At 45.4% G+C, this 123,761-nt stretch overlaps 5 protein-coding genes across 7 annotated transcripts; all 5 read left to right on the top strand.

Moving 5' to 3' along the window:
• Positions 1–6,453: 6,453 nt before the first annotated feature.
• cdipt (CDP-diacylglycerol--inositol 3-phosphatidyltransferase (phosphatidylinositol synthase)) lies at positions 6,454–16,719 on the top strand. Of its 2 annotated transcripts, none has more exons than XM_014192360.2 (6): positions 6,454–6,687; positions 9,328–9,462; positions 12,203–12,356; positions 13,785–13,866; positions 14,197–14,278; positions 14,593–16,719. In XM_014192360.2, the coding sequence occupies exons 1-6, from the start codon at positions 6,645–6,647 to the stop codon at positions 14,736–14,738; spliced, it is 642 nt and encodes a 213-aa protein (XP_014047835.1). In that variant the 5' UTR covers positions 6,454–6,644; the 3' UTR covers positions 14,739–16,719. The 2 variants fall into 2 exon arrangements, with proteins under 2 accessions (XP_014047835.1, XP_045570872.1); XM_045714916.1 differs by having other exon boundaries at positions 14,171–14,278.
• A 10,265-nt stretch (positions 16,720–26,984) lies between these two features.
• LOC106600753 (myc-associated zinc finger protein) lies at positions 26,985–40,638 on the top strand. Its single transcript, XM_014192358.2, has 7 exons — positions 26,985–28,101; positions 28,409–28,559; positions 32,304–32,674; positions 32,840–33,108; positions 34,816–34,879; positions 38,795–38,966; positions 39,177–40,638. The coding sequence occupies exons 1-7, from the start codon at positions 28,069–28,071 to the stop codon at positions 39,506–39,508; spliced, it is 1,392 nt and encodes a 463-aa protein (XP_014047833.1). The 5' UTR covers positions 26,985–28,068; the 3' UTR covers positions 39,509–40,638.
• A 269-nt stretch (positions 40,639–40,907) lies between these two features.
• Positions 40,908–60,087, top strand: LOC106600752 (serine/threonine-protein kinase NLK2). The gene is made up of 11 exons (XM_014192357.2): positions 40,908–42,444; positions 42,625–42,754; positions 43,230–43,285; positions 43,627–43,733; positions 44,000–44,085; positions 46,307–46,516; positions 53,682–53,783; positions 56,530–56,616; positions 56,784–56,982; positions 57,119–57,212; positions 57,332–60,087. The coding sequence occupies exons 1-11, from the start codon at positions 42,131–42,133 to the stop codon at positions 57,378–57,380; spliced, it is 1,434 nt and encodes a 477-aa protein (XP_014047832.1). The 5' UTR covers positions 40,908–42,130; the 3' UTR covers positions 57,381–60,087.
• An 817-nt stretch (positions 60,088–60,904) lies between these two features.
• Positions 60,905–84,243, top strand: tlcd3b (TLC domain containing 3B). Its single transcript, XM_014192353.2, has 7 exons — positions 60,905–61,564; positions 63,812–64,451; positions 64,628–64,711; positions 68,077–68,302; positions 68,761–68,856; positions 69,218–69,327; positions 80,671–84,243. Exons 2-7 carry the CDS (start codon positions 64,327–64,329, stop codon positions 80,945–80,947), a joined length of 918 nt encoding a protein of 305 aa, XP_014047828.1. The 5' UTR covers positions 60,905–61,564; positions 63,812–64,326; the 3' UTR covers positions 80,948–84,243.
• Positions 84,244–94,918: 10,675 nt separating this feature from the next.
• On the top strand, positions 94,919–123,240 carry mvp (major vault protein). Of its 2 annotated transcripts, none has more exons than XM_045714914.1 (17): positions 94,919–95,464; positions 96,995–97,164; positions 100,556–100,751; positions 101,057–101,180; positions 109,671–109,802; positions 109,943–110,037; positions 110,642–110,878; positions 111,071–111,196; positions 111,469–111,672; positions 118,930–119,165; positions 119,409–119,606; positions 119,773–119,917; positions 120,108–120,319; positions 121,045–121,161; positions 121,530–121,656; positions 122,012–122,200; positions 122,547–123,240. In XM_045714914.1, the coding sequence occupies exons 2-17, from the start codon at positions 96,995–96,997 to the stop codon at positions 122,667–122,669; spliced, it is 2,631 nt and encodes an 876-aa protein (XP_045570870.1). In that variant the 5' UTR covers positions 94,919–95,464; the 3' UTR covers positions 122,670–123,240. The 2 variants fall into 2 exon arrangements, with proteins under 2 accessions (XP_045570870.1, XP_014047827.2); XM_014192352.2 differs by having other exon boundaries at positions 111,466–111,672.
• Positions 123,241–123,761: the final 521 nt, after the last annotated feature.

Below are 123,761 nucleotides of genomic sequence, written 5' to 3'. Positions count from 1 at the left end.
ACCTCTGTCCCCCTCCCTGTCTCGTACTTCTGAGTGGGAGACCTTCCCAGGCAGTAGCCTGCCTAGCTCACAAACTAGAATCAGGGCGCCCACTCCGACAAGGTTAATTGACCCACAGTCCCACACGATGACATATCATTGACGTGACGTGCAAATGAGCGATAGAAAACCGATCGCACAAATGGCATCATTCTGATTTTTTGGGTGCGGGCGCTCCGTGCCGCCGCCGGCAAGATGCCGTCCTGGGCGACTGCCCATGTCGCCTACACCTAAATCCGCCACTGCATCCACCTGACAAGTGTGGTATATGAAGAATCTGATTAAACAGTGATCATTACACAGGTGCACCTTGTACTGGGGAAAATAAATGGTCACTTTTAAATGTGCAGTTTTGCCACAACACAATGCCACAGATATCTCAAGTTTTGAGGGAGCGTGCAATTGGCATGCTGACTGCAGGAATATCCACCAGAGCTGTTGCCAGAGAATTTCATGTTCATTTCTCTACCATAAGCTGCCTCCAACATCGTTTTAAGGAATTTGGCAGTACGTCCAACAGGCCTCGCAACCATGCCAGCCCAGGACCTCCACATCTGACTAATTCACCTGCGGGATCATCTGAGGGTGGGCTATAATAAAGCACTTTCGTTGGGAAAAACTCCTTTTGAAGGAGTGTCATGGGGGACAGCATCAGCTAGGGGACCAGGAACCACTGACCTGAGAAGGGAGACATGAAAAGGTGAGATACGGTAGTCACTGGGAAGCTTGTTGACCCTCTGGGGAACCTTGAATGGCCCCACAAACCCGAGGGCTCAGCTTCTTGCAGGTGGAGTGGGAGGTTCCTTGGCGCTTTCCAGCCAGTGTCTCCACTCCTCTAATGCCAACTTCACCACCAGGAGCTCTCAATCACTGACGTCGTAATTCCTCTCTGCAGGGGACAGTTTCTTAGAGTAATATGCACACAGATACAATTTCTGTGGATTACCCTGTCGTTGAGACAGAACTGCCCACACGCCCACCTCTGACCACAAAGGAGATTGTGGGATCTGGGTGTTTGAGCGATGGAGCGGAGGTGAAACGTCCCTTGAGTTGAAGGAAGGCCCCGTCAGCTGCTGGGCTCCACACCAAACTACGGGGACCACCCTTGAGGAGAGAGGTGAGAGGGTCGGCGACTGAGCTGAAGTTCCTGATGAAATGGCGGTAGAAGTTGGCAAATCGCAGAAACCGTTGTAACCCCTTTATGGTGGTTGGGACTGGCCATGACCTGACTGCATCTACCTTCTTGTCTTCCATCCTCACTCGCTGCAGGCTGATTTGGTAGCCTAAGGAGACAGCCTTCTGATGAAATTGGCACTTCTCAGCCTTGACGAACAGGTGCTTAGCCAGGAGGCGTTCCAGGACTGCTCAAACGTAAGTGATTTGATCCTCCAGGGTAGCCGAGCAGACCAGGATGTCACCACCTGGCGTCCGAGCATGTCCCTGAACACCTCGTTAATGAATGCCTGGAACACTGTCTGAGCATTGGCTAAACCAAAAGGCATCAAGTACTCGTAGTGACCAGACATCGTGCTGAACACAGTCTTCCATTCATCCCCCTCCCAGATGCGGATGATATTGTATGCACTCCGCAGGTCCAGTTTGGTAAAGAACCGGACTCCGCGGAGCTGTTCTATGGCTGCCAGCACGAACGGGAGAGGGTAACGGTACATTGTGGTGATTTCATTGAGTCCTCTGTAATCTGTACATGGACGTAACCCTCCATCCTTCTTAGCCACGAAGAAGAAACCAGCCGACGCAGGAGAAGTGGACGTGCGGGTGGAACCTTGTTGGAGCGCCTTTTGGATGTAATCCTCCATGGCCTGGGTCTTAGCCACCGACAGAGGGTAGATGCATCTGTGCGTAGGTGCAGACCCTGCCAGCAGATCGATGGCACAGTCCCAGGGGCGATGAGGAGGAAGACAGGTGGCGCGGGTCTTGGAGAATACCTCCCGCAGGCCCTGGTATACCTTCGGGATGTTGAGCTGAAGGGCAACCATAGGACTCTCAACCGACGTGGAACCACAGGGGACGGGGAAGCAGGTCCTCTGACATTCAGGTGACCAGTCTGTGATTCTCATCCTTGACCATGAGATGGTGGGGTTATGGCGTTGAAGCCAAGGGAGGCCGAGGAACTGGTGCACAGGTGATGAAGGGGATGTTCTCCTGATGAATGGACTCCACGGTGAGGGTGAGTGGTTGGCTGATGTTTGTGATGGTTCCGGATCCTAATGGCTGACTATCGAGGGCTTGAACTAGGAAAGGAGAGGAGAGCGGGTATGAGATGATGTTAAGAAAAGAGGCAAGGGTCTGGTCAAAAAAGTTCCCTGCGGCACCAGAATCCACTAACGCTGTAGACACAGTACATGAGGGACAGCCAACTAGTGTGATGGACACCAAAAAGAGTTTAGCAGAAAGTAATGAAGATGGAATACTCACTCCTGCCCCAGGAGGAGGAAGATCACGTGACCGTCCCTCTGCTCTTGTGGATCCCGGATTGGGAAGTGCCGGACACCGCTGAAGCTGGTGCCCTCCTTGACCACAATACAGACAGAACCCCAGCTGTCTCCGTCTGTGTCGCGGGGAGGCGTGTGACCTCTGGCTCTTCTCCAGATTGTTCACTGAGGGAGGTAGAGAAGGGATGATAGTACCGATGCTCCCGAAATAGGTTATCCAGACAGATGGCCGTCGCAACCTCTCCAAGGAGAGGTTGTCGTCTCGACAGGCCAGTTCCGTCTGGACCTCCTCGCGCAGACCTCTTCTGAATAGCGTGCGTAGCGCTGGCTCATTCCATCCACTGGATGCTGCTACTGTCCGGAAGGTGAGTGCGTACTCGGCAACCGTCTGGTCTCCCTGCCGTAATTGAAGTAAGCACTCACCCCCCTCTCTGCCCTCTGGGGGATGATCGAAGATGCACTTGAACAGAGCCATGAAACCCTTGTATGAATCTAGCTCCTCCTCTCCTCTCTTCCAGACAGCCCAGGCCCATTCCAACGCCTGCCCAGTCAGCAGAGAAATAACCGTGGCAACCTTGGACCTCTCATGGTGGGGGGCTCCCATTTAGTGTGTAAAGTAGAGAGAGCACTGAAGTAGGAAGCCACAGAATTTCAATGGGGTACTATCGTATATATCCGGGAGGGACAAATGAACATGGCTGACCTGAACGGGTTGCTGAATGGGCTGTTGTGCTGTGGGTCGACTGGTTGTAGAGTATTATCCGCTAGTTGACGACAACGCCTCCCGGGCATGTTCGAGACGTTGCACACTGTGAAGAGCCTCCTCCATAGCCATCCTCAGTTGTGCCAGCTGGTCAGAGTGTTGACGTAGAAGATATCCCTGCTCGTCGACCGTCTGGGAGATATTCTGTTTCCTGCTGCTTCCATTGTTGGAGTCAATATTATGTAACGTATACGCTGGGAGTCGGAAAGCAAGTGCAGGTGGTGAGTTTAATAATAAACGGAACATCAAACAATATAACAAACACAAGTAGCGTATAGACATGAAACACATAAACAATACTGACTGGGGAAGGAACCTAAGGGAGTGCCAGATATAGGGGAGGTAATAAGTGAGTCAATGGCGTCCAGGTGTGTCCGATGATGACGTGCAGGGCCACGTAATGATTGATCCCAGAACCAGTGGTTAGTAGAGCAGCGACATCGAACCATGGAGGGGAGGAGCGGGAGTAGACGTGACACATGGCTCACATCAACAGCATCATCCCGGATACCCTAGACCAACTCCAATTCGCATACCACCCCAACAGATCCACAGATGATGCCATTTCAATCGCACTCCACACTGCCATTTCCCGCTTGAACAAAAGGAACACCTATGTGAGAATGCTGTTCATTGACTACAGCTCAGCGTTCAACACCATAGTGCCCACAAAGCTCATGACAAAGCTAAGGACCCTTGGACTAAACACACCTCCCTCTGCAACTGGATCCTGGACTTCCTGACGGGCCAACCCGAGGTGGTAAGGCTAGGCAACAACACGTCTGCCACGCTGATCCTCAACACTGGGGCCCCTCAGGGGTGCGTGCTTAGTCCCCTCCTGTACTCCCTGTTCACCCATCACTGCGTGGCCAAACACGACTCTAACACCATCATTAAGTTTGCTGACAACACAACAGTGGTAGGTCTGATTACCACCTATAGGGACTAGGTCAGAGACCTGGCAGTGTGGTGCCAGGACAACAACCTCTCCCTCAATGTGATCAAGACAAAGGAGCTGATCGTGGACCACACGAAAAGGCGGGCCGGACAGGCCCCCATTAACATCGACGGGGCTGTAGTGGAGCGGGTTGAGAGTTTCACGTTCCTTGGTGTCCACATCACCAATGAACTATCACGGTCCAAACACACCAAGACAGTCGTGGAGAGGGAACGAAAACACCTTTCACCCTTCAGGAGACTGAAAAGATTTGGCATGGGTACCTAAATCCTCAAAAAGTTATACAGATGCACCATCGAGAGCATCCTGACCGGTTGCATCACCACCTGTTATGGCAACTGCTCGGGCATCTGACCATAAGGCGCTACAGAGGGTAGTGCATACGGCCCAGTATATCACTGGGGCCAAGCTTCCTGCCATCCACAACCTATATCCTAGGCGGTGTCAGAGGAAAGCCCAAAAAATTGTCAAAGACTCCAGTCACCCAAGTCATAGACTGTTCTCTCTGCTACCGCATGGCAAGTGGTACTGGAGCGCCAAGTCTAGGACCAAAAAGCTCCTTAATAGCTTCTACCCCCAAGCCATAAGACTGCTGAACAATTAATCAAATGGGCACCTAGACTATTTTACACTGACAGCCCCCCGCTGACAGGCCCCTGTTTTTACACTGCTCATTCTCGCTGTTTATCTATGCATAGTCACTTTACCTCGACTAACCTGTACCCCGACACGGTACACCCTGTATGTAGCCTCGTTATTGTTATTTTATTGTGTTACTTTTTTTTAAACTTTAGTTTAAATAAGAATTTGTTCTTAACTGACTTTACCCTTTAATTCAAGGGTGCAGGCACCTAGCACTATTGTTTGATTAGAGGTGTTTCTGTAGCACATGAGATGGAGTTTGCAAAATAATTGGCCACTGGATTGGCGCAAATAATCATAATATCACTACTGTGTAGCTAGATGACATTTAATAGAAAGGTGTTTTTTTCTTTCCATCTACCATAAGACTGTTAGGCCTATCATTATCATCGCAATATTTTTCCTGTTCCTTAATTGTTTGAAAGCTGGACGTTTTACTTCATATTATAAGGTGTCTTACCTTGCTTCAAAGTAGCCTATAGCCAAAATCCCACCATAGAAACGTGGAGGCAATTATTTTTTATAAAGGCTTATTCATATGCGTTCTCCTGTTCTATTTGTTTTCTTTCAACATTCTTTCATTATCTAGCAGCCAAAGGCATTATCCTAATCATGTTACCAACCCATGAAGGTTGTTGCATCTTTAAATCCTCCCTCTGTCTAACGGATATTTCCATCTCTGTCCATGATACCGCTTGCATGTGCGGTGCGCATTTTAGAACGTTTTCCCGCAAATTGCATTTTGGAACATTCACGGGTAGGTCTACTGCCGTGTGTACATTGCTGCGCCTAAAATGTGAAGAAATTCTAGTTGATCAATTTTTAAGCTAAACATTCCGATCAGTTCCATCAACCCTATTAATTGATACGCCATATACACCCACTACACTACTTTGATACGTACCAGTGGGGATTAAGAAGTAAGTATACGCAATGCCCACTGAAAAATAGTGGGTATACAGCGTATACCCTCCACTACACTGGGAGTGTGTTTGGTGACAATAAAACCTATTTTCCCTGACATCCTTTGGCTCTGTTCTTGCCGGACGTCTTTGTGGTCCTTCACACGTCCCTGAGTCAGTGCATAGTGTTTAGTAGAGGTCATCCAGATCCGTTCAGTTTTTACAACTAGTACAGTAATGATTTCCGGCACAATTGTACAGGCCACTGACAGATCAAATCATATTCTGGGCCAAGATTGTACGGTCACACTTTGTAGAGATTTACAAGAATCCTTTAAGGCCCTGAAATAGCCAAGAGTAATAATTGGCTTACTGATTTCGACTGAGAACATGGCCATTGCCAGCTGTTATTTGCAGTGCAAAGTGAGTTTGCAGTCATTTACCGTATGTACATGGATCATTCATACAGTAACAGCAAGTAGGACACTCATGCATGCATACGATGTGCATGTGCCCTCATAAGCCAAAAATAGCTTGATTTCTTGTCCCCTGTCCTTGATGATTGAGGCTACTGGTTACCTCAAATGGTACTCTATTCCCTATTTAATACACTACTTTTGACCAAGACCTATAGGGCTCTGATCAAATATAGGGCACTATATAGGGGAATAGGGTGTCATTTGGGATGACGTTTTACAATTAAAGGGGCGGTGCCTAGTCGTGCTTCTCACCGGAAGTCTGACGTCGCACAGTATTATGTCAAAAATAAAAATCTACATTCGAGGAAGTCAGAAGGGTACTGTAGCTAAAGCTAGAAGAGTGGAATAAGACAAATATTGTCGTTTGTCGAAAATAAGCTCTATCGAAAACCCCTGAAGACCACTGCAATGGCCGAGGAAAACATCTTCCTTTTCGTTCCGAATTTGATCGGTGAGTTTCTATTTACATGGATGGTTCCAATCCAATGAAAACTGGCTAAAATGTTTTGCTAGATTACGTTAGTAAATTAGCAGTTAGCTACAGTAGGTGTAATATATATATGTATTACAGTTGATCTGGAAGTATTACGTATATTTGGGCGCTAAAATAAGGTCAATTGTACGGACCAGCGTGATGTACAGAAGTGAGTTAGTTTACGTTAATCAGCCCAGTCAATCGTATCATAATGTTATCTGTCTGTTTGATTTGAGCCGGTTTTGCCATCATGCATTGGCTATTACAGTGCATTCGGAAACTATTCAAACCCTTGACCTTTTCCACATTTTGTTACGTTACTGCCTTGCTCTAAAATTTGATTAAATTGTTTGTTTGCTCCCTCGTCAATCTACACGCACTACCCCATAATGACGAAGCAAAAACAGTTTAGACATTTTTGCTAATTTATTAAAATACTGTAATATCACATTTACATAAGTATTCAGACCCTTTACTCGGTACTTTGTTGAAGCACCTTTTGCAGAGATTACAGCCTCGAGTCTTCTTGGGTATTCTTCTGTATTTGGGGGGTTTCTCCCATTCTTCTCTGCAGATCCTCTAAAGTTGTGTCAGGTTGGATGGGGAGCGTCGCTGCACAGCTATTTTCAGGTCTCTACAGAGATGTCCATGAACAATAGGGTTCATGTCCGGGCTCTGGCTGGGCCATTCAAAGGACATTCAGAGACTTGTTCCGAAGCCACTCTTGTGTTGTCTTGGCTGTGTGCTTAGGGTCGTTGTTCTGTTGGAAGGTGAACCTTCGCCCCATGAGGTCCTGAGCGCTCTGGAGCAGGTATTCATCAAGGATCTGCAATTGCTAAATTGTAATTACTTCGCCACTATTGGCCTATTTATTGCCTTACCTCCTTACTTCATTTGCACACACTGTATACAGATTTTTCTTTTGAGTTATTGACTGTACGTTTGTTTATCCCATGTGTAACTCTGTGTTTTTGTTGCACTGCTTTGCTTTATCTTGGCCAGGTCGCAGTTGTAAATCAGAACTTGTTTTCAACTGGCCTACCTGGTTAAATAAAGGTAAAATAAAAAATGTAAAAATCTCTCTGGACTTTGCTCTGTTAATCTTTCCCTCAATCCTGACTAGTCTCCCAGTCTCTGTTGCAGAAAAACATCCCCACATTATGATGCTGCCACCACCAGGTTTCCTTCAAATGTGATGCTTGGCGTTCAGGCCAAAGAGTTCAATCTTGGTTTCATCAGACCAGATAATCTTGTTTCTCATGGTCTGAGAGTCCTTTAGGAAAACTTCAATCGGGCTGTCATGTGCCTTTTAGTGAGGAGTGGCTTCTGTCTGGCCTGATTTGGTGGAGTGGTGCAGAGATGGTTGTCTTTCTGGAAGGTTCTCCCTTCTCCACAGAGGAACTCTGAAGCTCTGTCAGTGACTATCAGGTTCTTGGTCACCTCCCTGACCAAGGCCCTTCTCCCCCGTTTACTCAGTTTGGCCGGGCGGCCAGCACTAGGAAGAGTCTTGGTGGTTCCTAACTTCTTCCATTTAAGAATGATGGAGACCTTTAATGCAGCAGACATTTTTTTTGGTACCCTTCCCCAGATCTGTGCCTCGACACAATCCTGTCTCGGAGCTCTACGGACAATTCCTTTGACCTCATGACTTGATTTTTGCTCTGACATGCATTGTGAGCTGTGGGACCTTATATAGACAGGTGTGTGTGCCTTTCCAAATCATGTCAATTTAAATTACCACAGGTGGACTCCAATCAAGTTGTAGAAACAGCTCAAGGATGATCAATGGAAACAGTATGCACCTGAGCTCAATTTTGAGTCTCATATCAAAAGGTCTGAATACTTATGTAAATAAGGTATTTCTGTCTTTTATTTGTAATAAATTTGCTAAAATTTCTAAACTTGTTTTTGATTTGTCATTTTGGGGTATTGTGTGTAGATTGATGTGGAATTTTAGAATAAGGCTGTAACGTAACAAAATATGGAAAAATCAAGGGGTCTGAATACTTTCCGAATGCACTGTATATTCACAATACAAGTAGCTATAGAGAGATGGCTAGTAGTGTGAAGGAGCCAGTGCCAGCAACCTGTATCACCATCTAGCTATGTATTGGAAGGATTGTATTGGGTGCCAGACCTGGGTTAAATACTATTTGAATTCATTTCAAGTACTTTATCTGGGCTTGATTGAGCTTGACTGGAAAAATGGAACCAACAGTTGGAAAAGTAGACACTTCACCCGTCTGGCATGCCAGACAGACAAAGGCAAAAAGTATTTTAAAGAGTTCAGATATTCTATTTAAAGTCTATAATTTAAACCCAAATCGGATTGGGGCCTCTACATATCCGTCCTGTTAGGGCTTCTGGTGTGTGGCTTCTTAGGTACTATCTTAGGATGGGAATGTTCTCTGTCGAAATTCTTTAAGATTATGTAGCTCACTAGAATGCATGGAGATTTTCTCTCAGAGAGGGCAAAGGTCTCTGTCTCAGAATGTGTTGTGTCATTGGGCTTTCCAAATCCTGTATTTATCACCACCACCTCCCTTCACCCACCCTCGACCCTCCTTTCCTCCTCTCTCGTCCTCCCCTCTCCTCTGATCTTATCCTCTCTGTTAGGCTATGCCCGCATCGTGCTGGCTCTGCTTGCCTTCTACCTGATGCCATGCTGTCCAGTACCAGCTGTGTTCTTCTACCTGCTCAGTGCCCTCCTGGATGCCTTTGATGGGCACGCCGCCCGCGCCCTCAACCAAGGTACCACTATTACAACTATTCATGTCGTTTTTACCCTGCGATAGATTCAACCCATGATAGATTTATTCAGGCTCTCCGGTCTCAGAGGTGGAGCGATTGAGCGTTTTGCTGATATCAAAAAGACTTGAACAATGTTCTTATAAGGCTGCTGTCCACTAAAGGTAAATCAGGATTAGGCTACCAGATGAAGCGATTAGGACGGGATGCGCTTCATGTTATCCAAATTATCTGTTTGAATAAAAAAAAACATAATATACAGCAAGTGGAAATGGGTCATCACAGGGAAGATGGATTGTGTGTGCGCGTGTCCAGCCTATTTGTGTGCACGAGCCTCTAATCCCTACCTAGGTCCATATAAAAACAAATCACCATGACACGAGACAATGCAACACTTTTTTTTGCAATAAACTTAGTATTAGGTGGGTACAATGACAGTTCCACGTTGGGTTGTAAAAGCGTCCATGTTGTTCTGGATGTCGGCGAAGTACCTCTTTGCCCTCGTCGTTGTTTGTTGAGAAAATTGGCAACAACATCTTGTACTTGACAGTACTTCAGATCACGGCTTTGAAAATCAACAGATTTACTACTCCGCTCATTCTGCTCTACGTATTGAACCCAGCAGTAAGTACCAATCATAGTCGATTCAACATCCATATGGAGTTTAGATTCCAGGTACTCCCGTCAGCTTCTGTGGATCCTGTAGGTAGATGTCTTCTTCGGCCCTGGCTCTGACCGTCTTCTGGCCCTTCTCCAGTCAAGCCTGCTCGATCGGCATCTGGGAGTGGAAGGCAGCTCCGTTGACCCGGGTGCTTCATGGAGCGGGAGGACGCCTGGTCGTCTTTTAGCGTGGCGTTCCTTAGGCGCGGTCAGGTTAAAGCTGAGCTGACCCGCCACACACTTGGTGTCCTCGTGGAGGAGCGGCTCGGTCTCCAGATCCATCTGCACGAGCTTCAGATACTCATCCATCCAGTTACGCACCGCCGAGGACTTCACCCCGGCAAACACCGGACGCAGCATGTCCCCCATGTCCCAACGGTACCTCCTTGTTGGCTATGAGGATCACCTCTTAACACCGTGGAGATGACCAGGGCTACCCCCCCCCTCCTCCAGAGCTTAGCCTCTCCACATAGACGGGTTAGCCACACGCTCCCGTGCTCCATCATACCGGAGGAGTGGTCCTGGAGGGCGACAGTGTAGTTCAGCCCAGAGTAGTGGGTGCTGTTGACGCTCACGTCCGGTAGATCCTTGTCACTTGGGGCCCTCTTGTACGGTTTGGACCACGTCTCGCCCGGAGTATGACAGTTCCTGCCCCATTCCCACAGCTGTTCCAATTCTAAATCTGTGTCTGGCTTTCAGGCAATCCTGGAGAATAACAGCTAGAATGTTTTTCTCTCCTTTGTCGTTTGTCTTCTATTATAAAAGTAGTGCCACGGTTATGAACCGGAGCTCATTAGCTGCACAAATGTAAGAATCGGACGTTGAAAGTCCTTGTCTGATGCTGATGTATCTGTGTTGTGTATTGGCTTAAATACTTGCTGTTTGCATCTGTAAGGTTTCATAATGTTGGTAATGAATAAGTCCAAATGAAAAAGGAAAAGCTGCACACTTTATTCACCAACATTTCCACAGCTAAGCTGTCTTAATCAGGGCTTCATGTCAAACACGGCAGGTAACAAGCAGGTTTCCATTGGACACTTGCAGGTGTTTTGTAATCACGGCTATGGCGGCAGGTGATAGGCCTGTCTTTGATCCAAATATCAACAATATATAAAAGGGGAAAAAAAGGCATGAATGGATATCAAACGATCATGCGAGTGGTTTAAACGTGCATGAAACAGGAGTATGAATGGGAGAAGCGAAGGTATGTCAGAATAGACAGAGCGGAAATGTGAAAGTGCACAGTCTGTCTAATTATGTATCTTAGTGACCAGTGGGAACCTCCAGTGGTCTGCAGCCGACAGACATAAGGTTGGGCGGTATCTAGATTTTCATACAGTCATATCGTTTCTGTACCATACCGAGGTACACGGTATTACCGGAAGTGCACATAAGGGGCAGTATTGAAAACATTTATAATAAAAAAATAATTACACACAAAACCATTTAGGCAACAGGGACCTTGATTCAGGAGTGGATTGAATGTCTCTGCTGTAACCAATATGATTGGTCTTGACATTTAGCCACTTAGCTAGAAAGTAAGCAAACCAAATGCATAGCTGGAGCCCTGAGCTAGATATAATTTAATTGACACATCTTAGATTTCTTATAGTTATACTTAACTTACAGTTATAAGCAGTGGTGTAGCACGCACCCCTGCAGCCCCCCCCCCAAAAAAAAATCTAATGAAGTGTAATTTAAAAAAAATTCGGTATTGAAAATCAGTCTGTATTTTGAAATTCCAGTGTACAGTATTAAAGGCATATCACCCAAGCCTAGACAGACATATTGAATACTGTATCGTGATGAATTTAGGAGTCTATTGATTGGGAGTGAAGAGATTGTGTTCTCGCTGTCATTGGTAAAACACACAGCATGGCATCACATTTTCCATACACTGACTCGTACAATTTGCAAATGTCTAAGCTATCTGGAGCTTTGCCAGCCAGTGGTTAAAGTACCTGCACAGCATTCTCTAATTCCTTTTCACATAATTTGCGAAAAATACATTTGGGTAATCATTTAGTATAAATAAATGTGCTATACAAAAATAACCTCTCCCTATCTCTCCCCTGTCCTGTAGGCACTAAGTTTGGTGCGATGCTGGACATGTTAACAGACCGCTGTGCCACCATGTGTCTCCTGGTCAACCTAGCTCTGCTTTACCCCTCCTACACCTTCCTCTTCCAGATCAGCATGAGCCTGGACATCGCCAGCCACTGGCTGCACCTGCACAGGTACGTAACAAAAGAGCCTCGGAGAACCATGAACTGTACATTGCGTACGATTTACACAAATAATGGATTCAGTGAATGTTTTGCGTCCATTAAGTGTTTTTTTTGGGGGGGTTTTGTCGCCAATTTCTTTGAGTTGTATTGGGGCTCCTCACCCCGTCCACAGCCAAGTGTGTATAGTTTGTTGATCCATCAGATTTATCTGGGTCAGTGTGGCTTACAGATGTTGGGTTCATCTCAATAATCCTCTCCTTCAACTGATTTGAAAGGAATGGACACGTGACAGCAGATTCCCAGTAGTAGGCACCCACAATATTGCTTTAGCGTGTTTTTTTTTCCCAATGTGGATGGAGGAAAGGCTGTTTTTAGACTACTGAGATGCACCCAGGGGCATCACATGCATATGTAATGGTGATGAAAATGGTGGTGTAATGTCCTTGTACTGAATTAAAGGTTAAACCTCTCTCTCATTCTTGCTCTCTCGCTCATCTCTCTCTCTCTCATTATGTATCTCTCTCATTCGGGCTCTCTTGCTCTCACGCTCCCTCTTTCTCGCTCCCCCGCTCTCTCCCGCGCTCGCTCGCTCTCTCTGTCTCGCGCGCTCTCTGTCTGTCTGTCTGTCTGTCTGTCTGTCTCGCGCGCTCTCTCTCTGTCTGTCTCGCGCGCTCTCTCTCTCTGTCTGTCTCGCGCGCTCTCTCTCTCTGTCTGTCTCGCGCGCTCTCTCTCTGTCTGTCTCGCGCGCTCTCTCTCTGTCTGTCTCGCGCGCTCTCTCTCTGTCTGTCTCGCGCGCTCTCTCTCTGTCTGTCTCGCGCGCTCTCTCTCTGTCTGTCTCGCGCGCTCTCTCTCTGTCTGTCTCGCGCTCTCTCTCTGTCTGTCTCGCGCTCTCTCTCTGTCTGTCTCGCGCGTCTCTCTGTCTGTCTCGCGCTCTCTCTCTGTCTGTCTCGCGCGCTCTCTCTGTCTCGCGCGCTCTCTGTCTCGCGCTCTCTCTCTGCTCTGTCTCGCGCTCTCTCTGTCTCGCGCTCTCTCTCTCTCTGTCTGCGCGCTCTCTCTGTCTCGCGCTCTCTCTGTCTCGCGTCTCTCTCTGTCTCGCGCTCTCTCTGTCTCGCGCTCTCTCTGTCTCCGCGCTCTCTCTGTCTCGCGCTCTCTCTCTCTCTGTCTCGCGCTCTCTCTCTCTCTGTCTCGCGCTCTCTCTCTCTCTCTCTCTCGCGCTCTCTCTCTCTCTGTCTCGCGCGCTCTCTCTCTCTCTGTCTCGCGCGCTCTCTCTCTCTGTCTCGCGCGCTCTCTCTGTCTCGCGCGCTCTCTCTCTCTCTCTCTCTCTCTCTCTGTCTCGCGCGCTCTCTTTCTCTCTCTGTCTCTCTCGCTCTCTCTGTCTCTCTCGCTCTCTCTGTCTCGCTCTCACTCTGTCTGTCTCTCTCGCTCTCTCTGTCTCAGCTCAATGATGAAGGGATCCACCAGCCACAAGGCCATTGATCTGTCTGGAAACCCCATTCTTCGCCTCTACTACACTTCCCGGGTAAGAAATACAGTCATACACACACACACACCAACATGGTCATACACACACCACCCAAAAAAATGTCCTTTCACATTTACATTTTAGTCATTTAGGAGACGCTCTTATCCAGAGCGACTTACATGAGCAATTAGGATTAAGTGTCTTGCTCAAGGGCACAGCAACAGATTTTTCACCTAATCAGTTCGGGGATTCGAACCAGTTACTGGCCCAACGCTTTTAACTGTTAGCATGTGCCCATGCACACACAATTCTTACATTCACTCTCACTCTAACTCACTCACACACACTCGCGTGCCAACAGGCTGATCTAACTGCTGTCTTCCATAGCCGGTGCTATTTGTCATGTGTATGGGGAACGAGCTCTTCTTCTGCCTGCTCTACGTCTCCTACTACATTGAGGAACCCCATGGTAAGTCTCTTCACTCTACTCTCTTTTTCCCCCCCCCACCTTCTTTTCTTAGTTTCTCCCTCTCTTTTCATATCCCCATTCTCTTTTCTCTAACTTTGCATATCTTCCATTCTCCGTTCTCTCCCTCTCTTCAAATCTCTCTCAATCTCCCTCTGTAATATCCCTCCCTTCTTGCCTCTGTCTAAAGACGTTGGCTCATATTCCCTCACAGAAGCATAGTAATCCTATGCTAAATAGCTGGTTTGTACAGCAGGTCCTATGCATTAGCAAGGGGCACTGTGGAAACAACGGACTTCTTCTTTTCTCTTCTCCAGTGTGGCTGCAGTGGCTGCTTCATGTCTGCGCCGTGGTGTGTGTGCTGAAGTCTGCCATCAGCGTTCTGCACCTGATCACCGCCTCCAGGAACATGGCTGCCATCGACGTGTACGACCGTGAGAGGGAGAGGAGCAAGGCCGAGTGAGAGAAGGAGAGGGAGGGGGGGGCTCTTAATCCCTTGGTATGTGTGTAGATCTGAGAGGATGGGTGTAACAATTTGGTAAACCAATCCACCTTGTCCTCTGATAGGCTAGGTCAGGCTTTTTTTTTTCTCCTACATTTTACACCGACCCAATCCTCTAGGATCTACTTGAATGCCTAGGGGCTAGAGGTCGAGTTAGGATAAGGCAAAGAAGAGGGGGAGAGAGAGAGAGGGAGGGTATAGGAGGCTGTAGATGGGTGCTTCTCAATAGTCTAAAGTGGCTTCCTTTCCTCATGTCCTTTCCTTCCATCTGCACTGATCTGAAAACAAGAGATTGGTGAAAATAGTATGGTGGATGCCTACTAGTCAACACTGCTTACCCATCCAGTTAATTCACATCAGACGAGAAAAAGGATTGGAGATGAGGAGAGGAAGCCACTAGACTATTGAGATGCACCCTGTGTCCCAAAAGTCTCAAATAACCCACTTTTCTTAGTCGCCGCTTGAGCACTGATAGGAAAGGACGTGAAATCATTGGGGGAAAATAACGTTAGTGATATCGAAGGGAAGGAGACAAGAAAATTAAGCAAGGAAATTAGGATATTTGAGAGGATTGGGACACACAGAAAGCAGAGTCAGTTGCTGTGTTTGTAGAATAGAGTTGAAGGTGTGAGAACAAATATTATTGTGTGATGTAGCAAAGATGGAGGTGAAGCTTAGTCAGGGGACCTTTTTTAAAAACCAAACTGATGATGGCTATTTATTTTAGTTAGAAGATTGAAACAACTTAAACCTTCTGTTATTAAGCCTACTTGTATAGTCTTATAAGCCTGACATAATAACTGGTGTCAAAACTTGAAAAAGTAAACAGTAATGCTATATTTTTGTATGCTAGCAAATCATTGCGGGCTTTAATATTGTCTAGCTAACTAGCCAACATGAATCACTTTTCACCAGACCTTATTTAGTAGACTTCATAACCAAGGGTTTGAGCGATACGTGTTATCTTGAAATACTCTTAAGTGGTAATGTCCATGTCACTATTATTGCTGTTCCTATTCATATTTCAATTCCTATGGTTGTTTTTATTATTATCTGTCGCCGTCATCAGTAATGATTTGAAGTTGCACAACTTTCACTTGGGACATGTCGCCCCCCCACCACATTCTGAAATGTCATTTTTGTCGCCCCCAGTTTTATCATTGGAATGTGATTATAAAACGAGGCAATGATGTGCTTTAGGACCATGCGGACGCCTCCGAGCGGTCGGGTAGGCTGTTTGGAGTGTTTATCCGACTGGATAAGAAAATATATATATAATAATAATTGTCCCCCCCACTTCTAAAACCAAAGTTGCGCCCCTGGGTAGTGGTGACTGTAGAGGTGGTGTTGGACTTTTACGTTGCAGTGATGAGTGGATGGGGAAGACGCACACACTTAGATATATGCGCACACTTTTTTTTTTTTTGCAGACACATATACACACACACAAACACGCTTGCCACACACATACTCACACGCTTGCAGACATGCATTCATCTATATTGGGCACATTCCTGAGCTCAAGTGAAGACCACCTGAGTATTATGTTTTGAGTGTTCTTATAACTATTATTCGACAAGCTTTTCTATCATCACTATGTGACCGTGTGTATTGATATACTGTGGCTGATCTGTTTTATTGTCAACCATTAGAAACTATGTTTGGAGTGTGGCGACGTTGCTATCAGCCAGATGGCATCAAAGATCTCTAGTTCGTTTGAGTTTCAACAAGACTTTTGGGAGAATGTGCTGTGAGAGGGAGGAGCAAAAAACCCAAGCCATGTAAGATCTATGATAATATCTGAAAATACATTGTGGGTGTCAGTGTAAGAAAGGTGTTGTAAGTTTTATTTCCATGCAGTGCCTCCGGCTTGCAGATATTGTGGAGAATGTCTTTGTCAATGGCAATAGATGAAAAGGTAATAAAGATGTCTTTGAACCTACCAGTTTGCTCTCCTATGCCAGTATCTTCCGTTATTATGCGCATGGCTTCTTGTACAGTGTCCTTTTTCAAAGGACCAATCCCAGTCTCTAGTTCCGCCCCAGAGACCGTAAAGTGCTGGAAAGGCAGAGGAAACGGCGAGGGCGAGCTAAAAGGCAGTGGGGCCGGACTCGAACCCATGCCGACTCTGGCACAAATGCGTGCCAAGGTGAGCGGCTGCAACCGCTGGACCACACAGGTCCCACCTTGTACGGTGGCCGTTGAGTTTCTAGGTAGTGTTGTCAGAGTAGAGGTCCAGAGTCGTTATTGTGCAAGCCTGCGCCATGGGTAATAGGAAGGACTTGTAGAGATCCTATTAAATTCTAATAATTCCTTATTTTTTTCAGAATCAACCAATAGGAATTTCTAAGCAAAAAACATGCAGACTTTTACTCTGAGTTCTGATGCTGCTTTCATGACAACTCGCGGCATTAGCAATGTCGTCGTTGTCCTCCACGATGAAATCTGGGAGGGGACTGTTTATCTGTCTCCGTGCGTACATACTTATGTCACATGCGATATCTGACCCCACTGGCCTGATTTTGACGAAACTTTGGCGAATGAGGCGGCACGCCATTTAGATCCGGCATTTACAAAATTGGCCAGATGGTGGCGCTATAACAAGCATTTTAAAAATGCAAACTATGAAAGGTCACGCCCTTTTGATCTAAAGTCATGACATTTGGTACATTGAGTTCCTTGTGAGGGACCTTTTTCCTCAGGGATCCATAATGTCCGTCAAGATGGATTTTCCGCCATTTTGGATTTTGTGAAAAACTCTTAAACGCTACTCTGGCACCAAATGACCAATCTGCACTAAACTTGATGTGTGGCATCTAAGGTCTCTCTATATTTTCCAGACTATTGACCAATAAACATGGATGTGGTATGCCACATAAATATAAGCTTATAAATCAGTCAAGGATACTTGTTTTGTAACAAAGTTTGGTAGACATGCTGCGAACACTGTCGAGACTCCACATATGTAAGAACATTCATATTGTCCACAAGGTGGCGAAATAACAGGCACATGTTTATCTGTTTGACTCGGAGTGATGAAATTTTGAAGAAATTCTCAGGTATATAAGTCTAGCTAACTCACGCAATATCTCAGATACCACTGTCCCAATTTTGAAAAAACTTGGGTGAATGGATGTGTCTTACCATAGAGATCTGCCATTTACTAAATTAAGCCCCAAGGGGCCTATCATAATCAACTGTACGTATATTAGTCACATGGAAGAGGGGCCTCTAATGGTGCCTCTTCCGGTCAAAAACAATACATGACACATTTTTTGGAAGTACATAGCGGCAGTATGTGACGATAGTTGCAGGCATGGCAAGCATATCTGGTTAGTAACAAACATATTTTGACAGAGCTGGTGAATGGTAGCTTTCTGGGCAGAGAGGAGATTTTGTCATATTCATAATCTTCTCTGCCCAGATACTGGTTCAGGCTTCGGCTAGTTAACTACACTGAACAAAAATACAAATGCAACATGTAAAGTGTTGGTTCCATGTCTCATGAGCTGAAGTAAAAAATATCAAGACATTTTCCAAATGTACAAAAAGCTTATTTCTCTCAAATTTTGTGCACAAATTTGTTTACATCCCTGTTAGTGAGCATTTCTTCTTTGCCAAGATAATCCATCCACCTGACAGGTGTGGCATATCAAGAAGCTTGGGGGTGGCAGGTAGCCTACTGGTTAGAGCATTGGGCCAGTAACCGAAAGAGCTTGCTGGATCGAATTCCCGAGTTGACAAGGTAAAAATCTGTCATTCTGTCCCTGAACAAGGCAGTTAACCCACTGTTCCCCGGTAGGCCGTCATTGTAAATAAGAATTTGTTCTTAACTGACTTGCCCTGTTAAAAAAAAAAAGAAAAAAAAAGCTGGTTAAACAGCATGATCATTACACAGGTGCACCTTGTGCTGGGGACAATAAAAGGCCACTTTAAAATGTGCAGTTTTTCACAAAACACAATGCCACAGATGTCTCAAGTTTTGAGGGAGCATGCAATTGGCATGCTGACTGCAGGAATGTCCACCAGAGCTGTTGCCAGATAATTCAATGTTAATTTCTCTATCATACAGTGCATTCGAAAAGTATTCAGACCCCTTGACTTTTTCCACATTTTGTTAAATTACAGCCTTATTCTACAATGGATAAAAAAAAATAAACATCCTCCTCAATCTACACATAAAAGCCCTTTATTTATTTATATATATATATATATATATATATATATATATATATATATGAAAATGCCTAATTTACATAACTATTCAGACCCTTTACTACGAGATCCGAAATTGAACTCAGGTGCATCCTGTTTCCATTGACCATCCTTGTTTCTACAACTTGATTGAAGTCCACCTGTGGTAAATTCAATTGATTGGACATGATTTGAAAAGGCACATACCTGTCTATATAAGGTCCCACAGTTGAAAGTGCATGTCAGAGCAAAAACCAAGCCATGTGGTTGAAGGAATTGTCCGTAGAGCTCCGAGACAGGATTGTGTCAAGGCAAACCTCTTGGGAAGGGTACCAAAGAAGTTCTTCAGCATTTGTATTTATTATGGATCCCCACTCTTCCTGGGGTCCAGCAAAGTTTAAGGCAGTTTATACAATTTTAAAATATATTCACAGATTTCACAACACACTGTATGCCCTCAGGCCCCTACTCTACCACTACCACATATCTACATTACTAAATCCATGTGTCTGTATAGTGCATATGTTATTGTGTGTGTATGCATGTGTCTGGTTCAATGTTTATCTGTTTTTAAATCTAATTTTACTGCTTACGTCAGTTACTTGATGTGGAATAGAGTTCCATGTAGTCATGACTCTATGTAGTACTGTGTGCCTCCCATAGTCTGTTCTGGACTTGGGGACTGTAAAGAGACCTCTTGTGGGGTATGCATGGGTGTCCGAGCTGTGTGCCAGTAGTTTAGACAGACAGCTCGGTGCATTCAACATGTCAATACCTCTCATAAATCAAAGTAGTGATGAAGTCAATCTCTCCTCCACTTTCAGCCAGGAGAGATTGACATGCAAATTATTAATATTACCTCTCTGTGTACATCCAAGGGCCAGCCGTGCTGCCCTGTTCTGAACCAACTGCAATTTTCCAACTGCAAAGTCCTTTTCTGTGGCACTTGACCACACGACTGAACAGTAGTCAAGGTGCGACAAAACTATGGCCTGTAGGACCTGCCTTGTTGATAGTGTTGTTAAGGCAAAGCATCGCTTTATTATAGACAGACTTCTCCCCATCTTAGCTACTGCTGCATCAATATGTTTTGACCATGACAGTTTACAATCTAGTGTCACTCCAAGCAGTTTAGTCATCTCAACTTGCTCAATTTCCACATTATTTATTACAAGATTTAGTTGAGGTTTAGGGTTTGGTGAGTGTTTTGTTCCAAATACAATGCTTTTAGTTTTAGTAATATTTAAGGCTAAAGTATTCCTTGCCACCCACTTTGAAACTAACTGCAGCTCTTTGTTGAGTGTTGCAGTCATTTCAGTCGCTGTAGTATCTGACGTGTATAGTGTTGAGTCAACCGCATACATAGAAACTCTGGCTTTACTCAAAGTCAGTGACATGTCGTCAGTAAAAAAAAGCAAGGGTCCAAAACAACTAGCCTGGGGAATTCCTTGGTTAGGGAGGTGACCAAGAATCTGATGGTGACTTTTACAGAGCTCCGGAGTTCCTCTGTGGAAATGGGAGAACCTTCCAGAAGGACAACCATCTCTGCAACAATCCACCAATCAGGCCTTTATGGTAGAGTGGCCAGACGGAAGCCACTCCGTAAAAGGCACATGACAGCCTGCTTGGAGTTTGACAAAAGGCACCTAAAGAACTCTCAGACCATGAGAAACAAGATTCTCTGGTCTGATGAAACCAAGATTGAACTCTTTGGCCTGAATGCAAGCGTCACGTCTGGAGGAAACCTGGCACCATCCCTACGGTGAAGCGTGGTGGCAGCATCATGCTGTGGGTATCAGGTTTCAGGTAAGACCCAAGTGCAGACTGTGTTGTAGTAACAATGTTTATTGCAATAACAGGGGCAGGCAGACAACAGGTCAAGGCAGGCAGTGGTCGATAATCCATAATAGTGGTGCCAAGGTACAGGACGACAGGCAGGTAGGTCCAGGGTCAGGTCAGGCAGAGGTCGGTAATTCAGTGTAGGGGCAAAGTCACAGGACAGCAGGCAGGCTCAGTGACAGTGGGGATGGTTTTCAGCGACAGGGACTGGGAGACTAGTCAGGATCGAGAGAAAGATGAACGGAGCAAAGTACAGAGAGATCCTTGATGAAAACCTGCTCCAGAGCACTCAGGACCTCAGACTGGGCCGAAGGTTCACCTTCCAACAGGACAACGACCCTAAGCACACAGCCAAGACAATGCAGGAGTAGCTTCAGGACAAGTCTCTGAATGTCCTTGAGTGGCCCAGCCAGAGCCATGACTTCAACCCGATCGGACATCTTTGCAGAGACCTGAAAATAGCTTTGCAGCGACGCTCCCCATTCAACCTGACAGAGTTTGAGAGAATCTGCAAAGAAGAATGGTAGAAACTCCCCAAATACAGGTGTGCCAAGCTTGTAGCGTCATACCCAAGAAGACTCGAGGCTGTAATTGCTGCCAATTGTGCTTGAACAAAGTACTGATTAAAGGGTCTGAATACTTACGTAAATGTGATATTTCAGTTTTTAATTTTTAATACATTTGCAAACGTTTCTAAAAACCAATTTTTGCTTTGTCATTGTGTGTAGATTAATGAGGGAAAAATTAAGCTGTAACGAAACAAAATGTGGAACAAGTCAAGGGGTCTGAAAACTTCCCGAATGCACTGTAAGCTGCCTCCAACGTCATTTTAGAGAATTTGGCAGTACATCCAACCGGCCTCACAACAGCAGACCACGTGGAACCACACCAGCGCAGGACCTCCACATCGGGCTTCTTCACCTGTGGGATCGTCTGATGGGGGATGGGTGGGGGGGGGCTGAGGAGTATTTCTGTGTTTAATAAAGCACTTTTGTGGGGAAAAACTCATTCTGATTGGCTGGGTCTGGCTCCCCAGTGGGTAGGCCTGGCTGCCAAGTGGGTGGGCCTATGCCCTCCAAGGCCATCCCACGGCTGCACCCCTGCCCAGTCATGTGAAATCCATACATTAGAGCCTAATGCATTTATTGCAACACCATCATTAAGTTTGCAGATGACACAGCAGTGGTAGGCATGATCACCGACAATGACGAGACAGCCTATGGGGAGGAGGTCAGAGACCTGGCCGTGTGGTGCCAGGACAACAACCTCTCCCTCAACGTGATCAAGACAAAGGAGATGATTGTGGCCTACAGGAAAAAGAGGACCAAGCACGCCCCCATTCTCATTGACGGGGCTGTAGTGGAGCAGGTTGAGAGCTTCAAGATCCTTGGTGTCCACATCATCAACAAACTCACATGGTCCAAGCACACCAAGACAGTCGCGAAGAGGGCACGACAACGCCTATTCAGGAGACTGAAAAAATTTGGCATGGGTCCTCAGATCCTCAAAAGTTTCTACAGCTGCACCATCGAGAGCATCCTGACTGGTTGCATCACTGCCTGGTATGGCAACTGCTCGGCCTCCGACCACAAGGCACTACAGAAAGTAGTGCGTACCGCCCAGTACATCACTGGGGCCAAGCTTCCTGCCAGCCAGGACCTCTATACCAGGGGGTGTCAGAGGAAGGCCCTAAAAATTGTCAAAGACTCCAGCCACCCTAGTCATAGACTGTTCTCTCTGCTACTGCACAGCAAGCGGTACCGGAGCGCCAAGTCTAGGTCCAAGAGGCTTCTAAATAGCTTCTACCCCCAAGCCATAAGACTCTTTTAGCATCTAATCAAATGGCTAACCTGACTATTTGCAACCCCCCCCCCCCCTTTTACACCACTGCTATTCCCTGTTGTTATCATCTATGCATAGTCACTTTAATAACTCTACCTACATGTAGATATTACCTGAATTACCTCGACTAACCGGTGCCCTCGCACATTGACTCTGTACCGGTACCCCCCTGTATATAGTCTCGCTATTGTTATTTTACTGCTGCTCTTTAATGACTTGTTACTTTTATTTGTTTTTCTTTCTTTTTTTAACTGCATTGTTGGTTAGGGGCTCGTAAGTAGGCATTTCACTGTAAGGTCTACACCTGTTGTATTCGATGCATGTGACTAATACAATTTGATTTATTTAAATTGACCTTATATGAACTGTAACTCAGTAAAATCTTTGAAATTATTGCATGTTGCGTTTAAATTTTTGTTCAGTAGATCTAACATCGGAAACTTTATCATAGCCAAAGAGTGTTGAATATAAAATAAAATTTCAAGTTTGGTCACTATTCAGTTTGAAATGTCAAGCAGGCAAAATGTTTCAAAGAAGTTTTACTAAACTAAACGAGCTTCACCGAAATGTTGGTAACCAGTAGTGGAGGCTGCTGAGGGGAGAACGGCTCATAATAATGGCCGGAATGGAATGGTATCAAACACATCTTTTTGGGGGGGGGGGGGTTCATGTGTTTGGTATCATTCCATTCACTCCATTTCATTTCAGCCATTATTATGAGCCGTCCTCCCCTCAGCAGCCTCCACTGGTATCCAGTTTAATGTATTGATCACTTCAACTAGGCTGGATGTGTCTATTCATAAAGTATTATCACAAGTTATACCAATAATTCCAGTAAATGCATTATAATTGTATAATATAGTTTTATCATTTCATCTTTGGTCTCTGTCTAGACATGGCTACCTGCAGCAGTCTGCTGTCTGAAGAGCAGTTCCAGTGCTCTATCTATCTGGACGTGTTCACTGAGCCAGTCACCACTTCATGTGGACACAACTTCTGCAAGACCTGCATCAGAAAGTACTTGAATAGCAATTACGTGTGCCAGTGTCCACTGTGTAAAAATACTTTTGATAGGAGACCAGATCTGTGTCGATACCTTTTATTTCTGAGATGGCCGCTCAGTTCAGGAAATCAGTTCAATGGAAAGCTATCAGCAGCCCAGACCAGCACCCTACTAAGTCTGGAGAAGTGGCCTGTGACGTCTGCACTGGGACGAAGCGCAAGGCACTACTTTCTTTCCTGGTGTCTTTCTGTGAGACTCACCTGCAGCCTCAGCCCTAGCCCTGAAGAGACACAAGCTGATCGGCCCCGTGGAGAGCCTGGACGACAGGATGTGTAAGAAGCATGACAGACTCCTGGAGATGTTCTGTAGGACTGCCCAGGCGTATGTGTATCCGTTCTGCACTGAGACACACTACAAGGCTCACCACACCGTCCCTCTAGGAAGAGTATGGAGAAAGGAGGGCTCAGCTGGAAGCACAGGTGCAGAAGATGATTCAGGAGCGATAGCTGAAGGTTGAGGAGTTCAAACACTCCGTAGAGCTCAGCAACAGAAACACAGAACTTGACATAGCAGACGGCGTACAGGTGCTCACTGCTCTCGTGTGCTCCGTTGAGAGAAGCCAGGCTAACTACATTTAGAATGTTAACGAGAAGAAGAAAAGTGCAGTGTGGAGTGTGTATCGAAGAGCTGGAGCAGGAAATCACTGAGCTACAGAGGAGACGCACTGAGCTGGAGCAGCTCTCACACTGAGGACCTACCGAACATGTCATCCCTGTGCCCCCCCCCACTCACCCAGGTCCAGGACTTGTCTGAGATCAGTTTTCACAGTGCTCTGTGTGGAAGGGGTGTGAACAGAGGAGTGAGGAGCTCTTTGTCTCAGCTGGAGGAAAAAGTGAGGGGGGCTTTTTCTGAGCTTGAGGAGAAATGTCTTAACCGAATGGGGAAGTTTCCTGATTTGATGCTGAAGAAGATGCAGTGGATGTGACTCTGGACCCTGATACAGCAAATCCCAGATTCATCCTCTCTGAGGACGGCAAAACAAGTGAAAGATTAATTCACAACAAATAAAACTTTACCTTATGAACTACAATATGATCCAGAGGTGGCACCACAGGTTCAAAAGTATGTATTTTCTGGGGCCTGGAGTTTTCTCCTGATCTGATGTCCTGGTCAGGTAAAACTCCTATTCGTAGGCTATTCTGGAAAAATAAGTATTTTCAACTTTCATTTAGAACTGAAAATGAACACGGTTTCAACGTCCGGAAAATACTTATTTTTTTAACGTCCGGAAAGATACCTTTTCAGCGTCCTGGAAAAGATGTACACTGAACAAAAATATAATCACAACATGTAAAGTATTGGTCCCATGTTTCATGAGCTGAAATAAAATATCCCAGAAATGTTCCATATGCACAAAAGGCTTATTTCTCTCGAATTTTGTGTGCACATTTTTTTACATCCCTGTTTGTGCGTGTTTTCCCTTTTGCCAAGATAATCCATCCACCTGACAGGTGTGGCATATCAAGAATCTGGTTAAACAGCATGATCATTACACAGGTGCACCTTGTGCTGGGTACAGTAAAAGGCTCTAAAATGTGCAGTTTTGTCACACATAATACCACAGATGTCTCAAATTTTGAGGGAGTGTGCAATTGGCATGCCGACTGCAGGAATGTACACCAGAGCTGTTGCCAGAGAAATGTCATGTTAATTTCTCTACGATAAGCCGCCTCCAACGTTGTTTTAGAGAATTTGGCAGTACGTCCAACCGGCCTCACAACCGCAGAACACATGTATGGCGTTGTGTGGGCAAGCGGTTTGCTGACGTCATCGTTGTGAACAGATGGTGGTGGTGGGGTTATGGTATGGACAGGTATAAACTATGGAAAAATAACGCAATTGCAATTTGACTGCACAGAGATACCGTGACGCGATCATGAGACACATTGTCGTGCCATTCATTCACCGCCATCACCTCATGTTTCAGTATGATAATGCACGGCTCCATGTTTCAAGGATCTGTACACAATTCCTGGAATCTGAAATCGTCACAGTACTTTCATGGCCTGCATACTCACCAGACATGTTATCAATTGAGCATGTTTGGGATGCTCTGAGTCGACGTGTATGACAGCGTGTTCTAATTCCAGCAACTTCGCACAGCAACCCCCAAGTGACGAAAGCATTCCACAGGGATGCTGGTCCATGTTGACTCCAATGTTTCCCACAGTTGTGTCAAGTTGGCTGGATGTCCCTTGGATTGTGGACCATTCTTGCATTCTTGATGCACACTGGAAACTGTTGAGTGTGGAAAAACCTAGAAGTGTTGCAGGTTTTGACACAAATCGGTGCACCTGGCACCTACTACCATACCCCGTTCATAGGAACTTAAATATTTTGTCTTGCCCATTATTCACCATCTAAATGGCACACATACACAATCCATGTCTCAATTGTCTCAAGGCTTAAAAATCCTTCTATAACCTGTCTCCTCCCCTTCCTCTACACTGATTGAACTGGATTTAACAAGTGACATCAATAAGGGATCATAGCTTTCACCTAGATTCACCTGGTCAGTCTATGTCATGGAAAGAACATTGTTCATAATGTTTTGTACACTCAGTGTATTTATCACAGAACCACCAAGAAATGAAGAGTGACATCAAGGCTGTCTTTTAGGGCTTTTATGTAGCTCTGCAATGATATTATGAAAAGACAGGACAGGAACACATCAGTCTTCAATGCACAAGTTGTTCTTTCTTGCTCAGTGTTTTCAAGGACTGAGAAGAAAGGGGGCTACGAATAGTACCAGGGTGCTAGCAGGTGATGTAAGCACCCAGATTAAATAAAATACATTAAATGAACTAAAAACAGAAGAAGGTATCTTCCAGCTACTGTAGCTGCCTCCTAAACATCAATTGGCACTACCAGTAGTGCAACAAATGAAAATATAAACCAAAAGTTAAGTTCCTGGAGATAATAGCAATCTGATTCCCCATCCTGTCTAAACGGGGCTTGGGCCACTGACCATTAACCTAGATGTTCTGTTCTGCTTGTGTACTGTTCCAGTAATTTGAAGTTTGATGGAATAACCATTGTAACTCTCCTACAACAGTCAAATTTGCAGCAGCATTATTTTACGGCCAGAGATGCAGATATGAGTAAGAAGTCCAGTATCTCTGGAGCATTAGCCTACCTCACTTCTAGCCTTAACGATCTATTGAAAACAAAAACATTTTTGTCATTTTGATGTATATTCCTATTACTATGAAGCTGTTGCACCTGAAGCATGTATATTTACCTTTAAGATGCGTGTGATCTTGTTTTATTGCCTTAATACATTTCTATTGATGTCACACAGTTGGGTATTCTCAATATTATCTCACTATAAGGTTGTTGTGATATGTAAGTTTGGAGTTGGGCAATCTTACGCAATTCTATTGCATTACTAGCTGTTGATAAAATATGTATTTATGTCGGCCGAACTCGCGGGGGCAAGAAGACGGATGCACAGGTCTATTGAAAACAGCGCACGCCACGGAGGAGACGGGAACAGAGAGGAGGGTGCATAAGCTACACTAAATACGTTCCCTTTAAACAGGGGACACGGCGGCGGGGGATAGATAGAGAGGGGAGAGGAGAAGAGATTTAAAAAAATAAAAGGAAGAAAGACAGCGAGGGTGGGAGGGAGAGAGAAATAGAAAAAAAAAAAGAAAGATGTCGTCCTCTCGTTTGAAAAGCCGAGGCGAAGCTTTGGATTGCGGCCGATCGGGGACTCTCTAGTTAGGGACACGATTTTACGCAACACCGAGGCTTTGGAATTCACCACCGCTTTGGCCTCTCGGAGCTATCGAAATAAATAACTCTTCGTCCACGTATTTACAAACAACTGCGGACTTATTATTATTACTTTTTATACATTTTTCGTTATTTGTAATAACCAAATTTTGCATGGATTTGAGAATAGGATTTAATCTTAGGCTATAATATAAATATACAATGTAAATTGCATTGTAAATGCATCATTAAAAGCATGCATCAACCATTTTGTCGCATTTTAGTTATAATATCATGTTGCATCCTTTCGTCCCACACCATATAACATTTTAGTTGAACATTATCATTACTGTCATATATTGTCATATAGCTGACAGCCTTTCAAAATTGATCATTCATCTTCAATAATAATTTATGCTATTGAATGCACCGCGATTTAAACTTTCCCCCGGAGATATTCACCTTTGATATTTGAAACTGCAGAGAGGAACTAGGTAGACTGCAGACATTATAGCAGGCGGAGTGATTCATCAGTTGGCCCCAGCCTATGGTTGGTTGGCCCCTAAGTCTCAGGCGGATATATATTTCTAGTTTTGACTCTTGGACTAAAAGTATCTGACATCATCCTGCTTCAAAATGGATTCTTCTTGGAGTAACTTTCTGTTTCAGGTAAGTTTGTGTGTGTCTAAGAAAGATATAAATTGTGTTTAGTGTCTCACTCATTAGAGTGCTATGGATGCAGAAGTGAATGCACTTGGGATCCTGGGATCATACACATGCTTATTATGTTTGTGATGTCACATAAGTCTTAAGCTGACAATTTGCCAACTGTGCCCCTTACAGATTTGTTGTAGTATTGATTATGAGGGCAAGAGTGAGAGCTTGTGTGTGTTCTGACTGGGGTCAAAGGTGGCATGATCACCCAATGATGTGTATTTCAAGCCTCAGCAGCTAATTCTTGCTCTCATTTCCCCAGACTCCGCCCTCACAGACCCAATCCGAGACAGCCCTCCAATCAGAGCTGCTTCCGGACATGACTGGCTCCGCCCAGAACCCCCCTACAGAGCACATAGCCCCGCCCCCATCCACAGTGGACACAGCCGCCCTGAATGAAGAGCCTTTACCTGGTGAGCATGCAGGTTCTATATCCCAAAAGGCACCCTATTCCTTATATAGTACACCACTTTTGACCAGCAGCCATACGGCTCGGGTCAAAAGTAGTGCACTGTGTATGGAATAGGGTGGCGGTTGCCATTTGAGATACAGCCAGGATCAGGTACAATTTACTCAATTGATCAATTCTACAGTCTATAATGATAATATTAGAATAATAATATATGCCATTTATAAGACACTTTTAACCAAAGCGACACGCATACATTTTTGTATGCGTGGTCCCAGCGGAAATCGAATCCTGGCATTGCAAGCGTCATGCTCTACTGACTGAGACACGGAGGACCACTATGTTTATTCAATATTATTCTAATTCAATAAACACATGGAATCCACAATAAACTATTGGATAGGAGGGGAGTGGAGGGGCAGAGAGAGTTTTACTTGTTGTCAGGAGTCACAGCTGCTGCAGACTCAGCGGAAGCACCTTGATGTCCTCTCTTTACATATCAAAGCTGAAAACAAGCACATACAATCTGATATCTCTTCAGCCCCACCCTGAACCATGGGATTTCTTACCTCAGGAAATAATGTCCTTTTCACACTCCCTGTGTCTGTTGCATATGTTTGTGACAGACAGAGAGGGGCGGAGAGAGAGAGGAGGACTAAAGAGAGAGGTTGTGAGAGAGATGAAAAGACAAAGAAATGTAATAAAAAAATACTGAGTGAATCGTCTACATCTGTGATGGTGAGAGCAGTGCAACAATGCTACATCACAGTTTCTGCCCAGCACGCACATAATGTTCTGAGAACCACACACTACCGTTCAAAAGTTTGGGGTCACTTAGAAATGTCCTTGTTTTTGAAATAAAAGTACATGTTTTACCCATTAAAATGACATCAAATTGACCAGAAATACAGTGTAGACAGTGTTAATGTTGTAAATGACTATTGTAGCTGGAAACGGCAGATTTTTTTATGGATATCTATATAGGCGTAGAGGCCCATTATCAGCAACCATCACTCCTGTGTTCCAATGGCACGTTGTGTTAGCTAATCCAAGTTCATTATTTTAAAAGGCTAATTGATCATTAGAAAACCCATTTGCAATTATGTTAGCACAGCTGAAAACTGTTGTTCTGATTAAAGAAGCAATAAAACTGTCCTTCTTTGGACTAGTTGAGTATCTGGAGCATCAGCATTTGTGTGTTCGATTACAGGCTCAAAAATGTCTAGAAACAAAGAACTTTCTTCTGAAACTTGTCAGTCTATTCTTGTTCTGAGAAATGAAGGCTATTCCATGTGAGAAATTGCCAAGAAACTGAAGATCTCGTACAATGCTGTGTACTAGTCGCTTCACAGAACAGCGCAAACTGTCTCTAACCAGAATAGAAAGAGGAGTGGGAGGCCCCAGTGCACAACTGAGCAAGAGGACAAGTACATTAGAGTGTCTAGTTTGAGAAACAGACGCCTCACAAGTCCTTTACTGTTAGCTTCATTAAATAGTACCCTTCAAAACACTAGTCTCAACGTCAACAGTGAAGAGGCGACTCTGGTATGCTGGCCTTCTAGGCAGAGTTGCAAAGAAAAAGCCATATCTTAAAAGATTAAGATGGGCAAAAGAACACAGACACTGGACAGAGGAACTCTGCCTAGAAGGCCAGAATCCCATTCATTATTGGTTTTGGGTGTGTTATGCCAAGGCCAGTGTGACAACCCACAGGACGGTTGACCCCCAGGGCCAGGACTGAGCAGTCCAGCACCTAGGATTGCCTAAATAGGTATCTCCCCTGACGTGGGCATGTTTTCAATACCGACTCCTTTTGTCATACTGTATTCCATATAAGGCATGCAGACCTTATGAAAGTTGCCCAGTATATACCTTTAATCTTGGATGGCAACAACAACTGCCCGAGTTACACCAGGAATGCACAATCCCTCCATCAGTGCTCAGACTGTCCGCAATAGGCTGAGAGAGGCTGCACTGAGGGCTTGTAGGCCTGTTGTAAGGCAGTTCCTCACCAGACATCACCGGCAACAACGTCGCCTATGGGCACAAACCCACTGTCGCTGGACCAGACAGGACTGGCAAAAAGTGCTCTTCACTGACGAGTCACGGTTTTGTCTCACCAGGGGTGATGGTCGGATTCGCGTTTATCGTTGAAGGAATGAGCGTTACACCGAGGCCTGTACTCTGGAGCGGGATCGATTTGGAGGTGGAGGGTCCGTAATGGTCTGGGGTGGTGTGTCACAGCATCATCGGAATGAGTTTGTTGTCATTGCAGGCATTCTCAACGCTGTGCGTTAAAAGGAAGACATCCTCCTCCCTCATGTGGTACCCTTCCTGCAGACAATGCCACCAGCTATACTGCTCGTTCTGTGCGTGATTTCCTGCAAGACAGGAATGTCAGTGTTCTGCCATAGCCAGCGAAGAGCCCGGATCTCAATCCCATTGAGCAGGTCTGGGACCTGTTGGATCGGAGGGTGAGGGCTAGGGCCATTCCCCCCAGAAATGTCCGGGAACTTGCAGGTGCTTTGGTGGAAAAGTGGGGTAACATCTCACAGCAAGAACTAGCAAATCTGGTGCAGTTCATGAGGAGGAGATGCACTGCAGTACTTAATGCAATGGGTGGCCACACCAGATACTGACTGTTACTTTTGATTTTGACCCCCCTTTTTTCAGGGACACATTATTCAATTTCAGTACTTCAGCATAACATTTGCTACAGGTTTCCTCATGGTTCTATTTAAAGTCATGTTCTCAAATTGTTTCCGAGAATATTAAGAAAACTTTCCATAAAAAAAACACAAGAAAACTTTAGTAACGTTCAGAGAACGTTATTTAAAACCATATACATTCCGTTCTCAGAATAAACAAAACTCTTTCTATCCTCTATCTTATTAAGTGTGTTGGCCGCACCAACTAATTGGCCACACCTGATCTTAATGAGTGCTTGTTTCCTTTGAAATGGGGTCTGTTTGAAAAGACAACATTTTGAAAAAAAATTCCATTCTAGTTCATCCTGGTGGCACAGTGGACTAATTCTATAGATAGAGAACAGAAGATCATAGGTTTGAACCTCACTGACGTTGTGCCATAATCAAAAAGAAATGTGTTTGCATGTTTAATGCCTAAGCAAATTTACTTCCATGTGTCCTATCTATGTTTGGATTTCAAAACAGTTAACCCAAACTAAGTTAGCATTAAAAGTTTTACAGAAACATGTTCTCAGAACGTTATTTAATTACCATCAAATGACCAATAATTTCCCTTCTCAGAACGTTAATAAAACCTTCCAGAAAAACCTTAAGGAAACCATAGTAAAATGTTCTTAGAACCTCCCTGCAATGTAAAAATTAACGTTCACAGAACAGGCAAAATGTTCACTTCTGTTCTCAAAACGTTTAGAAAGCTTTGCGTTTTACCGGTCAGGGGTCAAGAAACTTATGGCTTCATTCCCAGAACCAATGGGAAATAAAAAACGTACATTCCCACAACTTCCAAAGAACCAAATGTGCTAGCTGGGTGGTCATTCACCAGATACTTTCATCCTAAACAACTTACAGTATACAAATGTAGAGGGACCCAATAGCTTACTTATTCAGTATGTGGGACCCATGTAGGAATCCAACCCACAAACTCTACCCTTAGTTCCCTTTCAGGAGTTACGTTCTCTCACACTTTTGTTTTCCTCTCTTTCCCCTCTATCTTTCTCTCTCTCTCTTTCCGCTCTCTTTATTTCCCATCTGTCCTTTAGAGAAGGCCGTCTCCAAGCCTGGCCGGCCGACACACATCTGCGCCACATGTAACAAGCAGTTTAAGAACAACTACAACCTCCGGCGCCATCAGTCGGTGCACACTGGCATCAAAATGAAGGACAGAGCAGCCAGAGAGAGGGAGGACGGGAGCAAGGGAGGAGGAGGAGGGGGGCGGCAAACAATCCCTCTCTCCCTCCTCCACCTCTCTCTGCCCTCTCATCCTCCTCCCGCAGAATCCCTCCCCCAACCCTCCCCACTCGGAAACCAGGAGAGCCAACCTGTTGCGGTGTCCATCGCCCCAGCGACCGTCACCATGGCTGCGCCCCAGGTGCTCCAAGCTGCAGTTGTGGTTGCCGGGACAATGGTACAGGTTGGTTGGTGCCTGTTTTCTCATAATTATTGAAGAATCATTTGCTGCTCCCTATGCCGTTCTCGCTCTCTCCTCGCCTACTATATTGCGCAATGTAGCCAGAGTAGCTATACGTACCCCACAGCCAGCACTAGCCAACTGTCCCTTTCTTCTCATCAAACCTAGAACCAGAACCAGGGGCCTCAACCCTACCCCAACCCTAGCCCCAACCAGGTGAGGAAGAACCATGCATGTGAGGCCTGTGGGAAGGCCTTCCGAGACGTGTACCACCTGAACCGCCACCGGCTTTCCCACTCGGACGAAAAGCCCTACCACTGCCCCATCTGCCAGCAGCGCTTCAAGAGGAAAGACCGCATGAGCTACCATGTACGCTCACACCAAGGAGGGGTGGAGAAACCTTACGTCTGCCCCCACTGCGCCAAGGGATTCTCACGGTGAGAAGGGGGATGACTGGGTTGTGGGGGGTTCAATTGTGTAACAAGTATACACACATGCACAAACAGTACCAATTAAAAGTTTGGACACACCTACTCATTCCAGGATTTTCTTTATTTTTTCTATTTTCTACATTGTAGAATAATAGTGAAGACATCAAAACTATGAAATAACACATATGGAATCATGTAGTCACTAAAAAAGTGTGAAACAAATAAAAATATATTTTATATTTGAGATTCTTCAAAGTAGCCACCCTCTGCCTTGTTGACAGCTTTGCACACTTGGCATTCTCTCAACCGCTACATGAGGTAGTCACCTGGAATGCATTTCAATTAACAGGTGTGCCTTGTTAAAAGTTAATTTGAGCCAATCAGTTGTGTTGTGACAACGTAGGGGTGGTATACAGAAGATAGCCCTATTTGGTAAAATACCAAGTCCATATTATGGCAAGAAACAACAGTCCGTCATTACTTTAAGACAGGTCAATCCGGAAAATGTCAAGAACTTTGAACATTTCAAGTGCAGTTGCAAAAACCATCAAGCGCTATGATAAACTGGCTCTCATGAGGACAGCCACAGGAAAGGAAGACCCAGAGTTACCTCTGCTGCAGAGAATGAGTTCATTAGGGTTACCAGCGTCAGAAATTGCAGCCCAAATAAATGCTTCACAGAGTTCAAGTAACAGACACATCTCAACATCAACTGTTCAGAGGAGACTGCGTGAATCAGGCCTTCATGGTCGAATTGATGCAAAGAAAGCACTACTAAAAGAGACCAATAAGAAGAAGAGACTTGCTAGCAATGGACATTAGACTGGTGGAAATCGGTAATTTGGTCTGATGAGATTTTGTTTCCAACCGCCGTGTCTTTGTGAGATGCAGAGTAGGTGAACGAATGATCTCCGCATGTGTGGTTCCCACCGTAAAGCATGGAGGAGATGGTGTGGGGGTGCTTTGCTGGTGACACTGTCTGTGATTTATTTAGAATTCAAGGCACACTTAACAGCATGGCTACCACAGCATTCTGCAGCGATACGCCATCCCATCTGTTTTGCGCTTAGTGGGACTATAATTTGTTTCTTAACAGAACCATGACCCAAAACACACCTCCAGGATGTGTAAGGGCTATTTGACCAAGATGGAGTGCTGCATCAGATGACCTGGCCTCCACAATCACCTGACCTCAACCCAATTGAAATGGTTTGGGATGAGTTGGACCGCAGAGTGAAGGAAAAGCAGCCAGCAAATGCTCAGCATATGTGGGAACTCCTTCAAGACTGTTGGAAAAGCATTCCAGGTGAAGCTGGTTGAGAGAATACCAAGAGTGTGCAAAGCTGTCATCAAGGCAAAGGGTGGCTACTTTGAAGAATCTCATATAAAATATATTTCGATTTGTTTAACACTTTTTTGCTTACTACATGGTTCCATATGTGTTATTTCATAGTTTTGATGTCTTCACTATTATTCTACAATGTAGAAAATAGTAAAAATAAAGAAAAACCCTTGAATGAGTAGATGTGTTCAAACTTTTGACTGGTACTGTATATGTACATGCACACATTTGTGAAATTAGTCTGGAGTTCTAATAGAATTCAGTTCTAACTGACGTCTGTTGTGCAAGGGTAGATCTATCGACGAGAAATTACCGATAAGACACAGATAAGACACACGTGGGGTCTTAATCCTTTCTCCTGTCTGTTCCAGACCCGACCACCTCAACAGTCACGTCAGACAGGTGCACTCCACTGAGAGACCCTTCAAGTGCCCGGTAATCCTCTTCTTTCTAACTCACTTTTAACTCTTTCACTCTCTTTTTCTACTCTCTGTGTGTATTATTGACCCCCCGCAATGAATCTGTCTCGATCCATTTGTCACAGTTAATAAGTCACTTGCGATATCTCAGATGGGTCTCGCCATAAAGATCAGCTGTTTACAAAATTGCAATGATTGGCCAGATGGTGGCGCTATAACAAGCGATTAAAATGCTAACTTTGAAAGGTCATGCCCCTCAACCCGTTTGACCTAAAGTCATTACATTCGGTACATAGGTCCCGGCTCACAAGGAACACATTTTACTCAGGGACGCATAAGGTCCGTCATGATGGATTTTACGCTATTTTGAATTTTGTGAAAAACACTACTCATTACATTACATTACATTTAAGTCATTTAGCAGACGCTCTTATCCAGAGCGACTTACAAAATGGTGCATTCACCTTATGATATCCAGTGGAACAACCACTTTACAATAGTGCATCTAAATCTTTTAAGGGGGGGGTTAGAAGGATTACTTTATCCTATCCTAGGTATTCCTTAAAGAGGTGGGGTTTCAGGTGTCTCCGGAAGGTGGTGATTGACTCCGCTGTCCTGGCGTCGTGAGGGAGCTTGTTCCACCATTGGGGTGCCAGAGCAGCGAACAGTTTTGACTGGGCTGAGCGGGAACTGTGCTTCCTCAGAGGTAGGGGGGCCAGCAGGCCAGTGGTGGATGAACGCAGTGCCCTTGTTTGGGTGTAGGGCCTGATCAGAGCCTGAAGGTATGGAGGTGCCGTTCCCTTCACAGCTCCGTAGGCAATCACCATGGTCTTGTAGCGGATGCGAGTTTCAACTGGAAGCCAGTGGAGAGAGCGGAGGAGCGGGGTGACGTGAGAGAACTTGGGAAGGTTGAACACCAGACGGGCTGCGGCGTTCTGGATGAGTTGTAGGGGTTTAATGGCACAGGCAGGGAGCCCAGCCAACAGCGAGTTGGAGTAATCCAGACGGGAGATGACAAGTGCCTGGATTAGGACCTGCGCCGCTTCCTGTGTGAGGCAGGGTCGTACTCTGCGAATGTTGTAGAGCATGAACCTACAGGATCGGGTCACCGCCTTGATGTTAGTGGAGAACGACAGGGTGTTGTCCAGGATCACGCCAAGGTTCTTAGCACTCTGGGAGGAGGACACAAGGGAGTTGTCAACCGTGATGGCGAGATCATGGAACGGGCAGTCCTTCCCCGGGAGGAAGAGCAGCTCCGTCTTGCCGAGGTTCAGCTTGAGCTGGTGATCCGTCATCCTCACTGATATGTCTGACAGACATGCAGAGATGTGATTCGCCGCCTGGTTATCAGAAGGGGGAAAGGAGAAGATTAATTGTGTGTCGTCTGCATAGCAATGATAGGAGAGCCCATGTGAGGATATGACAGAGCCAAGTGACTTGGTGTATAGCGAGAATAGGAGAGGGCCTAGAACAGAGCCCTGGGGGACACCAGTGGTGAGAGCGCATGGTGCGGAGACAGATTCTCGCCACGCCACCTGGTAGGAGCGACCTGTCAGGTAGGACGCAATCCAAGCGTGGGCCACGCCGGAGATGCCCAACTCGGAGAGGGTGGAGAGGAGGATCTGATGGTTCACAGTATCAAAGGCAGCAGATAGGTCTAGAAGGATGAGAGCAGAGGAGAGAGAGTTAGCTTTAGCAGTGCAGAGAGCCTCCGTGACACAGAGAAGAGCAGTCTCAGTTGAATGCCCAGTCTTGAAACCTGACTGATTAGGATCAAGAAGGTAATTCTGAGAGAGATAGCAGGAGAGCTGGCCAAGGACGGCACGTTCAAGAGTTTTGGAGAGAAAAGAAAGAAGGGATACTGGTCTGTAGTTGTTGACATCGGAGGGATCGAGTGTAGGTTTTTTCAGAAGGGGTGCAACTCTCGCTCTCTTGAAGACGGAAGGGACATAGCCAGCGGTCAAGGATGAGTTGATGAGCGAGGTGAGGAAGGGGAGAAGGTCTCCGGAAATGGTCTGGAGAAGAGAGGAGGGGATAGGGTCAAGTGGGCAGGTTGTTGGGCGGCCGGCCGTCACAAGACGCGAGATTTCATCTGGAGAGAGAGGGGAGAAAGAGGTCAAAGCACAGGGTAGGGCAGTGTGAGCAGGACCAGCGGTGTCGTTTGACTTAGCAAACGAGGATCGGATATCGTCAACCTTCTTTTCAAAATGGTTGACGAAGTCATCCGCAGAGAGGGAGGAGGGGGGGGGAGGGGGAGGAGGATTCAGGAGGGAGGAGAAGGTAGCAAAGAGCTTCCTAGGGTTAGAGGCAGATGCTTGGAGGAGAAAGGGAGGAGAGGAGGGTTCAGGAGGCAGAATCAGGAGATAGGTTGGAGAAGGTTTGAGCAGAGGGAAGAGATGATAGGATGGAAGAGGAGAGAGTAGCGGGAGAGAGAGAGCGAAGGTTGGGACGGCGCAATACCATCCGAGTAGGGGCAGAGTGAGAAGTGTTGGATGAGAGCAAGAGGGAAAAGGATACAAGGTAGTGGTCGGAGATTTGGAGGGGAGTTGCAATGAGATAAGTGGAAGAACAGCATCTAGTAAAGATGAGGTCAAGCGTATTGCCTGCCTTGTGAGTAGGGGGGGAAGGTGAGAGGGTGAGGTCAAAAGAGGAGAGGAGTGGAAAGAAGGAGGCAGAGAGGAATGAGTCAAAGGTAGACGTGGGGAGGTTAAAGTCACCCAGAACTGTGAGAGGTGAGCCATCCTCAGGAAAGGAACTTATCAAGGCGTCAAGCTCATTGATGAACTCTCCAAGGGAACCTGGAGGGCGATAAATGATAAGGATGTTAAGCTTGAAAGGGCTGGTAACTGTGACAGCATGGAATTCAAATGAGGAGATAGACAGATGGGTCAGGGGAGAAAGAGAGAATGTCCACTTGGGAGAGATGAGGATTCCAGTGCCACCACCCCGCTGGCTCGATGCTCTAGGGGTATGCGAGAACACGTGGGCAGACGAAGAGAGAGCAGTAGGAGTAGCAGTGTTATCTGTGGTAATCCATGTTTCCGTCAGCGCCAGGAAGTCTAGGGACTGGAGGGTAGCATAGGCTGAGATGAACTCAGCCTTGTTGGCTGCAGACCGGCAGTTTCAGAGGCTGCCGGAGACCTGGAACTCCACGTGGGTCGTGTGCGCTGGGACCACCAGGTTAGAGTGGCAGCGGCCACGCGGTGTGAAGCGTTTGTATGGCCTGTGCAGAGAGGAGAGAACAGGGATAGACAGACACATAGTTGACAAGCTACAGAAGTGTTGTTTCTTGTATTATTGTCTCCTGTGTCTTTAGAGAACTGTTTCACTTTGATATCCTTTTTCTTCTGTCCTGATTTTCTCTTTCTTTTCTTCTGTTAACTAGATATTCTTTGTTGTTCTTCGTTAGCTAGCTAGCTTCTTCCAAAAGAGTCCCTAGCAACTGCTTAGCAACTGGTAAACAATTCAGCTTGCTAAGATAACTACAATTTTATGAAAAATAGTTATTTTTCAAAAGCCTATCGTCTTTGTTTGTTGCTTGTTTTTTCTCCTATTCAGTCTTGCAGTTTTCTTTTGCTTTTTTCCGATGTACTTCACTCTAAAAACCATGTAAATTTCAATATTTGTAGGAGCTCATTTTTCAGCTGCTGCTGCTGCTACTCCTCTGGCACTGAATAACCGATCTGCACGAAACTGCATCATTCGTGGGGGACAACATTTTAACTCTTGCCTTGTTCTTTCTCCCTATTTTCAAACTTGTTTCCTGTCATATGTTCCTTGCTTCTCTGTGTACACTGTATGAATTTTTTTATAGGCAATTTAATGACATTGACCTGCCTAGCTTCTAAAATATAATGGCGAAGAAAATTGTCAAAATGTCCAAGATTGAACAATGGTTTTGTGTGTGTGTGCGGGCGTGTGTGCTACACAGACCTGCACGTCTGCCTTCGCCACTCGGGACCGTCTCCGTGCCCACCTGATTCGCCACGAGGAGAAGGTGCCGTGCCACATCTGTGGCAAGCTCCTCTCTGCCGCCTACATCACCGATCATATGAGGGTCCACAACCAATCACAGCACCACGCCTGCCACCTGTGCAACCGCAGTGAGTGGACTTCCATGTTCTTTTTTAAATTTGTGAAAGGAGAGGAGAATACCTGTGTAACGGAGGTGGTTACACAGTTATCCCTCTCTCATTTCTCATCTCTCATATGTCCTTCTCTTTTGTTCCTCATCTTTTGTTCCTCGCCTTTTCTTATTTCTCAATGCTCTCCCTCCCTCTCTCTTCCTCCCTCTCCCTCTCATCTCCCTCCAGGCTTCACCACCCTCACCTATCTGCGTGTCCACGCTCAGAAACATCACGGCCAGGAGTGGAAGGAGAGCGGCGGGACGCGGGGCATGTTCGGCGGGGCCGGTGCTGGCGGGGTGCTGCTGTGCCAACTGTGTGGGGTGCAGTGCAAGACACCCACCCAGCTCCAGGGCCACATGGGCACCCACGCCGTCACCCAGGTCCAGGGCGCCCCCAGCCCCAGCAGTAGCCCCGCGGGGACCGGTACCATGGCTGTGGCCGTGTCTCTGTCAGGCAGCTCAACCGTGGGCCTGCTGGTCACTGACTGCTCCAGCATCGCCCCCCAGCCTCTCAGCTAGCAGCCAGGCCCATTGGAGAGAGGGAGGGGGAAGGGGGAGAGGGGATGGAGGTAAATGGATGCCGTGGAGACTGCAGTCAGGACAGCTTGAAAGAGGAGTGGATGTGGCTCGGGGTGAAATTTATCCTAAGTACAGATGTACTGTAGGATCAGTTTCCCCTCCCCCAATCCTAACCATTAATGGGGAAAGTTAAATACTGGCCCCGGATCAGCATATAGGGGCATTCACCCCCCAGGGCCCCATTTCTTTTTTTACCTTTATTTTACTAGGCAAGTCAGTTAAGAACAAAATCTTATTTTACAATGACGGCCTACCCCGACCAAACCCTAACCCAGGCAACACTGGGCCAATTGTGGGCCGCCCTATGGAACTCCCAATCACAGCTGGTTGTGATACAGCCTGGAATCAAACCAGGGTCAGTAGGACTGAGATGCAGTGTCTTAGACCGCTGCGCCACTTGGGAGCCCTTTGTATTCGATCCTATTTAAGATGTTGCTGTTGTTTACGCAACAGTCACTTTATCAACTGCCATTGGTGGACACGAGAGAGAAGAGGAAAGGAGAGATCGTGGAATCCCCTTTTTTTTAAATGAAATTCTACTGAACGAAAGAGAACGTTTTCCGGTTCAATATGCCACTTTTCCATTCACATAGAACCCAAACTCCCATAACGATGTTTGGGATTTTACAAATGCATCACTATTTATTTTCTTTGGAAATATTGATTATACAGTATATGATCACCCAGACGTAGTTTGAGCTGTGGTCCTACATTGGCTTTTTGCTTTTTAAGATGAACAGTATTCGCAAGAAAGGACTGTTGCCTTTTCAACAGAAACATGTCATCACCATGTAACTTTACCCTATCACTTATAGACAGATAGCATCAAATGGGTATTTATTTGTCTGTATATTTGGCTACTGAATGCTCGTCTTTCTTTGCTTCCTATGATCTTGTTGTTATTATTCTGGATGCTCTGATTTTTAATTCTCTCAAAGTTGAATTGGTCTGAAAAGTATTTGTACTTTTGTGACACGTTTTTGTGAGATTGCATTCTAGACTGTTCTTCTGTTGATTTAGAATCTCCTCTGTTAATGTCACTGTATTAAAGCAGTAGTATGTATAACCTATATGCACTTTATCTGTGAACATGTACAGCATCTGATATCAGAGATGCAGTAGAATAGAAAATGATTATTTCTCTGGAGAAAAATGTAAATCTTATTTAACATTTTTTTTGTTGTTGTCTCTATATAGATGTAGTTATGATAATCTGAATAGAGATTCTATGAACCGTTGATCTATTGTCCATGGCATTGTTTACACCAGTGGTCTAACCCTCCCCCACCTTTTCTCCTGTCCTTTGCTATCCACCCCCCAACTCCTCCTACTCACTATTCCACTATTTCAAACAGCTGATTTCCAAGAAAGAAAGGGATCATTCGGAAGACATGGTTAGCAGATGATATAGAGAAGAGCGATGAAATATATCACACAGTTGCTGGTTTAATCTCTCTTGGCACTTTTCATTTTTATCATTGGGTATGATAGGGCTAGCTTGTTAGCAACTTAGCTAGCTAGCAACCCCGGCTAACGTTATTCAGCTAACGTTAGTGATGCAAAACTGACTTTCGTTGTGTGAAATCAAAAGAGGACTTCCTCGCGCTGCGAATTACGCTGGTTGATTTTTCTTTCATTTCGTTTCGTCTACTGAAAGTGTTTTTGGTCAAAGCAAATATATAGGTCACGACAGTCTGCTAGCTAAATACCCGGCTGTCTATCTGGGCCATGGAACAGCTGGTTAGCATTCGGGCTAATGCCAGCTAGCTAACGTTCTACGAATCTGAATTTCATTGACCGACATCTCGAGCTGGAAGAACCGGGCGTTTGCTACCTTTTTTATTTAGCTACCTCTGCAACTGGTTCGCTATATAATAAGCTAGTGGAATTACTCCGCTAACTATATGCAAACACCGGTGTGTGTACTTTTCGGTTTAGCTAGCTCGTTAACATCAACCAGACAAAGGTAGCTATCTGAGCCCGGGCAAGAAACTAATGTAGCGCGAGCTGGTAGCCAGTTAATGTAACATAGCATTGCTAGATAAGGGGAGACTTCTTACTCATCGTAAAATTAGGCCACAAAACAGAAAGCACAAATGTATTAACAGTGATAGGCATTGCTTTCCCCAGCCAGACTGATTGATTATGTGATCTCTGGCCAATTACATAGCGTTTGTGTCGATATAGCTCAGGAATTTCTGGACCCGACAGTGTTTTCGATCACACTGCTGACGTTATACTTTTGGTTTTCTGTCGTGACCTAACATTACCTACCTCACTAAAGCCAATAATGGTGATTCCACGACAATAGTCTAATAGCAAGCTAAATAACACTGCTCCTGTTATTATATAGCTAAAAAGATAGCTGCTAACCATATCAGACATGGTTTACATTCTCTGTTGCATGTTCTACAAGCAAGGAACAGAGTCATAATCATGCCTGCATAGAATACTGAAGTCAAGCTCTCGGTTCATGTATTTGTGATGCATGCAACGCTCAAAGCGAGTACAGTATTAGACATAGCTCCCAAACGAACCCTTCTGATAGAAGTTTGAAATAGAATGGCATTCCATGGTACAGGCCTGCAGCAGACAGTATGTGGTAACCTGTTCCCCGGATCTGAGTTGGGGCATAACAAGTATTTTTGCGCCAACACCTCAACTGGATCCACTTCCACGGGCCTCAGTGCAACACCGAGCCTAACTGGACCCACTGCCCCGGCGGGGACGCCTCGACACCCTACGTCTCTTGGGGGAAGCACCGGGGGCGGGGCCGCTGTACCACAGCATCACAGTAGTCCTGCCAGTGAAGTGCCAAGCCCCGCTGAGATGGAGCCTGATCGACCTATCGGTTATGGCGCATTTGGTGTAGTCTGGTAAGTTGTGCCATTTCAAATAAGAATGAAGACTGATTTCCATGTGAGTTTTTGCATTTTTTTTTCCTTTCCAAAAAAGGGTGTGTATCTAACAAGGGAATGAGATGGACATACTGTGTGTGCACGTGCCCTCCCCATTGGTGACCAGTGATAACAGACCCCTCCGTCTTGCCCCTGCAGGTCAGTGACAGACCCTCGTGACGGGCGTAAGGTAGCCCTGAAGAAGATGCCCAATGTCTTCCAGAACCTAGTCTCCTGTAAGAGGGTCTTCAGAGAGCTGAGGATGCTCTGCTTCTTCAAACACGACAACGTAAGAATGGACAGCGATGCATCTATACACAGGACTGCGCAACGCACACACAGGCTGCGTCCTAAATGGCACCCTATTTCCTACACTCTGGAGTAAGGTGCCATTTTGAGACATTTTCATACAGTATTGCATCCATAATAGAGGCATAAGACACTGCTCATTGATATGTTTCCATACAGAGGCTAGCTCTACAAATAGCACTGTGAAGGTAGAGGTTTGTTATAGTTTAGCCACTTAAGGACGAGAAGTGCCTTATCAAATGTCGGCTGTGAACGCTAGATCACTTGCTGAGTGTTGACAAAACGGTGGCGATTTCAACGTGTACAATCATCAGAAAATGAACACGAAATGACGGCCAACGATAGGATGGCCACTCACTGCTTTTAACCGTTCGCCTGTCTGTTTTGTCTTTTAGAGCTCTAATCATTAAAACAACGAGAAGGGTGATGATGATGATGATGATGTGTGTTTACAGGTGTTGTCAGCGCTGGACATTCTGCAGCCTCCGCAGATCGACTGCTTCGAGGAAATGTATCCTTCACATGCACATTCACGTGCGCACACACACTTGCACACATGACTTATGTGTCAGCCATTATTCACTTGTGCACTTTCTCTGTCCCAGTTTCTCTGTCTATATATTATCATGTCCTCCTCCTTTCAAAACAGTCTGAATCAACATAATACATTATACATCAAGATAAACCTCAACCGAGATGATACCATTAGGGATAGTCTTTTGTTATGATAGATAACTACATTTTTAACTTTACTATAGATAGCTTAATAATCCATCTTTCTTCTATGTGCTCCGGCCACATCCTATAAGACGTCTGTTGTTTCCTTGACCGCGGGGCAATGCCTGACTGTAGCTACGTGATCACTGAGCTGATGCAGAGTGACCTCCACAAAGTCATTGTGTCTCCCCAGCCCCTCACCACCGACCACATCAAGGTGTTCCTCTACCAGATCCTCAGAGGTGAGTGGGACAGAGGGAGAAGGCGCAGTGTTGAAAAGGAGTTGGAAGTCAAGGTTAAAGGTTAACTCCTGAGCCCCAAAAACAACCCATTTGTGAGTCCCCCCCCCCAGCCTTTCTTGGTTTGCAGGTTTAAAGGAGCCAGCTTGTTTCATGTGATGGAGCCATATTGATGGATTCATGTTGACATTGACTGCAAACACTGAAGGGGAATTGGCAAGGGGCTATATTTGGACCGTTATGAGTAACAGTGATTCTCCTTCTCTCAGGGCTGAAGTACTTGCATTCTGCTGGCATCCTGCACAGGGACATCAAACCTGGGAACCTGTTAGTCAACAGCAACTGCCTGCTCAAGGTAACTGTGTGTACACGTTTGTTTAGGCGTGTGTCCGCATGTATGAATGTGTGACTGGACTGAAGAATATAATCTATACACCTTTTGACAAACATACAAGTGTATTATGCTGTAATTACAGTGGTCAACCTACACTGGGTACACCAAACATTACAAACACCTTCCTAATATTGAGTTGCCCCCCACACCTTTTGCCCTCAAAACAGCCTCAGTTCATCAGGGCATGCACTCTACAAGGTGTTGAATGCATTCCACAGCGATGCTGGCCCTTGTTGACTCCAATGCTTCCCACAGTTGTCTCGTTGGCTGGATGTCCTTAGGATGGTCGACCATTCTTGACACACATGGGAAACTGTTGAGTGTGAAAAACCCAGCACCTTTGCAGTTCTTGACACACTGAAACTGTTGCACCTGGCACCTACTACCATACCTTGTTCAAAGGCACTTAAATAGTTTGTCTTGCCCATTTATTCAGCCTCTGAATGGCACAAATCAAAATATCAAATTTATTTGTCACATACACATGGTTAGCAGGTGTTAATGCAAGTGTAGCGAAATGCTTGTGTTTCTAGTTCCGACCATGCAGTAATATCTAACAAGTAATATAACCTAACAATTTCACAACAACTACCTTGTACACACAAGTGTAAAGGAATGAATATGAATATGTACATAAAAATATATAAATGAGTGATGGCCAAACGGCATAGGCAAGATGCAGTAGATGGTATAGAGTACAGTATATACATATGAGATGAGCAATGTAGGGTATGAGAACATTATATAATATAAAGTGACTAGTGATAAATTGATTACATCAATTTTACCATTATTAAAGTGGGTGGAGTTGAGTCAGTATGTTGGCAGCAGCCACTCAATGTTAGTGATGGCTGTTTAACAGTCTGATGGCCTTGAGATAGAAGCTGTTTTTCAGTCTCTCGGTCCCCGCTTTGATGCACTTGTACTGACCTCGCCTTCTGTATGGTAGCGGGGTGAACAGGCCGTGGCTCGGGTGGTTGTTGTCCTTGATGATCTTTTTGGCCTTCCTGTGACATCGGGTGGTGTAGGTGTCCTGGAGGGCAGGTAGTTTGCACCCGGTGATGTGTTGTGCAGACCTCACTACCCTCTGGAGAGTCTTCCGGTTATGGGCGGAGCAGCTGCCGTACCAGGCGGTGATACAGCCCGACAGGATGCTCTCGATTGTGCATCTGTAAAAGTTTGAGTGTTTTTGGTGACAAGCCGAATTTCTTCAGCCTTCTGAGGTTGAAGAGGCGCTGCTGCGCCTTCTTCACCGCGCTGTCTGTGTGGGTGGACCATTTCAGTTTGTCTGTGATGTGTACGCCGAGGAACTTAAAACTCTCCACCTTCTCCAATACTGTCCCGTCGATCTGGATAGGGGGCTGATCCCTCTGCTGTTTCCTGAAGTCCACGATCATCTCCTTTGTTTTGTTGACATTGAGTGAGAGGTTATTTTCCTGACACCACACTCCGAGGGCCCTCACCTCCTCCCTGTAGGCCATCTCGTCGTTGTTGGTAATCAAGCCTAGCACTGTAGTGTCATCTGCAAACTTGATGATTGAGTTGGAGGCGTGCATGGCCACGCAGTCATGAGTGAACAGGGAGTACAGGAGAGGGCTGAGAACGCACCCTTGTGGGGACCCAGTGTTGAGGATCAGCGGGGTGGAGATGCTGTTACCTACCCTCACCACCTGGGGGCGGCCTGTCAGGAAGTCCAGGACCCAGTTGCAAAGGGCGGGGTCGAGACCCAGGTTCTCGAGCTTAATGACGAGTTTGGAGGGTACTATGGTGTTAAATGCTGAGCTGTAATCGATGAACAGCATTCTTACATAGGTATTCCTCTTGTCCAGATGGGTTAGGGCAGTGTGCAGTGTGATGGCGATTGCGTCGTCTGTGGACCTATTGTGGTGGTAAGCAAATTGGAGTGGGTCTAGGGTGTCAGGTAGGGTGGAGGTGATATGGTCCTTGACTAGTCTCTCACATACACAATCCATGTTTCAAGGCTTAAAAATCTTCTCCTTCATCTACACGGATTTGAAGTGGATTTAACAAGTGACATCAAAGGTAGTTTTCACCTGGGCAGTCTGTCATGGAAAGAGCAGGTGTTCTTAATGTTTTGTATACTCCGTGGATGTAACTAAATTTCCCCCTCTTCCACTCACCTCTTTCTCTCTCTCCTTCCCGCCCCCTCTCTCTCGCTCAGATCTGTGACTTTGGGCTGGCACGTGTGGAGGAGCCGGACCAGTCTCGTCACATGACCCAGGAGGTGGTGACTCAGTACTACCGGGCTCCTGAGGTGCTGATGGGCAGCCGCCATTATGGCTCTGCCATAGACGTCTGGTCGGTGGGCTGCATCTTCGCTGAACTACTGGGTCGACGCATCCTGTTCCAGGCCCAGAGCCCCATACAACAGGTAGAGAGGGTAGGGCTGTTGCGGTAACGGTATTACCGCCACATCGGCGGTCACAAGTCATGACGGCAGTCGAATTCCATGTGACCGTTTGGTCACGGTAGTTAGGCTTCTCCAAGCTCTGATGCTGCTGATGGTCATTAGTAGCCTACCAAACTTGCTAACTGCCTGGTACTCGGCACTCTATTGTCCCTCTAATCACTCTGACATCAATGCAAATGTAATCGAAAATCTAATCAAACACTTCATGAGCTCGTGTTGCGCAACATTGATGGCCTCTAATAAAAAGAGGATCCCATCCGCTTTCTATAGGCTAGGCCTACTATATTATTTATTTCTCAACTTTCCTAATAATAAGCCAATTGCTTATCGTTGGTTGGCATGAAAATGAACCACGGGAAAAGTGTCCGCCATTTGCTATTTAAGTGCAAAGATGACATGCATTTTCCCCCCTGCCCCTGTTTTGATACAAACAGTACCAATTAGAAGTTTGCACTCACTTACTCATTCCAGGGTTTTTATTTATTTTTTTAACTATTTTCTACATTGTAGAATAATAAGACACCAAAACTATGACATAACACGTATGGAATCATGTAGAAACCCAAAAAGTGTTAAACAAATCAAAAATATATTTTATATTCTTCAAAGTAGCCACCCTTTGCCTTGTTGACAGCTTTGCACACTTGGTATTCTCTCAACCAGCTTCATGAGGAATGCTTCTTATTGGTGTCCTTTAGTAGTGGTTTCTTTGCAGCAATTTGACCATAAAGGCCTGATTCACGCAGTCTCCTCTGAACAGTTGTTGAGATGTGTCTGTTACTTGAACTCTGTGAAGCATTTATTTGGGCTGCAATTTCTGACGCTGGTAACTCCTAATGAACTTATCCTCTGCAGCAGAGGTAACTCTGGGTCTTCCATTCCTGTGGCGGTCCTCATGAGAGCCAGTTTCATCATAGCGCTTGATAGTTTTTGCGACTGCACTTGCAGAAACTTTCAAAGTTCTTGACATTTTCTGGAATGACTGATCTTCATGTCTTAAAGTACATTTACATTTAACATTTAAGTCATTTAGCAGACGCTCTTATCCAGAGCGACTTACAAATTGGTGCATTCACCTTATAATATCCAGTGGAACAACCACTTTACAATAGTGCATCTAAATCTTTTAAGGGGGGGCGGGGTTAGAAGGATTACTTTATCCTATCCTAGGTATTCCTTAAAGAGGTGGGGTTTAAGGTGTCTCCGGAAGGTGGTGATTGACTCCGCTGTCCTGGCGTCGTGAGGGAGCTTGTTCCACCATTGGGGTGCCAGAGCAGCGAACAGTTTTGACTGGGCTGAGCGGGAACTGTGCTTCCTCAGAGGTAGGGAGGCGAGCAGGCCAGAGGTGGATGAACGCGGTGCCCTTGTTTGAGTGTAGGGCCTGATCAGAGCCTGAAGGTACGGAGGTGCCGTTCCCCTCACAGCTCCGTAGGCAAGCACCATGGTCTTGTAGCGGATGCGAGCTTCGACTGGAAGCCAGTGGAGAGAGCGGAGGAGCGGGGTGACGTGAGAGAACTTGGGAAGGTTGAACACCAGACGGGCTGCGGCGTTCTGGATGAGTTGTAGGGGTTTAATGGCACAGGCAGGGAGCCCAGCCAACAACGAGTTGCAGTAATCCAGACGGGAGATGACAAGTGCCTGGATTAGGACCTGCGCCGCTTCCTGTGTGAGGCAGGGTCGTACTCTGCGAATGTTGTAGAGCATGAACCTACAGGATCGGGTCACCGCCTTGATGTTAGTGGAGAACGACAGGGTGTTGTCCAGGGTCACGCCAAGGCTCTTAGCACTCTGGGAGGAGGACACAAGGGAGTTGTCAACCGTGATGGCGAGATCATGGAACGGGCAGTCCTTCCCCGGGAGGAAGAGCAGCTCCATCTTGCCGAGGTTCAGCTTGAGGTGGTGATCCGTCATCCACACTGATATGTCTGCCAGACATGCAGAGATGCGATTCGCCACCTGGTTGTCAGAAGGGGGAAAGGAGAAGATTAATTGTGTGTCATCTGCATAGCAATGATATGAGAGACCATGTGAGGATATGACAGAGCCAAGTGACTTGGTGTATAGCGAGAATAGGAGTGGGCCTAGAACAGAGCCCTGGGGGACACCAGTGGTGAGAGCACGTGGTGCGGAGACAGATTCTCGCCACGCCACCTGGTAGGAGCGACCTGTCAGGTAGGACGCAATCCAAGCGTGGGCCGCGCCGGAGATGCCCAGCTCGGAGAGGGTGGAGAGGAGGATCTGATGGTTCACGGTATCAAAGGCAGCAGATAGGTCTAGAAGGATGAGAGCAGAGGAGAGAGAGTTAGCTTTAGCAGTGCGGAGAGCCTCCGTGACACAGAGAAGAGCAGTCTCAGTTGAATGCCCAGTCTTGAAACCTGACTGATTAGGATCAAGAAGGTCATTCTGAGAGATGGCAAGAGAGCTGGCCAAGGACGGCACGTTCAAGAGTTTTGGAGAGAAAGGAAAGAAGGGATACTGGTCTGTAGTTGTTGACATCGGAGGGATCGAGTGTAGGTTTTTTCAGAAGGGGTGCAACTCTCGCTCTCTTGAAGACGGAAGGGACGTAGCCAGCGGTCAAGGATGAGTTGATGAGCGAGGTGAGGTAGGGGAGAAGGTCTCCGGAAATGGTCTGGAGAAGAGAGGAGGGGATAGGGTCAAGTGGGCAGGTTGTTGGGCGGCCGGCCGTCACAAGACGCGAGATTTCATCTGGAGAGAGAGGGGAGAAAGAGGTCAAAGCACAGGGTAGGGCAGTGTGAGCAGGACCAGCGGTGTCGTTTGACTTAGCAAACGAGGATCGGATGTCGTCAACCTTCTTTTCAAAATGGTTGACGAAGTCATCCGCAGAGAGGGAGGAGGGGGGAGGGGGAGGAGGATTCAGGAGGGAGGAGAAGGTAGCAAAGAGCTTCCTAGGGTTAGAGGCAGATGCTTGGAGTTTAGAGTGGTAGAAAGTGGCTTTAGCAGCAGAGACAGAAGAGGAAAATGTAGAGGGGAGGGAGTGAAAGGATGCCAGGTCCGCAGGGAGGCGAGTTTTCCTCCATTTCCGCTCGGCTGCCCGGAGCCCTGTTCTGTGAGCTCGCAGTGAGTCGTCGAGCCACGGAGCAGGAGGGGAGGACCGAGCCGGCCTGGAGGATAGGGGACAGAGGAAATCAAAGGATGCAGAGAGGGAGGAGAGGAGGGTTGAGGAGGCAGAATCAGGAGATAGGTTGGAGAAGGTTTGAGCAGAGGGAAGAGATGATAGGATGGAAGAGGAGAGAGTAGCGGGAGAGAGAGAGCGAAGGTTGGGACGGCGCAATACCATCCGAGTAGGGGCAGAGTGAGAAGTGTTGGATGAGAGCGAGAGGGAAAAGGATACAAGGTAGTGGTCGGAGACTTGGAGGGGAGTTGCAATGAGATTAGTGGAAGAACAGCATCTAGTAAAGATGAGGTCAAGCGTATTGCCTGCCTTGTGAGTAGGGGGGAAGGTGAGAGGGTGAGGTCAAAAGAGGAGAGGAGTGGAAAGAAGGAGGCAGAGAGGAATGAGTCGAAGGTAGACGTGGGGAGGTTAAAGTCACCCAGAACTGTGAGAGGTGAGCCATCCTCAGGAAAGGAACTTATCAAGGCGTCAAGCTCATTGATGAACTCTCCAAGGGAACCTGGAGGGCGATAAATGATAAGGATGTTAAGCTTGAAAGGGCTGGTAACTGTGACAGCATGGAATTCAAATGAGGAGATAGACAGATGGGTCAGGGGAGAAAGAGAGAATGTCCACTTGGGAGAGATGAGGATTCCAGTGCCACCACCCCGCTGGCTCGATGCTCTAGGGGTATGTGAGAACACGTAGTCAGACGAGGAGAGAGCAGTAGGAGTAGCAGTGTTATCTGTGGTAATCCATGTTTCCGTCAGCGCCAGGAAGTCTAGGGACTGGAGGGTAGCATAGGCTGAGATGAACTCAGCCTTGTTGGCCGCAGACCGGCAGTTCCAGAGGCTGCCGGAGACCTGGAACTCCATGTGGGTCGTGCGCGCTGGGACCACCAGGTTAGAGTGGCAGCGGCCACGCGGTGTGGAGCGTTTGTATGGCCTGAGCAGAGGGGAGAGAACAGGGATAGACAGACACATAGTAGACAAGCTACAGAAGAGGCTACGCTAATGCAAAGGAGATTGGACTGACAAGTGGACCACACGTCTCGAATGTTCAGAAAGTTAAGCTTACGTTGCAAAAATCTTATTGACTAAAATGATACAGTACTGCTGGCTGGTGGAGTAGGCTAGCTAGCAGTGGCTGCGTTGTTGACTTTGAACGTGTAGCTGGCTAGGTAACCTCGATAGTTTCAGTACTACACCTTGTCATGATACAAAGCAACTTTGTAGCTAGCTAGCTAACATAACACTAATCAAGACGTTCCTTGTATGTATTTAGTTTCTACAATGCTGCTCGTCGGTAATAGTTGGCTGGGTTAGGAAAAATGGCGTCGCGGGGGACGGAAATAGCTGGCTAGCTGACCTCGGTAATTACTAAACTACACAATTATCAAGCTATGACAAAGACAACTAAGTAGCTAGCTAGCTAACACTGCACTAGTCAAATCGTTCCGTTGTAAAGTATTAGTATCTACAGCGCTGCTAGTCGGTAACGGTTGGCTAGCTAGCAGTGGGTTAATGATGACTAGGTGTGTTGACTAAGTCTGGCGCCGCGTCGCGGCTGGCTAGCTCACCTCGATAATTACTCAAACTACACAACTATCTTAGATACAGAGACAGCAAGGACAACTATGTAGCTGGCTAACTAACACTAACACCACACTAATCAAGTCGTTACGTTGTAATGTAATAGTATCTACAGTGCTGCTAGTCGGTAGAAGTTGGCTAGCTAGGAGTGATGACTAGCTAGCTAGCAGCTAGGAGTGTTGCTACGTTAGGAGGACGAAGATAGCTAGCCTCGATAATTACTCAATTACTCTAAAACTACACAATTATCTTTGATACAAAGACGGCTATGTAGCTAGCTAAGAAGAATTGCTCAGATCAAACAAATCAAGCTGTTGTAATGTAGTGAAGTGTAATATTACCTGTGGAGCGAAGAGTAGTGCGACTGCTCGCTCCAAACCGGAGCTAAGACTACCTCATGAAGCTGGTTGAGAGAATACGTAGTGTGCAAACCTGTCAAGGCCTAGGGTGGCTACTTTGAAGTATCTCATATATAAAATATGTATTTAAAGAAATCTATCACTTTTTTTGGTTCCTACATGATTCCATGTGTGTTATTTAATAGTTTTGATGTCTTCACTATTATTCTACAATGTAGAAAATGGCAAAAAATAAACTCTTGAATGAGTAGGTGTTCGAACTTTTGACGGGTACTGTATATTATTTAATATATGTAAAGACAAGATTTAATTAAGAATAGTCTGATGGGTGACAATATTATCACTTGTGAATTATATATTATCACTTGTGAATGATGCCACTTTTTCGAATCATAGTCGCACACCGCATGTAGCTTAGCCCATAGGCCTATATGTTTTGATACGGTTTGTGTCACAACTAAAGTGGCTAAATAACTTCTTAAATTTAAGCACATTAATTCATTTTACAAGGGGTATGGAGCCTAACTGGCATACATAAAAGCATTACATGCATAATCGCATTTGCGGTCACTTTTGAGAATGGTGTTTTCCCGCTAATGGAACATTCGCGCTTATAGCCTACTGCCGTGTGCGAAGAAATAGCTTAAAATGTTGATAAACTATTAGGCTAAATGTTCTGATCTGTTGTGTCAGCCACATTGAGTAAAACATTATTATTTATGTATTTCTCGCACGAATAGAATGGTTTTGTACTATGGGGGTATAGCAGATTGGCATAGGCTAGTGCTTTTGTTGTTCGTTAGGGCTACTCATCTTATTGGCTGACAAAGTAAATGTGGACAGTTCTTCCAATATCTTTAATATGCACCTCGGAATTGGATAATGACGTGCGCAGTTGCGTCCCCAAAGTGTCGGTCTTCACTTGTAGCCTGTGAGAAAGACCCGATCACGTGATGGAGAGCAATGTGAGTGAGAGGTGCATCGGCGCAAGTAGCACTCGGGGAGAAGGGCACAACGCAGCACTCCGGGCCAAGGGCACAATGACCGCTAAAGGCATGGATTTTTTTAGGGTGTATTACGGCCAAACAAAGGGGATGCCGCCGTGAAATTTGAGGCATTATTAAGGGCCTGTCAAATTGTGAATGAGAGACTGATGAAGTGTGTAGCCTGCGGAAAAAAACAATGGTGCGCATTCCTTTTTTCTAGCAACTTTTTTCAAATCATTATTTGCATCATGCAGCCTTGCAATGTATTAAAAATCTAAATATTTAGCCCAATGTTTGTAGAACAACTAAAGTTACATTTAACTCTAAATTAAACATATAGGAGTATATTGCCTTGTTAACCGTTCAACACAGAATAGCCGCATGTATGGGTACTCCCTCAAATCGTTTGGAGAAAATATCCTTTCTATTTTATTCAGCTTTGTTCAATTGTATTCTTCATAATATAAAATAATGCCGCGGAATTCTAAGCAAATCTTGTCTGCTAAATGAACTAGTGCAGCCCACAGCCATATGGCATAGCTAGATCAGGACCTAACATAAGGACAACTCGGAGTATGCTATTCTATTCTTCTGAAATAGACAAAATATCATGCTTCTTTAGACCTGTCTAAAATAAATAATTGATTTATTGTGAAGGTGTAGGCTATATTACATGGATTTCTAAACGTTTTAAAATGTAGATGCTCCAGATCTGCATCAGTGGCTTGTGTGGAAGCCAGGAGATGCTAAATGTGTTTATGTTAATTAACGGTCAATTACCGTGAGACCGACAGTTATTTGCTTGACAGTCACCGGCTGACAACATTTTGTGACCGCCACAGCCGTAGTAGAGGGGTGGGGGGCATAGAACCCTGGGAGGGAGGAAGGAGGGAAAGCCATCTAAAGGTGTAATCTGTCTGGGCAATTTTCTTTTACTTTTATCTAACAATTAATAATCAAATAATGTATCAAATTTTTGGCACTTGTGGATGGTCGGTTTTTATTTATTTAGGTGTGTTGTGAAATTAAATCTTCTCTCTCTCCCACCCACCCTCACTCTCTCCCTCTACCCCGCAGTTGGATCTGATCACTGACCTGCTGGGTACCCCTCCTCTCTCTGCCATGGCATCTGCCTGTGAGGGGGCCAGAGCTCACATCCTGAGAGGACCTCACAAACCGGTACTACCTCCTCACTGAACCTCCTCACTACTCACTAACTGATCTGACCTTCCTTTTGTATTACTATGAGACAGATGTGGTCAAATATTGCCCTACTTGCACTTTACAAATGAAAACACCTTACTTCCAACTAGGGTTGTTACTGTGACCGTATTATCACCACACCTGTGGTCACGAGTCATGACTGCAATCAAATTCCATGTGACTGTTTAGTCACGATAACTAGGCTTCTCCAAAACTGAGCTCTGGTGCCGCTGATGGTCATCAGTAGGCTACCGAACTTGCTAACTGCCGGTCACTAATGGCCTGGCACTTATTGTTCTTCTTATCACTCTGACTTCAATGCAAATGCCATCAAAAATCAAATCGAACACTTCATGAGAGCCCATGAACATTTCTATAGGCTATGCAATTGCGTGAGGAAAATTTGAGTTTTGAAGGTCTCTATTAAAACGACGAGGGAGGATCCCATCAGATTTCTGTAAGCTAAGCCTATTTATTTCTCATCTTTCCTAATATTAAGCACATTGCTTCACTTTACAACAGGTGTATGGCCTACCTGGCTGGTATGAAAATGAACCGTAGGAAAAGTGTCCTCCATTTGCTATTTGTGCATATGATGACATGTATTATTGATTCCCCCCCCCCGCCTGTTCCGACAGGTACGTGATGGTCATAATCACACACCATGTAGCCTAGTCCATAGGCCTATATGTTTTAAGGTTTGTGTCACAACTAAAGTGGCCAAATACCTCCAAACCTAGCCTATAGCCTAGGCATAGGAGCCCTGGAACACGGTTGGAGAGCCCATAGCCTACATACAGAGCCTAGTGAAACGTGTTCTTATAAGCCCGGCCGTTGCGCAATTGCGTGTGTAAAGACTTTTGACTGGCCACTATTTAAAAGAGGATCCCAGCTTTCTTGTGATGCTGTATTTCTTGCTCACTTCTTAAAATGACGCATATTAATCTGCTTTACAAGCAGTGTAGCCTACCTGGCATGCATAGACGGCGTGTGAGTTAACTTTGGGGAAGATCATTTCCCCCATAAAAATGCACCTTTTTATATTAAGAGCATTACATGCATAATCGCATTTGCAGACTTATGTAAGAGAGCCTACTATTGGTAATGTGATGAATAGATTGGATAGTCATAGTTTAGGATAACAATATAACTCAAATCAGTGTTAGCAAAAAATAATGTTCAATGCATGGCAAATCGGTGCTTTAGTATCCTAGTTTTAATTATTTTATTTATTTCTCTATATAATTTTGCCAATTTACTTTCGGGAAAGCTTAGCATCCCCTAGTCTTATGGACGCGCCACATGTTCTTGCATAATAAAACGTAACGTCCATTTGCTATTCAAGTGCAGGCAACGGATTACATGTATTATATTTTTTTGTGGGCCATTCTAAATCAAAAGTAATTCCACATGTTTTTTTATATATATACGTCAGCACAATAACTGTTCTTCAGGAGCATCGTGAAATGGGTTTCCACGGCCAAGTAGCCGCACACAAGCCTAAGATCACCATGCGCAACGCCAAGCGTCGGCTGGAGTGTTGTAAAGCTTACCGCCATTGGACTCTGGAGCAGTGGAAATGCCTACTCTGGAGTGATGAATCACGCTTCACCATCTGGCAGTCCGACGGACTAATCCAGGTTTGGCGGATGCCAGGAGAACGCTACCTGCCCCAATGCATAGTGCCAACTGTTAAGTTTGGTGGAGGAGGAATAATGGTCTAGGGGTGTTTTTCATGGTTTGGGCTAGGCCCCTTCGTTCCAGTGAAGGGAAAATCTTAACGCTACAGCATTGTGTCCACATACTTTTGATCATGTAGTGTATATTAGTTGGCTATATGTAAAGACCAGATTTAAATGAAGAATAGTCTGATGGGTCAGAATATTATGAAGTGCTTGTCACATTGGGAATGAGAGACTGATGAAGTATGTGCAGCCTGCGCAAGGAGCAGAGCTCATGCCTTTTCATGCAACTTTTTTCAAATCATCATTAGTCCCATCATTCAGCCTTAGGCTGTTTGTTTAGATTTGTAATCCATTCAAAGTTTATCACAACTAAAGTTGCATAAATAACTCTAAATTAAACATATAGGAGCACCCGTTTCTTTAACTGCTCAACACAGAATAGCTGCATGTGTCACTCCCTCTGAAATTGTTTGGGGTGGAAAATATGCTTTCTATGATATTTAGCTATGTTCAATTATATTCTTCATACTATAAAATAATGCCACAGAATTCTAAGCAAATCTTGTCTGCTAAATGAGCTAGTCTAGCCCATAGCCAGATCAGGGCCTAACATAAGGACTACTCAGAATATGCTATTCTGTTCTTCTGAAGTAGGCTACGTTTTCTTCATGTTTCTTTAGACTCGTCTAAAATAAATAATGGATTTATTGTGATGTACGCTATATTAAATTAATTTCTTGTACTTTTTGTACTTGGATTGTAGGGTATGCGTGCAAGCCAGGAGATGCCAAAAGTGTTTGTTAATACCCAAAAAATATATTTTGGAAGAAATAGAGATGCGTGCAAGGGTGCCAAAATATTACTGCTCATGGCCCAGTTTCCCAAAAGCATCTTGAATGACTAAGTTCCCTGGTGAACTTAGCCTTAAGATGCTTTTGGGAAACCGGGCCCAGATATGTTCTATATCCTACCCACAATCCTTATCTAAAACTAAGTGCAACAGTTCATGAAGTAAAATCTCTACCCCCCCCCCTCAGCCGTCACTCTCTGTGTTATACATGCTGTCGGACGGGGCGACCCACGAGGCCGTGCACCTGTTGTGTCGTATGCTGGTGTTTGATCCGGTGAGTACAGACAGAAGTCTATAGAGAACTGTCACTCTAAAGGCTTCCTCCTTCATAGGGGCGTTTTTTAGTTTAAGCAAGAGCTGAAAAATGTAGTTAGCTACAGTAAGGGAGAAAATACAAGATTAGAGAGGGACCAACTTTCTCTCCGTGTGTGTGTGACTCAGGCCAAACGGATCTCGGGCGGCGACGCCCTCTCCCACCCCTACCTGGACGAGGGCCGTCTGCGCTACCACACGTGCATGTGCCAGTGCTGCTACTCGGTGCCCAGTGGGCGCGTGTACACGCGGGACTTTGAACCGCCCGCCGACCGCAACTTCAGCCACAGCTACGATAACAGCCTGCTCTCTGTCTGGCAGGGCAAAGGTAGGAGCTATCTGGTGCTCTTCCCTCTACTGCTGTTTCTCGTCAGTTCTCTTCTGTTTTTTTCCCAACCCAGCTTGTTATTGAAGTTGTTGGCCTGTTGCGATCTCGTTCTCGCAATCTCTCCTCTCTCTCTCAGAGCTCATCCATCACTTCATAACAGAGCACCAGCAGGGGAAACGAGTGCCGCTGTGCATCAACCCCCAGAGTGCCGCCTTCAAGACCTTCATCAGGTGAGGAACACCGAGGGAGGGAGGGAGGGAGGGACTAACATACATGCAGCTTAAAATACTATTTTGCCATGTACTATGTCCCATGTCTCTCTTTGTTTATCTTTCTCGATCTCTCTCAGGTCTACTGCGTGGCATTCCTCCAAAGTCTCCAGGAAGGAGGAGAGATGAAGGGGAGTGTCGTTCATGTACAAGAGGAATCGTGGGAAATTCAGTTTGATAAAAAGAACAAGACTTGCTTTGGTCCATATAATAGAGATAGGCTTGGGTTTCTCTGGATGAATGGGAGGTGTGAATGAAACCGCACGCCAGCCTCTCCGAGAGAAGAACAGTGTCTGTCAGGGGAAATGCTCACTTTTACTAAAGACTACATTTCCCTTCAATGAAAACTACCGTTCCCAACTATGAAAACTACTATTGACACTGGTGAAGACTTGACGACACCAACGCTATAGGCATTTCTGAAAACTAAAATGTGCTGCTGAATTTAAAAAAAGGAATAAAGAAAGCGAAGAGTGGCAGAAGAGGAAAATTATTGGAAACATTTATTACTAGAAGAGTTGTAGTTGGTTGTTCTGCTCCAACGTGGTTGATGGCGGAGACAAAGGAATAGCTGTTTTATTATTTATGTTGAATAATTGTTCTGCTCTGTTAAGTCATTCCAGCCGCGTGCAATGTGATGAAAAGCAACGTGCTCCCGGCGATACCATACTCTTTACCTGTGCGCTCGGTGACTTAGGCATGTTAATGTCACATTGATGACCCTACCTTTATCATTGATTCGTTCTATTGATTTGGTTTGATAGTTTCACTGGACCCATTCTCAATATCTTCGGTAAACTGGTCTTAGATCTGAGCTTCAATGCAACCTCTGGCCTTTAGCATCGCTCCGTGCTACTTTTGAATCTTCCCTCCCAATCTGCCCCTGTCCATAAGCCCAAACCATTTCCAAGACAAAAATTGACCGGGTTCTTTGATTGGGTGGGGCCACAGCAGGGGAGGAGCTTCTGGGACTCGAGGTAGATGGAGCCTCGTCCATGTTTTTAAAATCATATTATTTTATATTTTAATTTATTGTTTGATTTAGCTTCTCTGTGAGTGGCGGTTTGAGCTTGTTGTGCCCATGTACTGAGTAGTCAGCCATTTCGGTGTGTGTGTGTGCGCTCACGTGTGTAGAGTTTAAGGGAATGTGCAGTTTTCTACTTCAATGATCTCATTACCTCAAACAGTTGGGAGTCAAAAAGGGAACCCAGAGAGAGTCTACTTGGTACAGTGTACATAGACCCAACTCAACTACTATGTACTGTAACGTGATGTCATTCCTTTGTACTAAATCACTGTCCTTAACCTCTCTGTCACTCCCCTCCTTTCTCCCTCTTGGAGAGAGGGGTGGAGGATGAGGGACCGATGGCAGGAAGAACAGCTTGTTGAAATGTATTGGTGAAATGCTGCTGTGTTTTGGGTTTTCCTTTTATTGGTTGTTGGTTTATTTCCAGTTGAGTTCACGGCTCAGGTGTTCCATTGCAAATACTGTGGACCCGACCACACAAATACACACAGATATTATTCACCAATAACATTGTGCCTAAAAAAAAAAATGGTTTTTACCCACAAAGAGGAACCGCAAAGCTCTGTGCGCTGAAGCTCTGACTGGAGCTAGTACTAACTAAAATGAGGCTCCTGAAGACTCTGTACTGTGCTTGTTGGCATTGCCGTCATGGCAGTGGTCAGGCCCTTGCCCCGCCACTTGATGGTGCTATTGGCAGTGTAGGCTAGGGGGTGATGGGGATTGCCAAAATGTTTCACTTAAACCTGCATGTGTGTATTTATGATTAAAAAAAAAAAGGAAGGAAGAGGATTTGGATGCAGTGCAATGGGAGTTGTCGCCATGGACAAACCTTCCTTGTGGTGATGTTAATTAGATTTTAGGAAATATTATTTGTTTTAATGTGTTTTTATTTAGTACTGTTTTGTGATGTGATTCATTTTAAAGAAGTTTTTTGGGTTTCACAACTTGGCTATTGTCTTTAGTGGAGAGCCCAAGCAGGCTGGGTTTTAGAAGAGATCACCGGGGTCCGTCGCTCTCTCTCCCTTACACCCTCCTTTCTTCTCTCTATCCCCCTCGCACTGTCCTCTCGTCACTGTTTGCCTTTTATAGTAGGGTCATATTCACTAGTCACCAAGAAGAAAAGGCTAGAAATGTGAGGGACTACTTGAACTTGTCCAATAAGAAACTTGACGCAAAATGTTTTCCTACAGTGTGGACTAAGGAATATGACCCAGCTATGTTTTGAGGTAGAAGCCAATAAGGACATCTTCCTCATTGGAGGAGCCTCCTCTGGCAGTTTAAATAGTTTAAAGCAGCTTTTCATCCTCTCCTTTCCTTTTATTGGCACTGACAGGAGAAGACGGGTTAAAGCAACGTAGTAGAGAGAAGCTCAGTTGGGGATTTGCTTTCACATGTCCAGTTCTCTTCAGGCCAGATCTAGGATCCGTCCCAAATGGCACCCCATTCCCTTTCCAGTGCACTACTTTTGAAGGTCTGGTCAAAAGTAGTGCACTATGTAGGGAATAGGGTGTCCGTTTGGGACGTACCCACCCTACTGAAGGAAAGGAAGCAAGTCTTTGTCCTTCGTTTTGTGCCATCAATAGGCACGGGAGAGAGAAGACTACACCTGGGAATGTAGATGTTTAGAAAAGCGGGAGAAAAAACTGTAACTTGTGTTTTTGATTGTTCTGAATATGAAACTGATGTCTTATTTTTTTGCCATATTTTAGGAAACGTCTTTGACTTGTGTTCCCAACAAATACTTGAATTTCTTAAGAAAACAACTAGAGTAAAGTAGTGAATGAATAAATGGATAGTCACTGGATAATATTCCTGTATGGTGTCTGTCCGCTTATCAATGGGGAGGGGGCTCAAAGGGCAACGTTACATTGTATTGTGTCAGGTTGTTGACTTAAGGGCTGCTGCCTCAAATTACTAGCTATTGTTTTGCCTCGTGTTTTATTTTTTAGGGTTGTATTTTTCTCGCGTTCAGAAAGGTTGGTTGTAATGTTCTTTCTCTATGGCAATTTTTCAACAGGTTCAATTTCAACGTGCTTGATAACTGGTTATTATGCCTATTGCATTATAGCCCTAATTATATGATACTGAGATATTATAATCAGTTTATACATATGACAAATGTGTATTATCCTTCAGTAAAGTGTTATCCAATTTATCACACATTATTGTACAGCTTATCCGTTTCAGGTTGACCCCAACTGCAGAGGTTGTGCAAATTAGATTGCTTCTGTATTTTCTATCCAGGTGCTAAAACATTTCCAAGATCAGACATGTTTAGGGAGCTATAGACCTATTTAAGCGCTGTAGGCTGACTTGTTTAGCGGACCCCACTGTTTGTGGAACTTTTACAGTCTTATCTGATTGAGCATAGCTACGTTCATTCTCAAAATAGTTAAATTAATAATTCAAACCCATGGTTTGACAACTTGCAGTTTGATGTCTTATAAAAACGAAGGACTTTTTTCCCTAGCCAGCTTGATCTGAAAGTGACTCGGGCTATTATTAGTCCGTTGCCCTTGAAAAGCAAAATATTTTATCCAGGGACAGCTGTAGTCTATCACAACACGGCTTGTCCTAGGAGTCATAGCCAATGAGGCGACCTCATCCGCCAATTCCACTTGGATATTAGCCGACCATACCCCGGAGCAAGGGGGAGGAGATAGAGGTGGTAGCGAGCTGGCTATGTAGCCGGCTTAATGGCAACACTTTAGCCACAGCGTGACTGTATCATGCATACACTAGGATTTTTCTTCCTCTAGACTGTTTGCTGAAATTAGTTGTAGGACAGGTCCTAAAATAATCTGCAGCGAAGACTTCACAGTGAATGTATCGAATATTATCGGCCAGGCAATAGGGTCGGTCGATATGGCGTAACGGTTCAGATATCAGTAGGTTAGTACGGCGGCCAAAGGCGAGAAGAGCGTTGCCCTCGCAATATAAATCAAAACACTCAAGCGAACCATCGACTTCAAAAGCATTTCGCCTCTCGGAAATAAAATTGCTGAAGCAGCGAACCGACAGGCAGCACGTCGGGCGGGAGTCATATTCTGATTCGGACCAAGACAGAGGACCATACGGCAGAAGCGGGGAGGACACACACACATCAATTTGTCTTGCTTGACGCACGTTCTCATTTCTTGCAGATATCCCGAATACGGAATAAGACAAAACGCAAAGAGAATGTGGAACAATTCTCGACTTGAAGGCTACCACCAGGACCAAACACATTGATTTCCCCTTGATCCGACCGACCGGGCCGCAGAACGGGACGCCGCAACAACCAAATGTAAATTTAGCCTATCCATCTCTTCTTGTTTTACTCTCCCTTTTAGTAACCCCCCAACACCCAACTCTTCTTCATTCTCACCAACCCTGCTCCGAGGTTAAACTAAGAAACACCATATGTCTGTAATAAATGTTGTCTGTGTGTGTCGCAACGGTCACGTTTTAGCCTATACAGGCCTGAATAATCTGTCATCCATCGCATGTTGGTTGGTAAGCAAGCATGCATTGTCTGTAAAAAACTGAAGCCAGGCTAGACAATTTATCCCTTGCGTGCGTGTGTTGTTAATACACGAACCGCGTGCCACACAACCTGTTACAAGCTTCAATCACTCTTGTGCATGAAACGACTGTAAGGTAAAAATGTATCGAATGCAAATCTAGCGAGCTCGCAGTCACACTCATCGTTACATTGATTTGTCCGTTTTTTTTTGTAGTCTACACTGGCCTACAGTAGCTAGCAAGCAAACATGACAAAGGTTAGCCTATGCAGATTTGGAGCCGTGCCAAGACCGGCACAAGTCTCCCATTTTTCAAAACAATATGTTGCGTATTGTTGTTGAGTTTACTCTTATTTAGTGCAAAACAGACTTGTCCCGATATTTTTTAATAGAGGACCGTGTTACTTTGGCTACTTACGCGCATTGCGTATTTTGACAATTAAGTCTGAGACACGTTTTTGCATGGGCCTGCCAGCTAGGTTTTGACGCAAACGAGCCTGTGTTTTCTGCCAAGTTAGCGATATAGCAACGTCAAGATATGCTTGGGGTTATTTAGGGGGCCAGTGGTTTTATCCCCCCCCATGTAAATTGCTGGTAGTCTACCGTCAGGAGGTGCAGTCTATGCACTGCTGCGCTGAACAAAAGAACACAGCTAGCCAAGATAAATCTGAAAGTTGTTATATTATGCCCAGATAGGCTTTTATTAAAACCGCATGCAAGTGCACCCATTTGTTGGTTATGGGATGAACCTGTTGTGATTGTGCATCACCTTCCCCAATTGTCCAACAGCCTAGGATGGAACAATAGGCCCCGCCCCAACATCCTCTTCCACCCAACCCCTCATATCCCATCTGTACTGTAGGTACTCCCCATTGTCAACTGTCCTTCCATCACCTCTCTCTCTAATTCCCTCTCTCCCAGCTGTAATCTGTCTAAATCTCCTGCTTTTCTAATCCCTTTTTAAATCTATTTTGGTTTCAGCCACCTTTTTCTTCTCCACCTATTCATCCTGTCTCTCTCCGGTCCCTCTGTGAGTACATGCATTTACCTAGAGAGCAATGACAGTGGAAAACCTAAATGAATTCGTTCCCCAATGGAGTCAGTGTATAGCTGGTACAGCCAGCGAGCGACACATGACGCCTACAGCGTAGTCAATGGATTTGTCAGCGTTTGTGAGATTAGAGTGTAGTGTAGGGCTGTCTACACGCAGGGTAATTATTTAAGTACGATTTTCATCATGTTTTAAAGGCTGTATGATGACACTGAATAAATGTGACATTCATAGAAACACTACGCGGACAGTTGTATATGTGGATATCTAACGATGTTAATCGTACTATCCTTGCGTCATGTTTAGTTCATAGAAATCATCCCTGCCAGTGGTCCCAGTTGACCGTTATTTATTATCTGTGATTAAACAGGAAACGGCACGTTAGTTGTGCAGGGCTTAATGATGTTGATGGCTGTCGATGGTAAAATCTGTAGCACGAAAACAACTGTTTTAGCAGTGAATTTATGTGACCATTACATCGGTGCATGCTGGCTAACGCACTTATATACAGCAATCATATCCCAGAAAGCCCCTCAATCCCTAACAGGTACCATATACCCACACATATAAATCAGGAATGTACACATTGTAAAATATTATACGGTATTCAGAACGTGACCTACCCCTTGCATCACATTTTCATACTAGGGAGACCTGACATTCACGATCTCCCCCTATCTGCAAGCAGGGCCAATAACAACACGCCTTATTGTTATCGGAATTGAACCAACCAATAAGAGTGCTTGAACATTAAATACACATTTCTTTAGAGGCAAGTGGGAACAACCAACCCTGTTACACATACCTGATTTCTTGTACATTTACTGCACTCTTAATCAAGGTCTGTGAAACGGATTTGATTGATTTTTCTATTTTTTTTCTCCCTCTGTTCCTCATCCCCCCATCATCTCTGTCTGTTTGCTCTCTCTCTCTCTCTCTCTCTGTCTCTCTGCCTGTCTCTGTCTGTCTGTTGACCCAGAAGCCACCCAGGCCTCTGCTGGTTATGAGCAGGGGGTTGGGAGGGAGGTGTGGGGAGTTAACAAACATACCACCCACGGCTGTATCGTAGCCCTCTCTTTCCTTATGTATCTGTTTTATTAACATTGACCGTAACCACTAGCAAGTCCATTTTCATTCCCAGAATATCCCCAAAACTAGCCTGCTTAAAAACAAATGCAGCATTTGACCACATACTGCATTAGCATAACATTACTACCAGCATAACAGTATTATTAGCATAACATTACTAACATTTGTGTTCTATTGACAATACTTACACGCTGCCACGCATTTTAATGCTATACCTTCAGCCATCTAGCAGCAAGTGATAGTTGGAAACTCTGCTGCAATAGCTTTGAAAGTACCCTGCATAGATCAGTCATTCAACCTTTCCCACTTGTCAAGTGGTTTTAGGGCAGTAGTGAGGCACCTGTTGAGACACACACACACACACACACACACACACACACACACACACACACACACTCTGGGACCATGCTGAGCATCCTGGCTGCCGGCTCCATCTTCTTCCCGGGCCTGTTCCTGCTGTCTAAGAGATGCCTGAAACAGGCCCCAGGCCTGGGCTTGAGCGAGGGAGACGCCACCATCGTGTCTGCCAGGTACACACACACACTTACAAGTCAGATACATGAGTCAATGTGAGGACTATGCCTACCTATGGTACCTTTTTATCTTATGCTATTCTGCTTTGCTTGACATTTTTAATACTATTCTGTGTTATGGGTAAAAATATGTCAATTGAAACCCCACTCTCTGACCTCTCTCTCCCCACTAGGCTGGTGTCATCCATCCAAGCCATCATGGCTTCCTCAGCTGGCTACATCATCGCATCCTCCTGTGAGGACATCATCGAGGATCAGTAAGTACAAAATAATGATAAGGCAGTAGTAGTTGCTGTAAAGTTGTGTTCCAGGTGTGTGTGTGTGTTTGCAGGCACCTGCACAGATGGGCTCTACTTGTGCAGAGCACATGCCTCTTTGCCCTTCCAGTCTCTGAAGTGCCCTTTGTTTTGGGTGTACAGTCTTTGTCATTGTTGTTCTGAACCCACTGCCCGCATGTCATTGTTAAATATGTCATTTAATTAGCCATTAAGATGTGGCCATCTTTTATGTAACTAAATAATCAGTCATAATTGCTCAACGAGTCATTAACCGCAGTTACGAATGTTTTTTTAGTTTTTTTGAGCACTTGCCCCCCCCCCAAAAAAAAAGTCTGTGCACGGCCCTGTGTGTGTCTGTCAGAGGTGTGACCTCTAAAATATTTGGGTCCTTAACTACACAGCAAATTCTCCAGTGTTAAAACGACACTAGCTAGGTTTCCATCCAATTGGCGACAGATTTTTCATGCGAATATTCTAAAATCTGCATAAATAAAAATATGCATGTTTTCCCACCAATAGTGTGTTTCCACCAAATGGACTTGTTGCAGATAAAAGTCAGTGTGTGATGACGTAGTGCACACAAAATGTGATTTTTCACTTAAGTTTTCATGTACCGAATAAGTCTAAAGTTCAATGTTTTTCCATCGTATTTTAAACTCTACGGATAGTTTTGTCACAAAAAAAGACCGGTCTTGGCACGTGCGCTCTAGCCAACAGCTTGCAGATACAGTGAGATTTATTATTTTATTTGTCAGACGGCCTCATGTCACCAGAATAAGACCCTTGATATTTATTGGGAAGGAGCATCAAGATAACCATGTACTTTCACCAACCTGTGAAGTTAAGCATCATTTATTTAATCTGAAGCTTAATAAACTGCATGATTTCCTGAGGACCACACACCATATCATCGCGTGACTCCAAGTTTACTTTGATATGATGGTTATTATATAAATATTTGCACATAAAGCAGTTTCCACCACCATTTCTCACAAAATTATTTTTACCAACACAAAAAGATTACACGATGTCCAACGAACAAATTCTTTCGGCATTTATAAAATTCTACCTAAACTACCTATTTCCATCACAGCAATCATTATTTTTTTTTTTATACGGTATGACTTTACTCGCATAAACCTGTGGATGGAAACGTGGTTACTGACAGTGTTAAATTTAACACTGGACTAGTGTCTATACGGGTCTACACTTTTCAGTGTTAAATTAACACTGCTTAGTGCTGACGCTGTTACACTTTGTCAGTGTTAGGGAATTAACACTTTTAGTGTTATGCAATAACACCCCCTATAGTATTTTTAACCATTACGCAAAGAGGTCCAAATCTTTTGACAAGGTCGCTCGTGTTGGATTAAGGACATTACAAGTCTTTTAATGCCACATGCTCTTATGTAAGCATTTCCAGACTTCAGGACTGGCAGCAGACATGCTCGAACTTTAACATAACCGTAGGCCAATTAAACTGGTACAACACTTCCACTCACGGGTGGCCAAAAGCAACAAATTGAAAGCTGCACCCCCACTTAGCCACTCCTCCAATATAATTTCTCAGTGTGCCTTGCCTTTTCGAGTGAGTTGTAGAGTTACACCCATGACTGTATTTGTTGGTGACAGAGACATGGTGGTTGAATTTGTTCATTTTCAGTCCTGTGGACTTCACCAAATGAGTTCCTACTGTAGACAAATGTTATCATTAAAATTAAGCTCTTTAGGACAATACATATATCAAAAGGACTTAGTTTGATAGCCAAGTTTTACCCTACCACAGTGGTGTTAGAAACCTCTTGGTTTACAGGCCACATCAGGCCAAGTCACATTCTGCTGGCTTGCAAAGTGATATGATTCCTATTGGAATTCAGCCAGTTAGGACATCCAACATTTGGAATTTTTATTCACCCGCAGCTGCATTCAGAATGACTGTTAGGGTTAGTAACAAACTTTTTTGGTCCGTGACCCCATTTTGATATTAAAAATGTTTCGCAACCCCACCATGTAAAAAAGTGATGTAATCAGCGACCAATGTTAACTTCTTTAATTGGCGCTATGACAGTCTGTCAAACATTGATTTGTAATAAGGTTTCAGTCTAAAACAATCTGAAGTAGGGTTTAAAATGCACGCGAAATCCTCTAGAAAAGAACCATCATTGATCATGTTTTTTTTTTCACCAGTCTGATTTACTGCCTGGTCCTGTCCACTCTATTCTGTGGGACACAGAAAACACGTGTGTTTTTGAAAGTCTTATGTTTTCAGGGGTCATAATATTTTGTAGCTTCAACCATTTAAAAGTTAGAGCAACATTTCTAGGAAGAAAATGGAAACTTACATCTGTGTTTCTCCACCCCCAGAGTTTCTTTTGCGACCTAACAGAGTTAATTTAACTCCACAATCAACACTAGAAATGTGACATTGAAAAATCTACATTTTAACTCTGGCCAATTTACTGTGCATGTTTAACTTTCGATCCAAATAAAGTGTGTGTGTGAGATAATCTGTCATTCTCTCCCTGCTCACCTTGTCCTTGTTAACCAAATTAGTATTTAAACCCAATTAACCTCTCTTTGTCCCAAAGCCAGCAGCACTATTTTAGTATCTGTAATGCAGTCACTCAGAAGCCAGAAACCTAGACTGCAGCATGCTGCTATGGAACTGTAGGAGTAGCTACTCAAACTTGTCTCCACTGGTTTTACAAATGCAACTTTGTTAACGGTGGACTACAGAAAAACTATATGAAATGCACACAGTGTCATGTTTTTGGTTAGAGGAGGAAGGTTTGTTTTTGGTTGAAGGAAGAGGAGGATTGGAGGAGAGGAAAAGGAGAGTAGGAAAGGAAGATTCTTTAGACTAGTGAGATGCTGTGATTCTCTGAGTCAGACACTGTTGTCCTAAGAACTCACAATGTGACACAGCTGCTCTTCTTAACCCCCCTCCCTCCCTCCCTCGCTCCTCTTCCCCCTCAGCTCTCCATCAATTAGGAGGAGGAGAGAGAGGAGGGAGACACTGCCAGTCACCGACTCCCTCCCTCCGCCCTCATTTGCCAGTCAAAGTCGGGAGGTGCGAGTGCCGGCTCATTTGACTACCAAATCACGAACCCATCCAAATCACGCACGTGCCCAGAGCGGTGCATCCTGGCCAGTCACTTAACCCCCTGATGTCTAGGCTGGAGCCTCACTGAAATAGGCAATAGTGTATTTATATGGTAGTCACATAGGCAGCTACAGTGTACACATTGTTGCATAGAAAATAAACTGTTGCACCTTCTCTTTCTTTCGTTCTCTCCTTTCTCACTTTCTCTGTCTCTCTCCCCCGTTGCGCCCCACCTTTCCAGACACTGGCTTACCAGTACCTACATCCTGTTTGCGGTGCCCTACTTTGCGTATGACATCTACGCCATGTTCCTGTGCTACTGGCACAAGCTGCAGGTCAAAGGGCACGAGGAAGAGGGCGGCAGGCCTAAGCCAATGGGCTCGGCAGTGGCCAGCTACCTGCGCAGAGAGTTCCTCATGGTGCTGCACCACGTCGTCATGGTGACCATCTGCTTTCCCGTCTCCGTGGTAACTATCGCTGTAACTAGGGTGGCTTTAGCGGACTATTTTGTTAGTCTACCGTGGCATGGTCTGTCTTGTGTCTAAAAGGGGAAAAAATAACTCATTGTAAATTATATACATGTACACACACTAACCCTTTAAGTCTTGATAGAAAGACATGAACCGTTGGTGATTTGGTTTCTGATCGCTAAAATTGTCCCTAACCGGCAGCCATCTGCAGACTAGACTCTCTCTTGCTCCAATCCCCATCTGCCTCCCGTTGCTACTGGCAGCGGCATGGGCAGCCAATGTTTAACATCCCTTCTATGGACACGTGTTTTTAAGGGGAGATGAGGTGTGCGTGTTTGAGATTTTCTTTCAATGGTCTGTCTATAAACTTTATCAGCCATATCATGGCCCTCTCTCATCTCACTCTTCCCCTCTTTCTCCCCCCACTCCCCTCTTTCTCGCTCTCTTTATGTTAGTTCTGGAGGCAGGGAAAGGGGGATTACTTCCAGGGTGTCATGTTCATGGCTGAACTCAGCACTCCGTCCGTCTGCCTGGGGAAAATCCTCATCCAGGTAATACTCACTCCTCTACCTCTCCCCCTCCTCTTTTAACCCCTGTTCTTTCTTCCGCTCTTTCTCTTGCTCTTTCTCTCTCCTTCCCTTGCTCTTTCTATCTCTTTCTTCCCGCTTTGTCTCTCTGCACCTCTTCTTCCTCAGTCTCTTACTCTCCTGGCAGCAGTCTAAGAACCTTGAGTCTCTCAAATTTTGAAGTGCTCACTTACTAGCTTTCATGTTAACATTCTTGTCTCCTGTGATTTTGGGTTAACATTTTACCCAAGCACTTTCTCTGTCCTTCACCCTGCTCTTGTTTTTTCCCCTCCCTTGTTCCTGCCCTCTCCCTCTCTCTCTTTCTATCTCTCTTTGTCCCCCTCAGTACAAGAAGCAGCACACTCTTCTTCATAAAGTGAATGGCGCTCTCATGCTGGTCACTTTCTTCATCTGTCGAGTTCTGCTCTTCCCCTACCTCTACTACGCCTACAGCAGGTAACATACTGAACTCTACCTGTCTCTGTCTGCCTGTCTCTGTCTGTCTGCCTGTCTCTGTCTGTCTGTCTGCCTGTCTCTGTCTGTCTGTCTGCCTGTCTCTGTCTGTCTGCCTGTCTCTCTGTCTGCCTGTCTCTGTCTGTCTGCCTGTCTCTGTCTGCCTGTCTCTGTCTGCCTGTCTCTGTCTCAAATCAACCTTTATTCGTTCACATGCGCCGAATACAACATATCTTTGATAAGATGGCGCCGAAGAGGATGGCTGACGTTTTACATGCTCCTAACCAAACTGCTATTTTGTATGTTTTTCTTTTGCGTTTAACTTATTTTTTACATAATGTTGCTGTTACCGTCTCTTATGACTGAAAATAACTTCTGGACATCAGAACAGCGTTTACTCACCTCGAACTGGAAGAAACGTTTTCCTTTAACCTGTTAGGGCTAGGGGGCAGTATTGACACGGCTGGATAAAAAAAACATACCCGATTTAATCTGGTTACCACTCCTACCCAGTAACTAGAATATGCATATACTTATTACATATGGATAGAAAACACCCTACATTTTCTAAAACTGTTTGAATGGTGTCTGTGAGTATAACAGAACTCATTTGGCAGGCAAAACCCTGAGACATTTTCTGACAGGAAGTGGATACCTGATGTGTTGTATTACCTTTAAACCTATCCCATTGAAAAACACAGGGGCTGAGGAATATTTTGGCACTTCCTATTGCTTCCACTAGATGTCACCAGCCTTTACAAAGTGTTTTGAGTCTTCTGGAGGGAGATCTGACCGAACAAGAGCCATGGAACGATGATGGCCCATTAGACACCTGGCGCGCGAGTTCATGTTGGGTACCCTCGTTCCAATACGTTATAAAAGAGTATGCATTCGTCCACCTTGAATATTATTCATGTTCTGGTTAAAAAGGCCCTAATGATTTATGCTATACAACGTTTGACATGTTTGAACGAACGTAAATATATTTTTTCCCCTCGTTCATGACGAGAAGTCCGGCTGGCTTAGATCATGTGCTAACAAGACGGAGATTTTTGGACATAAATGATGAGCTTTTTTGAACAAAACTACATTCGTTATGGACCTGTGATACCTGGAAGTGACATCTGATGAAGAGAATCAAAGGTAATGGATTATTTACATAGTATTTTCGATTTTAGATCTCCCCAACATGACGTCTAGTCTGTATCGCAACGCGTATTTTTCTGGGCGCAGTGCTCAGATTATTGCAAAGTGTGATTTCCCAGTAAGGTTATTTTTAAATCTGGCAAGTTGATTGCGTTCAAGAGATGTAAATCTATAATTCTTTAAATGACAATATAATATTTTACCAATGTTTTCTAATTTTAATTATTTAATTTGTGACGCTGACTTGACTGCCGGTTATTGGAGGGACACGATTTCCTCAACATCAATGCCATAGTAAAACGCTGTTTTTGGATATAAATATGAACTTGATAGAACTAAAAATGCATGCATTGTCTAACATAATGTCCTAGGAGTGTCATCTGATGGAGATTGTAAAAGGTTAGTGCATCATTTTAGCTGGTTTTATGGTTTTGGTGACCCTGTCTTTGAATTGACAAAACATTACACACAACTCTTGTAAATGTACTGTCCTAACATACTCTAAATTTATGCTTTCGCCGTAAAACCTTTTTGAAATCGTAAAACGTGGTTAGATTAAGGAGATGTTTATCTTTCAAAGGGTGTAAAATAGTTGTATGTTTGAAAAATTTGAATTTTGACATTTATTTGGATTCAAATTTGCCGCTCTTGAAATGCACCTGCTGTTGATGGAGTGCACCACGGGTGGCACGCTAGCGTCCCACCTAGCCCATAGAGGTTAACTAGTCCGACGAGAAGGATATGCTGCTTTCTCAGGAACAGGCCCAAATCCCCGTCATTTGCGTGAATATGGGAGTAAAGGGGGGCGCAGGTTGGGCTGCCTTCTGAGAATTCGTAGGTGGAGCGAGTCAACTCCCACTGCCAATCCATTCTATTGGCTAACGTGCAATAAAATTGATGACCTACGATTTAAGATTATCCTTCCAATGGGACATTAAACTGTAATATCTTATGTTTCACCGAGTCGTGGCTGAACGACGATGCGGATAATGTAGAACAGGCGGGATTTACCATGCGCTGGCAGAACAGAGAAGCTACATCTGGTAAGACGAGGGGTGGGGTGTGTGTCTATTTGTCAATAATAGCTGTTGCGCAATGTCTAATATTAAAGAAGTCTCGAGGTATTGCTCGCCTGAGGGTAGAGTACTTCATGATAAGCTGTAGACCACACTATCTACCAAGAGTTCTCATCTATATTATTCGTAGCTGTCTATTTACCACCACAGACCGATGCTGGCACTAAGACTGCACACAACCAACTCTATAAGGCCATAAGCAAACAAGAAAATGCTCATCCAGAAGCGGCGCTCCTAGTGGCCGGGGACTTTAATGCAGGCTAACTTTTTATGTTTTACCACATTTTTACCAGCATGTCACATGTGCAACCAGAGGGGGGAAAAAAACTCTACACCAACTTTACTCCACACACAGAGATGCATACAAAGTTCTACCCCGCTCTCCATTTGGCAAATCTGACCATAATTCTATCCTCCTGATTCCTGCTTAAAAGCAAAAACTAAAGCCAGAAGTACCAGTGACTCGCTCAATACGGAAGTGGTCAGATGACGCAGACGCTACGCTACAGGACTGTTTTGCTAGCACAGATTGGAATATGTTCCGGGATTCATCCAATGGCATTGGAGTATACCACCTCAGTCATCAGCTTCATCAATAAGTCCATCGACGACGTCGCCCCAACAGTGACTGTACATGCATATCCCAACCAGAAGCCATGGATTACAGGCAACATCCGCATCGAGCTTAAGGCTAGAGCTGCCGCTTTCAAGGAGCGGGACACTAATCCAGACACTTATAAGAAATCCCGCTATGCTCTCAGACGAACCATCAAACAAGCAAAGCGTCAATACAGGATTAAGATTGAATCCTACTACACCGGCTCTGACGCTCGTCGGATGTGGCAGGGCTTGCAAACTATTACGGACTACAAAGGGAAACCCAGACGCGAGCTGCACAGTGAACGAGCTTACCAGACAAGCTAAATGTCTTTTATGCTCGCCTCGATGCAAGCAACACTGAAGCATGCACGAGAGCAACAGCTGTTCTGGATAACCGTGTGATCACGCTCTCGGTAGCCATTGTGAGGAAAAACCTTTTAAACGGGTGAACATTCACAAAGCCACGGGGCCAGACGGATTACCAGGACGTTTACTCAAAGCATGCGTGGACCAACTGGCAAGAGTCTTCACTGACATCTTCAACCTCTCCCTGACCGAGTCTGTAATACCTACATGTTTCAAGCAGACCACCATAGTCCCTGTGCCCAAGGAAGCAAAGGTAACCTGCCTAAATGATTACCGCCCTGTAGCACTCACGTCGGTAGCCATGAAGTGCTTTGAAAGGCTGGTCATGGCTCACGTCAACAACATCCTCCCGGATACCCTAGACCAGGGGTGGGCAACTCCAGGCCTCGGGGGCCTGATTTGGTGTCACACTTTTTCTCCATCCCTAGCAAACACAGCTGATTTAATGAAATTGCATTCTAAACTGAAGATCGTGATTAGAGTCAGGTGTGCTAGCTGGAGCTGGGGCAAAACTGTGACACCAATCAGGCCCTCGAGGTCTGGACTTGCCCACCCCTGCCCTAGACCCACTCCAATTCGCATACCGCCGCAACAGATCCACAGATGACGCAATCTCAATCGCACTCCACACTGCCCTTTCCCACCTGGAGAAAAGGAACACCTGTGAGAATGCTGTTCATTGACGACAGCTCAGTGTTCAAAACCATAGTGCACACGAAGCTCATCACTAAGCCTGGGACTAAGGACCCTGGGACTGAACACCTCCCTCTGCAACTGGATCCTGGACTTCCTGACGGCCCGCCACCAGGTGGTAAGGGTAGGCAACAACAAGTCTGCCACACTGATTCTCAACACTGGGGCCCGTCAGGGTTGTGAACTTAGTCCCCTCCTGTACTCCCTGTTCACGCACAACTGCGTGGCCAAACACGACTCCAACACCATCATTTAAGTTTGCTTAACAATGCTGACGACACAATGTGGCCTGATTGACGACAACGATGAGACCGCCTATAGGGAGGCGGTCAAGACAGTCGTGAAGAGGGCACGACAAAACCTTTTCCCCCTCAGGAGACTGAAGAGATTTGGCATGGGTCCACTAGATCCTCAAAGTTCTACAGCTGTACCATCCTGACCGGTTACATCACCTTCTTGTACGGCAACTGCTCAACATCTGTAAGGCGCTACAGAGGATAGTGTGTATGGCCCAGTACATCACTGGGACCAAGCTTCCTGCCATCCAGGACCTATATACCAGGCGGTGTCAGAGGAAAGCCCATAAAATTGTCAGACTCCAGTCACCCAGAGACTGTTTTCTCTGCTACCGCACAGCAAGAGGGACCGGAGCACCAAGTCTAGGGCCAAAAGGCTCCTTAGCAGCTTTTACCCCCAAGCCATAAGACTGCTGAATAATTAATCAAATGGTCACAGGACTATTTACATTGACACCACCTCCATTAGCTTTGTACACGGCTGCTACTCGCTGTTTATCATCTATGCATAGTCACTTCACCCCTACCTACATCTACAAATTACCTCAACTAACCTGTACCCCCGCACATTGACTCGGTACCGGTACCCCCTGTATATAGCCTCGTTATTGTTTTATTTTTTTACTTTAGTTTATTTGGTAAATATTTTCTTAACACTTCTTGAACTGCACTGTTGGTTAAGGGCTTGTAAGTAAGCATTTCACGGTAAGGTCTACACTTGTTGTATTCGGCGCATGTGACAAAGTTTGATTTTGGCTGTCTTTTTCTGTCTGAGTGCTTGTCTGTTCCCAACTGTAAAAACATGTGTTTTTGGAACATGAGTCGTTATGTTTCACAGTGCTTTTAACAGTGTTTTCAACTTACGTATTTGACACACTTTGACATACTGCGTGTACAAAAGATTAGGGACACCTTCCTAATATCAAGTTGCTCCCCCCCTGTTCTGAGGACAAAGGTTTAATTTGCTGGTCCATGTTGACTCCATTGCTTCCCACAGTTGTCAAGTGGGCTGGATGTCTTTTGGGTGGTGGACCATTCTTGATACACACAGAAAACTGTTGTGTGAAAAACCCAGCAGCATTGCAGTTCTTGACACACTCAAACCGGTGCATCTGGCACCTAATACCATACCCCCGTTCAAAGGCAAATTTTTAAAAATAAATCTTGCCCATTAACCCTCTGAATGGCACACATACTCGATCCATGTCTCAATTGTCTGAAGGTTTAAAAATCCTTCTTTAACCTGTCTCCTCCCCTTCATCTACAGTAAGTGAAGTAGATTTAACAAGTGACATCATTAAGAGATCACAGCTTTCACCTGGATTCCCCTGGTCAGTCTGTCATGGAAAGAGCAGGTGTTCCTAATGTTTTGTACACTGTGTGCAGGACTACATTGTGTATGTTTATTGACACAGTCATTATTATTCAATGTGTCCTAACCTGGGATTTGAACTCACAAACTCTTGGTTCACGGCGTTCCGATCTTTGTGCTACGTCATTACGTCGGTGTCAACTGATTTCACCTGTATTTCTACACTTTGGACATCAAAGTGAATCTCAGCTTTGTTTAAAATACACTCAAGGAAAAACGATTATATTTAACATAGTTATTCAGGAGTAACATAACAGAATAATATGCCACACAAACACAGAGCACCCTCAAATTACTGAAATAAGTCAATGGAATCAATGATGAGAGAATAGTCAGATTAACTGATGACTAAAATAGCAGTGCAGATGGCACTCTTGTTAAGTGCAGAGATGTACTTTATTATAGGTTATTAATGTGTAGGGAAGTGCTACAAACTGTGGTGCAGCAGATAAATCAGTGTACTTCAAATCCAGAGGTTGTGAGTTCAAATCCTAGGTGGAGTCATATTTTAGCTAAACAGCGTACTACCCCTTACTTTAAAACCACTAGAGCTGTCCCCAACTAAAGAGAATCTTAGTCGACCAAGAGTTCTGTTCTTTCAACCAATCCTTTGGTGTAAATTTTAAAACGTGTGTTCTTCAATATGTAGACACATTCTGTATTTGATCAAATCAACTATATTCACTGAGTTTGTCTGATGCTTTAAGCACACCGATTAAATGATTAATAAATGACTAGAGGGAGTCCGACCAGCAATTGAATTGATTTGTGCCAGGCTCAGACTTGCTGTGTTAAAAAAAGACAGTGACTGTGTGACTAGCAACCGTTGTCTCTCTCTCCTCCCTACTGCAGTGGCCACCACAGTGTTTATCGCTCTGTCCGTGTTGCTGATGCTGCAACACAATTACAGCCATTTCTGACTGAAAAGTTCTGTTACAGAAATCCCTCATCCGTTTAGGAGAAACATTCCCTATTACCTCAAACCTTGCTCTTGTTACGTGACACATGTATGCATCGCATGCACGTGACCAATAGTGCCTGACCTATAGCATATCATAATCACATCATTAAATTGGTTAACAAACTCTGAACACGTAATAGCAAAATGGATGCAGAGGATGTGACAAACTCGAAAGGGGGATATGTTTAGGCTACTGGTTGCTCAGGTGGTAAAGGGGAAGTCAGATGTGTGGAATAAATGTGACTAGTTGTGGAAAATACTGGAGATTAATAAAAATAAGGTAAGGAGCCAGCGCTGCATAAATATTGTTTGCCAAACAGGTGTTAGATAACAATATAATTTGACTGTTTGGAGCAATGTAAAGAACACTAAATAAATTAAGCGTACCAGAGTCTACTTTTTATTTTATTTTTTTATTTTTTTACAGTAAAGACTAAACAGTCGCATTCATTCGTAAATGGAATGGTTTGTTGTTTAAGCTAATTATTCAAGGCTTGCTTTATTTTATTTGAAAACTAAAATGCTGGGTTGCATTTTACATCATGAATGTCTCATGCTGTCTGACATGAACAAATAAATTATTGATTGATACAGTAGGCTACATAAGTATTGAAATATAGGCCTAAGTAAGTTAGTGTTAAGACTAAACAGTGGTGGTTATACAAGGCTGCTGTACTAAGCATACTAATAATAATGACAAAGCAAAGATTAAAAGGAGCTGAATTTGTGAAATTATTGTGACGCTTGCTGCTCACAGAATCGGTAGGCTATTAAACACTCAAACTGGCAACAGAAGTAGGATCTGTCTTATTTCTGTAGATCTATTGATGATTTATAAGGCACATTTAAAAGTTAGGCTATTGATTTATAGATTTAATTAAGTTGGGGTTCCTCTCTCCTCACTTTTCTTAGACAATTAAGGCAAGGTCTGTTTTCTCGTCTTCTAACTCTGCTACTGCCTCAACCGCATTGTTCTCAACACCAATATGTTGGTTAACCTTTCTGGGAAGGGGGTTCCGCTAGCAGAACTCCTGGCCTACAGCCAGTGAAATTGCTGGGCGCCAAATTCAAACAACAGAAATCTCATAATTAAAATTCCTCAAACATACAAGTATTATACACCATTTTAAAGAAACTTCTCGTTAATCCAACCACAGTGTCCGATTTTCAAAAAGGCTTTACGGTGAAAGCACACCATGCGATTTATGTTAGGTCAGCGCCTAGCCACAAAAAAACCATACAGCTATTTTCCAAAGGAGAGGTGTCACAAAAGTCAGAAATAGCGTTAAAATTAATCACTAATCTTTGATCTTCATCTGGTGGCACTCCCAGGTCTCCATGTTAGACAAATGTTCATTTTGTTCGATAAAGTTCATCTTTATGTCGAAATACCTCCTTTTTGTTTGCGCGTTTAGTCCAGTAATCCAAATGCACAAAGCGCGGGCACAAAGTCTAGACAAAGTCAAAAAAGTTCCGTTTGACTTTATAGAAACATGTCAAACGATGTTTCTAATCAATCCTTAGGGTGTTTTTATCATAAATATTCAATAATGTTTCAACTGGACACTACTGTTTTCATTAGAAAGGGAACAGAGCAAGCGCTCACGGCCACGTGCGTGACTAAACTAAAGGCTTTCACCTGGGCCATCTGCTTGGAGTGCTCTTATTCGCTCCGCTTTCACAATAGAAGCCTGAAACAACTTCTAAAGACTGTTGACATCTAGTGGAAGCCTTAGGAAGTGCAATCTGACCCCACAGACACTGGATATTCGATAGGCATTCACTTAAACTACAAACCTCAGAATTCCCACTTCCGGGTTGGATTTTTCTCAGGTTTTCGCCTGCCATATGAGTTCTGTTATACTCAGACATTATTTTAACAGGTTTGGAAACTTTAGAGTTTTCCATCCAAATCTACTAATTATATGCATATTCTAGCTTCTGGGCCTGAGTAACAGGCAGTTTATTCTGGGCACGCTTTTTATCCAAACTTCCCAATGCTGCCCCCTATCTATAAAGAGTTAACTTAGCTATTATGCACATAGCAACATGGTCTAGAAAAAGGCGCCAATTCAACAGCGCACTGTGTTTTAGAACCGCGGACAGCGACCACTATCCAACGTGGGAGAAAGTGCAATTTGTATTAGTGTTGCACCATTGTTCTTATGTAATATACAATTTCAGTAGTACATGTCAGAGTGATGGACTCGAAGGCCTCCACAATGGATTAGTCCACTCAGACAGGCGCGAATCAGACGGGTGTCTTGTACACCATGAGATATACAGTTGAAGTCGGAGCAACAGTTCTGAATCTTCTCCATTTGTAGACGATTTGTCTTACCGTGGATTGATGAATACCAAGGTCTTTAGCAATGCTTTTGTAACCTTTTCCAGCTTCGTGCATCTCTATAATGCGTCTAAGGTCCTGTGAAAGTTGCTGAGATCGTGGCATGGTTCACACTAACCAATCTTTCTGGAGAAGAACAGATTTGTCAGTAACCAGGCTTTGTGTGCCTTAATTTAAAGGGCAGGGCACCTGTGCAACCCACAACTCCAAACTCATCTCCTTAATTGAAACACCTGACTCCAAGTATCTTTTGGAGAAGGCGTTCCGCTAGCGACTCACCTCAACAACATCCGGTGAAATTGCAGAGCGCGAAATTCAAATTACAGAAATAGTAATACTTAACATTCATGAAAATACAAGTGTCATACATCAAAATAAAGCTTACCTTCTTGTTAATCCAGCCGCTGTGTCAGATTTCAAAAAGGCTTTATGGGGAAAGCACACCATGCGAAATATCTGAGGACAGCGCCCCGCACACAAAAGCATTAAACATTTTTCAACCAGGCAGGTGCGCCACGAAAGTCAGAAATAGCGATAAAATAAATGCCTTACCTTTGACGATCGTCTTCTGTTGGCACTCAAAGGTCCCAGCTATATCACAAATGGTCCTTTTGTTCGATGAAGTCCGACTTTATAGCCCCAAAAACTCAGTTTAGCTGGCGCGCTTCATTCAATAATCCACCGGTTTCCCTCCTTCAAAATGCATACAAAATGAATCCCAAACAAGTCAAACAACGTTTATAATCAAACCTCAGGTACCCTAATACGTAAATAAACAATACAATTTAAGACGGAGAATCGTTATTGTCTTTACCGGAGATGAACAAAGAACGCGCTCTCATCCACATGCATGAAAACACTATAGAAAAACTACAAATTCTAGCTCATTTTTCCAAAAACAAGCCTGAAACTCTTTCTAAAGACTGTTGACATCTAGTGGAAGCCCTAGGACCTGCAATCTGGGAGGTTTTCACCTCATATTAAACACGACAGTCATTGGAAACAGTGGTAGGCTGAACATTTTTTTGTTGTTGGATGGTTTGTCCTTGGGTTTTCGCCTGCCATATCAGTTCTGTTATACTCACAGACATTATTTTAACAGTTTTAGAAACTTTAGAGTTTTCTATCCAAATCTACCAATTATATGCATATACTAGCTTCTCGGCCTGAGTAACAGGCAGTTTACTTTGGGCACACTTTTCATCCAGACGTCAAAATACTGCCCCCAAGCCCAAAGAGGCGGTTCAATTACTTTTTCCAGCCTGCACTGTGAATGATTACTCAATGTCTTCAATAAAAATGTGAAAAGTACAACTGTTTGTGTTATTAGTTTAGTCAGATTGTGTTTGTATATTATTGTGACTTAGATGAAGATCAGACCACATTTTATGAGTAATCAATGCAGAAATCCAGGTCATTCCAAAGGGTTCACAAACTTTTTCTTGCAACTGTATGTATATATATTTTTTTGCTACTAAAGAGGCTGTTGGTCTACTGAGCTCTATCAACCAAACAATAGACCAGTTGACTAAATGGGGTCAGCCCTAAAACAAACACCATTTCATTACTTCACTTATAATGGTTGGTGATGGTTTGCGACAATCTGTGACCATCACGTGATGTCCTGACGACTGGTAAAACAAATGCCTTACAAACGTCTTAACATGATCCCAAAACAACTTGAATTTCACGATCTTATGTGAAGTAAATGTGACAACCTGTAAAGCAACGAGATAACATGAATCTACACGTTACAACACGAGTACATGTGAAAACATGATCTTGTGGGAAAAAAAATGTGACCCATGGGGATGCAAATATAAAACCACACGTGACATGTCAGCACATGTGACATCATGTTTTCACATGATTTTACATGTGAATTGCTCTAAAAATACGTTTTCCCATGTGAGATGTTGTCACGTGTAGTTTGATGTTATCACATGCTGCTTCACATGTTATCACATGCTGCTTCACATGTTATCACATGTTGCTTCACATGTTATCACATTAGCTTAACAAAATGACGATCACAATGTGAAATGCATGTATTTTTTCCATAAGGGAAGCATTCTTCCTTGATTATTTGTATTAAATCAGATTTGTTCAGTTTAAAGTCATTAGCCATAAACCAACATCCTTAAAGATAGGGGTGGCAGGTAGCCTAGTGGTTAGAGCGTTGGACTAGTAACCGAAAGCTTGCAAGATCGAATCCCCGAGCTGACGTGGTAAAAATCTGTCGTTCTGCCCTTGAACAAGGCAGTTAACCCTAGGCCGTCATTGAAAATAAATAAGAATTTGTTCTTAACTGACTTGCCTAGTTAAATAAAGGTAAAAAAATAAATTGCTAGCTTGAGACCAGGTGTCTTGTTTTAGAACTTGTTCAAATGAACAAGTTTGCACTAAATACATTTAAAAATCTGGGTAAGCTTGTTAGCTAGCAACATTTAAGTGAACATTAACCCTCATTCCTCCTCCTCCTTCTGCAGGTATGCCTCCATCCCCCTCTACACAGTGCCCTTTGGGGCTCCCTGGCAGTACAACGTGGGGGCCTTCTGTCTCATGGCCCCACAGGTCTACTGGTTCACCCTCATCTGCAGGGGCGCCTTCCGCCTCTTCACCGGGGCCTCGCGCTCCCGGCCCCCGGCTGCACTCAACAAGCCAGATGGGGGCTGCTGCCCCGGCCAGGGAGCCCCTTTACCTCCCCCAGCCAACGGCTACAGTCCCGTCCCCCACCAGGCAGACAGAGAGACCGACACGCACTGAGAAAGAGGGAGGCAGAGATGGAGAGGAAGAGAGATCACTGTGGGGACGGGGCCAGCCAGACCAAGCCGGGGGAGGGAAGACCAAGGTCTGTCAAGGGAATCTATTGTATTGTATTGCAATGACACTGTAACCTAGGAGAGAGGGAGAGAGAGATTGTTTCTCATCCTCTACCACTCTCTCCCTCCCTCCATTGTCCCTTTAGATTTACACGGACCTCTGGAGGAAGAGAGAGACAGATTGAAAGAGGAGAGGGTAAAGAAAGAAATTAATAAGAGAGAGATGGAAGCATAGACAGGAGAAAGACTTGTGAAAGGGCAAGTATTTAAATATTATGTGTCTGTACACACTGATTTCAAACAATGGGGGAAAAAATGAATGGATTGAAAAGCAAAAGGATGAGAGAACACATTGAAGAGCAATAGTGATAGAGTGATGCAGAGAAGAATACAGGCGGATTGCAGAGAAGAATACAGGCGGATTAAGCAGGAGTGATAATCTTATTTGACTGAGTTAAAGGAATAGATAAAAAGTATTCTTCTCTTGAAAGAGATTCAACTGCTGTTCTAGATTAGGGAAGGATACAAAATGAATATCAATGTATAGAAATGTAGTAAATGATTATTTGGTGACCAGTTGATTTTGGTGACTGCAAAAAGGGGGACAAAGACAATACCAGTATTTCAACTTGTGATCCTGGTACTGTATTATTTGTCCACCAAGATGATCCACTCTGGATTGATTTGAGTGGGTCTTGGGAAATGACAGATGGACACGCAACAGCGCCTCTGGTATCGCTTCGTTCAGCCTTCTCTCCCCTCTGAAATTGTCTTTCTCCCTTTTTCTCCTGTTAGAAAACTAATGTGGGAGGAGGGGAAGGGGGTTTATAATAGATGAGTAAATGTCATTTTAGGTTTTTATATTGCTCTCATTCAAAGCATTTATTTATTTATTAATGTTGATCGTTTTTTTTTTATTTATGTGTTGTGATTTCCTCTTGTACTCGCTCCCCACTTCAATCAAAAGAGGAGAGGAAGAGAGAGAGAGATTGAATGTTGGAGAGATTCATAGAGGGGGAGAGAAGGGAGGAGTAGTAGACTCAAATGGGACAATGATGCAGCTACGCTGTCCCAGTCAGCCACCCAAGTTGAGTAACGCTGGAAGGCAGTCTTCAATACACGACTGGGTGGGTCTGTGCAGCTTACCAGATCTTTGCATTACCTGGAGAGGTGTTTAATGTCTCAGACCCCCCCCCATCAACATGATATAATGATCGGGAACACTGCTATCATCACCATGGGTCTGTAATGTTAGGGAAGGCTGTTGTGGAATGAAGGTCTCCTGCAGCCTAAACAAGATAACCACATTTTAGAATCTAGATGCATTCTACAGGCGTTCTACAGTCCGCTGATGTAAGGGATTCCTAGATGATCTGAAGCAGTATTGTGAAGGATTTAGAGAAAGTAAGTTGTTGTAGTGTGTTCAACGGTATGGATGGAATTTGAAGTAGGTTGCACTGGCAACTGTGGTACTCTCTCTTTTATGCATTGAGGGATTTGTGCGATAGGACCGAAGAAGAAACACATTGACAATGCACTGAGAGAAGGGACTGATAAGGTTGGATGGGGGTGGGGGGGCAAATACAGCTTCCAAGTTCTCATTTTTCACCACTATTTCAACCACTATTTTGTTTTATTTGGGATTTTAATTATGTTTTGGTGCCGTTTACTCATGTTGTGCAATGGCACCAATGTAGCTATCTACTGTATCTAAGGTTGTTTCATAAACGCCATTTGGGACGAAGCCTAAGTCAAGAGGGTTGAAATGTGGTCCTTGAAGCTCAATCCCAAGGTGAACAGACCTTGAACACTTGACCACTGCCTTGGGTTGTGACTTGGAGTTGGTTGACATTGGGACTCTACTAGCCTGGTCCCAGATCTCTCTACCGGTACATGGAAGAAAAGTGAACATAGGGACTACTGTATAATACGCTGGACTATACTTATTGCATCAGGCTGTTTTCTGCTGTATAGCTGCATGATAGGAATGAGAGAATGGCTTTTTGACCATTGGCCAATATTAACCTGGGAACACTGTAACACTTAACTTAGTTACTATTTACAATGGTCAGTTATGGTACTGTTTAAAATGGCTTATTGAGGACTTATTCATCTCCGCACCCAGAACCAAATCAGTTACTCGATTTTTAACATTTTGTTATGTTTATGATATTTTTTAAATTTTCATTCATGCTTTATAACTGATTTAAAGGTACATTGGCAAATTGTACGATCAACATTATTTTCCATGCCAAAAAGTAGACCGGCAAGGGGTATAAACTGTGGAGTTGATCATACAAATCAAATGATATTCCTCCAAAATGAATTATGTTCACAAATGTCAGTTGTAACAAAGATTAGGGTCGAAGTTCAGCTTTACAGCGTGATTGAAATGTAAAGGCAGTGTTCCTCATCTGACTGAAAGAGGTCACTGAAACTGCCACTGAATATCATTTGCACTCGATTGCAAAGTTTAGTTCCAGAAGATGCGCGTTGAGTGAGTGAGATGGGTGTTGGAGTTAAAAGACAAGATGGTGGTGATTTAAGCCAAAACTGTATCTTCTTCTAGTGTCTAGTGTTGCAACTGACCCCCTTTAGTCTATTATAAATGATGCCTTCATGTTAAACCCTATGAGCAAAAAAATGTCTTTTCACCAGTTTTTCTCACTGGGAAGTGTTAACTCCCAAAAGAAGAAAACATTCATTTTACCAGTTTACATGTCCTCTGTCATGGAACGTATTACAAAAACAAATCTTCCATATTGTTTGTTTTATTTTATTAATTTATTTTAATGTCTCTGTTATTTATTGAATGGGTTTGAATGTACATACGAATACATGTATACATTTATATATATCCTGTACGTATGGGATTGTTGACTGCTGCCTGACTAACCGTGGGCTCTACTGTGTAAACTCCTGTCTGTATCTGAAATGGCAACCTGTTCCCTACATCGTGCACTACTTTTGACCAGAGCCTTGTTAAAGTAGTACACTACAGTATGTAGGGAACACTGGGGTGCCGTTTTGGACGCAGGACTGTTCTGTTGGCTAACATGTACTCTGCTCTCCTCTTCTGCTCTGACTACCAACATGACATCATGACTCTACCGTTCTAGCACCACTGCACTGCTTTTCAAAATAAGCACCAGTCTCATCGTGGTGAAGAACTTTGAGTGAAGTTTTGCTTTACATGCAACAGATTGACAAATAAAATCCTCCCCATTGTTTGTGCATAAAGGAGATTCCTGGAGTCCATTTATTTCATTCAAGAATCACTATACTTTGAACAATGATATCAATTGAAATGGTATTCATTGAACAATTCTCTCAAGATTGCGGTTGGGTATACTTACTACTGTCCATGGCCCACATTCATAGAGTAAGTGCTGATCTAGGATCAGGTCCCCCCCCCCCCCCGTCCATGGAATCGTATTCATTATGATCTCCAAAAGCTAAACTGATCAGAGATCAGCACTTTGTCTGAGACACTTTATGAATATGTACCCAGGGCTCTGCAATTCTGTTTCTCAAGGGTCAAAGTAGGACTACTGCTGGTTGTTAAATACTGCCAATCCTGTCTGAAATGCATGTCATGTCTGTACCTATATTTAGAAAAGAATGATTTCATTTTTATTATAGCTCAATTTGAGGGTAGGCTAGTCTGAAACTTGAGTGGGATTCTGAAATGGAAAATATTCTAGGCTACTGTATTATATTTTCATATTGTATTTTAGTTGAACATGGACTAATTCCTTTTAGCAGATAGAAATATAACATTAGTTTGTGGAGAATTGTGTACAGTGCCAATAGAAAGTCTACACCCCCTTGAACTTCTTTCTCATTTTGCTGTCTTAAAATCCAATCTAAGAAGGGATTCAATTAGATTTTGTTCTACAATTCTACACAACCTACTCCAGATATTCAAAGTGAAAGAAAGTTCTAGAACATTTTCCAAATTAAGAAAAAAGAACTCTCCATCCCCCTGAGTTAATACTTGGTGGAAGCACCTTTGGCAGCCATTACAGCTGTGAATCATTTTCATTAAGATTATACCAACTTTGCACAACTCTTAGGGCATTATATATCCATTTGGTCAAATTTGCTCAGGCTCAGTACATTTGGTTGGGCATCATTGATGGACAGCTTTATTTAAACCTGATTTAAAAAAAAATAAAAAAAAAAAATTTTAAGCAGGACTGAGACTAGACCACTCAGGAACACTTAACACCTCTTGGAAAGCAATTCTGGTGTGTATTTGGCATTACATTTTGTGATATTGTCTCGCTGAAAAATAAACCTCTATCCCAGGTTTAGGTTTTCAGAAGACTAAGGCAGTTTTCCTCTAACTTTTCACCTGGCCTTTGCTCCTTTCATATTTATTTTGATCCTGACAAACTCCCCAGTCCCTGCCGATGACAAGCATACCCATAACATGATACTGCCAACACAATACTTGGCTTCTTATATAAATAGTCTGGAAGCTGCTGAAAAGGCCAGATATTTAAACAAAGTGGATTAAGTGGGCCTTGAAATGTGTCCCTTTGCTATGGGAGACGCCGACTGGACAAACGATCTGAGTCACCATTATCTCACATAACGGTATCATCCAATGATTTATATATGCACTAGATGACAGACAGGAGGCGCTGCTTTGACGCCACCGTGCCTCCATCTTTGCACTCCCCCACCGTTGTAAATCAAATATACTGCTCAAAAAAATAAAGGGAACACTTAAACAACACAATGTAACTCCAAGTCAATCACACTTCTGTGAAATCAAACTGTCCACTTAGGAAGCAACACTGATTGACAATAAATTGCACATGCTGTTGTGCAAATGGAATAGACAACAGGTGGAAATTATAGGCAATTAGCAAGACACCTCCAATAAAGGAGTGGTTCTGCAGGTGGGGACCACAGACCACTTCTCAGTTCCTATGCTTCCTGGCTGATGTTTTGGTCACTTTTGAATGCTGGCGGTGCTTTCACTCTAGTGGTAGCATGAGACGGAGTCGACAACCCACACAAGTGGCTCAGGTAGTGCAGCTCATTCAGGATGGCACATCAATGCGAGCTGTGGCAAGAAGGTTTGCTGTGTCTGTCAGCGTAGTGTCCAGAGCATGGAGGCGCTACCAGGAGACAGGTCAGTACATCAGGAGATGTGGAGGAGGCCATAGGAGGGCAACAACCCAGCAGCAGGACCGCTACCTCCGCCTTTGTGCAAGGAGGAGCAGGAGGAGCACTGCCAGAGCCCTACAAAATGACCTCCAGCAGGCCACAAATGTGCATGTGTCTGCTCAAACGGTCAGAAACAGACTCCATGAGGGTGGTATGAGGGCCTAACATCCACAGGTGGGGGTTGTGCTTACAGCCCAACACCGTGCAGGACGTTTGGCATTTGCCAGAGAACACCAAGATTGGCAAATTTGCCACATGCGCCCTGTGCTCTTCACAGATGAAAGCAGGTTCACACTGAGCACATGTGACAGAGTCTGGAGACGCCGTTGAGAACGTTCTGCTGCCTGCAACATCCTCCAGCATGACCGGTTTGGCGGTGGGTCAGTCATGGTGTGGGGTGGCATTTCTTTGGGGGGCCGCACAGCCCTCCATGTGCTCGCCAGAGGTAGCCTGACTAGCTAAAGGGCTCTCTAGTTAATAGACCCTATGTGACATGAGATGTACTTTTATAGAATGTTCATTAGGACTATAACTTTTCCCAAAGTTGGTTTAAAATCCTTATTCGGAGTAAGGTTGAATGCGCCTGTGGGATTCTGGCAGCCCGGTGGAGAATGTTTTTTATTTATTTTTATTTCACCTTTATTTAACCAGGTACGCAAGTTGAGAACAAGTTCACATTTACAACTGCGACCTGGCCAAGATAAAGCAAAGCAGTTCGACACATATAACAACACAGAGTTACACATGGAGTAAAACAAACATATGGTCAATAATACAGTTGAAAGATTAGTGGAATCTGTGTGGGTAGCTGGACAGGTAGGATGACTGACAGTGAGGGTGAACAGGTGGTCACGGGTCAGGTGACAGAGGAATGGATGAGACTGAGGCAGGAATTCCTTTAACCATAAAGTGGTATATTTACTGAGTAGTGTGGATTCATGGATCCACAGAACTTCTGGATTTGACAGAGTGAAGGAAGAGAAAGCAGCGCGATCAGGCGATGATGATTTCCTCCTTTTATGGAGTGGAGATCTGTCGGACATTTCCACCTGACCTAATTAAAGTGCCCCTGGCCCAGCTGAGTAAGTGGCAATGAATTAAAGGATTATTCCACCAACTCCATGGGCTTTTTCTACAGCCACCCCGGAAATTGGTTAATTTCCACACTCCTCAAAAAAGGCTCATTGCTCCCCGTCCTCTGTCAACTCAGGGAGAGGAATTAGTCGGGCAACTGGCCGGATATATGTCCGGTTCTTTACCTGGATCTCCACCGATCTAACACGACAATCGGTCCCAGGCATGATCTTAGTGATACGGCCCACAGGCCAGGAGGCTCGAGGCAGCTGAGGGTCCACCATCATTACGACTTGGCCAGTTTCCAGGCTGGCCATTTCTCTCCGCCATTTCCCTCTGTGCTGTAGACTTGGTAGGTAATCCCGAATGAATCGGGCCCAGAAATGGTCAGCCAAGATCTGGCTGTGTCGCCACCGGCGCCTGCCAACGAGGTTGGTATCAGCGTACATGGCTTGAGGAAGTGATGCATCTCGGCGTCCCATCAAGAGCATATTCGGTGTAACCGGATCGGGGTCAGCGATGTCTGCAGAGAGATATCCCAAGGGTTTGGAGTTCAGTATCCCTTCCACCTCTATCAGGACAGTCCGCAAGACAGTTTCCGTGACAGTTTGGTCCCCCAGTACGACTCGTAAGGCCGTCTTTACAGATTTGATCTCTCGCTCCATGTTCCTCTAAAATGAGGAGCTCCTGGAGGGTTAAATTTGAATGAGATTTGTTGGTCCATCAGCTGATCCTGGAGGCTGGGTTCCATGGCTTGGAAGGCTTCCTCTAACCTGGCTTCTCCTGCCTTGAAGTTTGTGCCTCTGTCAGCCAGGATCTCGTAGGGTTTCCCCCGTCGGGAGATAAACCGCCGTAGGGCCATGAGGAATGCTTCAGTATCCAAACTCTCCAGTAGGTCCAGGTGGACACATCTAGTGGTCAAACACTTGAATAGAATGCCCCAGCGCTTTTCCACTCGACGACCTAACTTGATCGTCAAGGGGCCAAAGCAATCCACTCCTGTTGACCAGAAGGGTGGTTTGAGGAGGCACAAGCGAGCAGGGGGTAAATCTGCCATTTTGGGCACCGTGGCTCTGGCCCGCCATCTCTGACATTCCACACAGGCGTATTGGTGCTTACGAATGGCTCCTCGTCCTCCGAGTATCCAGTACTTCCGCCTCATCTCCCCATAGACTCTCTCTGGCCCTGGGTGGAGAAGCCTCTCATCATAACTCTTGATGAGGAGCCTGGTACTAGGGTGTCTGGAGTCAAGGATAATTGGGTGGATAGCGTCGGGATCCAAAACTTCTGCTTGGCGCAGCCTCCCTCCGACTCTGATCACTCCAATGATTCGATCATATTCTGGGGCCAGAGAGAGAAGACGGCTGTCCTTAGCCACCTCCCTACCGGCTTTCAGAGCTTTTAGCTCCTCAGGGAAGCTAACTGCTTGTGCATGCTGGAGGAGTAGTGTCTCTGCCGCGAGGGAGGTGGGTATGGAAGCCACCCCATCTGAGGTCTGGTTTGTGGCGGTGATCAGATCCGGCAGGGTTTGGGATTGTGTCATGTCAGGGAGAGCTGTTGTCGGTTCCATAGAGATACTGTAGCATTGGGTGGACTTCCTTAACTCATGAGCTTCAGTTGGTTGCGGAGGGGCTGCACGCCTGGGGGCTGTCGGCCACTCGTTCTCTGGTTGGGACAAGAATGGTGGCCCCAAACTCCAGCGATGGGGTTGAGCCAGTTCCTTAAGTGTTTTACCACGAGTAACGTCATCAGCAGGATTGTTTACGCTGTCAACATACCTCCAGTCTTGGACTTCGTTTAGGTCTTGGATTTCCGCAATGCGAGTTCCGACGAACACCTTATACCTGCAGGACTCCGACTTGAGCCAGGTCAATACAGTAGTTGAATCACTCCAGTAGATGACCCTTTGGATTGGCAAGGTGAGCTCGGCTCGCAAGGTTGATGCCAACTGGGCTCCGGAAAGGGCAGCACTGAGTTCCAGCCTAGGCATTGACAACTGCTTCTTGGGTGCGACCCTGGACCTGGCCATGACGAAGGATACATGGATGTGGCCTGCCTTATCCTCCACTCTTAGATAGGAAACCGCCCCATAAGCTCGCTCTGAAGCGTCACAGAACACATGCAGTTCCAGGCATGATCCCAGTTGGTCAGCACAGGGTGGTACATAACATCTTGGCATTTGGACTTCAGAGAGCTCCGTTAACTCTGTTTCCCAACAGATCCATCGTTCCACTAGGTCAGCCGGGTGGATCGGTTCATCCCAGTCCCTCTTGGTCTGCCACAGGTCCTGGACTAAGACTTTGGCCCGGGTTGTGTATGGCAGAATATACCCAAGGGGATCGTATTGACTGGCCAGGGTCCGATAGATGGTGCGCAGAGTGGGGGTTTCGGTACTCAGGGCGGAGCGGTGCTTGTACCCCAGGGTATCCGGTATGCAGCTCCATCTCAATCCTAGAGTGGGCTCTTGTGGGTTAGCGCCAGACTGCGATAGCCATAGTTCACTGCTACTAGACCTGGCTTGTGGCGGGAGGTGCTGGATAACCTCCGCTCTGTTACTCGCCCACTGTCGGACCTCAAATCCCCCTTTGGACAGGAGATTCCGTACTTTGTCAAGGAGTGCTTTCGCTTCAGCCGTGGATGGGACGCTCTGTAAGCAGTTATCCACATAGAAGTCATTTTCCACTGAATCCCATACTTCTGGGTCACTGTCTGGGTGCTCCCGTGCGTGTCTCTGCAGAGCGTATATGGCACAGCAAGGACTGCAGGTGGTGCCAAATGGGAGTACTTGCCATTCATAGATTGTGGGCTCTGCGTCTCGTTCCATATCTCGCCATATGAACCGGAGCAGTGTAGTGTCGGAAGGCAGCAGATGAATCTGATGAAACATGGCTTTGATGTCTCCACTGATGGCTGTAGAGTGCTGCCGGAACCGGAGAAGGACACCGAGCAAGGAAGGACCTAAAATTGTTCCGGGGAGTAGACAGTCATTCAGGCTTTGACCAGCAGCTTGGAATGAACAGTTGAAGACAAGTCTGTACTTCCCACCATGTTGCTGGATAACATGATGAGGGAGATACCAGGATTCGCCGAGTGCGTTTCCCTCTTCTTGAGTTGTCACTTTGGTGACATAGCCTGCCTTTACAAGGTTATGAATCTCTTGGTTATGAACTTCAGCAAGCTCAGGATTCTTCACCAGGCGTCGCTCCGTTCCACGCAATAGTGGGAGTACAGCCCGCGTCGTGGTTGCCAGAGGAGGATGGTTGGGCACCCGTAGCAGTGGGGTTGCGTACCTCCGAACGCCATCCATTTCAGTGGTGGTGGTGCGCTTCTCCAGGAGGTCTAATGCATAGGAGTCTTGTTTAGAGCGAGTGACCTCCTGTAGCTTCCGGTTGGAAAAGGTGTCCATCTTCCATAGCATCTCAACATTCCGAAGGAGGTCAGTAGCTGGACAGGGGGATGGATTGCATCTGGTGAAGAGGACTTGCTGTGACTGTACAGCTTGGGTGGAGAGAAGTAAATGGGCTGGACCTTGCACAGCCCAACCCAAGGATGTATGGACAGCAACGGGCCCGCCTTCTGGTCCAGCTCGTATAGGCTCAGTCGGGGTGACGAGATGTGGGTGGTCTGACCCAATCAGGATAAGTGGAGCTACTCTGGCCAGGCTAGGAAGAGGCAATCCTCGGAGATGAGGATATTGTTTCTGTAGAACACTTACCGGGCAGGAGTGCTCTGCAAGATTCAGGCCATCCGCCGTGAAGGCATTGGTGATAGTATAGGTCACGTCCCTGTTTCCTGAAGGGGAAATGCTGAAGGTCACAGCAGAGCCTTTCATTTGGATAACATCATGTCGCACCGTTCTGAGATTAAGGGTCTCGGGGATCCCCTCCAGGTTAAGCTGTCGGGTGGCCGCCGGGAGAATGATTGTTCGTTCAGACCCATCATCTAGAACGGCGAATGTATCAATGCTTCTCCCTCCACTCCACAGAGTGACCTTGACCACCTTCAACATGACCCTTGGAGACCGGTTCTGCTGGTCGAGGTAGAGCTCCTTTACAGCTCCTACCATGAGCATACTCTGCTCTTTCTGTGCTTGGGGAATTACATCATGCAACACTGTGAGATGGATTTCCGTACAGCGATTGCAGGGTTTCCTCAATGTGCAGGTCTCCGCCTTATGGCTACGGGCACACTTGTAGCATTGCTCGCCTGAAGTGATCCAAGCCTTCAATTGAGGTTGAGTGAGCTTTTTTACCCTGGGGCATGAGCCAAGGAAGTGCCCCTTACTATTGCAATATGGGCAGTAAGGCTGAAATTTGATGTTCTTGCTCTTGAGAGGGGTCTTCTTCCCGGGTTCCTCCCCAGCTTCACTATTTAAGTACATAGTAGTGGGAGTTGGCCTTTTCTGTCCCTCCTGGCGTTCAAACTCCTTCCTTCCCCCGTAGACTATGGCTGAGATTGTGGCCTGGTGAGCGATGCTCTTCACCCTCGCTTTCACCTGCAACCATGCGGCCAGGTCTCTGAGAGCATAGGTGCTTCTCAAGCCCTCTTTCAGGATGCCTTTGTTCAAACAATGTTCAACGAAACTGTCTCTGAGGGACGCTGGAAGCTTGCTAAGAAGCCTGTCCACGTGGAAGCCACATTTCAGCTCGTTCCCGTCTTCTCCTTCAACGGATTGGAGCATCGAGGTCAGGGATTGGACAGCCAGGGAGAACTCTTGGAAGGCAGCATGGTCTCCCATTTTAATTGGAGACATGTTCAGGATGTTGTTTAGTTCATTCTGGACTAGCTGGCGTGGCTCACCATATCTCGCTTTCAGGGCCTGGAGAGAGGCAGTGTATGGTATTGCAGAGTGCATAAAGGATTGGGCCAGCTTGTATGCACTAGGAAACCGCAAGTGATCCATTAGTACTTGGTACTTGTATCGTTCTGACAGATGACTGTGAATACCCAGTAGGCTCTCCAATGCCATTTCCAAAAGGACAAATTCACTCTCCTTTCCGCTCTCAAAGTATGGCAGTTTGGGTCTGGGAATTCCATAGGCTGAGGCTGCTAGCAGTTTCATAATGTTGGCTCCATCTTCTGGTTGCGTGAAGGATAAACCCGGGACTTCTGATGAGCCCACTGTGGCCTCATTGGGCCTGTCCCCTACTGTCCCAGACCCTCCATGGGTGGCAGCCGGAATTGGGTGAGAGCCCTCCCACCTGCCGTCTGAGGACTGGCCTGGTCCAGGCCCTGGACGAGAGGAATGATTTGCCATGGTTGGTAATTGGCGGAAAGGCGAAGGAGTGATGCTTTGTCCAGATGGAGGAAAGCTAACTTCTGTCACTGGCATAGAGGGCGTTTGCGGAGTGGTCTGTCCCCCGTGCTCCGTGTTGGCTGTTGACCTTGGAGCCTCCGGGGACTGTGTGCCATGCTGTACCAGAGGGGCAGATTGGGAAAGAAAGGCAGACAGGTCAGGTCCATCTGGAATGGTGGTCAGGTCAGCTCACTGTTCGTTCCTCTCCAGGAAGGATGAGACCATCCGTGCCTCCTCCAATTCCCTTCTTGCTTGACGGTGCCGTCACTGCTGTGCCAGGTCCTTGGCAATGAATTCCCTTTCCTGTAGAGCTCTACGGGCTTGCACATCCAATAGGTGACATCGTTCGTCAGCCTGTCGTTCCTCCTCAGTCTGACGCTCAATTTCCTCCAACGGTAATAGTTTCATCCTCTCTTGTAGGACAGCGGTCTGTGATTCGCTGAGGGCTAGTGAATGGCGGCTGCCATGGCCACATCCAACTCTCACTCCGTCTAGAGTGCCTCGACGATTTCCCTTCAGTTAAGGGGTGAGCGGAGCCGGTCTCAGGAAGCTGGTCGACCTGTGCGGTGGGAGTTACCTCCTCCATAGGTTCTTCCTGTAGACCACTTTCCCGTACCAAAGCAGTTTCTGGTCCTTGGTCCAGAGGGGATGGTTGATGGCTGAAACGTACAGCTGATCCATCACCAATTTGAGCTCTGGTGGGCTTGCCCTTGGATGTGGGAAACTCAACCACATAATCCTTAAGATAACCAGGTGCTTGCCTGGTTCTCCTGGTACTACTGGTGGTTGAGGATGAAGCCTTTGTTACTTTAGGCTTAGCTCCTGGACCTTTTCGTTGTTCCAGGACCTTTCCCTCCGCTGCTCTCTCTTCCTTTCTCCCTCCTTCCAGTGGAGACAATTCCTCATTCTCCCCCTTCATTTCCTTTCCACCTGTCTTTGGTTCCGTCATCATCCGGCTTGAAGGACCATTGAAAGATTAGTGGAATCTGTGTGGGTAGCTGGACTGGTAGGATGACTGACAGTGAGGGTGAACAGGTGGTCACGGGTCAGGTGACAGAGGAATGGATGAGACTGAGGCAGGAATTCCTTTAACCATAAAGTGGTATATTTTCTGAGTAGTGTGGATTCATGGACGCACAGAACTTCTGGATTTGACAGAGTGAAGGAAGAGAAAGCAGCGCGATCAGTCGATGGTGATTTCCTCCTTTTATGGAGTGGAGATCTGTCGGACATTTCCACCTGACCTAATTAAAGTGCCCCTGGCCCAGCTGAGTAAGTGGCAATGAATTAAAGGATTATTCCACCAACTCCATGGGCTTTTTCTACAACAGTAGAAAAATAAGTCTATATACAATGTGAGCAAATGAGGTGAGATAAGGGAGATAAAGGCAATAAATAGGCCATGGTGGCGAAGTAAATACAATACAGCAATTAAAACACTGGAATGGTAGATTTGTGCAAAGTAGAAATACTGGGGTGCAAAGGAGCTAAATTAATACGGTAGGGGAAGAGGTAGCTGTTTGGGCTATTTATAGATGCGCTATGTACAGGTGCAGTGGAGAGTGCTTGGTCTCAGCCCCTCAAATGTCGATGCCTGCGTGAAGTTCTCCACAACTACCTGCAGAGGTCATTCCAGGAGCCGCTCCGGATGGAGACGGGCACGCCAATGGTCACCTACCTGATGTCACCAGGGCAGGTGCCAACAACGCCCCCAGACTGGCACTCCAGGTGAGAGAAGCTGACCACCTACTTCTCATCGCCAGCAGGTGAAATCCCATGGCAGCATGCCGTGGAGTGAAACGTCTCTTTTAAAGTCCCCTAACACCAAGGTTATTTTAAGAACCATCCACCATTGTACATAAAATTGTATTTTTTCCCCCCAGATTATTTATGTCTCCTTGTCTCTCTTCATTTGGAAGTTATATTTAAGTGAAATTTGGGAGTAAAGACCACACCTTAACCCCTTCCCTCTCCCATTAACATCAGGTGAGCCGGACCTCTAATTAAGGTTATACGACATACATTTAGTATGATAACAATGGGAAAAGGTCCCCTAGGGCCCATATGTGTCCAACCGCATGCGACCGTCTGCAAAAGATACCTGCATAAGTATAGTTGCCTAGCTGTGCAAAATGTTATGCAGCGTTGATGCAATGACGCAATCGGTGTGTTCGAAGCGACTGATGACGTGAAAGAAACCGAGCGATGGTAGCCTACCACAGGGTTATGCCGCGTTCATGTACCAGTCGGAACTTGGAAACTCGGATATTTCAGACTTGTTAACTGTTTGAAGTAATAGACGTACCGCGTTCACCAGTCGGACATTTCTACGTTTCATAGTTCCGACTAGCACTTGAACGCAGCATTTGTTATAAAAAAACATTTGTCAGTACTGCGTCAATAGGCTCCTAGAGCAAAGGAACTAGATACTACAATGGGTTTCGTACTATCAAGCGTATCTAGTGAGTTTATGAATATCTACACAACAGCAGTCGTCCAGTAAATCACTTTACTCGTAATCGTTCTTCCGGGATTGCTTCCGCATGGTTTCCACTAGATAGCCCAGCCACAAAGTCAAAATGGTCTATATCGTAAAAATTCATGAAAACAAAAAAGTGCTTTTTGGTCTTAATTTAAGGTTCGTGTTGGGCATGAGGTTGCAGTGTGGTTTAGGTTAGGTTAAAATCACATTTTAAAGAAGAGAAATGGTAGAAATAGGCGGGGTTTATGACTTTGTGGTAACTAGTGATGACTCTTCTGCATAGCATAGCCAGGCACGCCCACCAACCCACTCAAAACACAAAAGCGTAATAAAAGCTGTTAAAAAAAAACAGAGGCGCATTGACCATCTGACTACAGACGTTTGCCAAGTTAGGAGAAGTGAAGAATCTGCTCAGTTAGTCAACAAAGGTAAGAAACTCTCATAGCTACTCTAGATTAGTTAGTAGCCATTCTCCCGAGTGGCGCAGCGGTCAGTGCTAGAGGTTCGATCCTGGGCTGTATCATAACCGGCCGTGATTGGGAGTCCCATAGGGTCGCGGGGTTAGGGTTTGGCCGTCATTGTAAATAAGAATTTGTTCTTAACTGACTTGCCTAGTTAAATGAATAAAGTCATGCTCAAGTAGTGGATAAGTCAACTTCTTCAACGTGTTTGTGAAACAGATTCTTCAGATTGCTCTTTCAATTTAAAAAATAACATTTACACCTCAACTTGGCCCAATGCATTAGGCTTACATTCTGAACTTTTGGAATCTGCTCTCAAGACATTTCAAAAGTTGCTAATAAAACGCCTAGAACACAACTTTTCTTCCAAATGAAAATGCGTCATCCTTCCTTGGAGTTGACTGGTCACAGCAATAAAAGGGATATACAGTGCCCAGTTTCCCAAAAATATCTTAAGGCTACTGTCACCCTCCCTCCCTCTAAGCAGCAGAGATGAACGTTAGGCTATTTGACTCGGGATGTTCTCTTGATAAGTGTGTGAATTGGACAATTTTCCTGGCATGTTAAGCATTCAAAAAGTGTCAGTGGAAAATGTATGGTGTAAGAAGTACATTCTTTTCTTTAGGAAGGTAGTGAAGTAAAAGTATTATAAAAATGTATACCCCCTCCCCCCCACACACACAAATCTGATAACCCCCCAAAAACAACTTGTATTTTTACTTAAGTACTTTACACCACTTAGCGCAGGTAACAGTAAGCCTTGTCCTGGACAGAAAGACACTTCTATCTTGGACATCTTTTTAGTCCAGCAGTAGGCTTGAAGCCAATAGAATTTTGGCAAATTTTCTTACACGTGTTTCAAAATACAAAATGGCAGAGCGAGAAGCTGCTTGAGAGGAGAGCTAGATAATGTCCTAATGGGGGGGGGGGGATCATCTTTTACCTGGTCAGCACCTTCAGATCAGAACCACTGAACGAAAAGAGGCAACAAGGGGAGAGACATTTAACAGACTCATCTAGAGGGACTTGCAGTCAGTGCATTCCACTTACGGTAAGAAGGCAACAGTCAATGGAGGAGGAGGATGAGATTGAGATCCACACAATGAGTCAGGAGGTCAGTGGTCAGAGGTCAGTTAGACATTGCAGCTGACTTTAAAGGCGGGTCGAGACGGACTGATCTACAAATCACCTTGCATCATCAATAACTACTCAGTATTATTTGTAGGTCAGTCTGTCACAATTGACCTATGCTACATCATGGTTTTGATGCTCTCGAACATGGCCAGCGTTGCCTTTAGGCAGTAGGGCAGGCTACTTCAGGGGCCTGTTCTGGAGGATATAACATTACAGCACTTTTCAGATAATCATATCTGTTCTATAATCTATATCTTGTCTCTGTCAGAATAGGAAATTGTGTTAGCTCTATTCATTATATGTTGGTACGTTTCACATCACTGAATAGACCCCTGTTAACTCTTTCCACTCCGACCGTTCCAGATGACATTCAAGAATGGCGGGAACAGAGGCAGGATGGACTTTATGGGGCTGGTGGATGAGTCAATCATCCGTATTCCGCCCCACCACTACATCCATGTCCTTGACCAAAACACCAATATTGCCCGTGTGGAGATAGGACCACTCACCTACATCAGACAGGACAATGAGAGGTGAGGAGTGTGTTTGTGTGTGTTTATCTGATAAGGTCTGCATGTAGTTTCCTAATTACTAGTGCGATTGGTTGTTTTCAGTTTCTTCTAAGCCTCCTGATGCCAAACAAGCCGTTTCTCTCTGTGGTTACAGCATCACACACTATTTGACAGCACACTTCGAACGTTACCAAATATCACGTTTTTAATGGCACCTTTTAGGCGTTTCTTTACAGGTTTAGGTTAGTCAACATATGCCTTGTACAAACACATTTACACTTAGTTCTGGACGACTCTGTGATCACGCTCTCTGTAGCTGATGAAAGACCTTTAAACAGGTCAACATTCACAAGGCCGCAGGGCCAGACGGATTACCAGGACGTGTACTCCGAACAGGCGTTGACCAACTGGCAAATGTCTTCACTGACATTTTCAACCTGTCCCTGACTGAGTGTGTAATACACACATGTTTCAAGCAGACCACCATAGTCCCTGTGCCCAAGAACACTAAGGTAACCTGCCTAAATGACTACCAACCCGTAGTACTCGCGTCTGTAGTCATGAAGTGCTTTGAAAGGCAGGTCATGGCTCACATCAACACCATTATCCCAGAAACCCAAGACTCACTCCAATTTGCATACTGCCCCAACAGGTCCACAGATGATGCAATCTTTATTGCACTCCACACTGCCCTTTCACACTTGGGCAAAAGGAAGACCTATGTGAGAATGCTATTCATTGACTACAGCTCAGCGTTCAACACCATAGTACCCTCAAAGCTCATCACTAAGCTAAGGATCCTGGGACTAAACACCTCCCTCTGTAACTGGATCCTGGACTTCCCGATGTGCCGCCCCCAGGTGGTAAGGGCAGGTAACAACACATCTGCCACGCTGATCCTCAACACGGGGGCCTCTCCTTTACTCCCTGTTCACTCATGACTGCATGGCCAGGCACGACTCCATCACCGTCATTAAGTTTGCCGATGACACAACAGTGGTAAGCCTGATCACCGACAACGATAGACAGCCTAGAGGGAGGAGGTCAGAGACCTGGCCATGTAGTGCCAGGATAACAACCTCTCCCTCAATGTGATCAAGACAAAGGAGATGATTGTGGACTACAGGAAAAGGAGGCCCGAGCACACCCCCATTCTCATCGATGGGGCTGTAGTGGAGCAGGTTGAGAGCTTCAAATTCCTTGGTGTCCACATCACCAACAAACTGTCAAGGTCCAAACACACCAAGAGTCATGAAGAGGGCACAACAAAGCCTATTCCCCCTTAGGAGACTGAAAAGATTTGGCATGGGTCCTCAGATCCCTAAGTTCTACAGCTGCACCATCAAGAGCATCCTGACTGATTGCATCACTACCTGGTATAGCAACTGCTTGGCCTCCGACCGCAAGGCACTACAGAGGATAGTGCGTACCGCCCAGTACATCACTGGGGCCAAGCTTCCTGCCATCCAGGACCTCTAAACCATGCGGTGTCAGAGGAAGGCCCTAAAAATTGTCAGACTCCAGCCACCCTAGTCATAAACTGTTCTCTCTGCTACCACACGGGAAGCGGTACCGGAGTGCCAAGTCTAGGTCCAAGAGGCTTCTAAACAGCTTCTACCCCCAAGCCATAAGACTCCTGAACAGCTAATCAAATGGCTTCCCAGACTATTTGCATCCTCCCCTTTTCCGCTGCTGCTACTCTGTTTATTATCTATGCATAGTCACTTTAACTCTACCTACATGTACATATTACCTCAATACCGGTGCCCCCGCACATTGACTCTGTACCGGTACCCCCTGTATATAGCCTCGCTACTGTTATTTTACTGCTGCTCTTTAATTATTTGTAATTTTTTTACTAATCTATTTTTTTTTTCTTAACAAACCTGTTGGGGCTAGGGGGCAGTATTTGCACGGCCGGATAAAAAACGTACCCGATTTTAAACTGGTTACTACTCTTGCCCAGAAACGAGAATATGCATATAATTAGTAGATTTGTATAGAAAACACTCTAAAGTTTCTAAAACTGTTTGAATGGTGTCTGTGAGTATAACAGAACTCCTATGGCAGGCCAAAACCTGAGAAGATTCCATACAGGAAGTGCCTTGTCTGACAATTTGTTCTCCTTCTGTGGCATCTCTATCGAAAATACAGCATCTCTGCTGTAACGTGACATTTTCTAAGGCTTCCATTGGCTCTCAGAAGGCGCTAGAAAGTGGAATGACGTCTCTCCTGTCTCTGGGCGAAAAACAGCAGGAGATTTTGTGAGTGGTCAGGCTGGGAACAGTGACACTGCGCATTCATGAGAATTCTCTATTTTTTTCTTTCAGCCTTTGAATGAATACAACGTCGCCCGGTTGGAATATTATCGCTATTTTACGAGAAAAATAGCATAAAAATTTATTTTAAACAGCGTTTGACATGCTTCGAAGTACGGTAATGGAATATTCTGAATTTTGTCACGAAATGCGCTCGCGCGTCACCCTTCGGATACTGACCTGAACGCACGAACAAAACGGAGGTATTTGAATATAACTAAGGTTTATTTGGAACCAAAACAACATTTGTTGTTGAAGTAGAAGTCCTGGGAGTGGATTCTGACGAAGAACAGCAAAGGTAATCCAATTTTTCTTATAGTAAATCTGAGTTTGGTGAGGGCCAAACTTGGTGGGTGTCAAATTAGCTAGCCGTGATGGCCGGGCTATGTACTCAGAATATTGCAAAATGTGCTTTCGCCGAAAAGCTATTTTAAAATCTGACACCGCGATTGCATAAAGGAGTTCTGTATCTATAATTCTTAAAATAATTGTTATGTATTTTGTGAACGTTAATCGTGAGTAATTTAGTAAATTCACCGGAAGTTTGCGGTGGGTATGCTAGTTCTGAACATCACATGCTAATGTAAAAAGCTGTTTTTTGATATAAATATGAACTTGATTGAACGAAACATGCATGTATTGTATAACATAATGTCCTAGGAGTGTCATCTGATGAAGATCATCAAAGGTTAGTGCTGCATTTAGCTGTGGTTTTAGTTTTTGTGACATATGCTTGCTTTGAAAATGGCTGTGTGATTATTTTTGGCAGGGTACTCTCCTGACATAATCTAATGTTTTGCTTTCGCTGTAAAGCCTTTTTGAAATCGGACAATGTGGTTAGATTAACGAGAGTCTTGTCTTTAAAATGGTGTAAAATAGTAATATGTTTGAGAAATTGAAGTTATAGCAAACGTCCCACCTTGCCCAGGGAGGTTAAAACATTGTTGGTTAAGGGCTGTAAGTAAGCATTTCACTGTAAGGTCTACCTACACCTGTTGTATTCGGGTGCATGTAACAAATACAATTTGATGTACAGTATCGGTGTAGATTAGTGTGTCAGTCATTAGGTGACTGTATTGTCCCCTCCTTCCCAGAGTGCTGTTCTCCCCCACGCGAATGACCATGGTCCCTCCTCGCCACTACTGTGTGGTGCTCAACCCCGTCGCTCGCGACGACAACAGACAGGTGCTCTTCGACCAATCGGGACAGGCCAAGCTTCGCCATGCTGACCTGGAGATCCGGCTCACCCAAGACCCTTTCCCCCTCTACCCCGGAGAGGAGATCCAGCAGGTACTGTCTGTCTGTTAGACGTCAGCGCTAAAGCCTCGGTGTTAGCACTGCAGGATGCTAATGCAAGTCTTCAGGTGTCCGAGCAGAGGTTGCTCAGCACACAAGTGTGGTTTACTGAAACCCCTCCATTATGATCACATTTAGATTTGGGTAGATAATATAACTGTCTGGGACCTGGGTGCTAGCCCTGTTCTCCTGCATGCCACAACGGTGTTAGCCTGCAGAGTTAAAGCCTAGGCATTAGAAGTTTAGAGAGTTAAAGCAATTTTTTATTTATTTGTATCTCTATCCCCACCCACTCCCAGAACGTGACAGCACTGCAGATCGTCTACCCAGACACTGCTCTGCGCCTGCAGGCTTTGCTGGACTTTGAGGACGTGGGAGGAGAGAAGAGGGTTGCTGGAGATGAGTGGCTGTTTGAAGGGCCAGGTGAGTTCTCTGGGTTCAACTCCTAACACATCCATTACAACTTTCCTTGGGTCCTTACATGCATTCATATTGATAAATGCATTTTTTTTTAACCAAATCAGAGCATCGTTTTAACGAGATAGCTAGTGCTCTTTCAATTTGTTTCTAATTTGACTGGCTGAAGTCAAATCCAATTTTATTCATCACTTGCACAGTTTACAGCAGGTATAAAAGGTTCAGTGAAATACTTTATTGCAAGCTCCCTCGACAATATAATCAAAGTCAAGTAAAAAAATAACAAGTAGTAGACACGTAGTACATTCCAAACAGTATGTAGTACCCGATTCCAAACACAGCCTGGTTGTAAGAGGTGCGTGACTGGTTGCAGGGAAGTCAGACGCAGGAGAGCAGAACTGGGAAATAACCGGAGCAGTTTACATGCATGTTTTGTTCAATCAAGTTCATATTTATATCAAAAAACAGCTTTTTACATTAGCATGTGATGTTCAGAACATGCATTCCCACCTAAAACTTCCTGTGAATTTACTAAATTACTCATCATAAACGTTGACAAAATACATAATTATTTTAAGAATTATAGATACAGAACTCCTTTATGCAATCGCTATGTCAGATTTTAAAATGGCTTTTCGGCGAAAGCACATTTTGCAATATTCTGAGTACATAGCTCAGCCATCACGGCTAGCTATTTTGACACCCGCCAAGTTCAGGGCTCACTAAACTCAGATTTACTATAAGAAAAATTCGTCAGAATGCACTCCCAGGACTGCTACTTCAACAAGAAATGTTTTTGTTCCAAATAATCCATAGTTATTTCCAAATACCTTCGAGACAAAAAAAATCTAAATGTTCCTTTACCGTACTTAGAAGCCTGTCAAACGCTGTTTAAAATACATTTTTATGGTATTTTTCTCGTAAAATAGCGATTTAATATTCCAACCGGACAATAGTGTATTCATTCAAAGAGGAAAAGAAAAAACAGCGTGGTCTTGTGAATGCGCATATCCAATCTCTTAGTCACCAGGCAGACCACTGACAAACTGAGCTACAAAACTCTGCCCAGAGACAGGAGACGCCTCAATCCACTTTCTGAAGGCTTTAGAGAGACAATGGAAGCCTTAGAAAGTGCTACGTAACAGCACAGATACTGTAGTTTAGATAGAGAACCAAAAGAAGAACACATTCTGACAGGCCACTTCCTGCTTGGAATTTTCTCAGGTTTTTGGCTGCCATATGAGTTCTGTTATACTCACAGACACCATTCAAACAGTTTTAGAAACTCCAGAGTGTTTTCTATCCAAATCTACTAATAATGTGCATATTCTAGTTTCTGAGCCAGAGTAGTAACCTGTTTATATTGGGTACGTTTTTTTATCCGGCCGTGAAAATACTGCCCCCTATAGCGAAGAGGTTAATAAGGTAATTGGGGGGGGAGCTGTAACCTGTAACACACCTCGTTCAGTCTCCTCAGGACTTTAAACGGCCCCACAAACCGCGGACCCAGCTTCCGGCAGGGCAGGCTGAGGGGCAGGTTTCGGGTCGAGAGCCAGACCCGGTGCGAACACCGGGGCCTCACTGCGGTGACGGTCTGCGCTGGCTTTCTGCCGCAGCACGGCGCGCTGAAGGTGAACATGGGCGGCGTCCCATGTCTCCTCCGCGCGCCGAAACCAGTCGTCCACCGCAGGAGCCTCGGTCTGACTCTAATTGCCGAGGAGCCAGAACCGGCTGATACCCCAGTACGCACTGGAAGGGAGAAAGGTTAGTGGAGGAGTGGCCACGCGAGTTCTGGGCCATCTCTGCCCAGGGCACGAACGCTGCCCACTCCCCCGGCCAGTCCTGGCAATAAGACCGCAGAAACCTACCCACATCCTGGTTAACTCTCTCCACCTGCCTGTTACTCTCGGGTGAAAACCCGAGGTAAGGCTGATCGAGACCCCCAGACGTTCCATGAACGCCCTCCAGACCCTCGAAGTGAACTAGGGACCCCGATCAGACACTATATCCTCAGGCACCCTGTAGTGCCGGAAGACGTGTGTAAACAAGGCCTCCGCAGTCTGTAGGGCCGTAGGGAGTCCGGGCAGAGGGAGGAGACGGCAGGACTTGGAAAAACTGTCCACAACGACCAGGATCATTTTGTTACCCTGTGAGGGCGGAAGATCGGTAAGGAAATCGACCGACAGGTGCAACCAAGGCCGTTGTGGAACGGGCAAGGGGTGTAGCTTACCTCTGGGCAGGTGCCGAGGAGCCTTACACTGGGCGCATACTGAGCAGGAGGAAACATAAACCCTCACGTCCTTAGCCAAAGTGGGCCACCAGTACTTCCCACTCAGATAGCGCACCGTCCGACCGATGCCTGGATGACCAGAGGAGGGTGACGTGTGGGCCCAATAGATCAGCCGGTCACGGACAGCAGACGGAACGTACAGATGCCCAGCGGGACACTGGAGGGGAGCGGGCTCTGCACCTAATGCCTGCTCAATGTCCGCGTCCAGCTCCCTCCCTCACAGGCAGGAGGCCGGGAGTATGGGGATGGGATCCATGGGTCGCTCCTCTGTGTCATAGAGCCGGGACAGTGCATCTGCCTTCACGTTCTGGGAACCTGGTCTGTAAGAAAGGATGAAAAGAAAACGGTTGAAAAACATGGCCCACCTTGCCTGGCGAGGGTTCAGTCTCCTCGCTGCCCGGATGTACTCCAGATTGCGGTGGTCAGTCCGGATGAGAAAAGAGTGTTTAGCTCCCTCAAGCCAATGTCTCCACGCCTTGACGACAACCAACAGCTCCCGGTCCCCCACGTCATAGTTTCACTCCGCCGGGCTGAGCTTCCTCGAAGAAGGCACAGGGGCGGAGCTTCGGTGGCGTACCGGGGCGCTGAGAGAGCACGGCTCCTATCCCAGCCTCAGACACGTCCACCTCCACTATGAACGCCAAAGAGGGATCCGGATGGGCCAGCACGGGAGCCGAGGTAAACGGAGCCCTCAGGTGACCAAAAGCCCTGTCCGCCTCAGCCGACCACTGCAAACGTACCGTGCCCCCCTTCAGCAGTGCGGTAATGGGAGCCGCTACCTGACCAAAACCCCGGCTAAACCTCTGGTAGTAATTGGCAAACCCTAGAAACCGCTGCACCTCCTTTACCGTGGTGGGAGTCGGCCAATTACACACGGCTGAAATGCGGTCACTCTTCATCTCCACCCCTGAGGTGGAAATGCGGTACCCTAGGAAGGAGACGGACTGCTGGAAGAACAGGCATTTCTCAACCTTGACGTACAGGTCATGCTCCAACAGTCGACCAAGCGCCCTGCACACCAGGGACACATGCTCGGCGCGTGTAGCGGAGTAAATCAGAATGTCATCAATATACACCACTACACCCTGGCCGTGCAGGTCCCTAAAAATCTTGTCTACAAAGGCTTGGAAGACTGATGGAGCATTCATCAACCCGTACGGCATGACGAGGTTCTCATAATGCCCTGAGTAGTACTGAACGTCGTCTTCCACTCGTCTCCATCCCGGATACGCACCAGGTTGTAAGCGCTCCTGAGATCTAGTTTGGTGAAGAAGTGCGCCCCGTGCATTGACTCAATCGCTGTGGCTATGAGAGGTAGCGGGTAACTGTATCTCACAGTGATCTGGTTTAGGCCTCGAAGTCAATACACGGGCGCAGACCTCCCTCCTTTTTCTTCACAAAAAAGAAACTCAAGGAGGCGGGTGAAGTAGAGGACCAAATGAACCCCTGACGCAGGGAATCGGAGACATGTTTCGAAGACTGCCCGGAAGTGGCGAGTGAAATCCTCTAAATGGTCCAGCGCCGCATCGCCTTCTCCCCACACGGGGTTGGCCCACTCCAGGGTTTTCCCCGAGAGACACGAGACCAGGGTGGACACCCTCTCACGGCCCGAAGGAGCCGGGTTGACGGTTGCCAGGTAAAGATCCAGCTGCAACAGGAAACCCTGGCAACATGCAGCTGTCCCACAGTACTCCCGGGGAAGGGCGAGACGAATCCCACTGGGACCGGGTGCAGGGGGGTGAGTAGTGGAGACCCCGGTTGTGCTGGTGGAGGCACTAGAGGAACTCCCTGTCTCTCCCAGCGGTCCATTGCGGCGCAGAGATGGTGGAGCATCGCCGCGTGCTCCCGGATGCGCTCCTCGACACCCTATACCAGGGGCACTTGCTCCTGCTCACTCCATATTCAGGTGTGGAATTCTGTAAGAGGGGTGTGACTGGTTGCAGGGAAGTCAGACGCAGGAGAGCAGAACTGGGAAATAACTGGAGCAGTTTAACATGCATGTTTTGTTCAATCAAGTTCATATTTATATCAAAAAACAGCTTTTTACATTAGCATGTGATGTTCAGAACATGCATTCCCACCTAAAACTTCCTGTGAATTTACTAAATTACTCATCATAAACGTTGACAAAATACATAATTATTTTAAGAATTATAGATACAGAACTCCTTTATGCAATCGCTATGTCAGATTTTAAAATGGCTTTTCGGCGAAAGCACATTTTGCAATATTCTGAGTACATAGCTCAGCCATCACGGCTAGCTATTTTGACACCCGCCAAGTTCAGGGCTCACTAAACTCAGATTTACTATAAGAAAAATTCGTCAGAATGCACTCCCAGGACTGCTACTTCAACAAGAAATGTTTTTGTTCCAAATAATCCATAGTTATTTCCAAATACCTTCGAGACAAAAAAATCTAAATGTTCCTTTACCGTACTTAGAAGCCTGTCAAACGCTGTTTAAAATACATTTTTATGGTATTTTTCTCGTAAAATAGCGATTTAATATTCCAACCGGACAATAGTGTATTCATTCAAAGAGGAAAAGAAAAAACAGCGTGGTCTTGTGAATGCGCATATCCAATCTCTTAGTCACCAGGCAGACCACTGACAAACTGAGCTACAAAACTCTGCCCAGAGACAGGAGACGCCTCAATCCACTTTCTGAAGGCTTTAGAGAGACAATGGAAGCCTTAGAAAGTGCTACGTAACAGCACAGATACTGTAGTTTAGATAGAGAACCAAAAGAAGAACACATTCTGACAGGCCACTTCCTGCTTGGAATTTTCTCAGGTTTTTGGCTGCCATATGAGTTCTGTTATACTCACAGACACCATTCAAACAGTTTTAGAAACTCCAGAGTGTTTTCTATCCAAATCTACTAATAATGTGCATATTCTAGTTTCTGAGCCAGAGTAGTAACCTGTTTATATTGGGTACGTTTTTTATCCGGCCGTGAAAATACTGCCCCCTATAGCGAAGAGGTTAATAAGGTAATTGGGGGGGGAGCTGTAACCTGTAACACACCTCGTTCAGTCTCCTCAGGACTTTAAACGGCCCCACAAACCGCGGACCCAGCTTCCGGCAGGGCAGGCTGAGGGGCAGGTTTCGGGTCGAGAGCCAGACCCGGTGCGAACACCGGGGCCTCACTGCGGTGACGGTCTGCGCTGGCTTTCTGCCGCAGCACGGCGCGCTGAAGGTGAACATGGGCGGCGTCCCATGTCTCCTCCGCGCGCCGAAACCAGTCGTCCACCGCAGGAGCCTCGGTCTGACTCTAATTGCCGAGGAGCCAGAACCGGCTGATACCCCAGTACGCACTGGAAGGGAGAAAGGTTAGTGGAGGAGTGGCCACGCGAGTTCTGGGCCATCTCTGCCCAGGGCACGAACGCTGCCCACTCCCCCGGCCAGTCCTGGCAATAAGACCGCAGAAACCTACCCACATCCTGGTTAACTCTCTCCACCTGCCTGTTACTCTCGGGTGAAAACCCGAGGTAAGGCTGATCGAGACCCCAGACGTTCCATGAACGCCCTCCAGACCCTCGAAGTGAACTAGGGACCCCGATCAGACACTATATCCTCAGGCACCCTGTAGTGCCGGAAGACGTGTGTAAACAAGGCCTCCGCAGTCTGTAGGGCCGTAGGGAGTCCGGGCAGAGGGAGGAGACGGCAGGACTTGGAAAAACTGTCCACAACGACCAGGATCATTTTGTTACCCTGTGAGGGCGGAAGATCGGTAAGGAAATCGACCGACAGGTGCAACCAAGGCCGTTGTGGAACGGGCAAGGGGTGTAGCTTACCTCTGGGCAGGTGCCGAGGAGCCTTACACTGGGCGCATACTGAGCAGGAGGAAACATAAACCCTCACGTCCTTAGCCAAAGTGGGCCACCAGTACTTCCCACTCAGATAGCGCACCGTCCGACCGATGCCTGGATGACCAGAGGAGGGTGACGTGTGGGCCCAATAGATCAGCCGGTCACGGACGGCAGACGGAACGTACAGATGCCCAGCGGGACACTGGAGGGGAGCGGGCTCTGCACCTAATGCCTGCTCAATGTCCGCGTCCAGCTCCCTCCCTCACAGGCAGGAGGCCGGGAGTATGGGGATGGGATCCATGGGTCGCTCCTCTGTGTCATAGAGCCGGGACAGTGCATCTGCCTTCACGTTCTGGGAACCTGGTCTGTAAGAAAGGATGAAAAGAAAACGGTTGAAAAACATGGCCCACCTTGCCTGGCGAGGGTTCAGTCTCCTCGCTGCCCGGATGTACTCCAGATTGCGGTGGTCAGTCCGGATGAGAAAAGAGTGTTTAGCTCCCTCAAGCCAATGTCTCCACGCCTTGACGACAACCAACAGCTCCCGGTCCCCCACGTCATAGTTTCACTCCGCCGGGCTGAGCTTCCTCGAAGAAGGCACAGGGGCGGAGCTTCGGTGGCGTACCGGGGCGCTGAGAGAGCACGGCTCCTATCCCAGCCTCAGACACGTCCACCTCCACTATGAACGCCAAAGAGGGATCCGGATGGGCCAGCACGGGAGCCGAGGTAAACGGAGCCCTCAGGTGACCAAAAGCCCTGTCCGCCTCAGCCGACCACTGCAAACGTACCGTGCCCCCCTTCAGCAGTGCGGTAATGGGAGCCGCTACCTGACCAAAACCCCGGCTAAACCTCTGGTAGTAATTGGCAAACCCTAGAAACCGCTGCACCTCCTTTACCGTGGTGGGAGTCGGCCAATTACACACGGCTGAAATGCGGTCACTCTTCATCTCCACCCCTGAGGTGGAAATGCGGTACCCTAGGAAGGAGACGGACTGCTGGAAGAACAGGCATTTCTCAACCTTGACGTACAGGTCATGCTCCAACAGTCGACCAAGCGCCCTGCACACCAGGGACACATGCTCGGCGCGTGTAGCGGAGTAAATCAGAATGTCATCAATATACACCACTACACCCTGGCCGTGCAGGTCCCTAAAAATCTTGTCTACAAAGGCTTGGAAGACTGATGGAGCATTCATCAACCCGTACGGCATGACGAGGTTCTCATAATGCCCTGAGTAGTACTGAACGTCGTCTTCCACTCGTCTCCATCCCGGATACGCACCAGGTTGTAAGCGCTCCTGAGATCTAGTTTGGTGAAGAAGTGCGCCCCGTGCATTGACTCAATCGCTGTGGCTATGAGAGGTAGCGGGTAACTGTATCTCACAGTGATCTGGTTTAGGCCTCGAAGTCAATACACGGGCGCAGACCTCCCTCCTTTTTCTTCACAAAAAAGAAACTCAAGGAGGCGGGTGAAGTAGAGGACCAAATGAACCCCTGACGCAGGGAATCGGAGACATGTTTCGAAGACTGCCCGGAAGTGGCGAGTGAAATCCTCTAAATGGTCCAGCGCCGCATCGCCTTCTCCCCACACGGGGTTGGCCCACTCCAGGGTTTTCCCCGAGAGACACGAGACCAGGGTGGACACCCTCTCACGGCCCGAAGGAGCCGGGTTGACGGTTGCCAGGTAAAGATCCAGCTGCAACAGGAAACCCTGGCAACATGCAGCTGTCCCACAGTACTCCCGGGGAAGGGCGAGACGAATCCCACTGGGACCGGGTGCAGGGGGGTGAGTAGTGGAGACCCCGGTTGTGCTGGTGGAGGCACTAGAGGAACTCCCTGTCTCTCCCAGCGGTCCATTGCGGCGCAGAGATGGTGGAGCATCGCCGCGTGCTCCCGGATGCGCTCCTCGACACCCTATACCAGGGGCACTTGCTCCTGCTCACTCCATATTCAGGTGTGGAATTCTGTAAGAGGGGTGTGACTGGTTGCAGGGAAGTCAGACGCAGGAGAGCAGAACTGGGAAATAACTGGAGCAGTTTAATATGCAAGACCAACGGCATCCAGAACAACAAAATATGGGTACAAAGAACCCGTCGCGAACCAGTCAGAAGTGCACAATCATTTAACAACAAACAATTCCACACACAGACATGGGGGAGAACAGAGGGTTATATACACGACAAGTAATGAGGGAATGTAAACCAGGTGTGTGGGAGAACAAGACAAAACAAATGGAAAATTAAAGGTGGATCGGCGATGGCTAGAAGACCGGTGACGTCGACTGCCGAACGCCGCCCGAACAAGGAGAGGAACCGACTTTGGTGGAAGTCGTGACACTGGTTGCCTAATAATGCTTTTTTTTAACCCCTGACCCCTAACCTCTTCCCTCCCCATAGGGACGTACATCCCCAGGAAGGAGGTGGCGGTGCTGGAAACCATCAAGGCCACGGTGATCAGAGAGAACCAGGCCATTCGCCTCCGAGCGCGCAAGGAGGGAGTGGACAGGAGCGGAGTCCGCAGGGTCACTGGTGAGACACTTGTACTGTATTTTATTTTTTTATTGTACATTTAATGTATGTACACAAGTAGCAGATGTTGTATCGCTATCATACACAGACGTGCGCACACACCTACCTAGCTGAGTGATTCCCTGTATGCGTGTGTCCAGGTGAGGAGTGGCAGGTGAGAAAGGTGGGGGCGTATCTACCAGGGGCTCATGAGGAGGTCCTCGACATCATCAACGCTTTCATCCTCACCGACAAGGTAACACCTCTCTCCTCTCTCGCCCTCACTTTATCCAGAACTCCCCACCTCCCTCCTTCTCTCTTACACTTTACCTATCACTTACGCCCTCGCTTCTCTCTCCCTTTATCTTTCCCTCCCCTCCCTCCTTTACTCCCTCCCTCCTTTACTCTCTCCCACCTTCCTTCTCTCTCCTATATATCTTGCATTAATGACAAAATGTGGGGCTCAAAACGGGTGGGGCAGCCCTGAATGACGGGTCGCCACTGAGCATGCAATAATGTAGCCTAAATCAAGAGTAGGCCTATTATTTTGCTTGCGTATAGCCAACTCCAAAAACCCGCGGAGGTTGTGAAATATGAATGACACTCGCATGCTTTTGAAAATAGGATTGGTATTATTTTCTATCGGTATCATGATGAAGATAAGATCCTATGCCTTCTCCCTAACGAGGGTGAGTGAGGTTAGGAAAGGGCTGAAATGTGGATAAAAAATGCACTGACCTGTAACAAAGGCCTAATTTAAACTCAATATGCTCTTCTATTCTTTTGAAAATACATTTTATTAGTCTTATGATGTTTCTTAGGACCTGCCTAAATGAATTCATGTTTTTTTTCACTCTCAGAAAGCACTGCATGTGCGAGCAATACGGCCATTCCGTGACGCCGGGGGGCGGGACCGGCGCACTGGGGAAGAGTGGCTCGTTACCATGGCGGAGCGGGAGGCACACATCCCGTCTGTTGCCGAGGAAGTGGTGGGAGGGGTCAATGTGACCACGCTGAGCAGACGTCAGTACTGTGTGATCCTGGACCCGGTGGGACCAGACGGTAAACCACAGCTGGGTCAGAAGAGGGTGGTCAAGGTGAGTCTGAAAGAGAGCTCTGTCTTTCACTCCTTTGTTTGGTCAATTGTTTGTTTAGTCACTCGTTGGCGTTTTACACACTGGTGAGGAAGTTCAGTGACTTCTGTTTGTTCATTAATTTGCCTTTGTAGCTTTTAGTCACTTCCCCAATGAGCTTTAATTTAACACTGCTCTCTCTCCTCCTCCTCCCAGGGTGAGCGTTCGTTCTTCCTGCAGCCCGGGGAGCACTTAGAGGAGGGCATCCAGGACGTCTATATTCTCTCTGAGGAGGAGGGCCTGGTGCTGAGGGCCGTAGAGGCCTTCAATGATACACAGGAGGTGAGGTAAGGGTGGAATAATTTAAATGCAGATGGGAGGGGAAACAAATGGACCTTAGTCAAATACAACGACGATCCTAAACAGGACTGTCTGGTTTGGCTGGTACACAATCCATTCAATGTACATTCGGTCCTTTCACACTGTCTCACTCTTTCTCTCTCTCACTTTCCCTCCCTCTCCTTATCTCTCTGTCCCTTCTCTCTCTCACTTTCCCTCCCTCTCCTTATCTCTCTGTCCCTTCTCTCTCTCTCTCCTCTCCTCTCTGCTAGCAGGAGGAAGAGGAGGATGAGGGGGAGGAGGAGAGGGCCAAGCTCTCCCGGAGGGGTGGAGTCCAACGTCGCCCCGGTGATCGCTGGATGCTACGCGGACCAATTGTGTACGTCCCCCCGGTTGCCGTGGAGGTGATGCTACGGCGACAGGCCATCCCATTGGACGAGAATGAAGGGATCTATGTCCGAGACGTCAAAACAGGAAAGGTGAGTTTTTACCCAGCGGAATGTTTGAAGACAGGGGCCACGTCCCAAATGGCAACTTGACCGTTAAGTTTAGGCAATAATTTTGCCTGATAAGGTTTGGGATAGGGTTAAACTGAACATGACAGTACGTTTTTTTTTCTTCACATTAATTCCGACTGGTTAAGGTAATGGTTAAGGTTTGAGATGTGCCTAGCACTGGGATTAAACCGACCATCTTCAGAGCCGTTGCTCACATTGCCCCTAGTGGACAGTATCCCTCCATGTCTTGGGGACCAGGGGCCTCATTTATAAACTGTGTGTAAGTAGAAAATACACCACGACATGTGCGTGCTCCAATTTTCACGCAAAAGTTGGCATTTTATATTTCAAAAATCTTGATGTGAGACTGTGCTCACCTCCCCGCAAACGTTAGACCATGCGTATGCACATCTGCTAGTGGTTGCAATATTGTATTGCAAGTGTGTAGGCTATTTTGTGCAAATGTGGAATATGATGAAAATTAAAAGCAGGAAAGCACAAACAAGAATTCAGCCATTTGCCGTTAGTAAATCTAAAATAATTAAAAACTAGAAATCATTTTATTTTATCTTCATAACCATTGCAGAATAAATTACTCATCTTTTCTGGCCGTGCTGAGTTCATATTCCCGACTTAGCCATACAACAAATTACCATGCGCATCTCTCACTTAATTGGACCTAGTAAATTAGATATAGCCTATATGTATATCAAGTTTTGCAATCCCATAGGCACCACGGTTTATAATATACAGGTAAACCGTTTATCTTTTACATTGAAGTAGGCCTACTGTATGCTTCTGTAATTGCATTTTTGTTTTAGTAGCCAGGCGTAGACACTGTTTCAGAATTCGCGGGCAGTCCATGTTTAGGTTGGGGGGAAAAGTCGATGCAAAACATTGTTGAATTCAAACGTTCTGCTGACAGGTCCACAACAATTTTGACACCGTCCTTTGCCAGATACAGCGTAAATTACGCAGGTTGACATTTTGTAATGAGTCTGGCCATGGAAACAGAACTGAGTAGTTTACGCTAGATGGGTCAGCTGCATAGTCAAAATGGACTATTGTTCAAATTCATTAAAACAAAAATGTACTTTTTGGTCTTTCATTTAAGGTATTGGGGTTAGCAGTGTGGTTAAGGTTAGAGTTGGGTTTAAAATCATATTTTATGACTGGCTTTGCCAGCTAGTGACCATTCTGCAGAGCTGCTTCCAGTACAACTCAAATGCCAACCTACAGTTTAAGTGGGACGTTTACATACAGTGGGGGAAAAAAGTATTTGATCCCCTGCTGATTTAGTATGTTTGCCCACTTACAAAGAAATGATCAGTCTATAATTTTAATGGTAGGTTTATTTGAACTGTGAGAGACAGAATAACAGCAAAAAATCCAGAAAAACGCATGTCAAAAATGTTATAAAATGATTTGCATTTTAATGAGGGAAATAAGTATTTGACCCCTTTGCAAAACATGACTTAGTACTTGGTGGCAAAACCCTTGTTGGCAATCACAGAGGTCAGACGTTTCTTGTAGTTGGCCACCAGGTTTGCAAACATCTCAGGAGGGATTTTGTCCCACTCCTCTTTGCAGATATTTTTCAACTCATTAAGGTTTCGAGGCTGACGTTTGGCAACTCGTCCCTTTGATGCGGTGAAGTTGTCCTGTCCCCTTAGCAGAAAAACACCCCCAAAGCATAATGTTTCCACCTCCATGTTTGACGGTGGAGATGGTGTTCTTGGGGTCATAGGCAGCATTTCTCCTCCTCCAAACACGGCGAGTTGAGTTGATGCCAAGAGCTCCATTTTGGTCTCATCTGACCACAACACTCACCAGTTGTCCTCTGAATCATTCAGATGTTCATTGGCAAACTTCAGACGGGCATGTATATGTATTCTTGAGCAGGGGGACCTTGTGGGCGCTGCAGGATTTCAGTCCTTCACGGCGTAGTGTGTTACCAATTGTTTTCTTGGTGATTATGGCCCCAGCTGCCTTGAGATCATTGACAAGATCCTCCCGTGTAGTTCTGGGCTGATTCCTCACCGTTCTCATGATCATTGCAACTCCACGAGGTGAGATCTTGCATGGAGCCCCAGACCGAGGGAGATTGACAGTTCTTTTGTGTTTCTTCCATTTGCGAATAATCGCACCAAATGTTGTCACCTTCTCACCAAGCTGCTTGGCGATGGTCTTGTAGCCCATTCCAGCCTTGTGTAGGTCTACAATCTTGTCCCTAACATCCTTGGAGAGTTCTTTGGTCTTGGCCATGGTGGAGAGTTTGGAATCTGATTGATTGATTGCTTCTGTGGACAGGTGTCTTTTATACAGGTAACACGTTGCGGTTAGGATCACTCCCTTTAAGAGTGTGCTCCTAATCTCAGCTCGTTACCTGTATAAAAGACACCTGGAAACCAGAAATCTTTCTGATTGAGAGGGGGTCAAATACTTATTTCCCTCATTAAAATGCAAATCAATTTATATCATTTTTGACATGCGTTTTTCTGGATATTTTTGTTGTTATTCTATCTCTCACTGTTCACATAAACCTACCATTAAAATTATAGACTGATCCTTTCTTTATCAGTGGGCAAACGTACAAAATCAGCAGGGGATCAAATACTTTTTTCCCCCACTGTACACTCAGGTTGGAGTCATTAAAACTTGTTTTTCAACCACTCCACAAATTTCTTGTTAACAAACTGTAGTTTTGGCAAGTCGGTTAGGACATCTACTTTGTGCATGACACAAGTCATTTTTCCAACAATTGTTTACAGACAGATTATTTCACTTATAATTCACTGTATCACAATTCCAGTGGGTCAGAAGTTTACATACACTAAGTTGACTGTGCCTTTAAACAGCTTGGAAAATTCCAGAAAATTATGTCATGGCTTTAGAAGCTTCTGATGGGCTAATTGACATAATTTGAGTCATTTGCAGGTGTACCTGTGGATGTATTTCAAGGCCTACCTTCAAACTCAGTGACTCTTTGCTTGGCATCATGGGAAAATCAAACGAAATCAGCCAAGACCTCAGAAAAAATGTAAGACCTCCAAGTCTGGTTCATCCTTGGGAGCAATTTACAAATGCTTGAAGGTACCATGTTCATCAGTACAAACAATAGTACGCAAGTATAAACAACAGGGGACCACACAGCCGTCATACCGCTCAGGAAGAAGATGCGTTCTGTCTCCTAGAGATTAACGTACTTTGGTGTGAAAAGTGCAAATCAATCCCAGAACAACAGCAAAGGACCTTGTGAAGATGCTGGAGGAAACCGGTAGAAAAGTATCTATAGCCACAGTAAAACGAGTCCTATATCGACATAATCTGAAAGGCCGCTCAGCAAGGAAGAAGCAACTGCTCCAAAACCAACATTAAAAAAGCCAGACTACGGTTTGCAACTGCACATGGGGACCAAGATACAAGATACTTTTTGGAGAAATGTCTTCTGGTCTGATGAAACAAAAATGGAACTGTTTGGCCTTAAGGACCATCGTTATGTTTGGAGGAAAAAGGGAGAGGCTTGTGAGCCAAAGAACACCATCCCAACCGTGAAGCATGGGGGTAGCAGCATCATGTTGTGGGGGTGCTTTGCTGCAGGAGGGACTGATGCACTTCACAAAGCCCTGACCTCAATCCTATAGAAAATATGTGGGCAGAACTGAAAAAGCGTGTGCGAGCAAGGAGGCCTACAAACTTCACTCCGTTACATCAGCTCTGTCAGGAGGAATGGGCCAAAATTCACCCAACTTATTGTAGGAAGCTTGTGGATACCTTCCCAAAATGATTGACCCAAGTTAAACAATTTAATAGGGAATGTTACCAAATACTAATTGAGTGTATATAAGCTTCTGACCCACTGGGAATGTGATGAAAGAAATAAAATATGAAATAAATAATTCCCTCTACTATTATTCTGACATTTCACATTCTTAAAATAAAGTGGGGATCCTAACTGAGCTAAAACAGGGAATTTTTACTAGGATTAAATGTCAGGAATTGTGAAACTAAGTTTAAATGTATTTGGCTAAGGTGTATGTACATTTCCGACTTTAACTGTATATAAATTACTGCAAAATATTAACTTTCTTCCAACACAGTAAATATACCGGTAACTTATGTAAAATATTTGACAGTAGGCCTATGGATAGGCTATTGCTGTGCGATATGACCACGGCATCGTTTCCTATTAATCTCAGAGCCTATTCCATGGCAGGACCTAGAAACATAATCATTTATTGGTCATCAAGTCTTTTGCGTTTAGCGTACTTTTAAATTGTTTCGAATATACAATCAATCTTGCTGAATGCACAGACAGGCACTCGCCATAGGCCGCATGCATGTTTAATTTGAAAAAGTCTGCAAAGCATTTTGCCCACACCGCTACAGAAATGTGATCCTAGTTGCCATTGCTCTTTTAGAAACTGCCATGGCTTAATTCCAATTTATACTGTAAATAACGGGCGTTATTTTCAACATCAAAGGTTAAACGGAGGGCGTTTTCCAGGCTGAGTTTTAATGCTTGTTCACGCACACAGAGTTTTATAACGAGAAACATGCATATTTATAGTATGGTGTACGCCAAGTACAACATTTTTGTATGTGCGCCAATTAACAAATTAAAAATATATATATTTTTTTTTTCAGAAATGGCACACGCAGAAATTTTGTGACATTTTTAAGCAATGATTATAAATGAGGCCCCTGGACAAATGTCTAATACTGCAGTGGATCTGGTGTGACCTGGCTGATTCTCTATAGTGCTTGTGCACCTGACCGTCAAACACTTTAAAAACATATATTTTTGTTTTAAACCATTTCCTGCAATTCCACACTGTTCTTCAAAAGGGGAATCCATATGAACAAAATACAACTATTTATTAGGTTCTGCCACAAGAAATTATATTGATCTCGAGTACTCAAATTATTTGAATTTATTTTTAAACAAGGCCAGAAGAAAAGAAAGTGTGCATATATCTATATGCCAACAGTGCGCAACAATGGCTAATTTATCTTAACATTACAGATAACCAATCCTAACGGCTAAATTGCCCCATATACAGTATTCAGTCAATTACAATTTTAAAAACGGCCATTTTAAGATGAATTTATTGAAACCGTAATATATCAACTGGTTATATTATGGAACACAATCTTCAAAAGGCATTAGCCTCAGCAGTTGCGCTTGCTTGTAGAAGCCTGTGGCTGTTCAATGGCATAGCCTTTTTTGTTAATTTAGCAGACAAGATGCTCTTATTTCCCGAGCCCTTATCACAGTCAAGATGCACCTATTTTATAGTAATTTAACAGAATAAAATAGAACAATGCCACCGCATACAATCTCATTCTAGATGATTCTGGGCTTCCAACTTTGTGGCAACAGTTTGGGGAAGGCCCTTTCCTGTTTCAGCATGACAATGCCCCGTGCACAAAGCGAGGTCCGTACTTAAATGGTTTGTCGAGATTGGTGTGGAAGAACTTGACTGACCTCAAATCCACCGAACACCTTTGGGATAAATAGGAACGACGACTGCGAGCCAGGCCTAATTGCCTGACCTCAATAATGCTCGTGGCTGAATGGAAGCAAGTCCCCGCAGCAATGTTTCAACATCTAGTGGAAAGCCTTCCCAGAAGAGTGGAGGCTGTTATAGCAGCAAAAGGGGGACCAACTCCATATTAATGCCCATGATTTTGCAATGAAATGTTCAACTAGCAGGTGTCCAGACTTTTGGTCATGTAGTGTATTTGATGCAATGAGGGTAGAAATTGTTTATTTGGATGATTATTACTTACAAAGCAAAGCAGAACTGTTTCATCGAGCTACAAATATCCTGTGCTTTTTCCATTTTGCCCGTACAGACAGCTTGGCCACATAACTGCGAAGCGGCTGCTGTCCGCTCGCATATGGGGCTCAGTCAGGACTGTTACTTTTGTAACTGAATGAAACATTTTAACTGATTTTAATGTTGGGAAAATATATGGTGCAAATGCAGAATGGTGTTAAATGCCTCTAAACAGCTTGGATAAATGATTTCAGATTTAATCATGTAATATTAGGCTTACTGATTATTTCTCAGTATCTTCTTGCAAACTGCTCATTGCGAGCCACCGGACATGCAGTTTTCTGCAAAGGTGCAGTCTTTTTTCGGCTGGTGGAAGGTTACTTTGAGTCAGTGGGAGAATCTCAATTGCATACGCCTTGCGTCCTCTCTCCTTCTCAAAACCCATTGGATGAGAAAGCCAGCGACGCCTAATCAGACATGCCTGTGCTCACCGTGGTTCTTACAGGCAACATGAACTGGTGGACACCTCTCAATTGATATGTAACAACAGAGTGCATCGGACATGAAACAATGATACATTTGTAACGGCACAACGAAATGGATACATCATTTTATTTTGCAGGTGCCTTTTTTAATTGTAAACACCAGTGGTACAACTATTGCTTTCTAACGGCACTGAACCAAAACATTAATCTTGAGGTGACGTGGAGCGTGTGCAAAATGCAATCTGTTAAAGGTGCAATATGTAGAAATCGCTCCACTGTTTCCTGGTTGCTAAAATTCTAATAGGTCTCCTAATTTTTGTTTGGCAAAACAAGCATTATTGTACCATCTAAACCACTGAAATATCTTTTCCGTTACCAAAAATATTTTATTTTTCTCTTTTAGAAGCTGTTTCACAAAACCGAAAGTCAAAGATGCAAAAATGAAACTTAACAGGAAGCGTAGAAATAGCACACAGAACAGATCTACCGCTTCTTAGACTTGCTTTCAATGAGAATGACCGATCTACCGCTTCTTAGACTTGCTTTCAATGAGAATGACCGATCTACCGCTTCTTAGACTTGCTTTCAATGAGAATGACCGATCTATCTATAACTCCCACTTTTGCCAGGTCGCCCAAAAAGCTACATATTGCAGCTTTAATTATTATATAAAACAGACCTGTATTTTAATATAGGCTAGCTAAAAAACATTAATAATCATTGAAAATGACATGGATACTTTTCTGGTAAAAAAAAAGTGTGATTGCACCAGCTCCATTGCACGATTTACCAGGGCCCACAGGACTCTGGTCAAAAGTAGTGCACCACATACTGTAGGGGGGCCATTTGGGACATACACTAAAACACCTGATTCAAATGATCCAGGGAATCCATTCGCCTGTTTATTTAACAACCTTAAATCCCCACCCACCTCTCACCATCCCTCTCCCCCATTGGCTGCCTGGCTCTAGGTCCGTGCTGTGATTGGCCACACTTACATGCTGACGCAGGACGAGGAGCTGTGGGTGAAGAATCTGCCTCAGAATGTTGAGACCCTCCTGACCTCCACAAAGGACCCCCTGGCTGACCGCTCTGACCGCAGAAAGGAAGTGGAGATGAAGGACCGGGACAAGACCAAGGTGGTGTCCTACAGGGTTCCCCACAACGCTGCTGTGCAGGTCTATGACTACAGGGAGAAGAAGGCCAGGTAAACATGGCTGAAAGGCAGACAGACGTGGAGGGACAATGACACTGGACCTGTCCAGAAACAACCCATAAAACTAGTCTGCTTTCCAAATGGCACCCTATTCCTTATATAGTGCACTACTTTTAACCAGAGCAACATTGGGCCCCTAGTGTTAACTTTTCCCTTTCGCCCTCCCTCCCTCTCTCTTCCCATCCCTTCTCCTTTCTTGCCCTCTCTCCTCCCTCCCTCCCTCCCCTCTCTCAGGGTGGTGTTTGGGCCAGAGATGGTAATATTGGGGCCTGATGAGCAGTTCACAGTGCTTTCCCTGTCGGGGGACAAGCCCAAGAGGACCAATGTCATCAAGGCCGTGTGTCTGCTGCTTGGGCCGGACTTCTTCACTGACATCATCACCATAGAGACGGCCGACCACGCACGCCTGCAGCTGCAGCTCAGCTACAACTGGTAGGGTTTGTTGGTGGGGGGAGGGAAGGAGGGAGGGAGGGGCGTATGTGTGTGTGTGCTTGAGAATCCTCTGCGATTTGGTCTGTCTCTCTGTCTCCCTAGTCTAGTCTGTAGGCCAGCTGATGTATTTCATATCTCTCGCTCTCTCTCTCTCTCTCTCTCTCAGGCACTTTGACCTGAAGTCTCCTGCGGACCCGTCCCAGGCTGCGGCTCTGTTCTCGGTGCCAGACTTTGTGGGGGATGCCTGTAAAGCCATCGCCTCCCGCGTCAGAGGAGCCGTCGCCTCCGTGCAGTTTGACGACTTTCACAAGGTCCTTCCACACCTCAGTCATCTAAATCTGCACTGTTCTGCCTTTTCAACACACTTTTTAATTCTACATGGCCTCCAGCCCTTAGCTATTGTAGTTTAGGTAGGCCTATGGAAAACGTAAGCCAATTGATCCAAAGACAACAATAACACCCCATGCTTTAACCTCTTCTTTAACCCCCTCCACTCTACAGAACTCCAACCGGATCATCTGCTCCTCTGTGTTTGGCTTTGACGACAAGCTGGCAGTGCGTCCAAGCCTGCGCTTCCACCAGAACAGTCTGGTCATCAGCAGTGTTGACATCCAGTCAGTGGAGCCGGTGGACCAGAGGACCAGAGACTCCCTGCAGAAGAGTGTCCAGCTGGCCATCGAGATCACCACCAACTCCCAGGAGGCTGCCGCACGGTAAGACACAAGACGCGCGCGCATACACGGGGGGGGGGGGGGAGATTTCCCCCTCTGAAGCCATCGAAGTTCAAGGCCGACTGTGGTACTGCAGGGATTGTTAGCATAAAACAGGATCCCCCCCATTATAGTGAATGGAAAAATGTCTATCTTTGTATACAAAATTTGAAGACAATCATGATTTCTAATACACTAGATATATTTACTTGAAGCGATTTTATTTTAAAATCTCATTACAGAAGTTATAAGAATAATTTGTTTGCTAATGGCAGCCTGCAGTACACCTGTCTGCCTTCAACTTTAGTTATTTTACCGGAGTTGGCACCACTGAGCTAGCCTGCAACTCACTTCTTGGAGTTGCACATGTTATGTCTCCATGAGACGCCATCTTAAGACTTCATTTGGCTTCAATGCGCCTTCACATAGGAATGAATGGTGTCACGTGATCGATGGCTTTGTCCATATGTCATTGACAAACATGCATGTGCACACACACACACTTACAGGAGCAATTAGGGTTAAGTGCCTTGCTTAAGGGCACATTGACAGATTTTTCACCTAGTTCGGCTAAGGGATTTGAACTAGTGACCTTTTGATTACTGGCCAACCCACTCAATTGCTAGGCTACCTGCCACCAGACAGACCCACACTATTCATCTTCAGATTGGGTTGTTTTTGCCTGTTGGGTTAAGCGTTAACTTCTCTTTCCCCTTCCCTCCCTGCAGCCATGAGGCAGAGCGTCTCGAGCAGGAGGCACGTGGTCGTCTGGAGAGGCAGAGGATCACAGACCAGGCGGAGGCAGAGAGGACCAGGAAAGAGCTGTTGGAGCTGGAGGCCCTCAGGTGACCATTAATGCTGTGCCGCTAACACTAACGAATGTTAGCATCGCTTATGGGTAAACGTAATGGCAGTGGGATCGCATTAGCATAACGCTAACACATGTTAGCATCGCTGATGGGTAAAATGTTATGGCAAGAGACTAGAATTAGCATGGCTAGCGTTAGCATCATGCTGTTCTTAGTAGTGTGACTGTGAAGTTGTACCGAGGTAAGATTTTTAGATCAGAGATCCTAACATAATGCTATTGTGAGTTGTGTGAATGCGGAGATTAGATATGTGGCGCTGGGGTGAAGAAGTTTCCCCAAGGTACAGCTCTAGGATCAATTTTCCCAACCTTAACCAGCTAACAGTGTGTCGTTGTGTGTTGCAGTGCAGCGGTGGAGAGTACAGGGGCAGCCAAGGCAGAGGCCCAGGCCAGAGCAGAGGCAGCCCGTATCCAGGGAGAGGCAGCAGTCAATGAGGCTAAACTGAAGGCTGAGGCCCAGAGGATTGAGGCTGTACGTATCCTCTTGCAATGTGTTCTACATTGTGTAATTCTGAAACAACCAGTAGTTCACCTGTAATTGCTGACCTGTGTTTATTTTTTACCTTTATTTAACTAGGCAAGTCAGTTAAGAACTACTTCTTATTTTCAATGACGGCCTAGGAACAGTGGGTTAACTGCCTGTTCAGGGGCAGAACGACAGATTTGTACCTTGTCAGCTCAGGGATTTGAACTTGCAACCTTTCGGTTACTAGTCCAACGCTCTAACCGTGTGTGTGTGTGTGTGTGTGTGTGTGAATGTGTTCTACATTGTGTAATGCTGAAAGGTTCACATACTATGTGTAGCTGACCTGTAATTGTGTGTGCAGGAGGGCGAGCTGAACCGTATGTCCAAGGCGAGGGAGCAAGAGCTAAACTATAAGTCAGAGATGGATCGTTTGGAAGTGGAGAAACGGCAGAAGCTGGCTGAGATAGAGAGCAAACGCTTTAAACAGCTGGTGGACAGCATCGGCGCCAACACCCTGCAGGAGATGGCCAGAGCCGGCCCCGAGCTACAGGTATATAACTCCTGACATACCGTAACACCGTCATATTGGTGCTACACAATCCATTTTGTCTGAATAAAAATGGCACCTGGAGAATCCTTAAGCTCTTGCTCAGGTCAGAATCGTTCTGTAATGTTTTACTTTACTGTAACGTTTCACAGAGCAGGTCTGTCTTTCTCCCACCCAATCTCAATTTAAATAAATGAGCTATATTAGCGTGACAAGACGTTATCAGGATGTATAAGATATTGGAACTGGAACACGGGATCTTATTCAATCAGTTATAACGGAAAGGAACAATTATCATATTAAATGTATCATCTCTCTCGACTTTCTGTCCTTCCCTACCCTCCCCCAGGTCAAGCTGCTCCAGTCTCTGGGTTTGAAGTCCACCCTGATCACAGACGGCTCTTCTCCCATCAACCTCTTCAGCACGGCCAACGGCCTTCTGGGAGCTCTATCTCAGAGCCCGGGCCAGTGAGAGGAGGAAGAGAATAGGAAAAGGGAGGGGAATGTCCAGTCTGAAAACATCCCCTACAGATGTAGGATTTCTGGTTGTTTATCCAGATGTAGTAACTGACCATTTTAAGGATATGATATGGATGACGTGTGTGTGTACACATCACTGTGTGTCTGACTAAAGACGTCCGAGTGAACATTCCCTTGGTTTACATGCCTTTTAAAAAAAATAATGTTTTACTCATCTGTTTGGTGTCTTTGATGCCCTATAAAGTGCTGTCCAACTCATGTGTTGCATATCTCTACTAACCAGAATGCTGAATCTTTCCTTGTTTGAGTTCTATGCAAATTTCTTTCATTCATTTGTTGGTCCATTTATCAAAGAAATGAAAGCGTGAATTTTCCCCAAAACATTAATAAGTGCCAATTCTTCCGTTTGTATCCATGTTCTGTCTATACACACAATGGATAATGTGTCTCAATCTATTTGAATAAATCATATTTTTGCAATTACCACCATGCATCAAACTCTTAATCTACAGTTTGTGTGTTTAGCTTACTCAGTAGTAACTAATAAAAACAACAATAAGCTACATGCTCTGGCCTGACTTATTTATTACAGAGCTTGAAAAATCTATTGACTCTCAAATTGTATCATATCATTAATTGAAATGACCATTGGACAACATTACAAATCTTACTGATTGCACCTTTAATCAATGATTTGATACTGATTACGTTTTTATTAGAAGACCACTGGATATTTTAGCACAGCCTTTTTTCCCCCCTCAACTTCATAGCCTATTTTTCGACAATCCCAATGCATATTTGACCATGTAAAATACGTACAACAAAATGTGGTTCAGTTGAAGATAACGTTAGCTGGTAACGTGATCAAATGTTTTGTTTGTCCAAAGAGCAAACAGACCCACTATAACATGGCCTACACTCCCGAGTGGCGCATCGGTCTAAGGCACTGCATCACAGTGTTAGAGGCGTCACTACAGACCCTGGTTCGGCAATGAACGGGAGTCCCATAGGGTTGCGCACAATTGGCCCAGCGTCTCCCGGGTTAGAGGAGGGTTTGGCCGTGGTAGGCCGTCATTGTAAATAA

Source organism: Salmo salar, chromosome ssa03, assembly GCF_905237065.1.
Source record: "Salmo salar chromosome ssa03, Ssal_v3.1, whole genome shotgun sequence".
NCBI lineage: Eukaryota > Metazoa > Chordata > Actinopteri > Salmoniformes > Salmonidae > Salmo > Salmo salar.
The sequence above is the reverse complement of the archived record's forward strand: the minus strand, read 5'-3'. Positions and strand labels throughout refer to the sequence as shown.

What these genes read in the sequence shown, in the direction of transcription:
- cdipt (XM_014192360.2), top strand. Translation starts at nt 6,645, where the DNA reads ATGGCCGAGGAAAACATCTTCCTTTTCGTTCCGAATTTGATCG. An exon ending in CGCCCGCGCCCTCAACCAAG is followed by an intron (nt 9,463 to 12,202) that starts GTACCACTATTA and finishes CCTGTCCTGTAG; the next exon opens with GCACTAAGTTTGGTGCGATG. An exon ending in CACTGGCTGCACCTGCACAG is followed by an intron (nt 12,357 to 13,784) that starts GTACGTAACAAA and finishes TCTCTGTCTCAG; the next exon opens with CTCAATGATGAAGGGATCCA.
- LOC106600753 (XM_014192358.2), top strand. Translation starts at nt 28,069, where the DNA reads ATGGATTCTTCTTGGAGTAACTTTCTGTTTCAG. An exon ending in TTGCCGGGACAATGGTACAG is followed by an intron (nt 32,675 to 32,839) that starts GTTGGTTGGTGC and finishes CATCAAACCTAG; the next exon opens with AACCAGAACCAGGGGCCTCA. An exon ending in TGCGCCAAGGGATTCTCACG is followed by an intron (nt 33,109 to 34,815) that starts GTGAGAAGGGGG and finishes TGTCTGTTCCAG; the next exon opens with ACCCGACCACCTCAACAGTC.
- LOC106600752 (XM_014192357.2), top strand. Translation starts at nt 42,131, where the DNA reads ATGGCATTCCATGGTACAGGCCTGCAGCAGACAGTATGTGGTAACCTG. An exon ending in GCTTCTTCAAACACGACAAC is followed by an intron (nt 42,755 to 43,229) that starts GTAAGAATGGAC and finishes GTGTGTTTACAG; the next exon opens with GTGTTGTCAGCGCTGGACAT. An exon ending in GCCTTCAAGACCTTCATCAG is followed by an intron (nt 57,213 to 57,331) that starts GTGAGGAACACC and finishes GATCTCTCTCAG; the next exon opens with GTCTACTGCGTGGCATTCCT.
- tlcd3b (XM_014192353.2), top strand. Translation starts at nt 64,327, where the DNA reads ATGCTGAGCATCCTGGCTGCCGGCTCCATCTTCTTCCCGGGCCTGTTC. An exon ending in GAGGACATCATCGAGGATCA is followed by an intron (nt 64,712 to 68,076) that starts GTAAGTACAAAA and finishes CCACCTTTCCAG; the next exon opens with ACACTGGCTTACCAGTACCT. An exon ending in TCTGCTTTCCCGTCTCCGTG is followed by an intron (nt 68,303 to 68,760) that starts GTAACTATCGCT and finishes TCTTTATGTTAG; the next exon opens with TTCTGGAGGCAGGGAAAGGG.
- mvp (XM_014192352.2), top strand. Translation starts at nt 96,995, where the DNA reads ATGACATTCAAGAATGGCGGGAACAGAGGCAGGATGGACTTTATGGGG. An exon ending in GTGGCTGTTTGAAGGGCCAG is followed by an intron (nt 101,181 to 109,670) that starts GTGAGTTCTCTG and finishes CCCTCCCCATAG; the next exon opens with GGACGTACATCCCCAGGAAG. An exon ending in AGGCCCAGAGGATTGAGGCT is followed by an intron (nt 121,657 to 122,011) that starts GTACGTATCCTC and finishes TTGTGTGTGCAG; the next exon opens with GAGGGCGAGCTGAACCGTAT.